This window comes from Ambystoma mexicanum, chromosome 5q, assembly GCF_040938575.1.
Source record: "Ambystoma mexicanum isolate Mex_15411 chromosome 5q, UKY_AmexF1_1, whole genome shotgun sequence".
Taxonomy (NCBI): Eukaryota; Metazoa; Chordata; class Amphibia; order Caudata; family Ambystomatidae; genus Ambystoma; species Ambystoma mexicanum.
In genome coordinates this window covers 158,396,471-158,540,649 of record NC_090933.1, presented here as the reverse complement: position 1 = coordinate 158,540,649, position 144,179 = coordinate 158,396,471, and the positions used below count along the sequence as shown (strand labels likewise).

The following is a 144,179-nucleotide window of genomic DNA, read 5'->3' as shown; positions in this document are numbered from 1 at the left end:
AAGCCGGTCGGTTTTGGTGAAGCCTCTGGTGTGATTCTTCTGTTGCCGCTTAATGGTATCTACCATTGTTCTTGGGTGTGTTTCTTTGGTCCATCTTGTCTCCTCTGTGGGTCTGGGGCTGACTTGCCTGCAAGTTATGGTGGCCTTCAGGTGGTTGTACCTTGTGTGTTCCTGGTTGCTCGTCTAGGTTAGTCGTGGGAGTTGGGTGTGTACCGGATGTCCGTTCGGTTGCTGAAAGGGTGCGCAGCACGAGTTATAGAAATAGAGGGGGACAGGTTAGTGAGGCCCTGGTTGTGGTTGGGCAGGTGAAAGAAAATGATTGGAATCCTCAAGTGACGAGGATAAATGAGCCTGCGAGTGCAGGGGTCTAGCTCTGCAAAGAATGCTTTTTAGGACGACGCCAGCTGCCTGCTGAGCTGACGTATCTTTGTGTTCAAGCAATGTAGACATGGGGAACATCTTACGCCTTCAGGTAAAGAGTGCACACGTTGTCATAAATTCGGATATGGACAGCGATGTTTCAAGTATTCCATGAACGGTGCAACGCTACCCATATTCACAGTCTGTGGTAACAGCGTTATCACCTGAAGTGGAGTAATGTCTTTACTGTCTCCTCTTCTACACCCCCCCCCCATACCAATGTCAAGCCATACTTTCTACTTTCTTAGACGTATCCATCCTGGAAACACTGGAATGGTGTTCTCTTGGCAAGATGGATGTGCCTTCCCAGAATTCTCAGGGAAAATCCTACTGACCACAAAAAGACAGACAATTAAAACACAGTTTGGGATGAGAAAACCAACGCGCTGAGACGGGGCAAGCATGCAGCCGGTTACTGGCAGCAAATACATGTGCCTGAAATTGCTTTGAGGTAAAGCTAAGAGCATTTAATTGTAACACCTGGATAGTCAAACTCCTCCAAATCCCTACTTGTTAAGAACAAGAACTCAGCAGTCAAAAAGATTGTATGTATGTTTTCTTTCCTGGGCTTTCCACCTCGGTCCATAATGACAAGTCAGTTCGAACCTATCAATATATATCTATAAAAGCAGGGCAGAGGTCCGGAAAAGAAAGCACAGCGGGAAATGACTTCACAGGAAGTGACCACATCTTAGTCTGATATATGCTAATTTAATTCAGTTAGCCTTTTGTGATTGGAGAAAATGCTCAGGGCATAGAGCAGATGCCTTTCGGAAAATGAATCCATATGCGAAAAATACCCAAAGGAGATTTTCCGTATAACTTTGCTGGCAAAATAATAAAAGGTGCACAACTTTTGAACCTAAAAATATGTATCTAAAAGTTCCCTGCAGAGCAAAGTTTCATTGTGAAACCATTGGCAAGCAAGTTAAGAGGGAGGGAGGGAGGGAGCGAGAGGTCTCAGAAAGCAGTGCACTGGCAGTGTTTGACCCCCCCCCCACTAGTGGCGCAACTGAAAATTACATGCTCCAACTAACACCATCCTCTGCATTAGTTTGTTTAAAGTTACCTGAAAAGAATGATTTACTATAAATAAACATGAATTATATTTTTGTCATGCTATTTTTATGTTTTTTGAAATTTAAATATTCCTCAAGTCCCCAAGATAAAAGAAAACAGTAGAATAATGAAAACAATTGATACTTCTTCGTGAAAACTTGTTTTGTTTTTTTTGATTGACCATGGATTCTAATAGCTTTATAGACCTCCCCCTCAGCCCGTACCATCGTTATGGGCCATCGTACTTCATTAAAACATTGGGTAGGCACCACACACCTTTGTTTCCTCCAGACAAAGGCTGGATTAAGCCTGTGGGGCCTTGTGTGCAACCATTTGAGGGGTCCAGAATATCATTTGTGATGCACTGCTAAGACTAACACCCAGGCCATCAAAGATGACATCACAAATGTCATTGATAACATCACTGATGACATCACATATCTAGGCCACTTGTTTGTAGTCACTGACATATCTAGGCAAGGTGTCCAGGGAAAGGGCATTGTGTTTGGATCCTGGCCCTGGGGATGAACAAGCGAGGGAGGATCACCTGGGTAGGGGGTCTTCGGGGGTGCGGGGAAGCACCCAATGGTGAGACATGGTATCCCCCTTTTCCCAACCCATGTAACCCATCCCTGCTTATTGTATGTGAGACTACAACTGCCATAATTCCTCCCAACTTTGATGTGATAAAAGGACTTCACCAAGGAAAATGAGGAATGAGGTTAGAAGGATTACCTCCGCTGACTTGCATTCACCCTGTTCCTGTAAAGAGGCCAGGCAGAGTCAGGCACGTAAATCTAACAATTTACACCTGCCACTTATGAGACCTCCCTGTGAAGATAAAAGGTGGCGCGCACAGGAACACTTTGAGTGAGGCTGGGTACGAGAAGGAACAGCTCTACGAAGGCTGAGGTGAACCAGACTGTGGAAGGTGGAGGGCCAACAGGCTGATCGACAGCGGAGAGGATCAAGAAAGAGCCAGGCAAGATTTCCATGCTTTCGGGAGGCCGTGAGCATTTGAAAAGCAAAGCGCAGAGAGCAGATCACAGAACCCTTTAAGTTGCCAGAAAGTGTCCTGAATCCCTCTCGGGCGAACAGCAGAGTTGGAGAGGAGCAGAAGAGGTGCTGGTAACGGCCTTGAGCATCAGAAAAGGCTGAAAGAAATCCAATTAACAGAGGTGCTGCAGTCTTTGAGTGCACGGAGAAGCAGAGTCTGTCTGTGCTGTCTATTCGCGGGTGAAGGAGGAGCTTTTCCTTCATAACCTGCTTCGCGGGGCGTACCGCGGAGCTACTGCAGAGGTGATGCAGTCTTTGCAGTCTAGGCAGCGATGGCAAGAGGGCAAGAACTAGAAGAAGAAGGATTGTGCTTGAGAAACGGTCGCCTGCGCCGAGAGGGAACGGGAGCCCAGCTGGAGTGACCAGCGGCCTCTACGGCTGCCTTGAGCGCTGCTGACAGCGATGCGCCCCAAGTACTGGAAGAGCTAGATGCTAAAACATAAGGTGAGAGACCCTCGCTAGCATTGACCATTAAAACTAGCTCCCGTTCCCTGGCCCCCTCACCTGCTACTCCCGCTGGCTCACCGATTCTATTGGGTTCTCCCTCGCATGGAAAGAGCTCCTCCCCTGAGCCGCGGCAGAGCCTTGCTGCACTGCAGGGACATGTAGGAACCAAAGAGCGAGAGCGTCCGTGTGTCCATGAGCAGCCCGAGCGTGAACACCCTAAAGCGCCACCTACAGAGGGTCGGAATAATGACACGTGCATAAAAATCCACCCCCATACAAAACATAATTCGCAATCCCTGACGCCCACATTAATGCTGCACCCCGAGAACAGGGACAGTGAAACAAATGGAAAAACCACGCTAGCGGCCATGAGAGCCGGCCAGCCCAATCCATTACCTTACCCCAGAGTGTAACGGGACAGAAAATTCACTATCACAGTTCACAAGCAAGGGGTATTCAGTCGTCAGAGAATTATCAGCAGTAGAGAAAGTGGGGGCTAACATCACCCCAAAGCAAACGCTGCAAATCGAGATTGAAGTACACCTAGTAACAGCTAGAGCAGATTTGGTCAGTCCCCCGTATGCTCTAAATGACCTAGCGGGGTCTATTTGGGAACTCGACAACTCGTACTCAACGGATGAGGAATCCGACACCCCAGGGAGCCCGGCTGATCTCAAGGTCTCCCTAGGGGCCTTAAAACAAGAACACCCTCCATCAATAAAGGATGCAAAGAAAAGTTCTTGGCCTATCCCCAAGAACAGTGGGGCGGCAAACTCGGGAGGTCCCTCTGAAGGAAATAGAAGGCCGAAAAAAGACCCTCCTAAAACGTTGAGACATATTCTCCCTCGTGTGCCCAGCCGACCCCTCCTGCAGCACGAGAGACTGCAGCCATGACGACTGCAGCAACAAAGATCCACCTGGATCAGCCATCTACAGCCCCAGCAGCCCGTGCCTACCATCTGCCCATTCAGATCTGCACATTTCTTTGTGCCTAAATCGCCCGAGGCACCCGATCCCACACTGCGCTGCTGCCTGCCTGACCCTCCAAAATGGCCGGCGCAACGCGGCATGAGAGCGAGGCTCTCGGTTGCTAGGCAACCCAACAATACATCTGCGATCCCGCCCCGCCAGCAGGCGGAAGCCGGCGGTGGAACAAGGCCAGGATAAAGGCTATCGCCCCCTGTTTGCCCCAGTGAGCCCCCCACTTGCAGGCGACCCCACAGGTGAAAGGGCAGGAGCCCTTCTCCCTCGTGTGCCCAGCCAACCCCTCCTGCAGCACGAGAGACTGCAGCCACGACGACTGCAGCAACAAAGATCCACCTGGATCAGCCATCTACAGCCCCAGCAACCCGTGCCTACCATCTGCCCATACAGATCTGCACATTTCTTCATGCCTAAATCGCCCGAGGCACCCGATCCCACACTGCGCTGCTGCCTGCCTGACCCTCCAAAATGGCCGGTGCAACGCGGCATGAGAGCGAGGCTCTCGGTTGCTAGGCAACCCAACAATACATCTGCGATCCCGCCCCACCGGCAGGCGGAAGCCGGCGGCGGAACAAGGCCAGGATAAAGGCCATCGCCCCCTGTTTGCCCCAGTGAGCCCCCCACTTGCAGGCAACCCAACAGGTGAGAGGGCAGGAGCCCTTCTCCCTCGTGTGCCCAGCCGACCCCTCCTGCAGCACGAGAGACTGCAGCCATGACGACTGCAGCAACAAAGATCCACCTGGATCAGCCATCTACAGCCCCAGCAGCCCATGCCTACCATCTGCCCATACAGATCTGCACATTTCTTCATGCCTAAATCGCCCGAGGCACCCGATCCTACACTGCGCTGCTGCCTGCCTGACCCTCCAAAATGGCCGGCGCAACGCGGCATGAGAGCGAGGCTCTCGGTTGCTAGGCAACACAACAATACATCTGCGATCCCGCCCCACCAGGCAGGCGGAAGCCGGCGGCGGAACAAGGCCAGGATAAAGACCATCGCCCCCTGTTTGCCCCTGTTCGCCATCGTGAGCCCACCAGAGACCCTCCGACCTCGGGAACGATCAACAATCTCACATCATCAGTCCAAACCACAGAGGACTTGAAACACAATGGTAAGGTTCACCTCCGAACCCGAACTAACCCTAAAAGGACTAAGCAGCTCTGCCCTACTGTTACACTAGTGTGGGCTCTAGCGACACACCACAAACACTATGCAATTCCGCACTATACTACCGCTTGTTTTACTAACGTCTAACTCTCCCACTACGGGATTTAACTCTACAGCCACCTGAGAGGTTGTAGCCACCATCCCTCCCTCTTTCTCCTTCATGTACATGTTCCTCTGGTAAGGCCGCCGCCTTGCAAACCACCAATGTTCTTGCAACGTAACCATGATTCTTGTGATATAGCTAAAATCTACTACCATAATGTAACTAAGTAAGCTGTCCTATGATGTAACTAAGTAAGTATGCCTGCCGTGCAATTATAAAAGTATTCTTGTAAATGTAACAAACTGACCATTATCATAACGTCAATGAAAAGTATTCCTGTCCTGTAACTAAGAAAGTATTCATTCATGCAATGTAACCAAAACAGAATTGCTGTCATGTATCCCTGTTACCCCTCCCTGTAAATAGGATCCCTACAAGTAACAGCGCCACAATGCCCGAGGGCTGCATGTGCGCTATACAAATTTAAATAAATAAATAAATATTGACAACTCAATCACGATCCTACATCAACCTAAGGAATATACCTAACAACAAACAATTGTCCTCAAAGTTGGTCTGCAAGCTCACAAAACCCACCCTACCCACCTGTTCGGTAGCAGGCTCACTGGACAACTTCTTTCACAAACACGATAAGCTGACAGCAGCTCACAAAAGTGAGTTATCAGACGCAGACATTTTGGAAGGGGTAGCGGAGGTGGCAGAAGACGAGCAAGGCAAAACCGATGTTGGCTATAAAGGTCCTACACAACAGGAGGGAAACAAAACAGAACAAACCTCTACCCCTAAAAGGTGGCGTTTTGGGAAAGCCCCCGTAAACATAACTTCAGCATGCTGCAAGTTTCTTGGTGTTTCTCAAACTCCAAGGAGGAAAAACAGCCAGAAGGCCTGATAAATCTCCCATCTGGCTTAACACCAAGCACGAAGCAAAATGCTACGCCATTGCAGGCCTCACCCGATTCAGGCCTGGCAAATACACCACCCGGTCTTACCCCAAGTACAAAGCCAAATGCCTTGTCACTGCAAGCCTTATCCGGCTCAGATCCTCCTGATCTGCTGAGTACACCTCAAACTCCTCGCAAAATGCCCCTGAGGAACAAAAGATTAAGCGAGATCAACCAAAACTTTGGGAAAGAGTCACCTCACAAAAAGCCAGACTTGTTTGCAGTTATGTCTGCTGTAACCATAGCTTTGGCCCCCTTGAGTAAACTATATGAATCACTCAATGACACCTTGAAAGACCACACAACTATGGCTGCCTTAATGCACACAAAGCTAAAATACCTGGAAGGGTATATGATGTCAATGGAGGCGCACAAACGAAACACAAGAGAGAAATATACATCAACTCGGGTCACGACGACGAAAGAGCAAGGGACTGAAACCCATCAAAAAGGAGAAAATCGAAGACACCACCGCGACTCTTGCGGTGGTGAGTCATCAAGTAACACCTACTAAAACTCCACAAACTAAGCCTGAAAAGTCCATTCCAATTTTTAGAGACACTGCTCAAGAAACCTCAGCTAAAAGGCAAAACAAGGAGAAAGAGCAGACTAAGAACCCACTCATGACGATGCGGGAATCAACCAAACCCCTTCCTTCAAAGGAAACACAATCAAAGCTCCTAACTCAGACTGCAACCCTAGTGATAAGTCAAAACGGTTGCACGGTATCAGATAGACATGAATCACTCCAAGCCATAAGGAAACTCCAAAGCTCAGTGTTGCAAATCTCTCCCCTTAAAGGGACTCATGAATTGAACCCAGCTCCGAACACCAACCTGACACAAGGGAGAAACCGTAATAAAGAGAACACTTGTGGCAACCTCAAAAGCAATCAGCAATAAATCCAGGGGTCCGAGCAAAACAACAACATTGACAAGGGCAAACCAGTAGCTTCAATCTTTGAAAAGAGAACATTCTTAAGGGGAATTCGAAAAATACCACCAACATCAGTTTGTTTCCCAAACCTTTTACCTGAAGCAACGAAGAATGAGGCCATCACAGAGGAGGACGAATACTCGATTGACCTATTGGACATTAGCCAATATTCAATAGAGAAATCGGAGAGGGAATTAAGTGAGAAATCGCAGGTCAAGAGAAAGGCAGAACCAGCATCGCCAAACTCCCCTCTGGGTGAACCAGAAACGAAACTAATGATCCTAGACCCTACATCGCCCCCATTCCTAACAATTGATGACAAATGCTGCTTGGCTATAGAGAAAGAAGAAAATAAATCTCAGCTCCTTAAAAAAGGGCAAGGAAAAAAAACACTTAGATGGTCTCACAATGAAAGGGACAAAAGAACTCCAACTCGCAGAAACGAAGAAACAAAACCCATAGACCACTTGGACATAAACAAGCACCATCTTAGAACACCTTTTATTAATAATGCAAAGCACACACAAAACAACAAACCGAAAGAGCCCAACGTACACGCTAACACTGTGCAATCAGGAAATCCAGAAGACAGACACGACAAGCGCGCCTTATTGTCGAGAAGCGGCAGGTCAACAAAGACGCCATCCCTCAAACTGGAAAGAATATTGGAAGAAGGGGATCGCCTCATCCTGAACAAGAAAACAATCATGATGTTGTTTGATCACATTCCAAACCTGAGATCTCTGCAGTCGGACGACATAGACATCATAGAGTTTGCGCGCACAAATTGTATGGATAGTGTCTACTTACACATTTCACTACCATTGGTAAATCAAATGCTCTTGGAGGCAACAGGCAACCTGAGAACCTTAGGCTATGACCTGAGCGAAATTAGAAAGTCGCAGCAGGTAAAAGAGAGATCAACATCAAGAAAAAGTCCTGAAAGGTCTAATCGGCCTGTATATACCAGGGCCAGACATCAGAGATGATTGGAAAAAGACAGAAGGATATCCTCAGACCGGGAACAGACAAAAGAGAGATTAACATCTACCTCGATAAAACAAATCATAGAACAATACCAAACAATAAAATGTGGGAACAAAGGCTTCCTGGATTAGTAAAAGCTGACTACTGTCCCTTGCTCGTCCCATATCAACAACCATGGAAAAAGCAAAAACTGAACACAAAGCAACATCTTCATTAAAATAATTCATTCCTGGTTGAAAAAAAGAAGGATATGCGGCAAAAAATAAGAAGACCAAAAACGTGCACATCTGCGGAAAACATGGAGATAGCCAAACAATCTTCGAATGCATACAAAAACTGGATAAAATCCTATAAAATATCTCTATAACAAGAAGACGCAGAAAACATGCTCAGAACTCTTTGTGGGAAACAAGCCAAGGATTCTAGTCACTAATAGCCTCATCTACAAAAACCACTAAAGACGCACTGTCAAATAATGTCGGAAAAAAAAGTTGTGACTCATTTTACAAACCTCTTTCAGAAACCTTCGATCATTCCAAATAACGTCCCGCCACCATCGTCATAATTGTAGGACGTCGAGCATGACAAAGCCTCGATTCTACAAAATAATCGCCAAATTAAAAAATTTGAGAGCGCCCAGACCCGACAGGATTTCAAACACGGCCCTGAAAAAAAATCCCAAAGCCTGGTCACACCTCATTGCAGAAATATCCACAAACTGCGTGCAGTCCCACTCAATTCCAGACTCATGGAAAACTGCAAACGTGGTGCCCATCTAAAAAAAAGGCAACGTCCTTGGAAAACTCTTTGTGTCCATACTATTGGACAAATTTCAAGACTGGGTCAAATCCTCTGAGTGTATGGACCCCTTTCAATCGGGATTCGTAAAGAATTTGGGAACCTCTGCAAACATCATGCTTTTAAGTACGTTAAAAGCAAACGTACTGGAGGGGAGCCTGCAAGTTTTATCTGGGTAAAAACATCTGGATAAAACTTGAGGGATACTTTTGGAGGAAAGTTTTAAACCTACCTCCTTCCACGCCCCTGGCCTCAATCAGGAGAGAACTGTGCCTGGTGTCTCTTAAGGGCACGGTAGACCTAAATGGCCTGAAAGATCCGAGTTCCCAGCCAAAAAATATTTGAGATCATCCATGACGAAATGGACAGCGGTAAAAACAAAATGCTGTCCCAATGGGGAAAAAGAACCTGATATTATTGGATCAGATTGGAAGTACAGAGGATGAACTCGAAAATAACCGAACAAAAACCAAAAAACGTCTTAAAGAGTGGGATTGGATCCAAACACTAGAGGCCACCTCCAAGAACAAGCTAACTACCCATTTACCATTAAACACACAAAAACTGAACACACCAATTGAATACTTGGCAAAATTCTCAAACAAGAACATAAGGACAACGTACTTGAGAGCACGGCTAAACTTACTGAAAACCAACGTGATCTTAGCAGTAAGAGGAAGCTCAAACCAGAACATCTGTCGATACTGTGATTGTAAAGAGAAAGTGAAAACGATAAGACATCTGTTACTTTCCTGCCCAGGTACGTCGCCTAAGAGAGCCACTTATATGGGTCACCTTTTCAAAGATGCACGGACCCTGGAAGAGGAGTTCTGGTGGAACCACCTGATGAGCAGCCAAAGCACAAGACTTACGATCGCAGTCGGGCAATTTTTTCAGAACATTGGTCTGGAGACAGTGGGAGCTAACTAAAAATTGTGGAAAATGGAAAAGATCAGTTAAACCCGGCAATCGACCATAGCAGGGCGAGTCAGGGGGATTCGATTAACCAACAAACCTGCATTGTTATCGAACTTTTAAAGTAACTTAAGTACAGGAAAACAAGGAATTTTCAAACCTATCTTGCAAAAACTGTTAAAACTATTGAGTCAAGTTAAATAAATAAATAAATTAACATAGCCAGTGAGTTATCGAGGGAAACAAAAGTCTGGTTGATGTTAATGGGAAAGTGACTGTAATTTGAAAGTTGAAGGTTGTGCATGCGCCGATAAAAGACAAATGAAGAGAACAATTGTTGAAAAACAAGGATACAAAGGAGCAGAGGGGTCCTGCGAGATGAAGTCGCACATTCAAAAGTCTCTGTGAAATGTTTTTGGATTTTGAAAGACATTACAGGCGGAGATCAAAGGAAGCCGCGATAAGGAAAGAAAATTCAATAAGAGGAAAGTGAAATATGTCAAGACGGCAAAAGTAAAATATAAGAGCTTTGGAACATTTGTCAACTGTGAAATATACCAAGAGGGCAAAAGTATTTATTTATTTATTTATTCGTATTTGTAGAGCGTGCAACAGCCCGAGGGCATTGTGGCGCTTGTTACAGTGGGTGATCAGAGCTTAGTTACATCAAACAACAGACATGCATACTTATTGTACAATTTGTATAGAACAATTTGCAAAGCACATAGATAGAGAAGCTGAGAGGGGTGGGAAGTAGAGAGCGGTTAGTTAAAGAGAGCGGTTTTAAGGTTTTTTCGCTAGGCAGGGAGAGAAGTTTCTGCTCTGAGGGCAGTGGGGAACTCATTCCAGAGCTTCGGGGCTAGGTATGGGAAGCCTATCCCTCCTGCTTTGGCCCTGTTGATGCGCTGTAAGGTGAGTTGTTTGGTGTAGCATGTTTTAGTAGGCCTAGTTGAGAAAGATCTGGATAGTGTGTCTGAAAGGTAGGACGGTGCTGTAAGGTTAATGCATTTGTGGGTGGTCATGAGAATTTTGAATGTGATGCGGTCTTTGACTGGGAGCCAGTGAACAGTATTTCTTGCTTGTGAGATGTGGTCTCTTTTTGGAATGCTTAAGGCTGCTCTGAGTGAGTTATTTTGGGCGATTTGGAATCTGTTTATGTTTTTTTTTAGGTGCCGGCTAGGAGTGCGTTGCAATTATCAAGCTTGGCTCCTTTGGTGGCTCTGGCTATTCAGAGACAGTTGTCCTTTGTTAGGAAAGGTTTTATGGCGTTAATGAGTTTGGTACTAAGGGCGGAGGCAGAGGCAATTGCGCTGACTTGCTTATTCATGTGTGTAGCATCAAGGTGGACCCCTAAAGTCTTAACAGAGGATAGGACTAAGATGATGCAATTGTCAATGTTGAAGTTGGAGTAGAGACAGTCTAGCTTTGCTAGAGTGGACTTTGGCCAAGAATGAGAATCTAAGTCTTGTCCTCGTTGAGGCATAGGCCATTTGTGGCCATCCAGGCTTGGATAGTGGAGTAGATTTGCCGTAGGGCTGTAGCGTCTTGATGATATGAGCCTGTTAGAGGGAGGAGCACCTGAGTATCATCAGCATAGTTAGTGTATACGATCCCAAGTGCATCCAGTTTATCGAAAAGGGGCTTTGTGAAGAGTTTGTATTGCATTGGGGCAGTACAAGATCGCTGTGGGACACCACATTGGATGATGGTGGGAGGTGCATTTGCTATGTTTGAGAAGACTTTCATTGCTCTGCCTTCTAAGAAAGAAGTGATCCAGGAAGCTGCCTGGTCGGAAAGTGCGCAGCATGCGTGAAGTGTGTAGTGAGGGTTTTGTGATCCACCAGATCGATGCCGCTGAGAGGTCTAGGAGTAGGAGGAGGGTGGGCTTGCCATTGTCCAAGATTTGAGTGATTTGATTTTTTAGGTCTAGCAGGGCAGTTTTGGTTCCGTGCCCTTTGCGAAATCCAGACTGTCTTTTTCCTAGGACGGAGTTGGTTTCCAGGTAATGTTGGATCTGGTTGTGAGCAGCCTTTGTCTAATATTTTGAGAAGAGACGGGACGGTCGTTATGGGCCGGTAGTTATTAGGCTGAGAGGGGTCTAATGTTGTTTTGTTTAGAAGGGGACGCACCCAAGCCTCTTTAAGGCTGTCAGGGACAATGCCTGATTTAAATGATGAGTTGGTGAAGGCGGTCAAGAGTGGAGCAAGTGGCTCGGCACACTCCTTAATGATCGTGGTGGGCATCCATCGCCCTTACTTTGCGACGGTTTAAGGTGTTTGAGTATGTCTTTAACTTCTGCTTCTGAGATGTCTTTAAAAGAGAATTTAGGGAAGTTGATAGTTTTGCGGTAGGGCAGGGTCTGTATTGGCTGGTTGTGGTTCAGTAGGGTCTAGAATTCTGTTTTGTAGAAGGTCTATTTGTTTTAGCATAGCAGCTTGTATGCTAGTGCACCAAGCTTCATCTTTAACGATCTCGTCAGTGCAGATAGGAGGTTCTGTGAGTTAATTAAAGATGGTTAAGAGTTCTCTGGATTGAGAGTTGGCGTTAGATATTCAGCGATTATACGCTTCGGATTTGGTTTGGAGCTCTTCTGTGAACCAAGAGTTTGAGTGGAATTACTTTTTTTCCTTCTTGTCTTCTAGTGGGGCAATGCTGTTGACTGCATGAGTAACAGTGTCCTTAAATATATCCGCTAAGATGTTTGGGTCTTGCAAGAAAGGAGTTGCAAGGCAGGGGAGGTCAAGATAAGCCCTGAGGTTATCCGCAGTTAGCATTTTTGCGCTTCTTGCTAAAGTAGCAGGTGCATGAATGGTAGTTTTAGTACTTGGGGCTGTGGGGACGGTGAATTGTATAGAATTATGGTCTGTCCATGGGTAGACAGTGTTAGAGGTGATGGTGGAATCACAATTATGGTCGATCACCCAGTCAAGGATGTGGCCTTTGGAGTGGGTGGGGTCATAATTTTCTGGGAGAAACCCAGATCTGTGTCGTCCTTGGTGAATCAGGTAGCGGCTTTCTCATTGGGGTCATTGAAACCTAGGTTGAGGTCGCCTAGGAGTAGGGTTTTGGTAGTTTTTTTAAAATATGTTCACTGAGTAAGTGGGTGATGTGTCCTTGGAAGTCTGCAGGGAGTCCCGGGGGCCGGTAAAGGACATGAATATTTATGGTGTTTTTAGGTGACAGTGACAGTTTGGCCGATAGGATGTTTGCATTACCCTCCCATGAGTGGGGTATGGGCCTAAAAGGTAGGGTATCTTTGAAAATCAGAGCTACACCCCCTCCTATTTTTGAGGATCTATCCTGTCTGAGGATAGAGTAACCTACGGGTAGGGCTAAAATGATGGTCAGGCCAGATGCCTCGTGTAGCCAAGTTTCAGTGATGGCTAGTGTATCTAAGTCCTGGCTTAAGTTAAGGGCATTGACTTCAAGAGCATGGGCGGTAAGAGAGCGGACATTGAGTAGAGTGCATTTGTAGTGCGGTGCAGGGTTATTTCTCTTTAGTTGTGACTGTTTGGCTGCTTTAGGTGTGGGATTATGTGGCTTAATAGGGTTGAGAGCGGGCTTTAAGTTAGGTGGCAGCTTAGTACTGGAGTTAGGGGAGTGCAGGTTGTGGTGATGAGTGTTGAGTCTAACAGAGGTGCGTGTTCCTAGTCTAAAGTTTCTGTGTGTTGCATGTGTAGAAAGGGAGGTGATGTGCATGGGCAGAGTGCGTGTTCTGAGTCTGAGGAGTCTGGAGTAGCAGTTGGGTGCATGAGTGAGTGCAAGCGTAATGTGAATGGTGAGGTGGTTGGGCCTGAGAATGTTAGTCATAGTGCGATTAGTTGGGTTGAAGGAGTTTAGACAGCTGAAGGGATACGTCCTGTCATAAAGCAGTATGATGTTAAAGATGAGTAATGTGCCTAGCATACTAAGGTAGTGGAGCAAGGTACACATACTGAGAAAGAGATTAGGGTACAGTTAACAGTTAAGCTATTTCAAAACATGCTTAGCTAGTGACACTTTGGTTATTTCAGAACCCGCTAAGCAGATGACAATTAGGCTGTTTCAAAACACCTTTAGCTAAAGACAATTGGGCTATATCAAACAAGCTTTACTAGGCAACACATTGAGCGGATATGCTAATTCAAACTATATATCACACTAGCCAGATAGGCTAATTCAAACTGTATATCACACTAGTAAAATATAAGAACTTTGGAAAAAGGCCAAGAAGGCAAGTAAAAGCGAATAAGAAATACGAATAAGGACTACAAGTACCAAGAGGCAATTGGCATTGAATTTGAACTTTGAAACTAAAAGAGAACAAGAACTACAAATACCAAGAGGTGTCGGTATTACCCATCAACTTTTGAAAAGGGCAAGAGGACAGACTAAAGAGAGTGAGAATCATTAGTACCAAGAAGTATTGGTGCCACAAGATGTTGTTAATTGTGAATTGAAAGGATTAGTGAAAGAGAGGTTGAAGTGGTCATGCAGAGGTCAATGTAAATTCCTTGCAGTCTCGAAAGTCTTCGACATAGAAAAGGTTTATGAGATGAAATGTGGGGAAGGGAACCCCCATGAAGCAGAGACAGGCTTGAACCCGGCAGAGGGAAGCCTGTGCAGAACTGTAAGAAATTAAGAATATGTGAAGTGAGTATTGATGGCAAGCCGGGCAAAGCCAAATGAAGTGATGCAACTACCAGAAGTTATTATTCTGAGAAGGAGGGCAAGATTAGGTTTCCTTAGTATAGGCATTTTTATTTTTGCCAGACTGACTTGGACTTTTTTATTATTGTTTAAGGGTCGAGATTGCTCCCATTTTAGAGTTAGGGCCAGTTCGGAACTCTACCGTCCCAATCAAGAGTGTAAATAAATGTTTTCGAAACTTGCATCCATTGTGTCTGTGTCTACTATTGATACCATCCCTCACAGTACACTCTTTAATACATATTGTTACCAACATTATAAACACAACCCCTTGTAGGGACTTTTCATCAAAATGTATTTCACATGTGATATCATCATTGACATTTGTGATGCCAACTTTGATGTCTTGGGTGTTAGTCTTACCACGCGAAATGTTGGAGTTCGGATCACGGAACATCGCTCGAGGATCCGATGCAAGAAAACTACCTCTCCCTTGGTTGCACATTTCCTGGCCAATTCTCACACTCCAGACGATATTCTATGGTGGGTCCTGGACAGGATCCATTCAGGCCAGAATGTACAACACAGACTCCTTGAATTGGAAAAAAGATGGTTCTACAGATTGGATTCCCTGGAGAATGGACTCAATGAATTACCTCCTTCCTAACAGCTCTCCCTAGATATGGGCATCTAATCTATACCAATTGAGCTGAGCACTTTTTGTTCCACTTGCCCCTCACTATTATTCCATACAGGGACCGCCAGAGGCTTCATATGCGGTATATATATCTATTCCGAACTTCCCTTTTGAGACCACTCAGTCTTATGGTCTTTTCGGTACTTCTACCTCTTTCCACCACTAGGCCCGTGATTCTTCACAGTGCAATCTGCATGACTACATTACCTTCGGCACGGCCATTTATTCTCACTTTCTGGTATTTTTTCGGGCAATTCCCCGTCCAAGAGCCCCCTTTTCATTGTCCTTTCTGCTCCACTGTGTTTCTCTCCAGTTGCAGAATCACGGGCCAGAACGCATCTGAGGACACAAACCCCATTGATGCACCAATTCTTTTCACTGATACCACATAGGACTCAGTGACTCTGCAGCGACCGTAGCCAGAGACACCTGTCCTTTTTTGAATACAGGAAAACTTGCAGGTAATCTTTCGGTTTATCTGCCCCGCCTCCAAAGTCAGGGAGGCCCATATGGCCATCTCCCTGACCCCATCTCCCTGCACCTGTCTGAATTTCACATTACATGGACACATTTCTTTTGTATATTCCCAGATACTATCCACATGGTCTGGCGATACCGACTACCAGGACGCCTGGACTCTGGAGACTTCCCAGTGTTTTCATACAGGCACTACATGCACTTCCTGCTGCACGAATAAACGACTACGTGCCACAGGTTTTTATTCTTTCTACCACCACCTTTGGTAAGTGACGTTCAGTTTAGCTTCTCAGTCACTTTTTCCAGTCCACTCTCTCGCCCGCCCCCCCTGCTGTCCCATGCCCGATGGGGTTGATGGACCGTATGTGGGGAGTTGGGGCCCATGCGATTTGTGTTTGAAGGGGAACCCACACCATTATCTTTTGTTTTCCACGGGGGGGACCCACCGGTAGTCTACCAGGGGATCCCCTTACGTTAGGGGACCTAGACATGGTTATGATGTGATTGGCAAACATGACCATATTTATTGGTTTGCATTCAGTCTATTGCATTTTTGTCTACATTACATTGTTTTGTATAGACCATTCCCTTCCTCATGTCCATTTAATTTCTCTCCTTCCTCTAACTTCTTTTTTTTTTTTACTAAATTTATCTTTTCCTCCTTCCTTCCTTTTGTCTTTAACAGGGTCTTGCTATCACTGCCCTGATGAAGGCGGAGCAATCTCTTCAGCTATGAAGAGCACCTTTTTCATCTACTTGATAACGCCGAAACGCATCACGTTTTAGAGGTGATTTGAGGTCCCCCATAGAATATCTGATAAAAATTGGACCTCTCACTCAATTGCAAAAATTGTTTTTTTCAGTTAGTCAGGATTTTTTCTTCAGAAACTCTGTTGACTTCCTGGCTCCATTATCCTTTTGCTTTTTCCTTTCTTTTCCCCCTCAGGCGTTGGCAGACCCCTACCCCAATGTATAATAATGTTCACATTGAATGTTCATAGATACTTAATTTGACCACACAGTATTGAAAAAAAGTATTTGTTACCTTTTTCAAGCGTTGTCCACTTTTGATGTTATCACAGTGTGGGAAATATTACATTGATTTCTCATCATGTTTTAATGACTGTTCTGTCTTTCCTTTTTTAATTATTATTTTTTTCATTTTTTTATTTCATTGTACTTTGTTATTTCAATATATGTTTAGAAGGATTTTTGAGTATGTATAAACTGTGTTATTGATTGTATATGCCCCAACTTTTTGGGCGTTCACTATATGCACAACTCTTTAATATAAAGCTTTGTTTCAAATATTACACAAGCTTGAATGATTCGTTTTGATGTTTGGTTTGAGATATATACAAATTATATGTAGATGTAAGTACCCAAGAGGGTACATAGGATTGGACCAGAGGCAGGGCTTTAATTCATTTATACCTCCCTATAGGCCAATCTGCATACTTACCAGTACCTTGCGTTAATCTTAGTTTCCTTTGCCCTCTTACTGGTACATATAGCCCATGGGCGAACCACAGCCACAAGAGTGTGGCATTTCTTTTTTGCTGGGTGTTAGTCTTAGCAGTGCACAGCGGTGGCGCGAGTTATAATTGCTTAGCTTACCATAACTGGTGAATTTCTGGGGGTTTCAGTTTTGCTTGTAACCATAACGCCCCTTTAATAATGTTTTTTCACTGAATTTCATAGGGTATTATTAGTGCAACTTAACCAACAGTTCTTTCTGTGAATTGCATAGGTTTTAATGAGTAAAATGTTTTATGATGTTGCATCACTGTATATAAGTTATTAATACTTCCTCTTTTAACATATACAAAAGAACTGTGAACCTCCTTTAACAAACATATTTTTTGCAAAGCATACTGATTTGTGTCATTATAAGCAATGCATGCTGGGGATGCAAGTCATGGTTGAATTGCCTAGGGCATGAGGCTCGAACAAGACCCCAACCCCACCAAACCATCCCCATTATCCACTGCACCTACCCTGCATCCTAGTTCAGTGTCCACTATACCCTCATAATGTGACCATTGGTCAGTGCTCATGGCTTGCAGCCATGGCTAGTCTCCAGAATCCATGGGGCATGGACTTCGGCCATGCCGCATTCACCAATACACAAATCAGAGTAGACATTTGTCCTTGCCCAAGGCCAGGCCCACTGCCCACATCAGAAAAGGTATATCACTATTTTGTGTACTTACTTTTTGACACTTTCAAAAAAGTAAAACACAAGACAGATTTGCAAAAGCATACTTTCAGGTCCTTGCTGATCCTTGCTCAAGTTGGCTGCAATCCCGTCCAGCACTTTGGGCTGCAGCCGCAAGTAGAACTCTTTTTCCCATTTAAACCTAGGGCTTTGGCCATGCCCATGCCCTAATAAGCAAACCAGAGTATACATTTTTCCACAGGCCATACCTCAGTCACCAAAGGTTTATCACTATTTTGTGTACCTACATTATGACACTTTTCAAAAAATAAAACACAGACACATTTGCAAAACCATGCTTTCAAGCCCTTGCTACTGCTCCTTGCCCTTAGAATGCTCCACATCTGTCCAGGTTTTATTTATTTTGCATTGTCAAAATATACGTACATAAAATAGTCACATAACTTAGCCCCCACTTCACAAAATTCATTCAGACTTTGCACAAACATTCAAGGTTGGGTCAATAATCTTTCTGAAAACCTTTGTGCACATTTGTCAAACGGCAAAAAAGTCATGACATCTAAAAATGTTGAGATCCCCTTCAATTTTGCCCCTCTTGACAAAATCACACAAAGCTTTGCAAATACATTCTAATATGAGTCTAAAATATTTTTGAAAACTTTTGTGCAGATTTATCAAATGACACCATATTTATAAGCCTTTCAAATACTTTGGGACCACCCCTCTAATTTTGCTCCCTCTTGACAAAACAGCACTAACCTTTGCAGAAACATTCAGGGTCAGTTCCAGAATGGTATTGCATAATTACATGCAGTTTCATTGCGTGGTGCCAAAGTTATAAGCCATCTAAAAACTGCTTTTCACCAACGCTGTTATTCAGAAATAGGCATGGATGTCCCCAAATATCCAGACTGTTCGCAGACTTCGGAGTTAAAAAAAAACAGTTTTGGGCTTTTTACGGCCATATCCTATCCTATCCTCATGACCCCTCACCTCACCCACAATTGTTTAATTAGTTTGACAAGTGCAATGGTGAGTTTTTTTTCTACATATCTTTTTATTAGGTTTTTCGTCAACATACATTGTGGAACACACAATGAACTGAGGTCGGGAAGGTCGTGGCAAAAGCAGTTTCACACATGTATACAGTATATCAGCACAGGGGCATTAGTGCATTTATAGTCTCTGTTATAGCATTTCAGGGCTAGGGCCAGCATGGACTGTAGTGTATCTGGTTTCTTCTCTGCTACAGGTTTATTGTATTGTTAGAGATCTTGGGGTGATCCCAGCTCTGGGGTAGCCTTTCGGTTGTGTTTCGTGAACCATCGGAGGGCAGGAAGTTGGCGTGCCATTACCGGGAATTGTTCCACGTAATCTAGGAAGGGTGACCAGATGTTGTAGAATCTGCTCGTGCTTCCCTTGCAGGAGGCGATGATTTTTTCCACGACTGCTGTGTCCCAGCATTTCGTCCACCACATGGGGATTGCCGGACCCTGGGGTTGTTCCCATAACCTAGCTACAGAAATGTTTGCAGCTGTGAGTAGGTGAGTGCATAGATCCGCAGGGGCGCCTGTCATCGGGAATTTCCCCTCGCCCATGTCCCCCAGCAGAACTATCCCCATGTCCCATTGGATTGTTAGCCCTGTTATTTGCCGGATCTGTTCTAGCACCTCTTTCCAGAATCGGGTGTCATGCACAGATATTCCCTATGGAGGAGATGGAAATCACGTAAATAGTTCCTCTCTTGCCCCATCCATCATGGAAACTCCCAGGCCCAAATTCCCTGTTTCACTATTTCGATCTAGTTGTTTTCAATATGTCCTCTGGTCTCCTCCCTTAAATTCATTCCGTTCACAAAGGATGACGCGTTACTTCAAATCTGATAGCTTTCAAGCCATCCAGACATCTCGATCAAGTAAGTGCCTTTTTTCTTTCTTCTTTCATTCCTCTCCCTTCCCACCTCCCTTGTGCCTTCTCTTACTGCTCTACCTTCCATGATAGAAGTCTAAACAGCGTTGCTGCATAACGCTTCTGGGAAATAAATGGCTTTGCCGATTTGCTTTAGTAACAATCAACACTTCTGTGTTGCTATTTCAACACACGTCATTTGCCACTCCTTTGAAGAATGCTTTGAAGCTCCTTTGGCCCCGGCAAGCCAGATAATCTAAGCTGCATATCCACAGCATTTCTCTGTGTTGCTCGAGGAGCACACAGCATCTGTCTCGTGGCTCCGTAAAGCCTTGGATGTCCCCCGGCGCCTCCTGCATATCAATTATCTTCACTAATGCTTCGGATATCCTGCAACGCATGCCGCCTTCATTATATTTTGTCTTTAGGATTGCCGTCAAACAAACAAGATATGATCTGAAAGTGAAGAACATTCAGTGTTCTAAAATAACAGTTACTTTTCATACCACATTCAATCCTACCATGTGAATATTGCAAAGCCTAAAAACCATTTTTGTTTCAACCTTTTTTATCCCTACATGGGAGCTGTGTTCAACCTTGAATTCCCTCTGAAGATCTCACTTTTCCTACACAGCGCAGAAAGGCTAGCAAGCCCATCTTAGAAGCACATTTAATCCTTTCGGACTCCTGATCACCCATCTACTCTTCCTTTCACAGGTTTTCTTCCCCAGGAGGGTTTCCTCGGTTTTACCCTTTTCCCTGTTATCCATCTCAGGGCCAAGGGTGGAGCCATGAAAGCTCCCCGTCACATTACATTCTACTTACCTTGCATCAGGTAAGGGTTCTGTGAACCAACCTAAAGTTATTTGTTGTATATCACAACTGCTTGAATACAGTCATAACAGAGTTTAGTAGACAAGAGGTCGTCATATCTGCACAAGAATGCCTCTTAGATTTCAAACAAGGGTCACTAGACACATTATCCTTCATTACCCAGTTCAAACAAATGGCCCATGAAAGCACATGGTTTGACGATGCATTGATTACTCTGCTTAGGGAGGGACTTAACGAAGAGCTAAAATACTAAATATCTTGAATACCTCATTCAGGAAACCTTGCTGAAATGATTACCACAGTTCTCCAACTCAATTATCAAATGCAAGAACATCTTGCGGAAAAAAGAACAAGAGTGCCACGTTACTCAGACAATTCCAGATTTACTCCCAAGACCCCAAAAGAAGACGAACCCATGCAAATTGAAGCCGCCTGAGGACCCTTAACTTACAAGGAAAGAACTCGATGTTGCAGTCTCGGTCTATGCATGTACTGTGCTTCTAAAGAACGTGAACTAAAGGACTGTCTCCGAGACGTCCAGGAAATGCAACCTCCCGGTCATAAAGGGAACTATGATCCGGGAAGGAAGTCTAAGTTCCCCTTCCGCTACCCAAATGGTAGCAATAACAATTTCTTTAAGATGCAACAACCAAATACTTGAAAACATCCCAGTCTTGATTGATTGTGGAGCCGCAGGAAATTTCCTGGATGACCAACGGGCCAAACAATATTAAATCCGTCATAGATCTCGATCTACCTTTGTTCCTGTAGAAGGAGTGGACGGAACTCTGTTGTCATCTGGATTAATTCACGAGGAACCCGTATTATTACACGTGGCGATTTTGACACATCAAGAAGAAATAATTTTTGATCTTATTAAGGCAGCCCACTATCCTATTATATTAGGACTTCCATGGGTAAGACGCCATAATCCCTTTATCAATTGGACCGCTGGTTCTTTTTTTTAGGCTCAGAACATTGCATATCACATTGTCTTTCGGAAGGATTGGTCGGTCTTCATACCCCGATCTCTACCAGCTCTAGTAGCTCGGAAACAAAACTGATTGATTTACTAGTTACATTGCCTCATACCTATCAAGACTACCAAGAGATATTTTCCGACCTGGAATATAAAGAACTGCCTCCCCATTGCAGAGATGTTTGCGCTATTGATCTTATTCCGACAAACCTATCCTGTTTGGTCGGATGTATATCTTGTCTCAAACTGAAAAGACAGTATTGAAGGAATACTTGGAAAGTAATCTCCGCAATGGACTCATCACTGAATTGCATTCCCCAGCTTGAGCATCCTTGTTCTTCATCCATAAGAAAAAAAACTCAGAATTAAGACCTTGCATAGATTTCAGAGGATTAAACAAAATATCTGTCCCAAACAAGTAACCTATGTCCCTGATCCCTGACATTTTAGAAGCCGTCAAGGGAGCCACTATTTTCACAAAATTAGACTTAAGAGGTGCATATCATCTCATCCGTATTCGTCAAGGAGACGAATGGAAGACTGCCTTTAGAAACCCATTCAGCCATTTCGAATATCGGGTAATGCACTTCGGTCTCACCAATGCACCGGCAGTCTTACAAAGATTCATGGCCCATGTGTTTTTGGATCTCCTCTTACACTCAGCAGTGCTGTATATAGATGACATTTTAATCTTTTCAAAGAACCTCCCTGATCATGTTCTCCATGTACGTGAGGCACTTCGTCGACTACAGCAACACGATCTCCTCGCCAAACCGGAAAAATATGTATTCCACCAGCCACAGATCCCTTACTTGGGGTACATCCTATCAGCCCGAGGTGCCCAAATGGACCCCAAATGGTAATTTGCCTCACGGCTCCCTTGACCCCGGGAAGCCAGAGATTCTAAGCCGCATATACACAGCATTTGTCTGCGTTGCTCTAGGAGCACACAGCATCTGTCTCACAGCACCATAAAGCCTCGGAAGTCCTGCGGCGCATGCTTCATATCAATTATGTCAGGTGTATTGACCCACGTTTGAGTCATTAAGCTGCAACATTTGGTGCTCTGGGCTTAGAAAATCCAAGATGGCCAAAAAGCCCACATGTGCGCCAGAATCCAGGAGAACCGCGCAGTTTGTGCGCACACCAAAATGGTCGCCTAACCTTCCACCCACCAGTGCGAGTGTGATGGGCCAGGGGTGCCAAGAGTGGAATGTGTGCCAAAGGAAAAACAGCAGTGCCTGTTAGCTTAAAAAGCCCTTTGAAATCACCTTGGTTTCTCTGATTGCAAGCTAAAAATGCCTATGTCAAACATTGCAGGATATTCAAAAATGTCACTGAACACCAGCAGACATTTGGCAGAATGAAGTTTTGTGTGCATACAAAATCTGGAAAGAAAAAGAGCCCAAAACAATGTTCATAACAAAACTGGCTGAGCTGTGGAGGTCAGCAGCTTAAGTTAAACTGAACTGAAAACCACTAAAATCGAAATGTTTAAATTAAATGAGGGACCTACTTTTGAGTGTCACATAGTTTGTAACTGTTGAAATGTCATAGTTTTGAACTTAGAATCAGCATTCTAGCTGCATGTGTAAAAATTGTCAGTTTGATTTGAAGGTAGAAAACTGGGAACAAAAAGTGACATTTAGCTGAAACCTGGCTTAATGAAACTGGATTCTGCCTGACAACTACTCCCGACAGGAGTTGAAACTGGATCAACAGCTGTGTTCCCAGGCCTGGCTGCATTCTGCTGCCCCCACAAAAAGGAGGTGACACCTCTCTGATTGAATTACCTGGGGACTGCAGGAAACTGAACAATGGACTCAGGCAAATGTTATATTGGGGGGGGCCGTAAAGTGGCTTCCTCTTGGGAGAAGTGGGAGGAGATGTGCCTGTGAGAGCCAGCTGAGCTTGGGGGAAGTGGATAAACCAGTTCTTCCACCATGTGATGTGGGAAGCCAAACCCCTTTTTTACCAGGGCATAAGTTAAAAAGGTAGATAACTCATAGTGCGGACTGGTCAAAATTATATAAGTAATATCATTATTCTTGTGATTTTTCTGTGCACGTTTTAAGAGGCGCTAGGACCCTGTGGTGTATTCTGGGGGGTTGCTAGCGGAAAATAGGGTCTCACTCCAAATGTCTGCATGTTAAAAATCTGACACTTCATCAATTAATGTCCATACTCCTTGCGCACATGTGTGTAATTTTTGGTAAATGTTCGATATTGGTAAACCAGTCAAAAAGCGCAAAATGTTGTCATTTTTTAATGCAAGCCCCCAGGAAGATCAGAGGCGGACAAGCATGGACCATAAGGAATATATAATGTGTACATGTAATTTCTACAAATTGTGTATCTGGGAAATATGTATTTGAATCAAATATAGCTTTGTGGGCAAATTGACCAGGGGAGGATCCTCTGACCCATAAACAGACCTCATCATGATGACAATCCATTTCCTTCCCCCAATCATGGGAGAGGGGAGAATTGGGCCAATGACAAGTAGAGAGGGGCAGGTTTAGCTAGGCCCAGGCACACACCCATTTTCAAAACACATAAAAAGAGACTGCTGGGACAGGTAGAGACATTCAATTCCATTTTCTGCGGGACGCTCTGCCGGGAGACTCCAGACTTCACATCCATCAATCTCCAAAGACCAGAACTTTACTTCAGAACTTAAAGCAAGGGCCTAAACCCACAAACTGAGAACTCTTCTCAGCAGGCCTCAGCATCCTTAAAATCATTTGCAAACTATTCCACAGCCGGGCGAGCTGTTTGAATTCTTTGCCAAGAACTTTTGCCGGAACCGCAGACCAGACCGCTGTGAGCAGAACCAGAGATCCGGATCGCTGTGAGCAGAACCAGTGCCTGATTGAACCGCCGAGCAGAGAGAACCGCCGCTGGACGTGTTGACCAGATCCGTGACGAGGCCCATTCATTGCAAAATTAGGAGTGAGTATCCGCCAGAACTGTGCAGAACCCAATCTCTTAGTTAAAATAATCTAATCCAAACTATTTGAACCTAATTAGAACAGCCTCCTAGAAATCGTGTCATCTGTCATTTTTAAATCTGCACAACTGTCACCTGTGAATTCTGCAGATGCAAGCTGTCTCCTGTCATTTTGAGTTTACTTTAAATCCGAAAAACTACCTTTATTAAATCGTCCGTATCACTTGAACCGTTTGGGCTAGGAACGAAATTTAACTTTCATTTTAAAGCTGTGATTCCTACTCCTTATACTTTCACCGCAATCGCGATTCACGCACTTGCGAAATTTACCACGATTTGGCTCAATTTCTCCACTTGTCAAAATAGCAGCTCCATTCTTTCCTTTGTTAAAATCCATTTGCAACCTGGTAATAACTCATAGAGCATTGCTAAAGTGAGCCTGAACTAATACCAACAAGCATCTCTCACTCACCCTGAATCTCTAGAGGGAATTAAAATCAGTTAGCACATTTTCCCACCCGTTGCCATCACATTTAAAAGCATTTTGGGCCTGTGTTTCAAACTTCTACCTGTTTCCTCTAAGCTTGCTGGGGGGAACTGAATTTCGTATTGTATTTGATTGCATTCCTGAGAACTGTGTGCTCCTCTTTCCATCTCCTTCCATTTTTTACATTGCATAGCGGGGGTGGGGGAGGGGGTGAATTGCCAGAGAAAAAGTGATTACATTGTTGTTGGTTGAAATCATATCAAGTTTATTTGCTGTACTGCATTTTATTCCACCTTGCATTTCCTTGAAACCATCAAGCATTTTCAGCTACCTCATCCTCTATACTACTCCTAAGTAATCAAGTGTACCACTGTAACATTACCCATTGTGGATCCACATCATATGTCTCAGTGTACTATCAGATATTAATTTATTATAAAAGTGTGATATATATATATTGTTTAATTTTCCAAATAAACCTTTTAATTTGCAAAACAAACCTACTTCTTGGCTCAGTGGAGTCAGGGGGATTCTAAGAGGGGGGTGTTATACAAGGGTTGTCATCCAGAGTACTGAACTGGACCTAAAAATATATCAATAAGGGTTTCCCTCAGCATCCCAGACTAGGCATTGACTTAGCTGTAGTGTTGAAGTGAAGACGCTTAACAATTATCTTTACCAACATTTCGGAAATCCCGCGCCGCCTCCATTATATTTTTGTCTTTAAGATTGCAGACAAACAAACAAGAGGGGATCTGATCGTGAAGAACATTCAGTGTTCTAAAATAACAGTTACTTTTGCAAATAAGGAAGGATTCCTGCAATTTAATTTCCAGAAGGGATGGTACTGCATTATTCTTACGCAACATGTGCATCACACAACTGTACAGACTCACACAGCTCTTGCCCCAGTATCCAGCCTGCGCAACTCCTGCCCCATTATTCCAATTAAAGCACAGAAGCCATCTCAAAGGGTAAGCTTCCCTTTTAATATTTTTGTGTAGTTTCTCTGAACCAGTCTATTATACCTTATTCAATCCTACCAGAAAGGCGAGCAAGCCCATCCTAGAAGCATATTTAATCCTTCCGGACTCCTATTCCTAATCACCCATCTACTCTTCCTTTCACAGGTTTTCTTCCCCATTAGGGTTTCCCCGGTTTTATACTTTTCCCTGTAATCCATCTCAGGGCCAAGGGTGGAGCCAGTAAAGCTCCCTGTCACATCACATTCTACTTACCTTCCATCAGGTAAGGGTTCCATGAACCCACCTAAAGTTATTTGTTGTCTATCACAACTGTTTGATTACAGTCATAACATCGGGTCGATTTCGGGCATGTCCATAGTAGGTGAAACAGTGTGCCTGTGGTTGGGCAGCGCTTCCAGCATTGTGATGGGATTGCTGGGTTAATTTATTTTTAGAATTTCTGGTGTTAGGTACCATTGGTAGCACACTTTCACTGCTCCCTCCTTGTTCGTGATGCATTTTGAGCTCTTGTGTGTTCGTGACCAAATTCGTCCCGATTCCTCCAGCCCTAGCTCCGTTCCTTGGTCCTTTTCCCATTTTTGCATGTAGTTTTTCTTTTTGCTAGGGTCCGATTTGTCTAGTAGTTTATATGGAGTTGATATCTTGCCCTTGGGGGCGTTTGCTGTTAGGGTGCGTTCTAGTGCTGTTATTTCCCTGCACTGGGTGTTTTTGTGCTGCTGTGGGACATCCAGTGCCTGCGTTGTGTGTAGCGGAATCCTTTATTCTCTGGCACCCAAAAATTTGTTTTTACACTCTTCAAATGTTAGTGGGGTTCTGCTGGCGAAGAAGTCCGCTATCTCGTTTAATCCCCCTCCCTCCATTTGTCAAATCCATTCGGGGGAGCTCGCAGGATAAAGTCAGGATTATTCCAGATTGGGGATAGAGGTCCCAAAGTGCTTTTACAGCCCCATTTGCGGGCCGCTTTTCTCCAGCTTTCTTTTGTGTTTCGGGTGGTTATCAACGGGCCGGAGTTTGGGGGGCTCCGGGGCATTGTCATATGTGGCCATAATTCTAGTGGTGCTTGGCTCCAGTCTTCCTCTAGTTTTTTCCAGCGGTGTTGATTGGTGGCAGATTGCCACGCAAAGGCTTGTGAGAGCTGTGCTACAAGACAATATCTGGAAGTATCTGGCACCCCCAAGCCGCCCGTACCCGTCCTCCAGAGCATGACTCGCTTAGCTATTTGCGTTTTTTTCCCACCCCATACATATTTCAGTATTTTCATCTGCAGCTTCTCCAGGTCCTTCTCGGGGATGGGTATTGGGAGCACTATGCAGTGGTAAATTAAATCTTGGGACCAAGTTCATATTCACGACCGTAATTCTCCCTAGCCATGACACTTCATGTTTGTGCCAGCGTTCTAGGTCTTTGCGCATTTCTCTGAGTAATGGCGCAACATTGACTCGATATGTTTGCTTTACTTTATTTGGGATCTGAACTCCCAGGTAGCTGATCCAGGTTTTAGCCCATGGAATAGGATGTCTAATTGCCAGTGCTTCTCTTCGCTTTTGTGGGATGTTAACGCCTAATGCTATTGATTTTGCATAATTAACCCTGAACCTAGACTCTTTGCCAAATGCTTCAACCTCCTGCCCGAGGGCTTCCAGAGAGTCGTCGACCTGGGTTAAGGTGAGGAGAACGTCATCCGCGTACATGGCTGCTTTATAAATGTTACCTTTCACATTAAACCCCAGTATTCACAGATTTTCTAGGTTTCTGCTAGCGAATGGTTCGATGGAGAGTGCAAATACCAGTGGTAAAAGGGGGCATCCCTGCCGTGTGCCTCTAGTGATGTTAAGTTTGGGTGATCTGATGCTGTTTATTCTTACAGAGGTGCTGGGGTGATGGTAGTTGACTAGGGTCTATTTTGTGAACTTCAGCCCAAACCCAAAGTGGGTTAATATTTCTTCATGTATTTCCAGTCCAGTAGATCGAACGCTTTATGTACGTCTAGTGAGAGAACTGCTAGTTCTGCCCCTGCTCTATTTGCCCTTTCTATTATGTTTAGGGTGTGTCTGGTATTTTCCGGCGTATTGCGTCCTGGAATAAACCCTGTTTGGTCTGGGTGGATTAGCTCTGGGAGGACCCTTGCCAGTCTGCATGCCAAGACCTTTGAGAATATTTTGGCGTCATTATTCATTAGTGTAATGGGCCTGTATGATGCACATTGTTCTGGGTTCTTAATCAATAAGTGCTTAACACATAGACTCAAGTAATTAAGTTTTATATCTTCTGTAATAGGTACAGATAAACAGTTCAACACGGGTAGCCGACAACGTATGTCATGACGGCCTCATCTATGGCGGTGGGGTAGAATACCATCCACAAGAACACCCACACTGCTAAAACAACGATGAATAAAGATACCAACCCCGGTTCCCACTGAACACGAACAGAATCCAAGAAACGCACTCCACGACATACCATAAGACATAATAAGAGATTGCCACAAGAGGAGGACACTAAAGACTGAACACATAGACAGACCAAGACGGAAGCACTTAGATGACTCATCGATAGCACCCAGGCCTGTACCTCACCCAAAGTTCCAGCAGACAAATTCACATAGTTAGTAGGGAAACAGGACACCACAACTCCTGCTCCAACACCCAAGGAGGAGAATAGACACTCCAATCTCACTATACATAGTTCATTAGAATACAACACTATACATAGACAGAATTGTGACTATTGTATGCATATACTATACATATACAGGCGCATACATTTGGACAGAGTTGTGAACATTGGCTGGCGCCGCGTCTGGATGGGCCTGTGGAGGTCGGCGGGTGCCCCACTTATATGGTATTGTAATATGTTGGATTGCGTGTGTTGGCTAGTGCCACACTTGGTCAGAGTTGTGAAGGTTGGCAGGCAACACACTTGTATTACGAACACAAAAGAGAGATCAAGGGGTATGTGCCACCAGCATACCCTTAACATTAAGGGGTTCTCCCTTCCAAATTTTTAGACAATAAGGCTGGTGCTAAAGATTGCTTCCCACTGGTCATAGGTTATCAACCTCTATATTTGGTTTGAATCCTATGGTCATTTTGTGCACTATATTAATAAAATAGTGAGCGTTAATTTGTAGAAAAAAATATATATTTTATTTAATCAAAAAACACTCAAATTTTAAGAACATCATCGGTGTAGGCACTAAATTAATGAATTGTCCTTCGCCATGCATTAAAAACAAGCAATTCATTGACAGAGAACGGATACATCAAATTTCGACTTTCACTTGGAAAGCTCATAGAGACAAATTCTAAAGTTGTATTTGGCTTAACACAATGATTTATTCTGTTGTTTCTCACATTCATTCAGACATTGTTTCACACATCTCATTTGGCCTCATTCCATGCAGTCTCATATATTAACATTTATCCCATTACCATTCAACACGCAAATAATGCCCGACATGTTTCTTCCCTCTTTTGTTGTGGCTATAGTTATTATAAGGGAATTCTTCAGGGGCTAATAAAGAAAGATCTACCAATTTGGCAAAGGCGTTTCTGTCAATAATACAATATAAAACAGTGTTGTTGAATATTACAAACGATCTTATAACAGTATTTTCGAATGAGATTTTGCTAGTCTCTTCATTTTGTAGGGGTATTATTCCTCAAATCTTCCATTCAGTTGGACAAAAAGAGGTAACCACTTGTAAATCTGATCTTTTTCGAATTTCTTATTATAATGGAGTTCGCAGAAGACCGGAGTCTCTACACTCTATCCATTAGAGTGGATTTAAAGGGTTTTGTGGACTTTAAGCTTTGGTATTCGTCTGAGTATTGGGCGTTCACAGAAGTCAGTGTAGCGCCAAGTTTCAAGGATTACGTCACAGTTATCGCATGGTTGGTCAGTTCTTCCGTGTTGTGTCTGCACTTGTGTGCTTTTGTATATTCTTTCGTTGTTCAGTTCACTCCAAAGCTCTGTATTTCAGTATTCTGCGCTCCTTCCGTGATCGAAGCGTCAGTGCTTCCGGGTTCACCTCTCCAACACACTTGGAACTGTGAATATTGGCATGTGCCGCATTTGGATGGGGTTGTGAGTGTTGGCCTGCGATGCACCTCGATTGGATGGTGGGTGTTGGCAAAGTGCAGCACTTGGTTGGAACTGTGATGGTTGGCAGGCAACACATTTGGAGTTGTGAATGTTGCCATGTACAACATTGGATGGAGTTGCGAATGTTGTCAGGCGCCACATTGGGATGCAGTTATGGATGCTGGCCTGCGTCACATGTGGATGGACTTGTGAATATTAGCAAGTGCATTAAATTCATTGTGCTGCCTGGCCCTCTCTTTGACTCGGCAGGACTCTCGGGTCTGGACGTGGCCTCTGTCTCTGTCCATTTGTGCTGGGGCCCACCTACTGTGGAGCCTAAACCCCTCTCACTATGCAGGACTCTTGTAGCTGGAAGTTGCCTCTGACTTTGCATGCTGTATGGTGAGACATTGTTTATTGTGAGGTCCGGACCTCTTCAAATCTTTGCGTGGCACTCAGACTTAGGTGAGGCATATGCACCTGTGGGCTGTATGCTGAAATGGGGCTTACTGTGAGACCAGAGCCACTCCCCACCATGTAGGACTCCTAAAATCTAGGTATTCAGACATACTGTGAAGATTAGCTGCAAACATAAAACCCACTAACCAAAAAGCTCAAACTTTCTGCATACTTAACTCACTCAAAAAACCTCACACAACCACCTCTCGCACGGCAAGCCGCACGCACTTCACCACACTGCAACAACACATAAGCCGCACCAACAGCACAGGAGGACTGACATTGAGATGAAGCTGCAAACAGAACACCACTTCTCTCACTATCCTACTCACTCTTCACCCTACTAACCCATCCCGCCTTCTCGTTTGCAGATCCGCCAGAGCGCCCAGGGACCAACTCTGTTTGTGGCGGTGCGCGGTACAAATACATTTAACATTTATATTTGATGAACTTAAACATGTTGCGAAGGCAAACTGTAAAATAATATACAGTCAGAAAAAATCTTTGAAAAACAGGAACAAGTCTAAGACTTCTGTGTTCCCCCACACCGTGATCCAGAAGACAACAGTGTTAAAAATCAAGTCAGTCCACAACTTTTTGGATGCTATGTTACCCGCAAAACCCTTTTAGAAATTGTTAATTAACAGGATTTAAGAGTAGTTCCTGGTGTTTGTTCATTTTTAGAATATCATGTGTTGATTTTTGTATGAAATATTGTATTGTTGATCAAAATATTTTTAATGACACTGAAAGATCTTTATTCATAAACCTTTCAGCATTCTAACCTGTCAGACCTAGTCTCTATCCCATTATTGTTAATAGTCACCCTTACCCGGAAATAGATAGAGACTGCACTCAGTTATTTGCTGGATGAGTGCGACCCTGGGGCTCCTCCATAATCTTCTAGTAGAGTATGGAAGCCATGATTTTCTCCTGATGCTTATAACAGATGAGAATGAATCGATGATCTCGCCCCGAAGAATCTGAAGGCAGGCATTGCATACTATGTGTATACTGTGACAAACCAGAAGGAGTCAGATGAAGTACTGACATGTTTCAAGGGTGTTTATTAAAATGAAAAGAAAAATGCCCAAGTAGCCCTACCGCTATGAGGGAAGTTCCCTGACTAGTAAACTAAAACTAATGGTGCTCATGAAATGTCCCAACAGAAACAGTCCTTAATTCAAATACTATTTCGATAACTATCCCGAACACTTTAGAAAACCTAACGAAAGTAGGAGCCTGTGTTTGGTTTCTGCCTGGCCCAACACTTGGATCTCTTGTCTGAGAAGCAGGTTTTAAAAGTTAGTCAAAGTTCATCAATTCCTGGTAGTACAGTCTTCAGCCTCTCTGTAGGTTCTGTATGCCAAAGTTTCCCGTCTTTATATATATTCCATACAGTTTCCTTTTCCTCAGGAAAGATAAGGGCCCTCATTAGGAGTGAGCTGGTCTGGAAATAAGGTCCCTGTAACAATGTTACCGGCACCATTTCTAGACCGGCACACTCCGAGTCTGCCGGTAGGAGCTGTGAACTAACGGCAGGCCTGACCTGCCAGTAGTTCAGGCCCCTATGTCAGATAAATCAGTGAAGCACCGACATTGTTAACAACGGTGCCAGTACTTCAGTGTCCCCATTCCTAATGATAACTTACCGTTCCGCTGCTGTCCGTAATATCCCGGTGTTACCGGCATATCGGGTGGCAGAAACAGTAAGCCGAGTTTGTCGGTACCGGCGTCCTACCAGCAACCTCATAATGAGGGCCAAGATTTCCTTTGCACAACTCCATCCTTTCCCACTTGGTGCTTGACTGCGTCCTTGTCTTGCTTTCAGACAACTGAACCTTCCAGGTTCTCTCTCTTCCCAGTTCTGTTCACTAGGTTTCTTGTTTGCAGGACTCCCCAAATTCTTCAAGCCCTCTATCAGGTTTGTTTTAGCAGGCCCTTAGTACGGCATCCACCCGTTTGGGTTTTCTGGGCTCCTGTAACCCTTGTGGCTTCTCCAGTCTTGAGTATCAATGTCTTCCGGTTTGCTCCACAAAGCCCTCTGGTCCTCTGATAGGCTTTCTTTGTCTCTATTCAGTTTTATCTGGTTCCCGTAACTCTTGTGGCCTTCCCAGCCTTCAAACACACTTTCACCCGTGTCCATGGTGTTACATTTTTGGGAGCATGCACCTCCCTTCCGCTGCTCAGCAGCGAATTCACCTCTCGTTCAGAGTTTGTCTCTCCGCTGCACTCAGGTTTCGGTGCCAGTTAACAGACCCCAGACCCACAAGGGCTTCTGTAGGTCATGCCACCAGGCGAGACGGTTGCTTTACTATCTCTGACTCCTTCTCGACCCAGGCCTCATTGCCGATCAGAACATCAGCCCTTCAGCATCTTGCAACCATTTTGTTCGCTCTCCAGGTTACTGCTGGCTCCCCCGACCCCTCCAAGACATCTTCCCGTCAGAGGTTCGCTTCTGCGTACGATTCTCTCCTCCTTGTTCCACTTTCCGAGTGGTTTTATGTACGTCATCAGAAACAAAAAGGGTGTGCCTTTCCTCTTTCACTGTGGGGCTCAGGTGAGATCCAGCCCTACCTGAAGCCAAAGAGATTGAAGAAATGTCAATATTCGGCTACTCTAAATCAGGGTTAACAACAGTCTTTCCAATTCCAATGTAGGCAGATAATGTACTCTGGAACGGGAGTTCCATATCAGAATGCAAGTCCTTGTCCTCGAGAGGGCAGTCACTCCCAGTGAGGTCCCACTTGCCCAGACCCCTAGAAAGGGTCTTCCTGGGCCGTCTCACCTCCCTAGCCTTAAAGGGGGTGGCTCTCATCTGGGGAGAAGGGACAAATTGTCCAGATTCAACACATACCCCTCCCGTTAAAAAAGAAGCTCCCCCTTGATTGGGAAGCGGGAAACAGCTTAAAAAGTCTGCACTATCTTGTACTTTCCCTTTTCAATGTTCCACAGAGGAACAAAAAGTTAGAATATCTAAAAACCATCTTATGTCTTAGGCGTTGAAATCTTTCCTTAGGCTCATCCAGGTCAGCAGGAGTGGTCTGTCATGAGCCGGAATCTTCTTCCAGTTAGATAATAATGTAGGTTCAAGATTGCCCATTTGATGGCTTCCAACTTCTGGGGTGGGACCACGCCTGATTTGCATATGGTCTTTCCCCTCTTGTAATGGCTTGGCAGGTGAAGAACGATGGTCTGGAGGGACTCCCAGAGCAATGCCAGAGGTTAGGATTAATTCCAAACCTTCCAGCAATAACTTCTTTTGTTTTGTGTAAGGCTTCCAACTCAACCATGCCATGTGATTGTTCTCTAGGGAACAGCTTCAAGCTTGTATACAAGACATGGTGTTCCATTCCATCATGCTCTTGTGATAACACAGCTCCCAACCTTAGAGGCATCGGTCTGAAGGATAAATTCCTGATTGAAGTCAGGCATCTTCAAACCAGGTTCTTCACATTGTATTTGTTTCAAACCTTCATTGATATTTTTCCCAGACAAGCTTTTGAGGGTGAGAGTTCTTCATCTTGTCGGCAAGATTGGCGGCCAAGGTGGAATAATTGGGTATTCAACACTGATAATAGCCTGTCAATCCTAAAGAATCTTGAAGGTCTCTCTTGGTTTTAGGTACAGGTGTTTGTTGTTCCACTGTGACTTTTTCTGCTTGAGGCTTAATCAGTCCATTTTCCATGAAGTACCCCAGGTATCTTACAGCTGCCTGGGCCAGATAGCATTTCTTTGAGTTTGCTGTTAAACCTGCTATTCTGATGGCTTGTGCGATCACATAGAGGTGGTTCATGTGCTCGGACCAGGTCTTGCAATGTATGATAATGTCATCCAAGTAGGTTCCGGAAAAGCTAGTATGGTCTTAGGGTCTTATCCATTAACCTATGGAAGGTAGCAGGAGCACTGTGCTTTTCAAAGGGGAGTACTTTAAATTGAAGGAGCCCTATGGGGTAGAAAGGGCAGTCTTTTCCCTATCAGTGGAGTTTAGGGGTACCTGCCAGTATCCTTTGTTAAATACAGAATGGATCTTTATTTAGATGACCCTTATTTCTCAAAGAGCTTGTCGATTTGTGGCATGGGGTAATAATCGAACGTAGAAATGGAGCTCAGTTTTCTGAAATCTATACAAAATCTCCACATCTTGTCCGTTTTGTCCACCAAAATGATGGGGAAAGACCACAGACTCAATGATGTTGGCCTTCAGCATTACATGGAACTGCATTTCGATGATTTCTCTCCTTGCCACCTGGATCAGGTACTGTTTTAAATGTACTGTTTGCTCTGACCAGTGTTTGTAGATAGTGAAAGAAATTCTGCACTCTATCTGGTTGTTCAGAGAAGACCTCTGGAAATTGGTTTAGTAAATCACAAGGTCTTCTTGTTGGGAGAGTGGTAGATGGTTTAGGAACCAACTGGTGTTCTAGGTCTTGGTAGGTAATGAGGGTGACCATGGTTACAGCAGTCTCCTCCACTGGGTCAACCTTCCACTATTTTAACAATTTCACACAATATGTTTGGGTTTTCTGCCATCTAGCTGGTTGGGCCACTACATAATTCAAGGGACCTTTTTTCTGAAGAATTTTATAGGGGCCATAGCATTTTGTTCTGGTGGGAAGGAGAACTATGACAGATTTCCCCAACAGGGAAAGACTGGGCTACCACTCGTCTTTCATGTAGGGAGCTGTGATGTTCTTGTGCCCTACCTAACTGATGTTTTAAAATTTCCCTAATAGCAGCTGTATAGGATTTTAGCTTCTTGGTTAAGGGGAAGGATGGCGTCTTCTCTCTCTCATTTGGCGGAATGGAGACAATCTCTACACTATATACATCAAAGCCAGTGGACTTGGGAGTAAATAGCAGGAGTCCCCAGTTTACATCAGCCAGCCTACATCCCACACTAACATCATTTGTGGTGCAAGAAGAAGGACTCAGATGAATTACTGCCATGTTTCAAACATGTTTCTTAAATTAAAAGAAAAACGCTTAGCTAGCCCTACTGCTATATGGGAAGTGCCCTGCGTAGTAAACTAAAATGAATGGTGCTCGTCAAATGTCTCAGAAGAAACAGTCCTTGGTCCAAATCCTCTTCCACTAACTGACCCTACCACTTACAAATACTTAACAAAAGAAGGAGGCCGGAGCAATAGCCTCTTTGCTTGGCTTCTGCCTCGCCCAACACTTGGATCTCTTCTCCAAGAAGCAGGTTTTAAAAATTCATCAAAGTTCATCAATTCCTGGCAGCACAATCTTCAGCAGGGTCTGTATGCCACGGTTTTCAGTTTTTATATAAATTCCAATCTGTTATTATTGTTAAGGTATTTATTGAGCGCGGACCCAGCTTCGAGAAGCAACGGAGTGCTTTACTGAGGTATAAAATACAGATACACAACAGAGCGCTTTACAGGCTTTACAGAGCGCTTTTGGCCCTCGCATTTCCTTCTTCTTAGAGTCCATGTTGGTGGACTCCTGACTGCAGTCCTGACAACCATCACAGATGGGCACCTGTTTGACGATGCATCCGGCCCACAAACGAGGTAGGAGGAACCCAGGCTGGAATAAATGTATGAAGAAAAGTTAATTGTTGAAATTTGAAGCTTTTTAAAAAGAAATAAACCTGGATCATTTCTTTTTCTATCTAGCAAGCTTTCCTTTGTTACCCACATCCTGCCTGCTGCTCCCCGAGCTCACTACCAAGGCCAGTGCCACATCAGGAGGCCTTCTCTGTTGCCTTGTGGCACTTTAATGATGCCTGCCACCTTTTCCTATCTGTGAAAGGCTCCCCACATTCACCAGCATCTGCCTCCTTACCTGCAATTTACCACCTGCAATATTTCCTGTCCTACGGTGGACCGGCAGGCTTTTAGCCGGCCCACCCCTTCAGAGGGCCACTTTCTAAACCCCTGTCTGCTCCCTGTCGATTACCTGGATGGGTCTGTGGGCCATCTCCTGCACCCCCAGCCCCACGTGCATATGGAGGCTGGGGAAAACTCTATGCTACCAGAAACACTGGAAGCAATGGACCACCCACAACTTCTCTGAAGGTTAGTTCCTTTAACTAACCCCATTGATCCCTTACTTCACACCGGCCTGTCCAACCTCTCACTTTCACCTTTCTAGACTCTGACTAACTCGCTTCCCCCAGTAACTGAATGTGTTCACCTGCCCTGCTAAAAAAAATAATTGTATTTAGCTTTGGCCCTGTGCTGCATGTATTTCACCGGCCTTGCTAAAAATTCTAATTAGCTTTGGCCCTGTGCTCCATTTATTTCACCTGCCAAGCTAAAATTTTTATTTAGCTTTGGCCATGTGCCGCATGTATTTCACCTGCCCTGCTAAAAATTGTATTTAGCTTTGGCCCTGTGCCACATGTATTTTACCTGCCCTGCTCAATTCCAAATGTAGTTGCGCCTTGTGGCCGCTTGTGTTATTCACTAGCTGGTGTGCTTCCCTCTGTCTCCTCCCGCTCCATCCTTTGTGCTGCCCACTGTTCCACACCCCCCTACCTCAAAGTGGGTCAGTTGCTCACAGCCTAGTGTCTTCCCCTCCTACACTTCAGCCAACCATGTCGCTATCATCTCTCCTATCCACTCCAACTGCTTCACTATCTCCTATCCTTCTCCTATCACTAAAACTGACTGGAAGAAACTTAAGAAGGACATACTGGGGTCCAACCCAGGCCTTCCTATTGCAGACACCTATGCCACGGCTTCCGCCAGAGAGACTATCACTGACATCCTCTCTGTGGCCTCGCTACATGGTCGGCTCTCTCTCTCCTATCGCCTCTTCTCCCATTAATGGTGGCACCCCTGCCCTGCCTTACTGTCCCAACTCCCTTGTCGGTCTCGGCTCCTCTGCCGTCCTACACTATCCCCATGGCCATCTTGCCACCCTCTGGGGGGACCACTGTCCCCTGTTGCCCCCCCGCCCAGGAAGACCCTCAAAGATGGCAGTCTGCTCCACATTGCCACTCTCAACACCCGCTCGGCCGTCAAATACTCTTCTGACATCTGCAACCTCCTCAAACTCTTGGATCTTGATGTGCTCGCCATCACCGAGACCTAGTTCAAGGATAGCTCCATCTCAAGCTTTGACACACTCCTCCCTAAAGGCTACAAAATCCTCTCTGCACCTAGGCCTACAAAGACAGGTGGGGGGAGTTGCACTTATCTTCCAGAATGGATACCTGTGTCCATCATCCCTACTCCGGCCTACTCCTCCTTCGAGTGCCTAATCTACAGACTCTCATTATCCCCAAAATCTTCTCTCATTATGGCCACCCTCTACTGGTCACCAGGTCAGACCACTCTACCACTCTCTTCCTTTCTGAATGGATGACCTGGATTCCTCCCTACTCCCCTCCTCCTCTCAACTCACCCTGTTGGGTGATCTTAACATCCATCTGGACTCTCCTGACTCCGCAGGTCCTTTCTGCAACCTCTGTGAATCTCTAGTTCTTTCTATCCTTCCCTCTAGCCCCACACACACACCACAGGCCTCACCTTGGATGCCCTCAACTCTACTAACATCCCTCTAACAACCTCCCTCTCCTGGAATGACCACTCTCTTCTCTCAACACACCTGAAGCTCTCCTCTCCTCTTGCAGCAATTCATCTGGCACAGCCACTTGGCTTCAAAGTCACCAGACCCATGAAAAAAGTGACAGTGGCTGTGTTTGCTTCCTCCTACTCTCCTCTTCCCACTCATTCGGCTGACCCCCACCCTGACACAGCCCTCACTAACCTCAATCTTAATATCTCCAACACTCTTGACATTCTTGCCCCTGTCATGAGGGTCAGACTGAAGCCGTTCCAAAAAGTGCAACTCTTGGTACGACTCCGACATGGTTGCCCTTAAAAACAAGTGTAGGGCAGCTGAGTGGAAATGGAACGTGTCGAGTGAACCATCTGACAAACGGGTCTGCCGCCTCCTTCAAAGGCATTATCGACTCTGCATAAACACCAAGAAAACAGTTTTTATTCAAGCCTGCATCTCCGCGGCATCAAACAACACGGCTGAACTTTTCAAAGTCTGCAAGGAAATTGATAATCCTGCAGCAGCCTCTTCCTCTGTCACACCCACCCAGGACCTTTGCTCTGCCCTGGCTGCACACTTCACCACAAAAACCCAAGATATCCTTTCCACTCTATCTTCCACACCGCAGCATACACCAAAACCAGAGCCTCCCTTGGCCCCCCTCTTACCCTCTCTTCTCTTTCGCCCGTCACACCGGATGAGGTCACCAGACAAGTCCGATCTATGAAGGCTTTATCCAAACAGGTGCACCCCTGCACCTCCAAAACCATTAAAGATAATATCAACTCCATCGCCCCAGCCTTGGCTGATCTTTGCAATCTCTCCTTTTCCACTGGAGCTTTCACAAATGCCCTGAAGCACTCCCTTGTGCACCATCTGCTCAAAAAACATTATGTCGACCCCTCCATTCTGGCAAACTACCGCCCTATCTCCATCACTCCTTTCCTGGGCAAACTCCTGGAGAAACTGGCTATTGTCTTGGGAGGATAGCTCAGGGGCAATGTGCTTGCCTTGGAAGCAAGACGACACAGAGCACCACATGTTCGATCCCCGGGTCTGCGCTTAGAAACCTATGGGTATTGAGTACCGTTATAAATAACCTATCATATCATACATCTTATCTCTCAGCTGAACATCCACCCTGAATCTATTGGTTCCTTCCACGACCATCAGTCTGGCTTTAGAGCACCCAGAGGCACGGAAACTGCTCTCAAATCTTGACACTAACAACCCCTCTATCCTCATTCTCCTTGACCTCTCCACTGCCTTCGACAGTTAACCACGACATCCTGATCGCATGTCTCAGTGACACCCTGAGAATCACAGATCAAGCTCTGGCGTGGCTAACCTCCTTCCTCTCCGACCGTCCATCCCAGGTGGAACTCGGAGCCTTTCACTCGACTATTACTTTTTCAACCTGTGGCATTCCCCAGGGATCTAACCTATCCCCCTGGTTCTTCAACATCTATGTGGCTGCCCTGGCACGTGTGATTTCCACTTTCACCTCTAACTTCCAGTGCTATGCAGACGACACGCAACTATATTTCAGGCTACCGTCAGCCTCCTCCTCCTCGCTCATACCTCACTCTCTCTCTGCTATTCAGTCTTCGTGTGATGCAAAAGAACTCTACCTCAATGCCACTTTGACTCAGATTGTTTGCATTGGGACTCCTGCTCCCGCTTTCCCACTTTCGGTCTGGTCGGCCTCCCCTGGCCCTGCGCCCGCACCCTCCCGCGAAGCAAGAAACCTTGCGGTCATCTTTGACTCCACTCTCTCCTTCTCCTCCCACATTGCAGACATCTCTAAAAAGTCTAACTATCAGCTTCACCTCCCCAGAGGTATGCTACCTTTCCTCACTTTCCCCCAGAGGATCAATTTCTCCAGAGCCCTGGTTCTCTCCAGGCTGGACTATTGCAACAGCCTCTTCCTCAACCTCCGTTCTTCTACCCTGCGCCATCGGAAGCTCATCCAGAACAGAACCGTGAGACTTATCCTTGGTCTCAAGCCCAGGGAACACATCTCTCTGGTGCTTAAATCCCTTCACTGGCTCCCCGTGGCTGCAAGGATCAAATTCAAGACCCTTTGCATTGTCCACAAGGCTTTCTGAGGCCTGGGACCTACCTACCTACAATGCTGCCTACCTAAATACTGTCCTTCACGTGCCCTCCACTCATCTACCTCCAAACTTCTTCGAGTGAGCCGGTTCTCCAACCAGAGATTTGGAGGGAGATCCTTATCCTCAGCAGGTGCCTCCCTCTTAATTGCCTCCCTGTCGCCCTCTGTCTTGAGCCGGATCTCCTAAATGCTGGAAACTCCTCAAGACTTTCCTCTTCACCTCCTCCTTCTCTCTCCCTCTACCCTGCTAGCCCAGCTTTGTGTTTTTCCCCCGTCCCTCGTCTTTCTTATAGCATGCTGACTGGCCGCCGGATGTACCTCAGAGTCCCACTGGTCCATGACACCCACGCCAGCCCTCTCTCGCACTTGCCTCAAGGCCCTACTCCTCACCCTTACTCACTGCACTGATAATTTAAACCAAGAGAGTGGCTCTCTCTGCACTTACCCCAGTCTCAACCAACCGGGTGCACTTGATTCTCTCCCTCCCTGTGACCCTCTGTGCACTGTGCCTGAAGATCATCTGTCTGCCTGCCCTGTCTTCACCCCCTAATTGCACTGTTCAACCTACAGAATCGCCATCAGGCCTATCTGCTGTCTCGCAAACTGTTAAATGTATTTTCACGCACTTACTCTGCCTGTCCAGACTATTATCGTCTCAGAATTTCAAGGGCTCTGAGCGAATGTTTGTTTTTCCCCATGTTCCCACCCTTCTTAAGCGCTTTGAAACACTTATCTGGGCATAGGCGCTATATAGACAATACCATACCATACCTACCATACAGAGGTATACAACAGTACAGATGCACAATAGAGCACTTTTTCAGAGGTAACAACAGAACAGATATACAACGGGAGGTAGGATACAGAGGGGCACAGAGGAGGGGTACAGCTGTACAGGGTGGTGGGGAGGATTGCGTCTAACAAGTTAGGTGGTGCAGGGATGATGTGATGGCTTAGGTGTTGAGGAGAGACTCCTTAAAGAGGTGGGTCTTGAGTACTTTTCTGAATTGTAGTAGCGTGGTCGTGGGTCTGATGCTGACGGGTAGGAGGTTCCATAGTCTTGGGGCGCAGGCAGAAAGGGCTTTTTTTCTGGTCCTTTCCTTTTTTCAGCAGCGGATTTCAAGTCTCTGCGTGTCCTGGCTTCTGGTGGAGCGCTGTTCGCCGAAAATACTGAATTTCTCCCTGGGTAACTGGGTGACTTGAGGGTGACTGCCTTTTTGATGCTACAGCAAGACTTCAAGGCGATTCGTGGGTGCCAGCGAAGGTTGATGAGGACAGAGGTAATCTGCGTAGACCAATGAAGAGGCATGCAGCCACATGTAGGACACCTCAGGTGCACAAGGGAAGACAATCTGAGACCTTTGATGAGGGCATTGTCCCCATCCAGGAGGGATAGGGCCAGGGCTTGAAAGGTGGAGCTAAAGCTGTCTGGAGGGAGGAAGGGCTTGACTTTCCACAGGAGGGAGAGCTGATACCAAGCTTTCTGAGTTTTCTTAGCTATGTGTGTCTTGAAGGAGAGGTGTTTGTAGATGTGGAATCCGAGAGTCTTGGCCCAGGAAGTGAGCTCATGTATGAAGCCCTCAGGGTTCTGTATGAAGCCCTCAGGGTTCATGGTTTATTGCCAGGTGTGTATATCTGGGTGTTCAGTGTTGGTGAGGAGTAGAAATTCGGTCTTGGAGGGGTTGAGCTTTGGACATCCAAGACTAGATCAGCGAGAGGCAGGTTTTGGGCCTGTGGATGTCCTTGATGGAGTCGATCGTGAGGTATAACTGTGTGTCGTTGGCGTATTGGTGGATGTGGATGTTGTGTGTAGCTAGGAGGGCTCCCAGCGGCTCCATGTATAGGCTGAAGATCACTGGGGAGAGGATGGAACCCTGCGGCACAGACTTCTCTAGATCACAAGTAGCATTGGTGATCTAGAGAAGTCCATCTGAACAAACTGCTGGCAGTTGGCAAGGTAATACTTAAACCAGTGTAGGAAAAGGTCACTGATCCTCATGCACCAGTGTAGGGTGTCTGTAAGCACTTGGTGTTCTACTGTGTCGAAAGCAGCCGAGAGGTTGAGTAGAACCAGGAGTGGCCGTCGTCAAGGATATTGAGGGCATCGCTGACCACCTGTATGGATGCTGTCTCCATGCTGCATCTGTTTCTGAACCCCAATTAGAAGGTTTTGGGGGAGATTGTTGGTGTCGATGTGTTGCTGCAGTTGCACAGCCAGCGCTTTCTCAATGATCTTATCTAGGAAGGGAAGATGGGTGCTGGGGCGATAGTTACCTAGGTGGTGGGTAGAGGGAGGATTTGTCCTGTCTTTAGGGTCGATGGGATGGTGACTTGAGTTAGGGAACCGTTGATGATCTCCAGCTAGGGAAGGAGATCTTCTGCAGGGAGGGTCTTGAGGATGGATGCTGGGAGGATGTCATCTGTATACAATGTGGCTTTGAGGGCAGCCAGGGTTTCTACCAAGCCCTCTGTAGAGAGTGTCTTGCAAGTTGTCCACGGTGTGGAGATTTTGCGAGGAGGGATGTGAGGTGTGTCTGTGGATGCAGAGCTGGTGTCCATGTGCTGGACAACCTTGATGATTTTGTCAATGAAGATGGCGCTAATGGCGGTGGATTTTCGATGGCGTGTGGTGTGGCAGGGTCGGATAGTGGGTCGATGCAGTGCTTGACTGCTTTGAAGAGGGCTCCTTTTTTGTGATTGGCTTCTGCTATGGTGTTCTTATAGGATGACTTGGCTGTGTTGATTAGTTGTCGGTGGGTTGCTTGGAGTGCCAGGTCGGATGCAGTCCTGGAGCAGTGCCAGGTTTTCTCGTTTTCTGATGACTCTTTTGCTGAGGTTGAGTTCTTGCTTGCACCAGGGTGCTGACGGTTTCAGTTTGCAGGTGCTTTGTTGCAGAGGTGCATGTTGGTCGATGGAGGCTGACGTGGAGTTCTTCCAGTAGAAAGTCGCAGTTTGGTTGGGGGCGTTCGGTCCATGTGAGGTGGAGGTTGGCGATGTCATCCACAAGGGCTTCCACCGTGAAGTTCTTGAAGGACTGAAGGTTTGCCGGATGGGTTTCTGCTGGGAGTGCTTGACTGAGGTCGTGTGCAGGATGTTGAAAGTGCGGCCATGTGGTCAGACCAGTCAAGCGGGAGAGGAGAGCTGTATTGGAGGGAAGGCAGTGCAACGATGATTAGGTTGAGAATGTTACTTTTCTCGTGTGTTGGGTCTTTCATGTGCTGTGTGAGGCTGAGGGTGTTGAGAAGGCAGAGGAGAGCTTCCTTCATCCATTCCCTTTTCCTGAGGCAAGATACTTTACACAACTCCACCCTTTTCCACTTGGTCCTTGAATGTTTACTTGCCTTGTTTTCAGACAACTGAATCCTCCAGGTTGTCTCGCTTTTCAGTTCTGTTCACTAGGTTTCTTGTTTCAGGACTCCCCAAAGTCCTCGGGCCATCTATCAGGCTTCTTTTAGCAGGCCCTCGGTACAGTATCTGCCCGTTTGGGTTTTCCGGGCTGCCGTAACCCTTGTGGCTTCTCTAGCCTTGAGTGTCAATGTCTTTCGGTGGTTACATGTCTTTATAACGACTACTTTTATGAAGAATGCATATATATATATCGAAACCTTTATAAGGAAAAATATAACAATTGTTGGTTTTTTTGTTCCCCCTCCAAACCCCCATTTCCCACCCCTAAAAACCCACCCCAATTGTTTCCCCTCCCCTAAATGCATTTGTCATAAAACTTTTCGTTATAAGAGATTTGATATATAATCATTCAACATAACATTTTCGTTATAATGACTGCAAACCATTTCGGTTTACCAGTGCTCCCCAAGACCCTATGGCCCTATGATAGACTTGCTTTGTCTCTATTCAGGTTTACCTAGTTACCTTAAACCTTGTGGCCTTCCCAGCCTCGAAAACACAACTTTCACCTCTCTCCACAGCATTATCTTTTCAGGTGTGCTTGCTTCCCTTCTGCTGCTCGGCAGCTAATGTACCTCTCGTGTGGAGCTCCACTGCACTTTGGTTTCAGTACCTTTTAACGAGCCCCAGGCCCACCACAGCTTCCACATGGTCGCACCACCAGGCTTTACCATCCCCAACTCCTTCTCGACCCAGGTCTCTTTACTGGTCAGGACGCCAGCCTTCCAGCGTCTTGCGAGCGTTTCGTTTCACTCTCCATGAGACCGCTGGCTCTGCAGTCTAGCATGGCTCTGCCCTTCCAGGACATCTTCCAGTCAGAGGCTCGTTCCCTGTGGTTTTATGTATTTCATCAGAAACAAAAGTGTTGTGTCTTTCCTCTTTGACTGTGTGTTCAGGCGAGATACAGCATTACCAGAAGCCAAAGAGATTGAAGAAATGTCAGTATTCAGTGAATCCAAATCAGGGTTAACAACAGTCTTTCCGATTCCCATGTAGGTGGATAATGTACTCTGGACTGGGAGTTCCTTATCAGAATGGGAGTCCTTGCCCCTGATAAGGGAGTCACTCCCAGTGAAGTCCCACTTGCCCAGACCCCTATGGAGGGTCTTACTGAGCGGGCTCCCCGCTCTACACGTTGCCCTTGAATTTAGCACGCTTTATAAATGTGAAAATAAATAAATGGCGTTGGCTCCCCCTTTGGGGAGAAGAGAAAAATTGTCTGGATTTGTCACAATACATAGCTCTTTGCAGCACACAACTTTGAAAACAGAAAGCTACTCATAGAAAAGAGTGTTTGCAATGCAAACTTAGTGCAGACAATCTCCTCAACCCACTTCCATGTCAATAACAAAAGATGGCAGTTGGTGGCTTGGCTAAAACGGCAAAACTGAAAACACTCCCAACAAATACAAAATCACTTAGCCAGACTCAGACATAACCCTAAAGCATGCTCTATGGCCAATATTTTTAAACAATAACATGTTTTAGATAAACTCTCCTTTAATGTATACATTTACTGTTAACTGTACTTGGCGCAGAGGGAAAAATATTTCAGTACTGAAGGGGTTAAGCAATTATGAATTGAAAAGAGATTCATTGCAATGCCTAATGCCAAAGTGGCTAGACATGTTTTCATTAAAGTGAAAGGATTATGTGCTTTTGAATGAAAACAGTTCCTTCAATAATTACATTATAAAAAGCAACTTAGTACAAATATGCTCACATATTTACTCTGCAACATAAAACAAAAAGGTTTTATTTGGTGCACCGTGCAGGGTTGCAGCACACACTAACCTTGTGTTCTTAACAGCACTTATGTCCAGTTAATTTGTACACAATTTTATCAATTGAATCAACACTCCAATATTTCTCAAGAAATATAATAACCATACATACATCAACCAAAATATCAAGAGCTTATAGACATATTTTATTAAATTATTTATAAATGCATATCACCCATTGCTGTAGCACAAATGAGCGTTTATTTCATTATGACGGAAGTCTTAATGTAAAGAATGATTTCATTTACCACATGTAGAATAAGAAAGAAGAGCAAATAGTTGGAAAAAGCGTGGATATTTCGCAGCACAGTTCTTTCCAAGAATTACATTCTTATGAATATTTCCAAGCTGCGGGCAAGACTCCAGACACTCTAGCAAAAGTAAATAACAAAGGTAATTGGCTATTTAATAAGAAAAAATCTAAAACACGAAAAAGACAAATTTGTGCACTGGAGTGCTGAATTACAAAACATAACTGTCTCTTAGAATGTGTGGCATTTGGTCTGATGACTACCCTCATACCCAAGCGTGCCATGTTTAGTTCACGTTTCATATATTTACAAAATGTTTGATGAAAAGCAATTTCTCAATGTACCTTTCAGAAGTTTTTTCTTTAACATTTGCTTTATTAAAGCAACCGTTTTCTGAGTTATTTTGGGCTCAGTTTCATTTTTAGAGTCCCCTTTTTTTGCGGCAGGAAATTGCTTGACCGACCACTCTTACGAGGCCATGGCTTTTGCATTCAAACTGTGCATGAGGTGATTGCAGATTATAAGACATGGATGGCTACCTAAAACAGGTGTTCTGTCTTATCTTTGAGAATGCTCAAAAAAAGGGCTACTGGCTTGGCCCCCATTTACCTAGGTAGGTACACAATTATCTAAAAAAAAAATAATCAGGGTGAATGAGACCACATACATGTCTGGTTTTATTCCTACGTAAATAAAGACATTATCATGTGCTGTGTGGGCCAATGAAAATTATTTAGACCCCAAACTTTTAATGCACATTGGTATATCAAAAAGCACAACGCATTATTTGTATCAGTGTCCATCACTAACACTGTTAATTGTGCACTGTGATGTTTTCATGCTCCCGTTATCTGTAATTTGAATCCAGTAGATGATGTAAAGGAAGAAACATGTCTAATATTCATAAACGCCAGTCAAATTGACTGGGCTGTACTTTTGTGTATTTTGTACAAAGTTGTACAAGTTAAAAGTGTCCTTGTTGTGTGATTATTGTATTATTAGAATCACAATGGCTCTTGTACTTTGTGCTAGAAGGAAGCTCAGAGTACTCATGGTGAGGCAGCTGGGGCTAGAGCACACGAGAACACAGTGGCTAAGAAATAACCCTTTTGCAGATAGACCTGCCTGGTCCAGAGCTAAATCTCTACATCAATAAAATATTAAGTGGTAGTGCCTCCTTGCCTGGGCTCCCTTGTCGATGAGTTTGAAACCACCGGAGGCCGCTGAGCAGCCCGCTACTCACCACGCTTTCCCATGCTAAGGTCATTGCCATGACTCTCAAGAGTGCACAGTGGAGCTTCCTAATCCATGCACTGCAAGCTTGCCATCTGAACACCAAGTGTTCTAAGACACCAAAGAAATATATGCAGGCTCAGCATCAGCTTTGGTAGCATGGGGGGACTACAAGGCAGCCCTCGTGCCGATAGGCCATTTCAACAAACCCTGATCCAGACCAGGATTTCAAGTCCCCTGGGTGACAAAGATAGAACTGAGTGACAACTGGACACAACTTCCCTATGACAAACTGCTCACCAAAAGATGTGCAGCCAAGTAATAGAAAGCTGCACAAGAGCTTTACATTCCAATGGACAGCAAGCCCTCTTCCGCACATTTCTTATTTTATATTTTAGAAGGAAAAGATGCTCTTAAGACTTTTGGCACTATAGTACTAGGTAATTTGGGTCAGGCAGAGTGCTGTGAGGTTAACCTCGTTAGAGAACTGTCGTCACAGGTAAGTGATGTTTTCTTCTACAGCTATGGGTCCTCGCCAGACTTTGTAGTGGTTATTCAAATCAGTGGAGGGGGATAATATGCAAAGATCCTAGAACAGGCAGCCTCAAAGCAGACTTTTTCTCATTGCACCATACTATGTTGCTGTCTCCAAAGTCTATTGGTGGGGAGGATCCATTTACTCACAAGGGTAACGCTATGTACCTTTAAACAAAAATATATATGGAGAGTAGCCTGTCCAGATTCGCATGTGCCCCCTGCCTTTCCTGAGGCTAGAAAGCAAATTCGTGTATGAAACTGTAATAAACATAATCAGCATGACATTTCTGGTACTACGAGCCTTCACACCGACTGCCTGAGACTGGAAATGAGAGACTCTTTGTCTTGCCAATGACTCCTATGCACAATGTTGTCTTTATTTTGAGCAGGATCTTCAATCAAAAAAAGTAGATGTATATTTTATATTTTAAAAAAGCCTTCTGAGGTCTGACCTGCCAGCGAAGAAAACTCATAAGATTGAGAATAATGGGAAAATATACTTGCTGAAAAACACACAAGTAACTTAATTTTCTCAGATAAAACCTGTGTGTTGTTTCTCCGTAGTTGGCATATTGAAACTGTTCGTGCTTCTTTAGATGCAATAGGTTCTACACTCACGTGTGTGTCACACACACGCAATGGCATATCAGTTTCATTGACAAAATGAAATAAAGGCTAACAAATGATGCAACGGTTCAGTCTTCCAGTGGTCAAGTAGTGTGTTTTAATCATTTACTATGGTGAAGTCCTGATATATGTCTGCTAGAGTACAGCACATTCAATCTATGGAGCCCAGTCACCAATAGGGACAGTAAATTCATCTTAGGCCACAGTAAATAAATAAGAAAACATATTGCGACATATTAATTGAAAATCTAAAAATGTCACATTTTAAAATAGGTTAACAACAAAAAACAAATTGAAACGAACAAGTGAAATATTGTGTTGTCGAAGACCAATATCTTACAAAACATTTACTTTTCCTTAAATAAAATACAGTATATGTACCCAACCTGCCAGGATTTCATACAAAAGGGCTTTTCGAAAGTTAGGAAATTAGTGTTCTATGATTACGAGCACTATTAATTTCGCTAATTCGTCTGAATAAAACTTAATTGGTGATTGCTTTCAAGTAAACATTGGTTACGCCTCTAAATACATGAGTCCTGCCCTTCATTTGAGTACATTTTACAAGTAAGATATTTGTATTGTAATGCGCAGTAGGGGGAAAAACCTCTCACCCTCACTAAGAAAACATTTTCCTATTAACTTGGATGAGCACGTCAACTGCACAGTTCTATGAAGTACATTATCAAAAATTAATCAGTGTATTAAAAAAAATGTTTTTCCTGAAATCCCATTAACTTACTGGCATGTGGTTTTTCTATTTTCTTTTTTAAATGGGATATAACTTTGTAAGTTACATGTCAATGTTAGAAAGACAGTTCATTGCTTTCGCTTTTTAACTGCAAGCAATACTTTCGAGTTGCTGCTCAGCTTCCGCTGCCATGGCTGCAGCTTGTAGTTGCTCAGTTTCACTCTGAATGGCACTGGTGGTCACTTGCTTTCGCTCACTGTGCATATTGTTCTCATGTCTCTTAAGATCAGAAGCTTTTGCGAAGGCTTTCGTACAGGATGCACAGATAAAAGGCTTTTCACCTCGATGCCTCCTCTCGTGATCTTTTAAATGTGACTTGTGCTTAAATGCCTTGTCACACATGTGACAAGCGAATGGTCTTTCGTTGCTGTGAACTCGTTCGTGCTTCTTCAAATCAGGTGCCCGAATAAAAGATTTTCCGCACACCTCACAGCTGTAAGGCTTGTAGCCCGTGTGGATTTTCAAGTGCTCTTTGAGATGAGCCTGTGTTGTAAAGGCCTTCGTGCACATCTCACAAACAAACGGTCTGTCTGCCGTATGAAGTTTCTCGTGCTTTCTCAACCTTGCTTCGTCAGTGAATGTCTTACCACATGCCTGGCAGGCAAACTGTTCCCTATGACCATAAAGCAAATACTCAAACTTCATGTCGGTGGCCGCCGTTGTCCATGCTGGTGTTTGCTCATCTTTCACTTCATTCATGCTGTCATTAAATGTTAAAGCTTGAGGAGGTGGAGATCCCAATTCCTTAGGCTCGGTTGTGTCCATCGCTTCCACTTCCTGGCCATAGCAGTTTACTTTCCGAACTTCTTCACTTCCTAATTCTTTCAGGATGGCCTCTTGCACCCTCAATGTAGCAGTTGGCGATTTTTCCTCTTCATGACCCGGGGGAGTCCCGTCCACCGTGTCATCAGACGGACTATCATCCGGATCGCCTATTTCTTCTACATCATCATCTGGGTTGTCGTGGGACTCGACGACAGAACTATTAATTTTTAAGCTTGTCTCATAGGAATACTTATTCTTCGGCTCAGCCGTATTGTCTTCAGAACTTGATACATCACGTTTTTGAGAGCAGAGCTTATCCAAAAAGCGAATCCCTAGTATTTGACCCGATGACATCATCAAATTGACATCTTCCTTCTTGACAGAAATCTTTGCAGTATACATATAATTTAAAACCTCTTCAAAAATATCAGATCGCAGGAAATCGATTTCTATTAGCGATGAGCTGTCCATTTCCAATTTCTTGAACAGCTTTTTGAAGTAAGTGCTGCACGCAGCAAGCACACACCTGTGTGCTCTGAATTTCACATCTTCGACTACAATAGCGATGTCACAAAATTCTCCTTCGAGGCGTTGCTCATTTAATGTTTTCAAGAAGATCGTTTTATGGTCATCGTCATTGTACTTTATAGTTTCAGTCATACTGATGAAGAAATCCTGCAAAGAAAAGACACGTTTTAGCTCACAGCAGGAGCAAAATAAAGGTAATACATTAAAATAAGGACAAGGGGCAGAAATAATTGGTATATCATATATTACAAACATTCATTTCAATTAATATCAAAATCAGAATAGTGCGACAGGTCCCTTGCCTTTGCCTGGTGTAGGGAAGGCATGGTATCACAAGTATGACACTGACACAATGGATACAATTTGTAAATCCTTTATTGAAAATGTTGGGGTCGGAGAAACTCCTAATTTGCCCTATAACTAAGATGGAAGTAGGCTCGACCATCAAACGATAAACAAAACAGTCCTTGTGGCGTCAGTCTAATCAAAATGGCCATCGCTAACAAAACCGAGTGCCTGCCCTATCTCTTATACAAAAAGTGTAAAAGGAGAAATGTATGCAAAAGGAAAAAAATCAGTGTTCAAAAGAATAAAGGTAGTTGAACCAGCTCTCCTCCTCATGTTGCACCTCACAGAGTAAGGATGTCCCTTTAGGCAGGGTGACACACTCTGGCTCGGTTTCTAACACTGTAAGCAGTTCCAAATCGTGGAAGGAGGCCTGTATGGCCTTCCATGTTAAAGTCTTTTTCTTGACTTTCCAAAATTGTATTTCCAATGTAAAGTTCAAAAAGGTACCCCTCTGCTGGGCTCAGACTACTCACGTCACAGTTCAACACAAACTTACAAGGGGGCTCCCTTGTCCAAGTTTACTGTACTTCGGGTCTCCCTCTATCGGGCTCGGAATCCTTTCAAATGTGTGTGGCGCTTTTATCAGAACACCGCAGGACCACTTAGACTCAAGGATCACGATTACTTTCACTTAATTTGCTTTTTTTGTCTGTTTGCTGTATAACTTCAAACAATGGGCCTCCTTATTAGTTTGCCAGCCCGGTAACAACAGTAACGGTAAGCTACCGGTACCGTTGTTACCGGACCGTCAAACTACAAGTTCTGCTCGTGGGTGCCTCCCCGCCCGCCAGGTCTGACCTGGCGGGCGTACCGGCACCCACGAGCAGAGCATGTCGGATGCACCGGCACCATTCACGAATGGTGCCGGTGCATCCGACCTCCCCATTGCCATTGAGCCCTATGGTGCTCAAATGGGAATGGGGAGCATTTTTTTCCGGCGCCTGCAAACAGGCAATTACCGGGTCCGGCAAGGCCGTAATGACCTGGCAATTGCCCATTCGTGGGTGCCGAAAAAAATGATACCGGCGGAAGCCACGCTGGTTTTACCGGCACGGCTACCGCCAGTATCGCAATGAGGCCCAATGTACCTTTAACTGAGACTTTCAAATGGGCTACTTCCTTTTGCCGGACCACTCCGTTACTTAGTATCGCTGATCTCACAGCTGCTTTTTACTCCAAAGTTCATTCACGGGTCTGCCTTTTTTCCTGTCTCATCCACACGCGTGCAGCCGTAACTTCTGATATATGTTGCTACTTCATTCGCTTTAACACACACCAGTCTCTCAGGTCGCTAGGATGTGGTAGATAAACTAAAAAGCAGAAAATACTGCATCTCACCATCGGCTACCTCACCCCCACTCCCCAGAGACCACTCACCCAGGTGATCCTCTCGCATTGGTCCACCCCCAGGATCTCGATCCAAGGGCGATGGCCGTACCCTAGCCACCTGAGAGAGTGATCCCATGGTACTAGCGGGTGAGACACCCTCTGGCTTCTCACACTGGGTAGTGGATTGGGTGGTCACAGGAGCCCAGCAACATTCTGGAGGCGAATCCTCCACTTTACAGCCAATATCTGTGGTTTTTCCACATGGAATTACCGCTTGCAGTAAATCTGCCAAAAATGGGTACCAACACCATTGTCCCATAACTTGAAATCCCATAGTATTGTCACTGGACGGAGTGGCAGTAATGGTACAAGATTTTGGTGTTAAATCAGCAGATTTTCTGACGATTTACTGCCAAAAGCGTAATGAGGCCCAACATGTGCTGTAAAACCGAGTCCATTTTATTGCTTTAATGTCGTGCAATAAAAACCATCCTAACACTAGTATTTATTATAAAACTAAAAACTGAGAGTACTGAGGGACATAGTCTATGCATGCTTCTTTATAAGAATAAAAAATGGGACATGCTGGTTACGTTATGTCTAACCCTAACTGACCAAAAGACTGATGTTCTCTGCATGTAAAATAACATGTAATACAAGACTCAGTAAACCTAAAGTCGGAATAGAAAATCATCTATCCATTAGTACAAACTACACCCTATGTTTCAGTACAATGCTTTAAAATGTTACTTTTGAATTAAGTCCATTCTTAATACTGCGTGACAAGGCCAGTATTCTGGCCTTGTCAAGAGGGGATGTAACCCCCTGTCCGCCGGGTTGGGAGGCCTTCCAAGGAGAAATTGAGAGACAGTCCTACCCCTGAAGAGGCCCGTGGCAGCTGAGAGGGCCCTAATTCCAGCCCTCCCAAGCGCCAATATGTTGCTATGCAATACTGAATTGCATCACGTAATACCGAATTGCATCACGTAATACCTATGGAACAATGTGCTGACAGAATGTGCTCTTCTAATTTCAGCAATACAGAAAACCAAAGAGAAGAGATGCTGCAGAACCCCACACAAAGACCGGGAAAAATCATTTCCTTCAAAAATCACCATACGCACAACCCCGGCTGTCAGGGGTGCTGGAAAAGCCAAATTCGGGGCTGGATCCCTATGTGGTCAACCATGCAGTGCATGCCAGCCCCAAGACTCTGAAAGAGGGACCCCGAGACCACCAGTGTCTCAAAAAAGGAGTTGAAACCAAAACAGGGATTTTACTCACCTTGGGGGAAACCCAGACAGGGTCCCCTAATACAAACTGGGACAGTGTACACTGCGGGCCACAATTGTTGTTAACACAGCAGTGCCATGTAGAGGAAAGGGGTGGAGAAGATAGGGACCAATTGGTAAGGTTCAGACTACCAATCAGGAACAAGGGAATAAGACTGCCTAGGAAGCAAGAAGTTGTGAGTTGTTCGGGTAAGGTCAGAGGAGGTTTGAGGTGGCTGACCAGAACACCAGCAGGAGGAAGGACAGTGAATTGGACGGTGGAAGTGATTTCTGAAGCAGGTGAGGGATTGGTTAGTTAGTGTAAGTAGTATTGCAGTAGGAGTGTGCGTGGAAGAGTAACAAGTATGGTTATATGAGATAGCGTAAAGAGTGACTGTGAAGTGGTTGAAAGTGACAGAAAGGAGGATAACTGTAGTGTGGAGGAGGGAGTAGCAGTGGTGTGTAGGAGGGCGTAGGAGTGTGGAGGAGGGTGTACAAGTGTGTGGTGGTGCAGAGGAGGGAGTAGTAGTGGGGAGGTGGGAGTAGGAGGGTAGTTACATCAAAGGGTGGAGGTGAGATTTAGACGAACTGTGAGATAAGGGGCAGAGGAGAAAGTAGAAGCTAGGGAAGTAAGAGGGGTGAGTTGGAAAGGAGGAGAAAAGTGAGAGAAGACCATCAGAGAGAAGGAGAGAAGACGTGGATGTGACAGTCGGGACGAATGCCTGAAGGCACAATCCCATTTCTCTTAAGAAAATTAGCACAATGAGAGAGTAGGAAGAGCTAGAAGGTTCCTGAGGGAATAGATAGATAAGGCCACACAACTTGAAGTTAACATTGGAGTTTATTTAGTCATTTAGCATACAGACAGTGAAACGGACGGTGAGACAATGGTTATCTAGTAACTGGGGCTACGGTCACCTGGGGTAGTTAGGTGATGCTTTTAGGAGAGAGAGTGAAAGCCTTATGGCCCATAAGATTCAAATAAAAACGCTTGGACCTTCTCAGAGTCTTGGGTTTATTTTCTTGTGCCATCTGTGACAGATGGTTGGGAAGAGCAACACAGTACACAAAATGCAACATTTATTCTCACTTGAATGCTTACAAACATTTCCATAAACACAACCTCTTATTAAATCAAACTTGGACGAAATGAGTCCTTTTCTTTCACTCCAACCCATAGATTTAATTTTCACATACGTTTTACAACTGCTGTTTGGAGTTGAGCAGTGTTAGGTCACCCGGGAGTTTGTTCTATCGCATCCTTCGTCAATGAAGGCTGGGCCAGCAGTGCATTGAGGTAAGAAATGTATGCCATAACAAAATTCACATAACTCTAAATCATTCAAGAGGTTGTCGCAAAGAAAAATAACCAAGAAAAGGCACTGTACTTTAAGGTTCGCCCCACACAGTATTTCTCCAAAGACCCAGCTCTCCCGATGAGACTAAATCCATGAGTGTCATTTCTCATTTTCATTCTTTGCTTGATGTAATGATCTGCCTTTTGATGCAAGTCGATGTAAGGCCATGTGTTCAGATTCAACCCGTTTTTGATACCACCACACTTGTTGCGCAATCTGCACATAATCAACATCAGTTCAAGAGTCTTTATATGGAAGCAAATTATATATCCAATTTAACATGTGCACAAACAGTAGCTAATGTTGATGCTCCATTTATTGGGAGTAAAGAGAAGTAATTGTTAAAGTTTTAACTTTTCAAGTTTCCTCTGATGATACATTTAACCTTCACACTACGAATCGCTCATGTGTGCTGGAAATAATTCATACTATCCCTAACCTCTGAGACTTGAGGATGATGAATGGTTTATCTAGATTAATCTGTTATTCACCATTAGTAGCTGCCAAGATTATGGGCTTTAGTGAAGAGATTTCTTGGCCTAGAATAACACATCTCCGTAGAATCATTGCAGGGAGTCCCTGCAAATCCTGCATCCTTAGATTGTTTTTTTAACATCTTTATTTGTCATTTCCAAACAAGCATATGCAAGATATTACAGTAGAACTCCAAATAGTACAAGTGAAAAACTGTATATCCTAACACATACAACTATTAAATATCAACCATACCCCAGAGGTTTTCATAAAATTAGTTGAGTACATATTCATTAGGGCAATATTTACCAATCCTAATAACATCAATTTAACTACAAAAAGACTTAGATTTTTATTTCCAATAGAAAGCCTGTTTCACCTCCACCACGTCCCCTAATCAAATATGCCATCCCTCCTGCAACCCACACAGTAGACTGTCCTTTTATGGTATCAGTAGGAATGGGGGACCGCTCATTAAATTAAAGGGTATGATTGATGTAGTCTCCAACCCAAATGAGTCAGAAAATACTTTAAGATGGTTAATTTCTACACCTCCGTACAGCTCAGTATACAAAAGGTGCTGTGTGCCACAATGCAAAGGCAGATGCGTATGGAGTTGACCAGACTCCATAAAACAGTAAGGAACAGTCAGGAAAACACATCAGTGAGTGAGAAAAAGGTCCCACTCACGCAGAAGTAAAAATTAAAAAGCCTGAGTTCAGCAAAAGAGCTGGGGGTCTGTAAGTTTAAAGGGAATTGGCACAGAAATGAAAATTCTCCCCAACACGGTCTAAACCCAAGATGCCTGGGCGAGAAGGGAACCAGGTCTGCCAACCAGGATCAGGGACCGACCAAGGTTTGGAGAAGGATCCAAACCCCTCGTCTTCACCGTAATTGTAATTGTTTATTTGTAAAGCGCGTATACACAAGTGAAGTGCTTCAAAGCGCTTCAAGGCATGAAGGGAACAAGGGGATATCATCTTCATTCTTAGGCCTTGAAGATTCCGAATGGTCAAACAGCAATAACTAGCATACTAGGACAGAGCATTTCTACTAGTATAAGTGGGGGACAAAGAGTAGGGAAAAAAAGGAGGGGCCGGAGAGGAACATACAAGACAAAAAGGTTGGTCATCAATTGAGCCTATGCATACAGGCATAACCCACTGGGGCGCGGGGGTATAGAGGAGGAACAGGACAGACAAACATGCTAAGCCTAGTACATTCAAGGTTGTATAGGTGCGCAGACAGAGGTGCGAGGGAGAGGGAGGGGGACAAGTGCGACCAGCCCAAGAGCTCAGGTTAAGTGCAGAGTGCGTGCGACTCTCATGGAACAAATTCAGAATGCGGTAGTGCAAGGCAGAGTGTGGAGGCCCAGAGGCAAGTGCAGGACTGGCAGAGGATTCTGGGACCTGTGAGGCTCTGGAGGTGCACCAGGCGACCAGTCAGCTGACTGAGCAGATTGGGGAAGAGAACGAGGGAGGGAAGCAGGAGAGAAGAGAAGGAGGTTAGCAAGGGAGAGGAAAAGAGGAAGAGAAGAGGAATGTCTTGAGAAGTTTCTGGAACTTAAGAAGGTCCGGCTCAAGACAGAAAGAGGCAGATAGGCTGTTCCAAAGGCTGTTCCACAGGGAGGCACCTGCAGGAGATAAGGATCTACCCCAAATGTCTGTTTGGAAAAACGTCTCACCCACAGAGAATTGGAGGAGGCCAAGTGGAGGGGTCCTGGAGGGAGAGTATTTAGGAAGAGAGAGTTGTAGATAGTAGGGACCGCAGTCCCAGAAAGCCTTGTGGACTATGCAGATGGATTTGAACTTGATTCTTGCAGCCACGGGGAGCCAGTGGAGGGATTTCAGCACCCGAGAGATGAGGTCCCTGGGCTTGAGGCCAACGATAAGTCTCACGGTTTTGTTCTGGATAAGTTTAAGAGGTCGAAGAGTAGAGGTAGGGAAATTGAGAAAGAGACTGTTACATTAGTCCTGTCTGGAGAGAACCAGGGTTCTGGAGACAGTGAGCCTCTGGGGGAAGGTGAGAAAAGGTAGAATACCTCTGAGGAGGTGCTGCTGGTAGTGGGACTTTCTGGACATGTCAGAGATATGAGAAGAGAAGGAGAGAGTAGAGTTGAGGTTAACCCCCAGATTTTTAGCCTCACTTGTGGGTGAGGGTGCAATACCAAGGGTTTTCGGCCAGAGTGAGAGTGGAAAAACGGGAGCAGGGGTGACAATGAGGATGATTTCTGTCTTACTGGCATTAAGGCAGAGATAATTAGCAGCACACCAGGACGGAATTGCGGACAGACAGTCCGGGATGAGCTAGGAGGAGAAAGAGGCTGAGGGTAGACTAAAGGAGAGCTGTGTGTCATCCGCATAATACTGAAAGTTGGAGGCGAAGGCAGAGATCATATGGGCCAAAGGGGCCATGTAGACATTGAAAAACCAGGGGGATAGATTAGATCCCTGGGGTACACCACAAGTAGAGAGAGTGATAGCGGAGCGAAAGGAACCAAGTTCTACTTGGAAAGGACGTCAGAGAGAAAGGATGCTAGCCACACCAGGGCCTGATCAAAGATTGCTGTTTTGTTCTCCCCTCTTCCCCTCCCTTGCCGCGCTCTGAAACACTTGTGTACGAGCGCCATAGAAATAAAATATCAATCTATCAATCAATCAATCTGTGATGCCCTGGGTCTCACAGAGATGGGAGATCAGGATGTTGTGGTTTACCTCATCGAAAGCAGAGGAGATGTCAAGAAGAATGAGGACAGAGGAAGAGTTAGAGTCAAAGTTTAAGAGCAGGTCTTCACAGGTGTTCAGAAGAGCAATTTCTGCCCAGGAAAGGAGTGATCGAGATTGGGCGATAGTTAGCCGGAATAGTAGGGTTGGCAGGGGGCACACAAGGAAATGCTTGAGAGAAGTGGGGAAGACTCCAGTGGCAAAGGAGGGGTTGCAGAGGTCTGCCAAAGCTGGAGCTAGTGAGTCAATGTTGTCCTTGATGGTTTTGGGAGGGCAGGGGTGCAACTGCTTGGAAGAAGCTTTCATAGACCAGACTTGTCTAGAGACCTCTTCAGATGTGACAGGGGAGAGAGAGGAGAGAAGAAGCAGAGTGGTGAAGGAGGGCGAGGGGGGCCAAGGTAATGAGTGTCCATGAGTGGTTGTGGATGAGAGAGTAGACAGGATATCCTGGGTTATGGTGGTGATGTGTGCAGCCAAGGCTGAGCAAAGGGACTGGATGGGTGTGGTAGAGGAAGAGGTTGCAGTAGGCTTGGCCATTTCTTTGCAGACTTTGAAAAGTTCGGCCATGTTGTTGGATACCGCAGACATACGGGCTTGAATATGGACTCTTTTCTTGGACCTGATGCAGAGTCTATATTGCCTTTGCAGAAGACGGCAGGCCAGCCTATCAGAGGGTGCGCCTGAAGATCCCCATTTCTGTTGCGCTGCCCTGCACTTGCGTTTAAGGTCAGCAAGGTCAGAGTCGTACCAAGAGTTGCACTTTTTGGCAGGCTTCCGTCTGACCCTCATGACAGGGGCAGGGATGTCAAGGGTATTGGAGATGGAAAGGCGAAAGTTAAAGAAGGCTGTATCAGGGTGAGAGTCAGCCACAGGAACAGGGGGAGTAGAGTAGGTGGAGGCAAAGGCAGCCACTGACACTTTTTTCATGGCTCGGGTGACCTTGAAGGTCAGAGGCAGTGCAGGGCAGGGTGTGCCAGTGCTAAAGGAGAGGAAAGCTTCAAGTGAGAGGAGAGAAGAGAGTGAGTAGTCCATGAGAGTGGGGTGGTAAGAGGAATGTCTGTGGAGATAAGAGCATCCAAGGTGTGGCCGGCAATGTGCATTGGACCAGAAGGTAGAATGGAGTAAGAGAGCGGGTTGCATAGGTTGCAGAAAGCACCTGAAGAATCAGGAGAGTCAAGATGGATGTTGAGATCCCCCAGCAGGAGGAGTTGGGAGGAGGAAGTAAGAAGAGAAGATGCCAGGTCAGCCCATTCCGAGAGGAAGAAGGTGTACTGGCCCAGTGGCCGATAGAAGGTGGCCGGACTAAGAGAGGAGACAGAAGAGAGAGAGAGCCTGAAGACCAGGCATTTGAAAGAGTAGGCCTGAGTGGGGATGGTGGAAACAGGGATCCACTCTGGAAAGATTAGGGCAGCTCCACCTACTGGTCAGTTGGGCCTGGGTTCCGAGAGAATCTTGTAGCCTTTAGGGAGAAGAGTGTCAAGACTCATGATAGAGCTGTCCTTAAACCAGGTCTCAGTGAGAGCAAGAACATCAAGGTCCAGGTGTTCTAAGTGGTGTTCCAAGAAGTGAGAGGGCCCCTCTCTACACCCTTTCACTTCTAAAGTAAACAACTTGTAGTACTCCAGATCAACCACTACATTTCTAAGCAGATTCAGAAGCCTCAGAAACACACATATAGACTCACTTAAACACACACTGCGTCTATGTTAGGCTAGGTTGTGTGCTGTACCCTCTGGGAGACTACAGCAACCTTGTCCTCCTGGCAATAGAACACCCAACCTTTGGCATAAGTCTGTACTACACAGGTTGGTAGTGTGGCTGAGCAGCCAGACTTATCTCAAGAAGGGTCAATGTGAGCTGTAAGGTTGTAACCCAGAGTTTCACAATGACAGTTATTCAAATAAACACGTATACTCAAGGTTACTTATAGTATAGTACATAGTACACTTCAAAACACATTCCGTTTCTCTAAATCAGATGATACCCATTGAGGATGGCACACAGACACTTCCTACACCCCCAGTTGACTTAAATAGCTAGGACACTGTGGACATTTGATTTATCACTGATACATTTAGAGCAGTACTGAGTTTGGGTGTAAAGGATCGATATGGGAATAAAACAAAAGTTAACAAATAATTAATAAACTGTTAAGTACTTTTGAAACCCTCCAATGCAAAGTAAACTAACCCTTTCCAGATGTCAGAGTTAGAAGAGTCTCTCGCGGAGCCAGGACAGTCAATGTTAGTTGAACAAAGTCTAGGGGGGCTGAAGGCTTTCTTGCAGGTAAGTAAAGGTCTTGCGCAATGTTTTTAGAAAGGTTTGTAGAAATAAGATTCACTTGAAGGGCCACAAGCAGGGAGGCTTGTAGGGGGCAAAGCTGCAAGCAACTCTGCAATGGCAACCAAGACAACTCTCAACTGAGAACAAATAAGGCTACACAACAAGAGGTAAGTCCTCTTAGGTTTACAGTATCTTTGGTTAGAACAAATGGTCCCAGCTGGTTTCTGTTCCTGTGTGGCTCTGCAGATCCTGTTGTTCCTGGGCCTCAGTCGTGGGGACAAGAGTGAGGACTTCTGGGGACACCTGCAACACAATGAAAGGTCGGCGGCAGCAAAGGTCAAATGTCAATTCAGCGGGACTTTGTGGTTTTAGCTCTTCACGTCTCAGCAAATAGCACCACTGCGGTCTCTCGGATACCACTCTAGACTTTCCTCGCATCTGGGGTCCACCACTCTGTTGAGGTGGCTCAGGCTTGGCCAGTCCTGCTTCCTGGGAGTCCGAAGGATCTTCCTGGAGCTCGGGTCCGACTTAAAAGCGATGCACTCGATCGGGTGTTCCGGTCCCTTGCACTTCAGTTCCAGCAGCAGCAGCAGCAGAAGTACAGCCAGCTCCGAGAGGATGTCCATATGAGTTCACTTTGGGGTTGATTGGTCCCACCAACCCAAGCGGAAAAGTCGTCCTTGCAGGGCTTCTCTAGTCGAGGCAAATTCGGGAGCTTCAGCACAACAGCAGGGATTCACCAGGCAAACCAACGGTCCAGGAGTTGCAGCATGCGTCTTTTCCAAGTTCTTCTTTGGATTCCTTCGTCCAGTGGTCGACTTTGCCTTCCAAACCAAAAAGCCTCACCTTTTATGCAGGTTTCTCCCATTCATTCCAACCTAGCAGTCAATCACACAGCAGGGTGGCTGTCCTCCAAGGTCATCCCTCCAGCCAATCACCCTTGGGTGCATTCTTGTAACCAAGGAGACTAAGCACAGGAAGTTTCGGGCACCTCCCTCATTTCCTGCACCTGCTAGACACGCTGGAGCCAGAGGCAGGCTTCACTCGTGAATCCCGCCAAAGAAAAAAAAAAGGGACCAAACCTGGTTTGGCGCGCAGAGTAAATCTCAAGAAAGTCCTTTCCAGCAAGAAATGGCAAAAAACAAGACAGGGGCCATTTTAACAAAATGGGCACCCATGGGTGCCTTACTGCAGCTGCGATTGCAGCCCGTGGTAAAAACACACAATGGTAGTAAAAAGTAAACCACTGCCACCAGCCATTCATTGTAAAAAGGGTAACATAAAAATGTTACATGAGAAACTAAACAAAGGGGATAATAAGTAAAACCTCCAGGCCCCTATTTTAAGTGTGTGCTGGGTCTAGAAAGTTACAAAATGTAAGTAAAGTCAATTTCACTTCACTGCTCTTGGAAACAGTAGTTTCACCAAGAGAACGTATTTAAAGCTTTGGGAAATCTAAGAGACTTCCCTGTGTCACTGCGCGTTGTGCTTTGTGTCACAATGTAAAGATGATGCCTGTAGAGTTTGTCAGACTCCGAAAGTCAAAAGAAACACAGAGTCCAAATCACAGAAAAATACATGAGAGAGTGGGAAACAGGGTCGCACTCTCCCCTGGTTAGAAATTAAATGTCCTAAAGTCCAGCAAAACAGCTGGGGGTCTCTAATGTAGAACGGAATCAGCACATTTCTGAGAATTCTCTCTAATAGTCTATGTCATATTTAGCACCCAAAACACTGTAACAGAGATGGTCATGGAATCGCATGTATGCCCCCGGCTGGCTATTTTAAGCTTTTGGAGTTCACTCTGTGCCCAAGGTGATTTCAAAGTACAGGAATCAGTGTGGGCGAGATTGTATCTGTCAAAAAACATTACAAGAGTTAAATAATGTCTTGGAAATTATTATCATCATCATCATCATCAGTAGTCTTCTGTATAAGACATATCCAGGTAGTTATGTGTTTAGGTATTATATATACGGATTCCCTCCTTACCAGATAACATCTTGATAATTATCCAAAAACCCATTGTGCCCCTCTATTCATCCGGGAGTCAAAGCTATAAGAGGCCTAGCAACAACAAAACTGTAGGGAAAACTGAGTGAGAGGTACCACAGCCTCTCCTCAGGAATTTCAACCCTGTTGATAGCAAACATCAAGGAAGAGGAGTTTTCTCTGTGGTAGCATGGATTTCCCAGAGTCTCAGAGCGATTTACTTTGTAGTTCAAAGGTAGGTCTGAAAAGGGTCCTGCACCTAAATCCCACTTACCTCTGCAATGGTAGGGGAATTCCATGGATTCATGAGGGATTGGAGTGTGGAAATGTTCCCTCAGGCACTGGTCCCGGTTCCACAGAGAACATCCGGCAATCTGTGAACAGAAAGTGTATCTCAAAGTTAGCAACCCACTGGTGCTCATCGGTTTTCACCAACTAATTCAAAAACCAAAACAGAACAAATTCTATTATTACTTGATCAACGTCACATGCATGTTTACAACATGAATATCCATATATTTAGGTAAATCATGAACAACCACAACACCCCATTTTATTGGTGCTTTGATGATACCAACCGCTAATGTATGCCCTGGCAAATAAGTAGAGCACTCAATTCTAGAGTAATTCTTCGCTCAACATGGGAATCAAACTTAATTAAATTATTTCTCAAATTCCTCGATATGGGAACCTAACTAAATGAAGATTCCTCAAATTCAATTGGTAAAAAAATAACTATATGAACTAAATATTTCAAAAGCTCTAAGGACACTTCACAAGCTCCCCATACTTTACAACCTGATTGCAATGAGAGAGTGAATCATCCATGCATGCCAACATTATCCATTCCATTCAGGAGACACTAGTCCAGACCTGGGTTGAACTTGGCATTCTGTGACTTGTAGTCTTGGGTTTATAGTGAGGAAATGCGGGGCTACACGTCCTAGAATTCGAAGTTAAAGTCACGACTGGACAAGCATCTCCCAAAGGGAATGGATAGTGTTTGTTTGTATGATAGTCTCTGTGGCATGGCCTCAGCCATGCAAATGTTATGTTATTGTGATTTATGCTGTGCACTGCAGTCATTTTCATGGTCTCCAGGTGCACTGGTCGATCTGAAAAGGAAGGAAGGCTGGGATGACTTAGCCCGTGGGATTGAGAGGAAAAAAACGCAAGAGAGCTTTGATGTGCTGTTGGTAGCTTCAGTTTGGAAAAACCGGCCACTGTGTGCAGATTTGTTTTTAGTTGGTATACGTTATGTGGTGTTTCGTGTACGAGTGGGTATGGGTGATTTGTGTGTAATTGGTTCAGTTTCCTGAGTGGCTGGTGATGGACTTTTTGGTTGACATCTTTGTTAGTACCTCGCAACCTGATGCAGTTTATGTTGGTATATTTTGAATATTTTTTTTAAAAGTTAATATGAGAATATTGAGATCCAACATCGCATCTGAGTAAGCTACTACGGAGCGATAGAGACCCTCAAATCTGTTTATTTAAAATAGTATGGGTTGGGTGAGCTTACATTTTTCGATGCGCCGAAAAAATAAAGAGATGAGAAAATCTTGATGTGGTTTTTTGGTGATTCTTATTTAATTGAACATATTGAAATTTTATCCTGTATGGATGACACGTGTTTCGGCAGGTTTACATTGCCTTTTTCAAATCCAGGCTAGACATGCATGTGACATGGCAGCACAATAAGCGAATTAAGAACACGCATAAGAGAACATATTTCAGCTCTAAGCAGTCAAGCCAGCAATCTGCCCCTCTCTCAACATTGGCAACTGCTCCACCAAATGGATAATAAACAAGACATTAAATTCATTGGCTTACAGAAAATTCTGAGGAACAAAAGAGGTGGCAATCAAGAACTATATCTGAGAAGAGCAGAAGCCAGACTAATTTGGCGCTATCGATCTGTAGAACACGGACTGAACTCAGACAATGAGATGGCACATTTCCTTTAATGCATTTTTTGCTTTGTCACATTGTGTCTCTTCATGTTGAACCAGTATGTGATTTGTATCCTATATCATCAATTTGTGTGCTTTCCATATTTTGTGAACATATGTGTACATACATTTCTCCTTTTAACTCCTGGCACTAAATATATGTCAATTGTCTATGTGAGCAGCATGTACTCTGCTATTTTCATAAAAAACCATGGTTTTGTTTTTTTTTCTATACATTGTGCACGTATGTGCACACACCTTTCTTTTAAATACCTGGCGTTAACAAGCCACGCCTACTGTCTATGGAATAGCTCTGACTGCTATTCTCATAAAAACTAATGTTTTTGGCTCACTCTCTCTCTTCTTCCCTTGTGTTAATGTTCTATTACAACTACACTAACCAGAATGCATCACACGTGGTGGCACCAACAGCTGGAGAACTGCACTTAGTTGGATAGAATTTTGTGGACCCCACTAAAATGTATCACTTTTCGCAATTATTCGTGTGTATGATAATAGTAACCTATTTCTCCGATTAGGACTAACGTCCGTGATGTCTTATAACTTCGTACCATCGTACATCTTAGAACGGGCAATTTTCCCATCTAATACTATGGCCAGACACATCACATTTCCCAAAATATGGCCTCGCTCTCTGCACACCCCCACCAGGGGGGTCCTTTCCTTTTTGCATCAAACTATTTCGTGTTACATGTGCTGCACAACGTTGCACACGTGAATCTCCAATTTTATTTTTCAATTACTCCTTTGTGTCCCATTCGCATGGAATGTTCCATCTGACCAATTACTACTACTAGCCTCACTCAATTGCCTATGTTTTGCTCCCAACTGCTTTGGGGGAAGATTCTATTAATTTAATATAACGTTACACAATGGAATACTGTCTCTAGTATGTGCGGCCACACGTTTCTAGTAGCATTTTACTTCATCACTTAAACAACTAAGTTTGCCAAGACTAACTGGGTTGCATAGAGAACCCCTAGGGCATATTAGTTTCAAGACACAGATAACGGATGTAAATATACCCTTTCTTTTATTAGAGGACAGCATTTTTTAAACTATTTCACACTGGCATTTCTGGGTCAATTTTTCGGAACTAATGGGTTCTTCCATTTCTTCCACGCAGGTGGGATTGAACCCATGACGTACTTTTTCCCTCGCATTATGCAGATATTTAACAAAGCAAATATGGGTAAGATCATGTTTCATGCTGCAATTGTCAACACTTTGAATATGCTCTTTGTTTTCGGTCATATCTAATCACACCTCTCATAGCTACTACCTTGCTTTCTGCACAAACCACTCTCTCCACTTCCCCTCCCTACCTTCTCCGCACTTCCTTTTGACTGAATCTCTAGCATGAATTAAGCCATTACAGGCTATCAGTCCAATTTACACTCGTGTCCAGCATTAAGAGTACTTTATTTGTACCAATGATGGAATGTTTAATGGTTTTTCTCAATGGTTCTTTAAGACAGATCTAGTATGATTTTTGATTCATTTGTTTCTTTTATGTTTGTTCTTTTTCCATTCATGTCACATGTATGTCTAGCCTGGAATTGAACAAGGCAATGTAAACCTGCCGAAACACGTGTTATCCATACAGGCTAAAGTTTCAAAATGAACCCACATCAACATTTTCTCATCTTTATTTTTTCGGCGCATCGAAAACTGTAAGCTCACCCAACCCATACTGGTTCAGTTTCCTGCTGTGTGTTGTGGAGTGTGTGTGCAGTTTGTAGCTGTTTTAGGTTTTTGCTGCGGTAGAAGATTGAGTGTGTTTTGTTCACTGTTTGAGGGTGACTGTGGAGTATCCTGGAGAGTTATTACTAGGGTTGGTGGAGATTCGTCTGCGTCCTTTTGTGCCATGGTTATGTTGATCTGCCGGGTTCATACATTTTATGGTGATTTATAGTAGAAAGTTTTATTTCATTGGGCGGTCATATTTTGGTTCATCCGGTTTCACTCGTTTTGGTGTTTCCATTGTGATGTGTTAGCAGTTTCCCTTTGTTTATTTTTCATGTTTCGCTCGGTGAGTTAGAGACATGTTTTTAGTAGTTTTCTGAAGTTAAGTGATCTTCTGTGGATTGTATTTCCTTCGGTAGCGAGTTCCAAAGTTTTGCCGCAATGCAGGAAAACGCTGTTCCCCCAAAATTCTGCTTTGAGTATTGTTTAGGTTTGAGGTGAATGTTGTTGCTGGTCCTTAGTGATCGGTTTGGTTTGTAGATGGACATTTCTTCCTTTATGAATTCTGTTGCTTGGCCATGGTTTGCTGTTTGTGATAAGTAGAACATTTTGAAGAAAATTTGTTTTTTGACTGGTAGCCAATTTAGGGTTCTCCGTGCTGGTGTGATGTGTTCTCACTTAGTGATTCTGAGTAGTAATTGTTTATTTGTAAAGTGCTTATACACAAGTGAAGTGCTTCAATGCTCTTCAAGGCGGGAAGGGAATACAGTCGTCATTCTTCGGCCTTAAAGATTCCGAATGATCTTAACAAAAACTCTGGCCTAGCATACTAGGCCAGAGGCATTTCTACTAGTGCAAGTGCATGACAAGAGGAATGTGAGATGGGGAGGGAGAAGAGCATACAATCAATAAACTAGCATACTATGCCTAAAGACTTGTCAGATAGTACAAGTGCATGACAAAGAGTGGGGAGAGAAAGGGTGGGTGAGGGAAAAGGACACAGAAAAATAAACTACTGTACTAGGCCTGGAGACATTTCCGGTTGATTGGTGGTTGGTCGACACTAATACGCCTATGCTCGAGTATTTCAGGTACAACCAAGCAAGGCAGGGAGGGGAGACTGGAGGACAGGACAAACTTGCTAGGCCTAGTGCGTTCAAAAGTTGCGCAAGTGCGAGACAGGAAGTGCAAGGGGGTGGGGGTGGAACAAGTGCACCCAGTCCAGCAAGGGCCTGGGTTAAGTGCAGTGTGGTTGCCCCTCTCATGGAGAGAGTTTCCAAGCAGAGTGCAGAGGGTCGGAGGCAACTGCAGGACTGGAGGGGGAGCATGGGACATGTGAGGCTCTAAACGTGCACCAGGCGCCAGTCAGTGAACTGAGCAGGTTGGGAAGAGAAAGAAGGAGGGAAGAAGGGGAGAATAGAAAGGAGGTTAGCAGGGGAGAGGGAGAGTGAAAGAGGAAGAGAAGAGGAAGGTCTTGAGGAGTTTCCGGAACTTAAGGAGGTCCGGCTCAAGAAAGAGAGAGACAGGGAGGCTGTTCTAGAGGGAGGCACCTGCAGAGGATAAGGATCTACCGCCAAATCTTTGTTTGGAAAAACAGCTCACACGCAAAGAATTGGAGGAGGCCGAGCGGAGGGCTCTAGAAAGAGAGTATTTACAAAGACAGCCTTGTAGATAGTACAGGCCCTAACCCTAAAAGGCCTTGTGGATTACGCATAGGGGCTTGAACTTTATCCTTGCAGTCACGGGGAGCCAGTGGAGAGATTTCAGCGCCGGAGAGATGCAGTCCCTGGGCTCGAGGCCAAGGATAAGTCTTGCGGTTCTGTTCGGGATAGGTTGAAGAGGTTGGAGAGTAGCAGTAGGAAAATTGAGAAAGAGACTGTTGCAGTAGTCCAGTCTGGAGACAACCAGGGCTCTGTAGACAGTGAGCCTCTGGGGGGTAGTTGGGAAAAGGTAGAGTGCCTTTGAGGAGGTCCAGCTGATAGTGGGATGTGAGAAGAGAAGGAGAGAGTAGAGTCGAAGATGACCCCCAGATTTTTTGCCGCACTGGTGGGTGAGGGCGCAGGACCAAGAGAGGCCGTAAAGAGTGAAAGTGGGAAAGCGGGAGCTGGGGTCCCAATGAGTACAATCTCTATTTTACTGGCATTAAGGCAACACCAGGACTGAATTGCAGACAGACAGTCAGGAATGAGAGAGGAGGAAGAGGCTGAGGGTAGCCTGAAAGAGAGATGTGTGTCATCCGCATAGCACTGAAAGTTCGAGGTGAAGGCAGAGATCATGTGGGCCAAAGGGGTCATGTAGACATTGAAAAACCAGGGGGATAGATTAGATCCCTGGGGAACACCACAAGTAGAGAGAGTGATAAGGGGAGAAAGGACCCAATTTCCACCTGAAAGGACGGCCAGAGTATCACGGAGATGGCAAATCAAGATGTTTTGATACACTGTATCGAAAGCAGAGGAAGTCTTGCTGCTGCATTCTGTATTCGTTGTAGTCTTTTGATTAGGTTATCTGGCATTCCGAGATAGATGCTGTTAGCGCAGTCTATTCTTGACATGAAAAAATAAATTATGGCGAGTGTTCTATGTGGAAAGGTGAAAAAGGGGAACATCTGCTTGATTTTGAGTAGGTGGAAAAAGAATTTCTTTACTATTGTGTTGACTTGCGGTTCGAGTGTTAAGTCGTTGGCCATTAATATTCCAATGCTTTTCACCATCGTGGATGGTTCCAGTCGGTTTCCCCTTTCAGTAGGACATGGAATGTGGTGTTGGTTCATCGGGTCATTTGACACGATTATGATTTCTGTTCTGTCCAGGTTTAGTTTTAGGCTGTTGGCACTCATTTAATGGTTTATTTCTTTAAGGTAGTTGGTAAGGTTTGGGTTTTGTTCTTCACTAGCCTTGATTTTGTAGATGATTTGTGTGGCTGCGGAACTGTAACAGGTGAGGCCATGCCTTTTGATGAGGTTGATGAGAGGGGTCATGTAGATGTTCAATAGCAGTTGTGAGAGGGGTACGCCTTGTGTCACTCAGCAAGTTGTTGTGGGGGCTGTTGAGTTGTAGGGGGTTAGCCAGGTTGTTTCCGTTCTTTCTGCCATGAAGGATTTTATCCAAAGTAACGTTGTATTGCTGATTGCTATATCTTCGAGCCTTTTGATGAGTGTTTTGTGGTGGACTGTGTCAAAGGCTGCTGACAGATCAAGCAGCATTAGTGCCAATTTGACATTGGAGTCTGCGTTGGTTTTTAGGTAACCCCATATTGATAATAATGCTATTTCCGTTCCTCTCATGGGTCTGAAATCAACTTGTGCCTGGACAAGTAACCGATTGATTTCTACATGTTCTTGGACGTAGACGTAGCGATCTAGGCGTTCCGCCGGGCATGGGATGTTTGAGATTGGTTTAGGTCTTCAGTATTTCTCAATTGGTCTTTAAGCAGAGGCTTAATGTATGCCAATTTGAAGGCTCAGGGTACAGGTCCGGTTGCTAGTGAGTGGATGAAGAGGTTGGAAAAATATTCTGCAGGTGTTTTCTGGTTGAGGATGGTCTAGTATATGTCTGGTCGGCAGGGGTCTGCGGGAGAGCCGGCTCTGTTGCTTTTTGTGTGTCGGTCCCTTCACCAGTTGTTGTAGATGAATTGTTGCTATCTGGTTTGTTAGTGTTTTGTGTGAATCAAAGTTTTCTTCTTCAATTCAGATGTTGAAGTCTCTGAGTAGGATCAGGTGATCATGTTTCATGTCAATGATGGTGATGCCGTCCACAAATGTGTCTGTGAAAGTAGGGTTGTATGTTGATGGTCTGTAGATAAGTAGGAATGATAGGTTGGGTTGCTGATCTAAGGCTAAGTGCAAGAGGAGTGCAAGAGGAGTGATTCGCAGTTTGGGATGTTTAGTGGTGGTGCTGTTGTCATCTTTAGCTGGTCCTTCCATGCAACAGAGAGACCTCTTTTTCCTTCTCGGTTGGCTTGTTTCATCTGATGTCGTTAGGTAGGGAATTGTGTGCCTTGAAAATTTGAGTTAGCCATGTTTTGGTGAGGAATAGGATGTCTGTCCCTCCATCGTTTAGTAGTTTGTTTATTCCTGTTGTGTGATTTGACATTGATCTGGCATTGAATAGGGGGCAGGGTATCTTTTTGTTTTCTGTGTTTTGCTTGTCCTTTGATGGTGGCATTGGTCATTTGAGGTGATATTGATTTGTTTTTCTATCAGATTATGCCTTTGGTTTTGTTGTTTCTGTTTCTTTGTTGAGTATATTTGCATATTTGGATTTGTGAATTTTGGAAAGGTCTTGCGGCCGAGGCATTTAATTGGTAACTCAAAACGTAAATTACTCAGAGAAAGGAAAGACTATTACCTAAACAGCAAAGCAAGGAGACTGCTTAGGCAATGGAGTCTACAAGTTAGTGCATTCCAAAGTTTAGTAGTCATCACCTAGAGAGAACTCCCCACTGCTCTTGACCGCCTGAACCGATACTCATACAGAAGGAGTGCATAGGAAGATCGAAGGACACGTGAAGGGGAGTACCATTGACATTTTCTAGAAAGCTATTTGGGATCGATATTCTTTGAGGCCTTAAAGACCAGGCTCAGTGGTTTAAACTGAATCCTTCCCACGAATGGCAGCCAGTGTAGCTTCTTTAGAGTAGGAGAGATATGCATTTTAGATGATAGGCCAACTACAGTGAGGGCAGCCGTGTTTTGGGTCATCTGCATTTTATTCAGAACATATTTAGGGACAACAAGCAACAGAGAATTGCCATAATCAAGGTGCGATCTAATGATTCAAGCAATGAATCGCTGCATGGAGTTTTGAGTCAGCCTTCAGATCATTAAATAGTAGTTAGTCGTACTAACCATTTTATTAACGTGTTGAGCCATAGAAAGTTGTGAATCAACATGGATCCCTAGATTTTTCACTGATGGTAGCAGTTTAACGCTGGCTTTGTATAAACAAAGATGCTGAATCTGTTAGTTAGGCTTAGCAGTCAGGCGCGTGTTAAGACCACCTGTTTTGCCTGTATTAAGGCTGAGCCAGTTTAGGTCCATCCAGTGTTTAATATGATGAAGTGTGTTTATATCCGTGTATACCTGCTCGCTCCCAGAAGATGACATACAAAAAAATGTGCTGTGTATCATCGGCATAGTTCTGGAAGGTGACGTTATTGTCAATGAGCCAGTCATGAGGAGGTTTAAGGTAGATGTTAAATAGCAAAGGGGATAAACATACCCCCTGTGGTTCTCCGCTGTCTAAGTATGGGCCTCATCACGACTTCGGCGGTAATGTGGCAGATTATCCGCCGGACGTAATTAGCGCTAACGCCAAGGCCCCCGGCGGATAATCCGCCAGATTACGAGTTATCGTCCACGCGCCCCGGTCCAAGGCGTTAGCGCGAATAGCGCGAACCTTTAAATCCGGCGCACCGTGCGCTACCGCCATGTCGCGCTCACAGCGCGCGCTATGAGCACGTGCTATGAGCGCGCGCTTTTAGCGCGCGGGAAACGCGTCACCGCAGGAACGGGAAATAAAGCGGCAGCCATCTTGGAAATCACAATCCGTCGGATATCACAGCCCCTGGAAGCCATCCACGCGATCCAAGCCCAAAACATGTCTCAGGAGTGCACTAGGGGCAAGTCTGCCCTGGACAGGATGAGAAAGCCCAAATTCAGTGACCAGGAGCTAGCAGTACTGGTCAAGGAGGCTGAGATACACCACGAGGAGCTGCAGCAGCGCAAAACAAGTGGCCAGCGCAGAGCCCAAATATGGTGAACCATCAGCCAAAGGGTCAGTGCTGTGGGGCGCGTGCCCCGGGATGGGGAGGATTGCCGCAAACGCCTGAACGACTTGTGTGTGCAAGTCTGTGGCATCCTGTCACAGCACAGGAGTGCAAGCAGGGCCACTGGAGGAGGCCCACCCCCACCCAAACTCACACCTTGGGAGGAGAAAATGACAGCCCTGATAGATGTTGGCACCATCGAGGGCATTGGCGGAGCGGAGGCAGGCACTGGCATCGACCCAACGGCAGGTGAGTCCCATGCCCAAATACATGCAGCTGAAAGTACCACACATGCAGACCCTGAGTGAATGAATGCGAAGACATGTGTCTGAGGTACTGCATACACCCATAAGTGAGGCCTACATCGATAGAACGGTAGTGCTGCCTAGACGACCCTGTATGTGCAGTGCATTAATGACAGGGGCAGGGGATAGACTTTCATAGCCATAGGACAGCTACGTAGAGTTGGAGTGTGCATGAATACACCCCCAAAACCCAAAGCGCAGTGCACCCCAACCACGCATGCAATCTTGTCACTCCGACATTCCCATGCAGTGTACCTCCATACACATTCACAACAAGCACCACATGGCGACTGAACAGAATGCAAGTAGAATGCGTGATTGTTACTGTCTTCAATCACACTTGTTGGCATGACCTGCATCACACAAACATATGTAGCATTGAACTCAAACCACACCCTATGTACCCCACAGGCACACTTCGATCCCAATGGGACGAAGATGATGGGGAGGAGGCCACACCAACACAGCGCCCACGGAAGCGCCTACACCAGCACCAGCACCCCACAAAGAGGCCGCACCGAAGGGAGACGACCCAGGCCAACACCCACTTCACCCCAACGCAGCCCCACCAGACAGCAGCAGCAGCCACATGGCCGCAGGGAAGCGACCGCCAGCTCGCCCCAAGCCACCAGTCACAGCCCTGATGCTGAGGGAGAGAGGTCTGCATCAGAGCCCAACGTGGGAGCAACACCTCCACGTGGCCATCATGCCGTAGGACAACACTCACTCGGAATCAGTGAGGCTGAAGGGATGATCACACCCCAGGGAAGCCCAAGGCCAGGCACACAGCATGCAGGGAGTCGACATGTACCTGTGCGTCGTGTCCGCACACCGCAGCCGGACGTGGACACACCATCATATGGGAGCCCAGAAGACAGGCACTCTGAGCTAGGCAGCCCAGTCCAGGCTGGCGCCATGTCGCCATGCAGCACCCCCCCGACAGCACACAAGTCGCAGGCCCCCACGTGACACACCAGGGGAGCCCTTCGTCACTGGGGCAGCAGTGATGGGCCGACTCAACATCATTGAGGCCAAACAGGCCAGGGTGGAATCGATGGCCAAGGTGCAGAGCCGGCACATCAAGGCTGTCGGTGCATCAATAAGGTAATGGAGCAAGTACATAGCCCGGGACAATGCGCGTACACGCCGAGTTGTTGAACAATGTACCGCTGCCCTGACAGGCTTCGGCCAACAAGTGAGGGAGTTGACGGAGGCAGTCTCAGCACTTGCTGAACAGACACGGAAGGGAAACAACCTCATGCGACAGCACATGATGGCCACCGCTTCAGTCCCTTCGACATCGACCACACCCACAGAGGGTTCCCTAGAGCCATCTCCTAGGCGCCGGTCTATGCGCCACCTAAGGGCACGCACACCAGAGAGGCCCGGAAAATGGAAGCGCCCGCGACCATCCTAGTGGTGCATGACATTGTTGTTGGTGCCCTGATGAGACACATGTGCCTATCTCCACAGTTGGGGGTAGTTTACTGGGGGGAGGGGGGTTAGTGTGGTGGGTGTTTACTGGGGGAGGGGGGTTATTGTGCTGGGTGTTCACTGGTGGGAGGGGGTTAGTGTGCTGGTGTTCACTGATGGGAGGGGGGTTTGTTGGATGGTAAATAAATCACGTTAGAAAATTCACAATGCATGGACAGTAGTGATTGTTACTGATGCAATTCAATGTTGAAGTGACATATTTCCAATTTACCCATTACTCATTTCTAAAAGAATCCATCAATCAATCCCTGTCTGGCCAACCTCCCCTCCCTCAGCCCAATCCTCTGTGCATGTGCAACACCTTCTGACACTTCATCGCCCTCACTCCCATCCTCAGGTGGCTGCACATGAGCGACAGCAGATGTTGTGCAGCATGGCACTTGTCAGTACAATTTTGCCAACTTTTTCTGGTGCATACATCAATGCCCCTCCCGTGCGGTCGAGGCACCGGAAGCGTGCCTTCAGCAGTCCAAATGCCCTCTCCACGCAGATCCGTGTACGGGCATGGGCAAGGTTGTATGGCCGTTCTGCCGCCGTGTGTGGGTGGCACACAGGGGTCATGAGCCACATGTACTGGGGATATCCAGAATCACCTGCAGGGGACAGAAAGCCGGTATGGGGATAAGGTAAGTCCAGTGGGTGTACAGAGCTCTGTAATCGGTGTCATTTTGCCATTTTTAGCATTTGGCCTATAACATTGTGGAGTGTGTTGTCCTACGGGCACGACTGAATCAATGGGGTACTCTCCACTTGGTACGCCTAGGTTTCTGTATGTAACAGTACTCATTCACTTGTCGCAGGATAAGGGGGCCCTTCCATCTACTTCTGCATGACAGAAGTGGCTGCCTCATGTGTCATTGCAAATCCATTTGGCTAATGTTGCATTTGCTGGTCGTCACTATTCTGTACTGTTCTCCATGCATTTCCCTGGCCATTTGGGGGGACAGTGTTCGTGGGATGTACATTGTCATTACTCGGCCTACTTATGTTTGGTGCATTTGTGGATGTGCCAGCTTATGGTTTGGAATTCCATTTCTGTAGGGTGGGCAGGGTGGGATTTTTGTACTGTGTCAGTGTTGGGAGCCATGGCGCCACTCACACAGGAGGCTTAATTGTGGTGGGGCTTCCATATGTCACTGTGCTGCCACATGTCTTACATCCTGCATGGGTGTGTTCTGCTGTGTTGGACATGTCCAAGGTTTATCGTGCAAGGTGCTTGAATGTGAATGCTGCAGTAATGCTGCTGCCTATTGGGAATGATGGATTCTGTGACAGGCACCATCAGTTGTGGATTGACATGCTTTATGGTATACATTTGTACTCACCCAGTAGCCATGTCTTTTGGCCTCAATGCCTTTCCATGTACGCCGGCAGGGTACTGTTGCGCAGGACCATGGAGTCGTGGGTGGATCCTGGGTAGCGGGCACAGCAGTGGCTGAAGGTGAAGTCAGGGCCACATGTCATCTGCACGTTGAGGGAATGGTACTGTTCCCGGTTTCTGTAGGCAGCCTCATGTGCCTGGGGTGGTACGAGTGCCACATGTGTGCAGTCCAGGGCTGATATTACATTCGGGACTTGGGCAATGGCATAGAATTGACCCTTCAGCTGGTGCACATGTGCCTGTGTGGCTGGCAATGCAATGTGTTCGTTCACATGATTCAACAGTGCATCAAGCACCTGCCCCAGAATGGCAATGAATGTAGACTGGGCCATTCCATGCATCATGGCAACGGTATGTTGGTAGCTGCCAGTCCCAAGAAATTGAAGCACAGACACGAGCTTCACTAGGGGAGGTACTGCCATGCTGGTGGCTATGCAGCTGCCAATGTCACCTTGGATTGTGTCCAGCAACTCGGTGATGGTTGCCTTGTCCAGCCGATATTCTGTCACCAACTGACCATCAGTCAGGGCCCAGGGTGTTGGCCTGACCCTGGGGATGGCTGGCCGCCTTGCTGGTGCTGCTCTCCTCCTCCTTCTCCTCATCCCCACTGCCCCCTGCACTCCCAGGGCCCTGGCCTGGTTGGCTGGCCTCTGTAGCTCCAGGCGCAGCAGGTAGAATTCAACATCAAGGCTCCCGGCTCCAAACGGCAGCATGGTGTTGGGGAGGGTGTGTTGTGCATGGGTGGCTCCTTTGTAGGCCTCTGATTTGCAGTGGTTCCCCCTGGGCCCTTACTGCTGTGGCCTGTGTTCTGTTACCTCCAGCTTTTTGCTGGAGGTATTTTCGGCGGATTGTCCGCCGCTTTTCTGGCGCTAATAGCGCCTACGCCGGACTCGTGATTGCTGATGTTTTAGCGCGAATGGTTCCTGGCGCTGTTATGGCCGGCGCTTGTACAGCCGGCTGTACTTGCGCCGGCTGTAATGGCGCTGGCGGTATTTGGACTCGTGATCCGACGGACCCTTAAAATCGGTGCTAATAGCCTTACCGCCGATTTTAAGGGTTACCGCTGAAGTCGTGATGAGGCCCTATACATCTTGGACTCAGATTGATCCATCCTGACTCCGACCATATGGTCTGACAAGAAGAAGGAGAACCACAAAAGGGAGTTATCAAAGATATTTGCTGTTTCCTTTAGCCTGGATAACAAGATGAAGTGGTCTCGGGTGTCAAATGTTGCCGACAGGTTGAGCAGCAAGAGTAAAGCAGGCAAGCTGTGGTTCATAATGTTTAGGAGCTGATGCTTCACATATATGAGGGCTGATTCGGTACTACGAACTGACCGAACCCCGGATCAAAACTCCAACAGAAGGGAATTATTTTCGTAGTGCTCCTGTAGTTGGACAGTTAGAAATCAGCCGGTCATTTCTGGTGTCAAGAGGATCCAGAGATTTCTCTTTCTTGATGGTATAATCCAGGTGATTTTTATTTCCTTTTGGGTGAATCCTTAGGAAAAGGGACCCGTTTATGAATTGTGCAATAAATGGGTTTACAGAGGGGCTTCAAAGTTTGATTAAACTAGATGGACATGGGTCACATGGGCACGTCGTCAGATTAATGGATGGGATGATCAAGGACGCTTGCTCAGTGGTTATGGGTTTGAAATAAAAAATGGGGGTTAATTTCTTAACTGCTCTTTTATCTTGTGAAGAATGATCCTGGCTCGGTCTGTTCGGAAAAGGTAAATCCCGACTGGGTAGTTTCTCATTTATTTTCTTGGCTATGTTGTTACTGATGTTGTGTATTTTGTTATGAAAGGCGGTGGCCAGAGCCTCACACCATTCGGTAGAGGTGGATATAGATTTTACACAGGTCTTTGGGTTGTTGTTGCAATATTTGAAATAGTTTTTTCGGTGTATTCTCAGCGCTCTTGATTGGACTTTCATAAAACGTACGCTTGGCCACAAAGTTTTCGTTTTTATATTCCTTCAGTTTTACTTATAATGCGCGATTGTTGGCTGGGGAAGGATCTTTCCTCCGACAACGCTCAAGGGCTCCGATTTTAGTTTTGATGGAACTGAGATGTGAATTGTACCACTTGTTTTTCTTGTCTTCTATTCTATTGGTTTTCTCTATCAAGGGTACTTCCGTATTTTTCATGTTATTAACATTTGAGAAATAGTTCTTTACTAATTCATCTAGCGGCTGCTTGAGATCAATTGTACGTACCTATACTGTTTTGAAGTACATAGGTCATACTGTCTGTAGTTCAAGGTTTAGGTTTTTGAAAAAAGATTTCCTTTGCGGGCTGACCTGATGGGGGGTGGTCAAGGGCTAAGTTAAAGCTGATCAGAAAGTGATCCGACCAGCTAGGGGGAGTTAAGGTAGAATGAACTGTCGCCAGGTTTCTCACGATGACTCAGTCCAGTAAATTTCCCTTATTAGGTGTTGGGCATGTAACCATTTGGGAAAAGCCAAGAGAATCCCGAATTGACCCCATGTCAGTTGCTTTTGAATTGAGAGGGTTGTTAAATAAAAGATTAAAATCATCCATAATTATTAATTGCCCTTCCTTGGACATGATGAACATAATAAGCTCTAATAAATGTGAGAGGTAAATTCCTGTGATAAAGATGGAGGCCTATATAACATTATGCAATACAGGGTGGGGTTTTGAGTATAGTTTTCTAGATGACAGCCATCCCGCCTCCTGTAGCCATGCCTCAGTGATGACAAATACACCAAAGTCATGAATAGTAATGATGTCTGCAATGGCAAGTGAATGTGCAGGAAATTATTGCACATTTAATTGTGCACAGGTCTGTCATACGTCTTACTAGTGTGACGTTTTGAAAAAAGGTTCAGATGTGTAATTGTCACCAGGGAGATGGGGTTGCTTGAGGTGTGAACAAAATGTGTTGGGGCAATCTACTATGTCTTTTCTTGATCCCCTGGGGCCACTATGATGTTCCTTGAAGGTCAAGAAGCTGCCTGAAATCTAAGGCCTTAAAAGGGATTTATTGAAATAGATGAATAAAGCAACCATGAACACTTCGGTTGAAGTAGATGGTGATCAACTTCTAGGCATACAGAGTGTCCAATTGGTGGGGTATAAATGGTGTCCATGTCATGTGAGGTGTTGGAGGCCTTAGTCTGGTTCAGGCTTTTGAACCGAGTACGAGTTCAATTCGGAAGGAGATTACTTTTTTAGCTTAAGGATGGTATTTGTTTTGCAGGCAGAGGCGACATCCTGTTTGGCTAGTTGAATGTATTTATTCAGTATAGCATTAATTCTTGAGGTGCCCATCGTAAAAGTTAAACTCACCATAACATTTGAAAACAACAATTGGCAAAATAAAACAAATGGCAGAGTAAAATAGACGGTAAAAGACCAGATGAAACTGACTGAAAGGACTGACACGTTGGCTGGCTAAACGAGACAGGAATCAATAAGCTCTTAGCAACCGGTGAAGGTGGAAAGTGCAACTAGATTGAACAGAATAGACAAGGGTGGGGCCGGGCACTGATTAAAGATGCAGTGTTTACTAGCCCGCACAACAGCGCTTCGCGCCTGTATGAGCAATTTATGCTGTGCACTCAGGGATGACAAATGAGTGTCAGGCACACGTGACTAATGCCAGGAGGAAGCCTGTGAGTAGAAGTACGGCAGCACTAACCTGCTTGTGATGTTTTCCAAACAATAAGTATACAGCTAGTGCAAACGATAAAGAAATTAGGGAAAATTACATAGGCAAATGCTTAAAAACAATACTAATAATGCAAACTCTCAGGTAATAAACAATTTTAAATTATAGGCAGTAAGAAGTAATCAATTTGAGGAACCAGAAATACGGGTAATTAAAACAAAGTAAAAAAGGTTGTGTTTTGGGTTGATGTTTTCTTCTGGGCCACCTGTCTGCTTGCACTGATTTTTTGTGTGACACCAATTTTTTCTGGTGAATGTTGTGTTGAGGTTGTTTTGTTCAGTTGTTCTGCTGTGGATTTCAAGTGTGTCTGTTATGTTTCCGGCAATCATCCTTAAGTGCATCCGGTTTTTCTTGTGGTTGGATTGTTGGGTGGGTGGGTGGTAGGTTGATAGGTTGCATAATAAGTAGAGTGATTTTGGTCTTGATCCAGCAAAGGGGCTCTATTTCGGCGGGTGGATGGTGTGCTAGTTCTTGGTGTTGGTTCCCAGATGTGGTGTTTTGAGATGGTTGGCCTTGTGCCATTTGGTCTGTTCTGGGTATTTCTTGTGCTTTGGTGTTTCCTGGTACGGTGTATTTTGCTGTGTGACCTTGTTGCTTGGGGGTTGGGTTTTTTGCTTGTTTCTGTTTTTTTTGGATCAGGCGGGTTATTCGTTTTTTTTCCTTGTGGATTGTCTGTTTGTCCTCACGGTTTTTCTCTTCGCTTGGGCTCTTTGTGCTGTTCCAGCACGGAGCAGAGGTGTCGTGGGGTATAGTTTGTAGGATGACATTATAGGGAAATCCCAGTGGTTGAACTGTCCAAGGGGCTGGACAGTTTCAGGTGTCAAACTGTCCCATCGGAAACCTATCCCGGGGGCTAACCTTGTCCCGGTGGCAATCCTTATCTCAAGGGGCAGCCTTGTCCCTGGTGAGAACCTTATCCTGGGGCCAGAAACCTTGTCCTTGGCATGGGCCTCTGCCAGGAGTGAGGCTTACTGTGGGGGTGAGACCTATCCCAGGGAAAGGAGCTATATCAGGGGCGGGAGCTATCACAGGGGCTGAGCTATATCTGGGCACAGCTATCCCATGAGCAGAGCCGATTCCCTAGGCTTTTTTAATTGTGCCTCCACAGCCCACAGTGTAGTTTTCCTGTGATTGAGGCCTCTTAGTGCTTGGAGCTTGTGGTGAGGTCTCCTAATGGCAGGATCTCCGAGTGGTGAGTCATTGCTGTGTTAGAGCTTCCTGGTGGTCGTAAGTCCCCATAACGACAGTGCTTTGATTTGGTGAATGGCTCAGTGTGGCTTTAGCTTTAATATGATTTGGGCTTGCTTTGTTGGGGCGTTGTAGTGGTATCAGGTTCACAGTGGTAAAAGGCTCTCTTTGGTGGTTGTATCTCCTTCTCAGAGTTTCTTGGTGCTTGGAAACCAGCTTGCTAGGGTTTTGTAGTGGTATCAGGTTCACAGTGGTGAAAGCCTCTCTGTGGTGGGTGTAACTCAGTCTCAGAGTCTTGTGGTGCCTGGGAACACCAGCTTGTTAGGGTCTTGTAGTGGTAATGGGTTCACAGTGGCTACACTCTCTCTGTGGTGGTTTTATCTGAGTCTCAGATCCACATGGTGCCTGGGAGCCCCAGCTCCACAGTGGTAGTGTTCGAGGCAGGAAGTTGAAGGTTTCCAGAATTAGCAGTGGGAGGTTCAGAGTGCTAGAGTCCAAGAGGCTGGGTGGCAACGCGTAGATGTGGCGAACTCTAGGGGGTGCCCTGTAGAGTGGTAAAATCTCACAGTGGTGAAATTAAATGTGGCCTTGACCTATCGCGGCACAGTTAGGTGTGAGTTTAACCTCGCAGCGGTAGAATTTGAAGAGGCAGAGTTCACTGTGGCAAAGTCGAAAGAGAAGGGAAGAGGATCACAGTGGCAGAACATAAGTGAGGCACAGTGCACGACTGGCAAAACCTTAAGGACAAGAATTCAAGGTGAGGCGACCCAAAGCAGTCAAGTTAAGTGATAGGATTCCACAGTAGCAGAATTAAGAGGTAGAAATTCCACAATGGAATTTAAAGCTTAGAGTGATAGAGTCTCACAGTACCAGGCGTCACACAGTGGTAAAAAATTCAGGCTCTGAAAGTTTCCCCCAGTGTCAGAATTCAGGTTAAGAGGTTTCTTTGATGAAAAGATTAAGCAGTAGGGCACTTACAGCAGCCCGGTACACAGTTATGTTGTGTTATTAAGCATTTCTACAGCAGCAATATCAATTAGGAACCTTAGTCAGGCAAAATAAAAGTGTGGCAAAATACCAACATTGGCCAGGCTCAAAGCAGGAATCCAAATTGGGAAACATGGTCAGGCAAAATGCTAGTGCTGTAAAATACAGACAGTGGCGAGCTTCAAAATAGCAGTCTAATTTAGGGAGCCTAGTCCGGCCAAATGCAAGCATGGCAGAGCACAATCAGTGAGAATCTTCACAGCAGCAATCCAAACCGGGGGACTTAGTCTGGCAAAAGGCAACGGTGGGGAAACACAGCTAATGCTTTAACTCAGAGCAGCAATTCCAAATGGGAAGCCTAGTCTGCAAAAAGCAAACGCGGTGAAACACAAACAGTGACGAGATCCAAAGCAGCAATCTAAACTGGGAAACCCAGTGGGTCAGTGCAAGTGCAGCAAAGTACCAACAGTGGTGAGATTTGAAGCAGCAATCCAAACTAGGAGCCCCAGTCCGGCAAAAGAGAATTTGTAGAAGCAAAACAGTAGCCAGCATCAAAGCAGCAATCCAAATCAGGAGCCCCATTTCGGCAAAATGCAAGAGGGCATAACAGAATTAGTGGCGATTTTCACAGCAGTAATCTAAACTAGACTTAGTCTGGCAAAGGCGGGGGTGGTGAAATACGAAGAGTGTCAAGATTTAAAGCAGCAATCTAGGCTGGGATACTTAGTCTGCCAAAAAGCAAAGGTGTTCGAAGTACAGACAGTGGGAGATTCAAAGCAGCAATCTAACTGGGAAACTTAGTCAAGGAAAAGTGAATGTGGCGGGATTCAAAGTAGCAATTTAGTTCATGAGCCCTAGTCAGGCCAAATGCAAGCACGGCAGAACACAGTCGGTGACTATCTCCACAGCAGTAGTCTAAGCTGGGAAAGTTAGTCTTGCAAAAGCCAACGTCGCAAAATATCAACAGTGGCACGAGTCAGAGCGGCAGTTCACGTTGGGAACCCTAGTCAGGGAGTGCAAGTGTGGGAAGACACAGAACAGTGGGGAGACTCAACTCAACAAACCCCCAGCTGCAACACCTCAGAAAGCACCATGCAGGTGGAGCAAAACACAGCAGTGGCGAAATTCAATGAAGACGTCAATTACCGCTGGGAACCCTTAAGGAAGAGAAAATTCAAGAGTGGCGGCATACAGCAGTGGCGAGGTTCAAAACAGCACAACCCACACCAGTGAACCCTGAGGGAAGAGAAAAAGCAAGAAATTGAAAAGTGGCAAGATAAGACAGTGGCGGGATCGAGGAAGTGGAGCTACAATCGGAGCGTTCTAGGGGATGTCTGTGACTGGTTATAAAATGACTGGATATGGAGTATCAAATCTACATTAGAAGCACTCTATGAAGAATGTAACCTGTATTGCGAATTAAGGCAGCAAAAAGGGGCAGTGACGACGCCTCTTACCTTAAAGTAGCTGTGAAGGGCGACTATGGCCAGGGCAAACAGGCCAACAGGGATGGTAAGCTCTCAAAGGAAGGCGCCTTTTGTCTGGGCCTTTTGCTGGCTGCCTGGAAAGAGGAGTGGTTCCAGCTCACCCGACCCGTGTGGAGCACCAATCCGGTGTCTGGGGGCAGGCATGGGGTGGAAGGAAGGAGGGCCAAAAAAACAAGGAAGCAAACAGAGGAGGCTAAGGGACAAGAAGAGGGTAGAACGTGTCGGAAAGGGCCAAGGCCCGGACACCAGAGCGCAATTAATAAATGAGAAAAGTATCCTCATCCCACAACAGCCTATCCCAGTGACACCTTTTCTAATTCCTCTTGCAAAAGACTACCTAAGAGTCTACCACCAAGATTGTCTCCAGCCTAGACAGTTGTATATTTTTCCAAAATATGGTTGCAGATTGGTAGCAGATGTGAAAAGAAACTCTGGGTATTATTTGTGAGTTCACTGCAAAACCCCAGAATACCAAAGCCATGAACCCCTATGCCACAAAGAAAACTCTGTTCAGAAGTAACCAAAGGTCTCTGAATGTCCCCCAAAATGCTGCTCCTTAAGAGGAGGTATATGTGTTGCTGGCGCCACACAGGGACACGAGACCCATTGTTTCTACTGTGTTCAAAGCGTAACGCTCTCACATTAAGAACAAGTCCTATTTTTGTTCTTTAGCACCATTCTCTCCAAGAGCAGCCAATGATAAGAGAGAATTATGTTAACACCAAAGAGGTATCAACTGAGACAAGATAAGAGAGTGAAATAGACTAAGGTGGTATAACGCAACACCGTGGGCTTCAGATACTACTATTTGGTCCATGAAAGACCCAAATTCTGTGAAGTCATAGCTATGTAACATGAACTGGTGGCAAAGAGACAATGTATATAGAGGATGCATGGACAGGATGTTAGTGCGTCTTTGTCCTCGCCAACTGAAGATCTGACACCATTTCCAATAACGCCAATTGAGCAGCACTATTCAACACCGCATTGTCAGGTATATGTTTTTCTCCAGGCAGAACACTGGAATGTTTGTATTTTTCTGGATCCTGATATTTATTTTATATTTATTGTACTTCTGGGTCATTTTGCACACAAATGGCATACATTGGAAACAATGCAGATGAAAGAAGATGTCCCTAGGAAGAGCACCCTTACGTTAGGGTTGGGTGAGTCATTGAAAGTGTGCCCGTTTGTGAAGGGGTGTAATAATGAGACATGATGCAATGACAAAGGCACAGACATGAATAAGAAACCCAAACAAATGTGCCACACACAATTTAGGTTACGCCAGAGATCAGAAAGGGAAGAAAAAATATGTACTACATATCTTCAGTGCATATGGGTGTCATGTGAGTTTTACAGCACAGACGCTCAGGCTGAAACTTGCTTAAAACCATACACCAGAAAGGTTTTTCGTAGGATTAATTAGTATAATGTGCTGTATCAGCATTGGCCACTGGGTGGCAGAACAAAGCTAGATTTGTGTTTCTTCAGAATGGCAACATCTGTAATGAAGATTGCTTTCCCCACGAATACATATTCACCCGAATTTGGTAACAATGTTTCAGGTTGTTGCATCTAAGGTGGAAGCAAAACTCAGATTGAAATCTTGCAAGGATTAAGGATACATGAATTCCATTTGGAACCAATATACCGAAAAAGATGCAATACTGAAAAGACCAGGTGCACAGGCTTAGTGCCACAATAATTGTTCACTTATCCAGTTAGGTAGCCAGCAATTCACTGTGCTGTTTGCTTATGTTATCTGCGCTGTAGCCTCTATGCCGGGTTCGAGTAGCCCAGCTATGTGATTTTATTGACTTATTAAAATACTAAAAAGAAAGTAAGGAAAAAACTATTTTTGGGGAAACAATCTCCTTAGTTTCACAATCAGACTGTGCAAGCACCCTCGTCAGCACGAGAAACGGCATAAGGGATCCTGCATATAGCAGGACCTGGTGATATGGGGTTTTGCTACTGGCCCGTCTGGGTGGCCTTTTCAGCAAACAGAGAAACCGATTAAACGCTGAGGTATTCATTTGGGCAACCATCCTAAATTGGCGACATGGCAAAACATTGAGTCTCTGGTGAGTTTTATGGCTTTGGGCCTAGATGAATGGACAGACTTGAAACTCAGTCTATGGGCCAGAATGCATCTAAATGAGATGATCCTTCTGCCAAAAGTCTTATTTGAGAGGAGGTCAACATCTGGACAGAGATGACACAAGTGCATTATTCAAACATTGGGGGCTTATTCAAAATTTTCCGCTGGGAAACAAAACAAAAAACAATGCCATCAATGGAAAGACTGTAAATCGTGCAAGAATGGAGGCTTTGGCCTCACAGACTAAGAAATACCAAGTGAGTTTCCTCTCTTATTAGAATTCACGACTCTCATTGTAAACCCTTCCATTGCCACACACATGGAAGAAGATTCAGTACCAAATGACATGGTAAGTCAGAATGAAGTCGTAAAAGAAGATGGTGATGACAGGTGAAGGCCTTAAGTGGGGCCACCTGACTGATTAACAGAAGGATCGAGATGAACATCTCTCCCTGCGTCGGAATTTTAAAAAAATGAAACAACCATTAGGAATGGCCAAGGATCTATGTGATCACTGCGCGGCCCAACATTTTCGGAAAAAGAAATTCTGAATGCCAGAATGAAGCCGTGCAGTGCTCACATAGATAGCACATCTGATGCTCTGATTATACCGAACAAGGGGAGCGGGGGAACACCCCTGCAACCCCAACTCCCCTTCTTCGATGTAATCTGATGCAGCATTTTCTCTATTGCCGAATGCACATTAAATGTGCATTCAGTATTTTTCCCTACTATTTTGAGGCGATACCATGGCCGGAGTGGCACTTGTGGAGGATGCATGCAAGCAAGGTGCGTGTTTTTTTAATGTAGTGTGTATGAATGTAGGTGCGCGTTTATGTTGGTGTTTGTTTTTATGAATGCATGCATGGAAAGAGTTGTTTGAATGAAGTGTGAATATGTGGTTTGGCGTACCAGCGGAAGGATTTGGACTCAAGGAAAACATTTCACGTGTGTTTATTAAATTAAAAAGGAAAATGCCCAACTCTCCCTACTGCTAAGAGGTATTTTCCTGCCTAGAAAACTAAGTTAAGGGCGCTCGTCTATTGTCAAAATAAAAAGTAATCATCAACCCAAAAATCGAATGCCTATCTGGCCCTACCAGCGTGGAAAAACAACATAAATTAGAGTAGAGCGATATGCTTCTGGCTGAGGCTTTGTCAGTTCCAGGTTTCGGTAATATCTCTCGGGATATTATTCTAAGTTCCAAATAAAATGTTCAATGTCAGTTCACCAAAGAAGACTCTTGAACTCCCCCTTTGACTTCCTTTGGAGAAATTGCAAGTCTTGATATAAAAGCTAGGTCTTATATCCCTTAACAGAGGTTGTGTTCCCTTCTTCCCTTTTCCACCAGTTTGGTTGTTCCCCTCTTGGCTCTTGTTTTACTTGTTTGAACCCACCAGGTTCGCTTGTACTCAGATAATGTACAGTGGCCCTCGTTACAAGTTTGCCGGTATGCTGGTGGTAATTCCGCCAGGATACCGGCAAATAGAATTACCATTACTGCCACTCAGTCCAATGGAATGTCCACCAGATTACGAGTGGCAGTAGCCGGTGTAACTCCCCATTTCATGGAGTCCCACTGACTCCATGGAGGAGTTTGCCTGTATTACAGGCACCGATATTATGGCAATGTTTGCAGCGAAGGTGACGGAATGACCTCCATCGTTAAGCCGGAGGTCATTCTGGCCAGATATGCGTGAAATTACAGAGTTGAAAAGTCTGACCACCAAAAGTCTGGGCTTTTTTCTTCATTTTTTCTTATATATATGTGGGGGCAGACCCCCCACATGCTCCCACCTTACAACTATACATTTTTATTAACTTTACCCCCCCTCACATATACACATGCAAATAAATGGGGGTCAGACTTTTGGTGGTAGGACTTTTCTACCTCAGTAATTTTGTCCTATTCCATTCTGGCCACCTCATAGGCTAACCCGTAGTTGGCCGATGCAGAAACGTGCTAGAGAGTCACTCCCAGTGAGGTCCCACTTTTCCAGACACATAGGGAGGGTAGGGTCTTGCTCACCTCTCTAGTCTCAACTGGGGGTGGCTCCCCCTGGGGACTAGAGATAAATAGCTCAGATTTGTGTCAGAGGGTGAAAGTGTATTTGTGTGTGTGTGTCAGTCCCCACCCCTAAATGTAGTGTCAACGCTCAGCGGGCCCTTACAGATAGGGGTGTGGGATGCTGTGGACATGGCATGCTTTTAAAAAAAAACTTTACCTATGATGCACAGTACAGTGCATCAAGGGTAAAGTAAACATAAGCATTATTACATCGCTAGAATGAAGGGTTAGTGTGTGGCTAGTCTGCCCTACATTGGACACTAAAGCAAACATGATAGGTGTTGTGTGGCTAGACAGTCTAGCCATATAATAACAGTTATGTTTATTTTACCCTTGATGCACAATAACTGTGCATCAAGGGTAAAGCAAACAAGATAATTCAACGAAGGCCAGTATGGAAACGTTATAACATGCATCATGTTTGCTTTACTCTTACTGCAGAGTAATGGCAAATATAAGTGTTAATATAATATGTGGCTAGACTACATTGAATGTATGCCAATCTAGCTATGTAATAACACTTATTGAATTTACTATATCCTTGATGCCAAGTAGAAAAATGCCATGCTACATTAAAAAAGCATATTTAGACTGTCACTACTAGTGTCAAGCTGCATATACTTTCTCTTTGCGGCATGGCATTTTTTACTTGCCATCAAGGGTATAGCAAACATAAGTGTTATTTTGTGGCTACCTTAGCCTACATTAGCGGTCCTAGGTCATATATGGGATGCCTTACTCACCGTAATCTTATTTCTGGTTCTTGTATCTGCTTAGATTCACATACTCTGCATAGTACGACATCTAGTGGAAGTCGCAGAGTATTACAAGATTTGTTTTCAAAACTCAAAAACGGACATCGACAGGGCGTGATTAGTAATGCTATCCTTATTGTGAGGTGTACTGTACCCATGGTCGATCACGTGTCGAGGTCCCTCAAATTGTTTGTTTCTGACATGAGGTTGCATGAAGTATAGTGTGAGTACAGATGTTGCAAAGCAGAAACAGTGATAACCCCCAGAAAACCTCTATGTGCCTTCTACTCCAGTAGGGGAGGAAGGGTGGGTGCATGTGAATCTAAGCAGATACAAGCACCAGAAATACAATTATGGTGAGTAATGTATCCCTTCTGGAGCTTGTGGATCTGCTTAGATCACATGCTCTGGATAAATTAACAAGCAGTATCTGGAGAAGGAGGTGGGATGTTAGAAGGTAGAGTGGCAAAGAGATGTTTTAGAACCGCTTGTCCCACCTGTGAATTTGCTTTACAATGTGTGTCAATGCAGTAATGCTGTGTGAACGTATGGATGGAACTCCAAGTAGTAGCCTTGCAGATGGTGTCTAGAGGGATGTTTGCAATGAAAGCTAAGATAGCCCCGGTACCTCTGGTAGAGTGTGCCCTTGGGGTAAAAGGTAGAACCTTTTTAGATAGGGAATAGCAGAGTAGTATGCATTTGACTATCCATCTGGAGATGGCACTTTTTGATATGCAATTGCCTTCTCTACCAGGCGCTATGGAGACAACGAGTTGGTCTGTCTTCCTTGGGTTTTGTTCACATAGTACAAGACCGCCCTCTGGACATCCAGTGTATGGAGGTTTCTTTCTGCGGAGTTTGATGGATTCTGAAAGAAGGTGGGAAGTTCTATGAATTGGTTTACATGGAACTTTGAAATGAACTTAGGTGAAAACCTAGGGTGTGTTCAGACGACAACCTTGTCCTTCTGTATAATGAAAAAGGGGCCTTCTAAGGACAAAGCCTGTAGCTCACTTACTCATTTTATAGAGGTGATAGCTACCAGGAATGCAGGTTTATAGGTGAGATGCTTTAGGCTGGCGTTGTGAATGGGCTCAAAGGGCAGACCCATGAGCTTGGAAGCACAACATTAAGATCCCAACCCGGGGGAGGGATGGAAATTGGGGAATTTGGGGAAATGGGGAATTGAACCCAGGACTTTTACATGGGAAGTACCAATACTACCACTATGCTATTTCAGCTGAGTAGTTATTCAGTCGTGAGAAAAGCTGAAGCCTTTTCCTTGCAGCTGATGGCCTATTTTCCTCTCTCCCTGCTGACAGCGCGCTTCACTGCATTTTGCCAGCTTGGCCAGCCACTCCTCTCCATTCGCTGTCACGGGGATTCAGCGATATGTTATTTGTGTGAGTCAAGGAAAAACCTCGATTTAACACAGAATACACTGATTAAATAGATTATAGGATAGCAATCATTTGATGAAGGAGCTCTTGCATAGTTGTTGGTTTGCTTTATTGCCCAGTTCCTCACCTTCCCAGTATACTGACCAACATAGGTCTGGTTCTGGGAAGCCCACACTTTTTTTAATATGTTATTATTAGCACCCACCAGATGTCTGGGTTCATATAATTATGTAATCTTAACATACGTGCCAGCTAGAAATTCTTTGGCTGTTATCTTCCCGAGTTATTTATGAATGTTCCCTCCAAATTGCAGAGATGTACTGCTTTTGCAGCATAATCAGTTTTATACTTTTTAGCAAAACAAACTGCCTTGGTACTTTCAAAAAATGAAACCCCATTACAGCTACACATGCATGTTTGGTGATTATGGTTGAAGATCGTCTTTTATTTTTCTGCTTCCTGCTATATTCAAGTTCTGGCCTTTTGGTGGCCAGCTTGAACATTTCCAACAATGGCGTGTTTTGTATCTTTAATTGTTATAATGCATTCCATGGTTATGCTCTGGGATATGACATACTGGAATTTGTATATATAGTCCGGCAACGCTTGGTCACCTAACCACAATATTGGGGGGATTTCACCATGAGGCTGGGTGACTGTGCCTGACTTGGCTCTGCTTTAGAGGAAGAAGATCAAACTTACAATATATTGCAACCAAGAGTTAAGAACCGTGGGATGAGCAGAGCTGGTAAGCTTCTGTTACCTTATTTTTAAATCTGAATTAGGCCTTCGGGCTGTGAAAAGGAGTTTTCCCCAGGGTCCTTTACTTTTCAAAATAAGAGGTACTTTTTTCGACAATACATTATTGCATGCTTCCTGTGTAAGATTGGCATCTTATTTTCGATTTGCAGATAGAAAGCTGACCAGAGAGTGACCACAATCCTCTAATTCTGCACTGAACGTTCAGCTGAGAGACGCAAAGAATTTCAAGTGGCAGTCAGATACTTCATACGGTGCCACAACACAGCTAATAAAATTGAATGTTACTAGGGGTGGGCCTTTGTCTGATAGTTTTGATTTCTCGTGCCCTACCTACAATTGAAGCCTGCCTCACCTCTGACGTCTGTGATTGTACCCCATTGTTAGTTGATAATCTCATGCCAACGGCTAGGTCGGTTTGAACGAGGAGTTGCCAGAACATCACTCATAGGCCGTTGCAGCGTTGGCTGGTATGCAAAAGAATGCAGAATGCTAAAGGATGCTCTTGTCACAGCAGTAAAAAAATCATCTGAGAGACATGGGGTGATTAGAACAGCCAGGCTAAATTATAAATTCTGTCTGAGGCAAAAGCTCGATGGAAACATGGGGTATGAATGAGCTTCAGGGATCAGGCCGCAGCATGATAGTAGGTTGTTCAGGAAGATTGTAGTGCAGAGTTTAAATGGTACATATTGTAATGATGTACATTTTATTTCCCCTGATGTGTGGATGAAGCATTTCTCTTCTCTGTATAATCCATTAACTTTGGCGATCCATTCTCCGTCAAACCGCTGGCCGTGTTAGATCTGGTTAGGACAGATGATGATATTGCTGTGTTTACTTGTCCGGGAGTGCGACAAGCCTTACTGTCTTTAGCCAATGCGAAAGCCCTTGGGGCGACATGGTAAAGCTAGACATTTTTAAGCTGAACCTGCCAATCGTGGTTCTGGTATTTACCTAGCTTTTAAATGCAATTAGATCATCTTTCTTTTTTCCGTTGAGCTGGATGCAGGCTATTATTGTACCTTTTTTCAAGAAGGGGGTCACGGCAGATTCATGTTGCTATCACCCTGTCTCCTTGGTTGACTCTTCAGTGAAATGGTTTGGGAGATTAGTTACACTAGACTGCATGAATGGGTGAAGGCCGCTGCAATGTGGGCTGAGGAGCATTATGGCTTTTGAAAAATACTTGGGACCATTGAGCAGGCGCTGGAATTAAGGCAGATTCTGGATACATTTGTGTTGGGCGTGAAGCACTTTAGCTTGGAGTTTGACATCAATCGCAGGCAGTTTTGGGAACTTCTATTGAGTATGGACCTTCCCAGACCGCTATTCTCCATTCTGGTGTCCTTGCACGAAACTCTTACTGCAAAGGTGTGCATAGCACCTACTTGTGAGCTGTCCTCTGCGTTTGAATCAACATGAGGGGTTAACCCGGGGTGCGTTTGGGCACTCCTGTTATTTTATCTTTATATTGATTCCTAATTCTCCGAGCTACGTGCTACCACTTCGGACACCGCAAGGTGCTCAGGTAGGAATATCTGTGCCTTGGCTTAGAACGTTGTTTTGCTTACTCGTACCTCTAAAGCATTACAACTTCTGGTCTCTGGCTTTGTAGATTTTATGGCAGCCCTTGATTTGTATTTGAATTCTACCAAATTGAAGGTGATGTGTGTGGGTCACCATAGGGGTAAATTACCAACAATTCTTGCAGGGACTAAAAGACTTGAATGGGTTAGAGAATTTTCTTATATGGGGATTATTTTTAAGAACAACTTTGACTGGTCTTCTCAGGTATTGAACTCTGCCACAAAATATGTGCAAGTCAACAGTGCAGTACTCCGATTTTGTCTTTTGAATCTGCGTTTTGTGTATTTCCTTTTGGGGTACTCAGCCTCGATATCTTCTTTTTGCTTTCACAGATGGTGCCCGAATAGGGACCCTCAAGATTGATGCCAGCTCGTTGAATGTTGACGCCGCTATCGGACCGGGATCGGACGGTGTGAAAAGGGTCCCCTTTCCTGAATGAGAAGCGACACCTCAGCAGCGCTGCACGGCCCGATCCCTGGACGGTGAGCATGCGGTCCGAGTCGGCATCTTGACGAGGGTCCACTTATCGAGGCGGGCAGATTTGCCGAAATCACCAAACACGAGGTAAACTTCATTAGAAAACTTTGAAATCCGATTGGACCTCCTTAGGCTTGATCAGGTGAGTCGTGACCCAATTCCTAAGTATCCAGATAATTTGTTTTGGTGCATTGCACTCGCGAGTTCAATTACTGACCAGGTAACACCAGTATTCTGATATGCCAGGGAAATTGTCTGCCTGCTTCAGGGCGTTATTCCGCAGTGACAGACAATCTTTGGAATTTAGCCGTCCGGCGCCACAGGAGGGGTCGCCGGCTTGTACTATGTACTGTAAGCATGGCATTGGTAGTATACTGTTTAATGATATTTGGCACAGACAAACTAGACATGCTTCCGAACTTCAGTGGCCAATCAATGGTAGTTTTGAAATTCCTCGTATTGAATATTTAGAATCCATTTTATTAAAGAAAAAGGCTAGACATGCAGCATTTGATGTATTACAGAATTGGAAGAAAGAAGCTTTACAGCACCTTAAGAGTAGAGAAAAACATGCGCGTCGTCATAAAACCAATGCCGAAAAAGCATTGTAATATGACCAAGATAAACAGTCTGAGTCAGCTAGGAATATGGATAGGGCTTTCTCACTTGGTATCCAGAAAATCTATCCTTCTAAAGACTTTCATGTTTCCGATAAACTTATCGATAAATTGTTAAATGAACGAACGCCTGGTGCCACTGCGCCACCTTCGTATGTTCCTCTTCCTGCTGGTTTGCCTCTTCCTGCTGTTGCTCCTCCTCCTGCTGCTCCTATCGTTCCTCCTGTTGTTCCTCTTCCTCCAGTTGTTGGTCCTCCTTTCGTTGTTGCTCCTCCACTTTTTCCTGTTGTACCAGTGATAGCACCTCCATTGAATTTGCCTATTCTCCCCCCTCCAAGTGGTTCTATGCCGCTTGTAGTAGATCAGGGAGCGGGATTGATGGTTGTTACTCGCAATACTGTACCTCCAGAGAAGAAACACAAGTTGATTGCGTGGGCTAAGCATTGTATGGAGAAGGGTGATCAAGCTAATGTTTTTGCCACACTTTCTAATATGGACAATTTTCCTGAGAAAAACGTTTTTATTGAGGGATTAGGGATTCATTTGTGTGTAATGTGGGGCAAGCTGAACGATATAGATCTCCCACAAGGGTTGAGGGATCTGAACACCTTAGCGTTCTCTAGAGACACGGCGGAGAAAGTGCAAGAGCATGTTGAGAGGGTACTCGAGTTTAGAAGGGAGTTAGAAAAATTACAGAATGAAGATGAAGATGGAGATAGTTTGGGTACTATGTTCGTACAAAAACGGTTCCTTCCTTGCCGTAAATCGATATCTGAGGAAGCGCAAATTTGCACGAAAGACGCGATTAGATGGATTTCAGACGCATCGATAACTCCCATTGCAGTATATGACACGTATAGTCAGTATACGCCAGAAATGCAGAGGAAAGCGATAAAGGTAATAGTAGAATACCTACAGGATGAGTGTGTAAAAAGAAAGATTTGTTGTCCCGCAGAGTTATTGAGTATTTACAAGAGAGCTTTTTCATTTGACACTTCTTCGGCTGCTTTAGCGTTCGATTTGGCTCTGTTGCTTAGTAAGCGTTTGGAATTGCCTACTTCTCAGTTGCCTATGAGAGAGGTTCATCCGACAATTGTCCTGAAAGTGGAGATTCCCGCTGATGTTGTAGCAGGTACAGTTGCTCGAGACATTCCTGCACACTATGTGTCACAGTTTATTCACGTCCCGTTCTCGAGACAGGAAGTGAACACCATTAGACAATCTATTGCCGACATTAGGAAAAATCTGTTGCAATCCTCAGTATTCACTTTAAGTGATATTGATCTGTTATTTCGCATACTCCTGCCCGTAGATTTGTGGAAACAGGTTAGGACTATAGACGACGTAGCAGGGGTAGGTGATACCTGGGCCAACATTATTCGACTCGATGGAGAAAGGCCAGCTGGTGAGAGACCGCCTCAGGTGATACTAACTTTACCTGACAGAATCGTCACGAAATTAAAAACTATAATTCCCGAGAAGAGAATTATCTGGGACAAACTTACTGAGGGTGCTACCGAGTTCTTTAATCGGTTCGAACAGGTATTCTCGGATTTTAGTGGACAAGACTTAAGCACAGAGGCACAGAGTCTGGGAAGAGATTATTCGTAGACAAATGTGTGCGTGGCTTGCTGCCTGACATCCAGTCGCAAATTATGTCTTCTGAGAGCGCTTGGCAAGCAAAGTCTCAATCATAAGTACTGCACATGGCTCAGTACTATGAGAATCGTGTCAATCATTAAAAATAAAGAGCTGAGAAGAGAAAAGGCGATTTGAAGACAAAAGTATTATTGCAGCAAATTGTTAGAGGCCCTAGAGGGGATAATTCACAAATCAGAGGTCAGTATGTTCCACAAGGAAACGTGCCTTTGGGTCCAGTAAACATTAACCAGTGTGCCTACAAGAGGGTCATTGGCGTGCGCAATGCCCGATCCTCCGACAGAGGTAAAATAACACATTTGGGAATATGGGTAGACGATCCAGAGGTCGCCCGGGTATAGGGGGCCCTGGTAGAGGTCAGTTCTCACAAGATTCACATCAACCTTTTTCACAGGACAATCAGGCATCAGGTGTGGATACTAGAAACATTTTTGATCATCCTTCTGCCGCTTACCTCTCTGAAGAACTTCCTTTTGATGATATTCTGTTTCATTAGGTTTGCCCGAAGCAGGGATTGGAACCGACACCTATTCCCGTTAATCAGAAAGGTCCTTACGTTGAAATGATAGTGGGAAATAGGAAACATCTATTTTTGATAAGATACAGGGGCACAGAAGTGTTCCATTGATCATTCTCGGGTTCCAAACATTCCACTGTCAGGGCAAACCAATGTTTCTGTAGGGGTTTCTGGCACACCAGTTGTCTGTCCGGTTTCTTCGCCGGTACCTATTTCTTTGGGTCCCTTTACGGACCACTGTCCATTCCCTTTGACTTTGAATTGTGGAGAGAATTTGCTGGGGTTGAATCTGTTGAAGGAATTAAATGCGGTAATTCATTGTTCCTCCGATGGAGTGCGTTTGAGGATTTCACCACAGCAATTTTCTGTCTCTCAATTCTTAACTAGACCTTTGCTGTCAGAGTTTAGTGATGTTCCGGAGTGTTTGTGGGCAATTGACGACAATGATGTCAGTGTTTTGCAAATTGAGCCTGTTAAAATCGTCTTCAAACATGGAGTAAAGCTGCCACGTATTCCACAGTATAAGATCTCGATCGATGGTGAGCAAGCTTTGAAATGCATCGTCTCTGATTTTGTGCACCGAGGGGTGATTGAGGAAATTGCAGGTAGTATGTGCAATAGTCCGATTTTGGCCGTGTACAAAAAAGGCGATAATGCAATTCCTTTTCGTTTCATAATTGATTTACGTGCCATCAATAAGATCGTCGCTCCACAATTTCCAATTGTGCCTGATGTGACGACAATATTAACTATGATCCCGGCTTCAGCTACTCACTTTAGTGTTGTGGATCTAAAGAATGCTTTCTTTAGTATTCCTATACACAAAGACAGTAGATACTTGTTCGCGCTCACCTTAGGTTGACGATCCTTCACATTTACCCGTGCACCGCAGAGTTACACGGAAAGTCTGAGCATCTACAGTAGGGCTTTGAAAGAACAACTCGATACCCTTGAGTTGCCCTCTACTTGTACACTTCTTCAATGTTAATGACATGCTTTTAGCTGCTGATTCAGAGAGCGCTTGTAAGGAGGGCACTGTGTTGTTGCTTATTCACCTGGCTAAACATGGACACAAAGCTTCGCTTAAAAAATTTCAATATTGTTGTCAGGAGGTCGCCTATTTAGGCTATCTCCTGTCAAAGAAGGGAAGAAGATTGACGCCTAAATGGATAAAACTCATTTCTAGTATGTCTGTCCCAAATACACAGAAAGAAGTTAGAGCCTTGATAGGAATGGCTTCTTATTGTAGGCAGTGGATCCCCAACTTTTCGTTAACGATTAGGCCGATGTTGGCCCTGACGAAGAAGAGCATTTATTCGCCATTGCCGTGGGACATGGAGCACCAGCGTACATTTGATTTGCTCAAAACTGCATTGTGCTCGGCACCTGTTTTGGGCACACCAAATTATGAAAAGGCCTTTGTGTTGTTTGTGCATGAATGTGATGGATGTGCTTTGGCTGTATTAACGCAGGACCATGAAGGGAAGAATAGGCCATGCGGTTACTTTTCTTCCGCCCTTGATCCTGTAGCATGCGATTTGCCAAGATGTTTGCGAGCTGTCGCTGCTGCTGCCGCGTCTGTAACACAGAGTGAGGGAATGGCCCTAGGCCATACTTTAACCCTGATGGTACCTCACTCTGTAGATGTTCTACTGAACAGAACTCAAACGCAACACCTCACTTCCGCACGGTTGACGAGATATGAATTGATCTTGTTTGCACCACTCATTCAAATTAAGAGGTGTTGTGTTCTTAATCCGGCTGAGCTCTTACCTTTCCCGCAAGGTACTGCTTGCAGTGACGAAGAGTCACATGACTGCCTTTACACTACCGAACAAGAGACAAAGGGTAGAATTGATATAAAAGATACTCCTTTGAACAGTCCACAAGGGGAGCTGTTTTGCGATGGCTCCTGCTTCAAACTTCTGGATGGTACATCCACAGCTGCTTATGCAATCACTACATTGAGCACGGTCGTCGAAACCAAGAGAATCACGCATAACTCCACGCAGGCCGCAGAGATTATAGCATTGACTCGAGCTTGCAAACTTTCCGAAGGGCTTACCGTGAATATATACACTGACAGTGACTATGCCTTTGGGGTGGTTCACAACTTTGGGAGACTTTGGTCAGAAAGAGGGTTCTTAACTTCAGATGGTATAAAGATCCAGCATGGCTCCCTGATAGTACGGCTACTCGCAGCGCTTGCACTCCCTACTCAGCTGGCTATCGTAAAATGCGCAGAGCATCAAAAGATTGTAGATGATGTAGGAAAAGGGAACGCTTTTGCTGATCAGATAGCTAACAGACTGCCACTGATCTCTCTTCAGACATGTACACTTCAAGGGAGGCCACAAATGCCTCTACTATGAATAAGGGTATTGATTCTGTAAGGGATATCCAAGCCGATGCCTCGTTAGAAGAGTCAAAGAAATGGGCTGAGGGCTTGGGGAAACTCGATGATGATGAGTGTTGGGTGGACAGAATTGAAGGGAAATGCCTCCTTCCCGACGCTTACATTATGATGATGGTTGTTATGGCCCATGGTCCCACACATATATGTGCCCGTAAAATCACAAAAATGTTCGAAAAAGTATGGGTAAATGACAAAATCTCTAAAGTAGCTGAACGCTTTGTTCAAGAATGTATGATCTGTCTACAGCATAATGTGGGAAAATGGCACGTCAACTCCTAGGGGAAGTTTTGGTCCGCCTTCTGTCTCCTTTGAGGTTATACACTTTGATTTTATTGAAATGGAACGGTGTAATAATCTGAAGTACGTGTTAGTTGTCATCTGTGCTTTCAGCAAATGGGTTGAGGCTTTTCCTGTTAAAGACGCTACAGCCATGACTACTGCAAAGACTATGTTAAAAGAGTACTTCCCAAGATTCGGGCTACCAAGAGTCATCTGGTCGGACAATGGTCCACATTTTATCGCTGCTGTAATTCTGCAGATATGCGCAGGATTACAGATCGATAAACGGTTCCATTCGGCCAGACACGCTCAGAGTGCCGGACTAGTGGAAAGGCACAACGGCATCATCAAAAACAAGCTTGTTAAGACGTGTGCCGGCACCAAACTAAAATGGCCGGACGCCTTACCGATCGTGTTGTTATCGATGCATACAACCCCTCAAACTAAGACTGGGCTCTCTCCCTTTGAGGTGATTATGGGGAGGCCTGCTAATATCTGGAATGTTCCAAAATGTTGTTCTTTGCGAAATGTTGAAAATGTACTTCTTTCAGATTACTGTAGCCAGTTGACTAAAAACTTGTATTTGATCTATCACCAGGTGCGAGAGGCTTTACCTGTACGATACAAGCACCCCGGTCACAGCATACGGCCTGGGGAGTGGGTCCTCATAAAGTCCTTTGAGCGATCTTCTTGCCTCGCACCTCGTTGGCGGGGCCCCTTCCAAGTCCTGCTGGTCACACAGACTGTGGTGCGGGTGGCAGGCTGGAAAAACTGGATCCACGCGACGCACACTGAGAAAATTCCACATCCAGTGCCATACGATACAGAAGAAGCAGAACCCCACATCAGTACTGCAACCAACGATCCTGAAGCAGTAACTGGCACCGAAAGTGTGTCGAGGATTCTCCCTGATCCTGTGAGGTCTGGGGAAACAGACATTCCATCCCCACACTCTCCAACCATTTTGTTTCCAGAGGCGATCCCCAGTTGCGCCTCTGACTTAGCTTCTGCTCATTCGCCGCTTCCAGTGGGAAGTGACGACACGTTGTTCACGGATCAATCAGTACCAGGGATCACAAGGTACGATCTGCGTCCAAGGAAATAGACTTACGGCATGGTTCGGCTGTGCGCTCGGAGAAGAAGTAAGTCATCAAGGGCTTGCTTTTTGGCCCGATTAATTGTCTGAAAAGGGGATTCTGTTGGCTAGGGTTGTGGAAAGACTAAGAAAATGCTCGGCCTGGAGGTTGCCAGCTAATAACATTGGTGCGTTTGTTTGAAGACTACAATGCCTGCAACCGCTCCCGCTCGTATGGAAAAGGGGAAAGACTGTGTGACCAGCTATGGAATGAACCTCTAACTGTTTGGGCCCTGAAAACGTATTGCTGTTTTGTGATAATATTAATTGGCTTTATAATAGTCGTTGTTTTAGGCTTCTGGTATCTAGAAGAAATACATCCGCTTGACAATTTGTTGCTGACTGAAAATGTACCTACTGTTTCTACTCTTTTTGTGCATCTGCACACTCTATCTCCTAGGGACTCTCAGCATAGACAGAAATATCATAACAATACACTATTACTCATTATGAATGCTGCACATGCCACCTTTAATAAGTCCAACTGTTGAGTCTGTTTACATTTACCGCAACACAGGGATAAGGGGCTAGGTTGGTATATTCATCCTCTATCTTTGACAACTGCATGCTATGCTTATCTTAGAGCACTGTTCTTTGGTCGCTGGAACGTTAGCATCTCAGGTAACTTTGATGGGACTAATTTGAATCAGTTTGAAAAACGTGTTCTAACTCCCTTGGGATGCTCGCCCTTTGAAAATAGGAGTAAGCCTAACACTGCTTCTATTAGGCCTTCTGATAGACTGTCTCGTCCTTCTCAATCCTTGATTTCTTTTAAAATGGCTTCTATAGGTGATAAGGATGCCACGCCTCCTTCCTACACTGTCAACCATAGCCTCGATTCAGTTTCTTTCTGCATACAGAGGAATGGTACTCAGTCAATGGGTGATTTTAAAGGTTGCGCCAACGTTGCAAATTTGACTGGGGAGGACAGACCTTTGTATGTAGGCGAACCTGTCTACTTTGTTTGAGGTAATGTAGCATTTCCATGGTTACCCAGCGACTGGCACGGAACTTGTTATTTAGGGATCCTGTTACCCGGGGTATTCATAGACAGTACCATAGAAGTTTCAAAGTCTCGTCCACGGCGGGACGAGAATGGTGACACTCCAGCACAAGTTCTGGGAGACGTAGCGAAATCCTTTGTGCCATTTTGGGGACAAATAATGAACTCCGAGGATATCAGGAGACTAGCGAGAGTACTGGAGAGAACCATCAACCGGACCACTGACATACTCTATAATATGACTTTAGAACAGAAAGCAATAAGGTTAGTAGCACTTCAGAACCGGATGGCATTAGATGTCATCCTGGCTGAACGTGGAGGGGTATGTAAATTAGTGGGATCCGCTTGCTGTGTTTTCATGGCAGACTCCTTCCCAAATGTCTTCGAAGCAATACAGAATCTGCCTGTCTTAAATTCAGAAGTGCATGTTTCCGAGGGAACCTGGAATCTTAGCACCTGGTTCTGGGACTTCTTGCGATCTTGGGGTTGGAAGCTACTTTCAGTCTTGCTGATCATTTTAGGAATTCTGCTGTTACCGTGTTGCTGTGTACAATGCCTTCCTGGTATATGTTCGATGTTAGGAGGATGTTGCGCACAGGTGATGGGTACATTAGGACGCAAGGTATATGCCCCGGACAAGAACTCCAATGAATATGTGTTAAAAGAAATTCTAGTAACCAATCTAATGGCAATTGATATCTCCGATAGTGATTCAGGGTGTATGGACGTTGAGACGTGGAGTTATTCGTAAAATGAATAGAAGTAGTTTAGCGATTGGTTTAGGCTAAAAGGAGGGTTTGTCAAACGGGAACTCATATCATGCCTCCTTTATTATATATATTGTCCTAAGTCCAGTCGCTCTGCGAGGAAATCTGCGTTGCAAGGTCCTGACCTTAGATCTGTGTTAGTTGCCATTTTTAGGTTCATCTGCCATTTTAGATTTTCACTTTAAAGTCATTCTGTGTTCTAAGATGGTGGACAGTGTCGTTTTGAATGTAACATGGCCGTCTTGACCTCTGTGTACAAGTTAATGTGTAAACTGCCCGCAGGGTAAATGTTAGGATCATGTAATGAGACCTTGCCCTTCGTTGACCTGTGTATAGAGGATTACCTGTGCCAACAAAGCTAATCCATGAACATATATCGTGCACAATACTGTTTGAGCATCTTATGTGAACACTTGTTTTACTATATAGTCCAAGATATGTGCGAAGGCTCAACGTGAAATCCAAAGACACACTGTTGCTATTGTAACGTGTTGGCGAATGTATTAAGGATAACCCCTAAATGTATAAATGCATAAATTAGGAACAAACTCAGCACAAACCCTAGATCCGAGATTCATTAACCTACAAGTGGGCTGAACATCAGATTATACAATGTATAAAAGGCACGACCATTCTACTGTACAGTCCCACTCACTGCACACACCGAACAGGGCTGGTATTTGCTGTGTTGTACTGAGGGCCTGATAGCTATCTGTTACTTTGTCCTTTGAAACTGTTCAGTTGTAGAATAAAGATCTGTGTATCTTTTGAACCCGCGTTTGGTGTATTTCCTTTTGGGGTACTCAGCCTCGATATCTTCCTTTTGCTTTCACACTCTAAACTTTAAACCTCTGAATTTATGGGCGAGATTGTTGAGTAAAAGGGAGAGTGATTTTCATCTAACGCACTAGCTTATCAAGGACCTGCTAGCCTCAGTGGTAGGGACACAGTCCTTGGCTGCAATCAATAAAACATGCCATGCCATGTCTTCACTGGGACTAAGTAAACCATTCATCAAACCCTTTGACGAATGGGCAGCTGACATGCACAAATTAAAGGCTACTTTTGTGTAGGGAAAAGACATGTCTCGCTGAAGCTCTGATTTAGTTAATCCCATCATTCATGAAGTAACCAATTTCTCTGGACTTCCAGACTACTACTGGCACCTCTACAGATAACGGGGGGGGGGGGTAATTAATGAATTATTTGTGCCGAAAAAAATGGGATTTGTGCGCCATTCTTCCCGCAAATTCCTGTTTAACAAATGGGGATTTGCGGGCAGAATGGCGCACAAATCCCGTTTTTTTCGGCACAAATAATCCATGAATGAGTGTTAAGGTGTGTATCCCTGTGAGGTGCGAGATTATGAAGCCCACCTTCGCCCTAGAAGTTGAAAAATAATAGGTCTTAAAAGTAAAATGCACCAAGCAGGAATCCAGGAATCCACGTAAGGATTTTGCCGATCCATCATATTTGTCTACCACTCCACCCAGTAACACACTGTCCTTGTTAGCGGGGTCGTGAGACAAAACAAGCTGCCTTAACGCAGCATTCTCAGCCTTTAAGTTCTGTACTTCAGTTGTGAGCTCTTGCATGCCACGCATAAGGTCCTGGACTGCTTTCTCCATAGCAGTATCAGTGTCGGTCGTTTGTCGTCTCAAACTGTCGTAAATCTCCCCCGTCTCACCTGGGAGCGCTTCTTGCTCTGTTCCGCGGGAGGATTCCTCGTGGACAGATCGGGTCTTGTATCGGCTCGCTCGAGTCTCGTCCGGCTGCAGAGCGCGTTCACAGTTCCGGGAAGGCCGCTGTTCCAGGATGTCCAGGAAAATAGGTAGCGGTCGCCAAGAATGGGGATTCCAGGAGCAGACTAGAGGGAAGGGGTGAAGGAAGGAAGAAGGAACCAGGATCTAGGAATAGTGGATTCGCCGAACAGCACACACACGTCAAGTCACGACCTAATGATAGCGTTGAGACGCACAGGGCCCCGGGGGCATGGCCTATTTATAGAACGTGCCGTGTGCGACGTGGAAGCTGGTGCGAGGCAAGTCGCTTGTTGCGGCCATGTTGGGAGTAACAAAGAATACAAGCCCCGGCGCGATAAGGACCAGGAAGTCCAGAAGGGGCAAGTTCTATGGGTCATGGCAGTTGTTTGGTTATTTGCACACCCATTAACTGCCCCTGGCCATACTAAACCCTATGGCCATTCCTACCCCTCACTGCCCAAAACACCTCCTCATGTGATCTATTTGAGCTCTCTTTATTCAGGCCTTACCATCAAACATTGCACTGGAAGTGCCTGCCAATGTTTTTTTCAAAACAGTCTGCTGAGAGTTAATGACTTAATTGGACCTGCAAGCCTGCCACTGGTGTACTATGAAAATCAACCAGGCCTTCCTCAGCCACGCAATTTATAAACTCTATGCCTGTCCTCCACTAAAGTCCTGTTAAAAACAAGCATTGCCAAAGTCACCAGTTTAGGCTTTTTATAAGTATTCAGCATTTTCCAGGGTCTGATATTAGATGCCCAGGTACTTGTACCAATTTGCACCTGCTACCATCAATGGGCAGTTAATACCACTAAGGCTGAGCCTAGCCAGTGCATTTCCCAAGCCTACACAAAAGCCCAAACTGTTGGCATTGCCAATGCTTGTTTCTATTATGGGGTTCCACCCCAGAGCACTCCCACTTACCCCACACTCCTGACCTCCTCCAATCCGCCACCTCACTACTACCTTAGCCCCAAATACATCTGCATGCATTTATATGTATTTGGTAGACTCAACCAAAAGTGGTTGACCAAACTGCACTTCTATGTCACATTGGTATACCTTTCCGGGGTGCCACAAAAGGGTGCCACATGAGACTTCATTTTTAGACCACTTCCTAAGTAGTACAAAAATGACATGTGATTTCTGCCTTGAGTTAAGCCAGCTCTCTATCATATTTTGTACTGCTATCTGACAGCTGCTTACATCATAACCAAGTGCAACTCCACTGCATAAATCTATCCAATCATATTTGAAATTAACTTCTGCAAAGCTGGCAGTTGAAGCTCTTTGTATCATGAACCCCTGCAGCGCAATCCCTTCTGTTCTTATTGCGCAACTCCAGGTAGACATAGATGTTAACTAAAGTTGGAAGTTGTAAAGCGCGCATCTGCCTTTCTTCCTTATGGCATCATAGCACTGTACTATATATGGATGTTCAGCACTAGAAGGCTAATGTGGGGAGGAAGGTGGTCCGGTACACCAAACTCTGTTAATTGAAAAAACAATATAGTGCATACCTGTGTGAGTTTGTTGAAGGTTGTATGGGAGGATAGGTTTATAGGACCCCCTCCCTGACATGCCCCACCTGCGTGAGGCTCGTGGCTCGTCAGCGGCACCTGTGCGCGGGTGTCAGGGTGGCTGCTGATCGACACACAGGGCCAATCGGCTTGTACTGTAAGCTACCATGGCCACCATTTTGAAAGCTCCACGACTCCATTTTAGATAGAAGTGACCAAAAACCCCAATGAAACAGCCTGTCTGCGAAAGCTGCAGCTCGGCCCCCCGCTCACTGCACACAGGGAACCATGCACTCCCCCTGCGCCTCCACCACATGGCAGATCCGCTGAAGGCCCGTTCTCACGAGAAACCAGACACAAACAAGTATCAGAACAAACACTGTATCATTTACCTTCCGCAGTACATCACTGTCCCCGGAGTGACCTGACTCGTTGTTTGAGTCTGGAAAATAACAAGAACCATCCCAATCGAATAGGCCTCGACCTGGCATCTAACCCCTAACAGTTGAAATATATGGTGTCAATAACCTTCCTGTGCAGATCCCTGCTCACGTTCCCCCAAATAGAGTGTTGTTTACATACTAAAGCCCACCGACTCTCGGGGTTGTTTGGAAATTATAATATGGGTGTTGGAAAGGGGTGAAGTTTGTAACACTGCTAAAGCACGAGTGACTTCGGTCTATTGTAAAATACCAAGTGCCTCGAAGACTTAATGAAAGGGCTTGATAAAGCCCCACCTACCGCTAACCATCGATGCTGCTAGTGTACAAAAGAAGGCGAAAAAGCATTGCCAAGAATACTCGTGTGCACTATAATGAAATGCATTTAAGTTGGTATAACCGAAAATGCAAATGCACGATTGTATATGAATGTATTGCATCTATGCTCCTGAGTACACGATCCAACCTGATGCTACCTCACGTGTTATCTATCTGTTGCCTTACGAATTACTAATATGCATTCTACTAATGTTATGTAATGTATGTGCTACTGCCAAACTGTTATAGCTATGTAAGAAGATGTGAACAAGTGTATAAACAATAGAAAGTTGTAATCATTTTATTGCTACTAACTTTATTAACCGTTCCCTCGTATGATATATTGTACAGCCCAGGCACCGAGAACCGCGTAAAGCCACAAGGCCATCACCCCTTCATCCCACCAAGGCCCGCCAGGGTTTGCTGGTGCACGAGCAGCACAGCCTCACCTCCCCCCATTCTGCTGCACCCGCTTCAAGTATTCACCTCCCCCGTGTCCGCAGCCGCCCGAGTCGGCCAAATGAATTATTTACAACCTGGTCCTAAACCCCACCGCCTCAAGGGGCCAGAGGTGTGCCCTCACTAATCCAGTAGTACTCCAGTTCACCCCAAATTAATGAACCTTGGAGATAGGTATTCAACCCTGTACTAACATCTCATAAAGTAATTCCTCACCACATCTAACAGAACAGAACGACAAGGCATCTCACCTTGTGCCCTTAGACCAGACACCCAGCTTATGGCACCCGGTCAACAGGTTAAAAGTAACAGTGCACTGATGTATTGGTGAAGCTTCATATTGCATGTTGTTCCTCCGGTCGCCTATTATTTCTTAGAGTAACATATTGTAGGATTTACAGGACAACTGGAATTGTTTAAAGGATGAGTGTTTGTGTCTGTGGCCGCAAGGGCAAAGTGTTAGTGCAGCCATCAATCACCAACGCTGACCGCGCCTGGCCTGGCAGCATCACCCGACAAGCCCAGCTGACCCATCCAACCCACGTTGGCACCACGCGGATGTCCACCAATTCTGGAGCGGCTCATCACTACATCGCCTATAGTTTAGTCGACGCCACCCAATCCCTGAGACTATGGGCCCCCTATAGCGTATAGGATTAGTGATGTGGTTTTGTAATAAATATGGCTGGCTTTCCTATTGTCAGACAGAGCGCTCCCGGAGCTTGCAGAGTCCTTTGCATGCCCTATATTGATTAGATAAACCTTTTACATCACCTGCACTTGGTCTTGGTCTCATTGCCTCCTGGGGTGTGTCCTTTATTGCCTCTCATTGTGGGGCGGGTACAGCCTTTTGGGGACGCTTGCTTTCAAGGTCACATCACACTCTGGATGCAGGAATCGATCGGCATTTAAAACATACGCATAAAACCAGAGTTACAAGAAAAGGTTAACCAGAGGCTTAGCACAGGAGTTGAAATAGTTCATAAACTGAGTGACAGGTCATAAATTGAGTGACAGTGTTCTTAATAATTTAAATGACTAACGCTGCCGCCAAGTGGAAACTCGGAGTAGACGCAGGTTTTTGGATACAAACATTGGAAGTATGAGAAAGGTATTGAGTTACATTAAATGTAATGAAGAGGAAAATATGTACAATGTGTGCTGTAAATTAAATAGTTCAAGGCCTTCAATACCGAGATAATGGTGTGATCATTAATATTAATATATATATATATATATATATATATATATATATATATATATATATATATATATATATATATATATATATATATATATATATATATATATATAGGATTTTACAATTTTACATTATATCTAACGTGAGTAATGACATCATAAAATCAATCTCATGTATTTTGATGGATCTTTTCTAAGTAACCTTATAAGATATTTAAAGGAAATGGTAATTACCCAACTAGTTTGATGATTATTTAAGGGGCGGCCAACAGTGTGCCTTACACCTTCACAGAGCTGACGTGTGAGTCAAAAAGAGTGTGCCCAAGGATATCCAATGCCTGAACTTTCATTGAAACGTAAACTATGTATTATTGTGTTGAATTTCAAGGGCAATATAAGATGTGCAATTAGGAAACCATTGCTTTTTTTCACTGTCCATATTATTACAAAATGTGCAAAAACGGATCATAATGGAAAGCAGAAGCGCAGCCATCACGAGCTCCTCAGCTGAGTGAGGAGATTTCCAACAGCAGCACAAAGAGGCAGATTTGAAAGGGGCATTTATTTAAAAAAATATATATATATCACACACTCAAGAAATAAAAATGATAACATGCAATTAGTATACTCTACCATGAACAATGTTGGTTCGATCCTCTTATGATCGATGGGTGGCGAAATACTGCTTCTGTTCTTGAAATTCGGAAACTGAAAGAAAAATGTGTTGTTGAGTTCGATACTCTGAGGCGATACACTTGAAAACCGCACTCTCACACAGAAGATAAGCATATCATGGCAAGTCACTTGTAGGCATGCATGAATCTAAATATCACAAGACGTGCAGGATGACATTTATTTATCTGACACACACAGCAAAGTCACTTTTTGCATGATAGCCCACAAAATCCTTTAATAACAGCATCTAAGCAGTTTTTCACAGTGGATTCCTATTCCGGTCACAGCAGATTAAAGTGAGGTTGCACGGAAAAAGGGAAAGAGCAACACCGCTCTTAATTTACCTGCAAATTTGAGTCATCGTATGTTTTGTGATATTTTATGAGATTTTTGTATCTTTTACTTTTTGAAACACAGGTGATGCTCTCTATAATAACCATATCTTTACAATATTTATACGAAACTGGGTTAAACTCTGGAACCTTGGATTCCTTTATCTGCTCTTGTCTTCCGACCTCTACCCTCTACTCCTATCTTTCGTTCAAAATGTCTTATGCATAAGCAACACATACATATTGGACTTTGTTGTCCTTGGCAGCCAATTTCTCAATCGCTTTCATATGCAAAAAGCCTTCACTATACTTAGGATAGCCCAAGCACATCTCGAGCGCCTCATGCATCCAGTCTATACACTTACAACATTATTTTCACCTCTCTGCTCACTCTGTCCCTCAGTTCAAGCTTCCGTCCATTCTTCCTATCCTCCATTCTATACCTCAACCATCTCTAATCCCCTATTTTCATTGTCCTCCAGCAGACCAAGGTCTGGCGATCCCTGGGTGGGGACGAGTACACCTTAAAATCTCGGACAAGGATAGGTGCTTTGAGACCACTATGGTGGCAATTCAGTGCAGTATAAGAGCTCATTAATTAATGTTCCCCTATTTGGGTCTATTCCCCAAATCAGTCAAGCTAACTACCAGGACTGGGCAGCTGGTATTGGGTCCTGCAGTGCGAGTTGCAACCTTAATACTTCAGCTATGTCTACTTCCATATATAACAGTCCATGCTAATAATTAATGTGAATGTTCTACAAAGAGCAGACTGATGGTGATGTGGTACTAAATAGAATGCCGGGAAGGCGGAGAAACCTCCACCCATTGGCAAATGAGAACACTGTTGTTCTCCAGCATGGGTCTGGTATGAATTCACATGCTCATGAATATTCCCCGTCATCCGGTAAAGATAAAATCAGTTTCAGTTTCGTTTCTGAACCGTCTTTCTACTAGTAACCAATCACTGGTCTCTGGGTCATACTGCCCCCAGCCAATGACTGCCTTCTACCTAAGCCCCTCCTCTGGCAGCCATCTTCAGATTTGGTGGCACGTAAAGTGGCAGTAGGACCAAGAGCAGAGGGGTAGGAGGGAGGGTTCGCATGTGAATCCATGCCAGACCCATGCTGGAGAACAACAGTTACAGGTAAGTAACTTGTTCCTTCTCCAACATGGGGTCTGGCATGGATTTGCATGCTTTTGAATATAAGAATACATAGCAGTACACACATGCACAACCACGGGAGGTGGCAAGGCTCAACATTAAGCATTTCATCAACTCAACATTAAGCAACTGTTACCTCCTCACCAGTCCCACCTTCTGGCGAACAGGTTGCGCAGCACTGCCTGGCTGGCCCTGGACTGCTCCCTGGAATCCCGGTCACCGAAGTAAAATCTCGTGAAGGTGTGCGTTGACCTCCACGTAGCAGCCCTGCAGATGTCCAGCAGGGGCACACCATACAGGAATGCCATGGTAGCAGCGATCGCTCTGGTCGAATGGGCTCTCGGACAACCGGGCAACGGTCGGTTTGCCAACCGGTGACAGTGCATGATGCAGCCGGAGAGCCATCTGGAAATGGAAGCCTTTGAGAGGTCCTTCCCTTGGTTCACAGGTCCAAAGTTCACAAACAGTTGTGATGTCTTCCGAAGGCTCTTTGCGCGGTCCACGTAGAACTTCAGCGCTCTAGCTACATCCAGCGAGTGCAAAGTCCTCTCAGCCGGCGACGAAGGCGACGAGAAGAAAACAGGTAACACCAAGGGCTCGTAGAGATGGAAGTCCGACGGCACCGTAGGCATGAAGGAGGGGTGCGCCCTCCGCACCACCCTCGTCTCTTGGAAAGTCAGGTATGGAGGCTTACAGGAGAGGGCCTGGATCTCTCCCACTCGTCGTGCGGAGGTGATGGCCACAAGAAACGCTGTCTTCCACGACAGGAACTTCAATAGTGCCGAATGCAGCGGCTCGAATGGCGGCCCCATGAGCCTGGTAAGCACCACGTTGAGCTCCCATGCCAGGGCCGGATCCTACACCGGCGGGGGCGATCGGAACAGTCCTTTCATGAACTCCTTCACCAGGCGATGGGACCATAGCGACGAGCGCCCCGGAGTTCTGATGTAGCGGGAGATAGCCGCCAGATGGATCTTGATGGAGGCATGTGCCAGCCCCGCCTTGGCCAACGATAGCAAGTACGGCAGCACTTAGTAATCCGCAAAGGGTTAATCTTCTGTGCACGGCACCAGACAGAGAACCTCTTCCATTTGTGTCCATAGCACTTGAGAGTAGAGGACGCCCTGGCCTTTGCAAGCACCACCTTGCAGTCCGCCGGGGTATCGTACCCTCCGAACTCTAGTGCTGCAGGAACCAGGCCTGCAGGTTCGGCGACCCCGGGTCGTGGTGGAGGATGGCACCTCCTTCTCTGGCGAGAAGATCCACGTCCGTCTACAGTTTGATTGGGGGGGGGACACAGACATGTCCCGAAGGTCCGGGAACCAAATCTGCCTCGGCCACGCTGGTGCAACGAGGATCATCCTGCACCGGGACCGTCTGAGTTGACTGATGAGTCGCAGCAGTAATGGCAACGGCGGGAACGCATACAGTAATAGGCCATCCCAGGGGAATGAGAAGGCCTCGCCCATGCTCCGCGGCTGGGGAAACCTGCTGGTGAACAACCGGCACTTGGTGTTCGTAGCCTTCGTGAATAGGTTGATCTGGGGATTGTCCCATCGTCGGAGATCCACTTTATCCTGCTGCAGCTCCCACTCGTGGCACAAGCGCAGCTCCCTGCTGAGTGAGTCGGCGATGGTGTTCTTTATTCCTGTCAGATGGAAGGGTACCAGAAACATCCCTTGGGCGACGGCCCAGTGCCACAGATCTTGCGCTTCCTTGGACAGGGATGGGGATCTGGTGCCACCCTGCTTGCGGATGTAAAACATTGTGGTGGTGTTGTCAGTGAAGATCCTTATCACCTTGCCCTTGAGGGACGGAAGGAACGACCTGAGGGCCCAGAACACGGCTCGGAGTTCCAGGACATTAATGTGCAGGGATCTCTCCTCCAGGAGCCAAAGGCCTCTTGCGTGGAGATCGCCAGTGTGTGCTCCCCATCACTCCAGGGAGGCGCCTGTCGTCACCGTTTCCTGATGTGCCAAGGTCTGGAAGTCCATGCCCGCCGGTAGATGTGCGCGGGTGCCCCACCACCAGATGGCTTGGCAGAAAGTCTCTGAGTGAGATCCGGTCCTCGAAACTGCCCGCCGCTTGCATCCAACAGGCATCGAGGAACTCCTGCAGTGGTCGCATCCGCAGTCTGCATAGGTGCACGAGGTAGATGCACAATGACATCATGCCAAGTAGGGAGTTGATGGACCTCACCCTGGCCACCTCCATGGTCGACAGCCGTTGCACCTTGCCCAGGATGGCCTTCGTCCTTTCTTCCGATGGGGAGGCAAATCGCACCACTGTGTCGAGTCTGGCTCCCAGGAACATGGCGACTTGTGACGGTACCAAGTGGGATTTTGCGAAGTTGATCGAGAGTCCCAGATCCGTGAGCAGTTGGACGGTCTTCGCTGTGTTATCAACGGGGAGTTCTCTTGACTTTGCCCGGATGAGCCTGTCACCCAGGTAGGGGTAGACGTGAATCCCCTGCAGGGGCAGCCGCACCGCCACTGCTGCCAGGCACTTGGTGAATACCCTGGGCACCGACTTCAATCCGAAAGGAAGGGCTTTGAACTGGTAGTGCTGACCCTGGAGCACAAATCGTAGGAATTTGCAATGTCCCTTTAGAATGGGGATGTGGAAGTAGGCATCCTCCAAGTCCAGCGACGATAGGAAATCACCTCCTTCCAGCTCTCCCAGCACGTGCTGCAGGGTGACCATCTGGAATTTCTGAGACTTGATGTACTTGTTTAGACGACGAAGGTCCAGGATGGGTCGCCAACCGCCGGTCTTCTTCCGGACGAGGTAGTACCGCGAGTACACTCCAGAGCACCAGAGCCTTTTTGGGACGAGTTCTATGGCTCCCTTCCTTAGCATCGCTCGTACCTCCAGAAGTAGTTGTGGGACGTGGTTTTCCTTCCTCGCCACGGGTGGTATACATGGACACCTTCTCTGAAATTCCAGGGTGTGCCCACGGGCCAGGGCATCTAGCACCCAACGGTCAGTGAGATGGACTCCAACACGCTGATGAATCTCGCCAGGCGGCCTCCCACCGGGGGGCTTGGGTGGGGGCCCGACGCCATGCCGGTTCAGTCCTGCTTGGCCGCGGTCTTGCCGCCTTGGCCTCCTTGGCGACGACAACAAGATCCTCCTGTCTTGCTGCGTCGTCTGTAGGCTTTCTGCGCCGAGGTGCGGGCCGCTTGGCGGTACGACGAGGAACCAACGCTGAATCCTTTGGAGGCACCTTGCTTGCCTCCAGAGTTCCGAAAGGAGGGCCGTCGTTGTTGAAGAACACCCAAGACCCATCTGGCGAAAGCCGGTGTCAGCGATGTCCGTGGCCACCGTAATGGCGTGGTCCGAAGCCACCTCGCCTTCCTGTAGGATTTCCAGGGCCTCAGCCCTCTTGTCATCCAGGAGGAAGTCCAGCAGGGGAGCGATCTTAAACCACAGCTCCCTGTCGTAGTGTACCACAATTGCGAGGGCTTTGGCCGCTTTAATAGTCGTCGCCACCGACGAGATGACCCGCCGTCCCATGGCATCCAGTTTATTCCCCTCGCCGTCTGGCGGGGAAGTTGAAGTTGAAGCCGTCGCCCCTGCCACTTTCTTCTTGGTCGCCGCAGAGATGACCAATTCCGGGGACGGCTGTGCCCTAAGGCACATGGGGCGGGGTCCGGGACCCAGTACTCCTTCTCGTACCGGTCCCTCTTAGCAGGAGCCGTGGACGGGTTGTTCAGGAGCACCAGCCCCTCGTCCCAGATGTCGTCCAGTAATGGAACTGAGAGGACAGTCTTCCTCTTGGCCTCCCGCCGTTGGTAGAGGAAACCTTCCTTCTTCTGCTCTTTGGGAGGGGAGGCCCGAGCGGGTGGTGATGGAAGGTCCATTCCGTCGTCACCACCGTCCTCATCCATCCCCGTTGTCGCCGTCTCCGTTCCTGTCTCATCATTCAGAAGGGGGGAAGGACGTGAAGGCTGGAAAGGCTGGAAAGGAGAAGGGGGATGAGTTCTCCTCTGCCTGCTTGGTGGGCTAACCGACTGTCCAGGCTCTGCTGCATCGTCCGCTGGGGGTAAGGGCAACCTTGTCCTTATCTCCGTACACAAGGCCTGAATAGCCATCAATATCGCTCCTGAGTTGTCTTGTGGCATAGGCACCGGTTGCGACGGTTGGGGAGAAGGATCCTCCGTCCCCTCCATGGCCCGCGGTTCCTCGTCAGCACCACCGTCGCTTTCTTTGTCCGCCTCGTCGGGATCCCTCCCGTAGGACCGGACCTCCTCGAACTTCTTGTTCAGGATCTTTGCGACGCCAGCCAGATCCTCTTTAGAAGTGGCATCTGTGTTCGTAAAGGCCACGGGGCCCCCTCCTCTTTCTCCGCCCGGCGTTTCACGAGGTTCTTATCGATAGGCTGAAAAGGGGATTCCCTCCGCGGCGGCAGGGAAACTCTAGGCCCAGCGTCGTCTCCACTGGGGTAGCCTCTGCAGGCTTCGCCAGGGCCGCCACAACTCCCTCGATCGAGGCCTTAGCTGGGTGAACCAGAGCCTTCGCGACTTTGGGCCTTCATCTTGGGGGGAGGGTCACCACCTCACTCACCCTCGGCTGTCTCCGTCGGGATCGACCGGGACTTCTCCCGAAGGTTGCCCGGGTTCTCCGATTTCCTCTTCCCTGAGCCACAGCGCTGGCTCGTGGTTGATGACGTCGGTGATAATGCGCCCTGCAGCCGAGGAGCCTGACAAATTGGACTTTTGTTAGGCCCCCGTCGCCGGAGTGCTCCCAAAGTTCTTAGTAGACCGCTCTGACTTCTTCCTCTTCTCACCTGCTGCTGGGCTCTTCCCCTCCAGTCAGTTGGCGAGTCGAGTACGAAAATCTCTCATTGTCTGTTCGGACATGTTCTTACAAAACGTACAGTCCTTCTCCACGTGCGATTTGTCACCGTGAAGGCAGTAGAGGCACCAAGAGTGCTCATCCTCCTTAAGGACGTTCTGTAGCCCGCATCCAGGGCAGCTCCTGAACAGCTTGGATCCAACAGGCATTTATTTTTTCCAGTAGGGGCCTGATCTACCGGCAGGTTAGGCCTGCCGGTAGATCCCTGGCCCACACCGGCAAACATGAAGTGTGCCAGTCCGGAAAAAATGCCAGAGACGGAATTAGCAGATTTTTTCTGCCCTTTTTTCTAGCCCAGCACACTTGTAATGAGGCCCATTAGCCCAATATGTGTTGAAAACTAGCAAGTGGAAGAGAATGATTACATAGCTAAACATTATGTCAAAAAACTTTCCAACTTACCTTGTTTGTGCTGAATGGCATTCTACATGAACTAACTTCTTTGTGTACGTTTTCCCACAAAAGCTCAAAAACTACCATTGAAGCACTATGCACATGCCAAGATCAAACAGCTACAAGACATTTGGAGTAAAGCGCTATATAAATTTAATAAATACTAAACACTAAAGACAAATATTTTTGTGAGACTGTGTTTTCGAGCAACAGGGCATGTGGTCCAATTTCTGAAAATCCCAAAGATTTTGACAGTGGATCCATTTTAACTTCCGCTTTGTAAACATTTGCAGACGCATCCTGATATGCCGACACACACCAAGGCTTGCATACTGAACAACAAATTCCAAGCTTGACGATTTCTATGTGATATGAAAAAAGGGTAAAGACTATAGAGAGAAGCAAGCAGCCCAACAATCTGCCAAGGATGGGCTTGGCTGACAACCAAAATAACACCTCTATAGGAATTGACTTAAACCATTCACCTCTTTTGGCAGGTAATCCCTCAGCTACAAGAACTGTTCATTTTAACATGCACCCTTTTGAAAGTGAATTATCTATTTGTATTTAAATACGTTCTTATAGCAAATGCGGGTATGTTTCAGTGGTGGGCAGCACAGAAGGAAACTGGGTACTGTCACGACTGTGGGATAACCAGACGACTCAAGGCCTATAAATGATTTACTATTAGTTTTATTGTTATCACACAACAAAGCATGTCAGTTTCGCTGAACCCAAAGGGATGGGGTAATGGATTGTACAATCAGCATGTAGGGTGCTCAGCTTTTGGGAGCATGGTCCTCAGGACTTCCTTTTTTTGCTTACACCCCACCCACCTCTACTGAGGTGGGTGGGTCAGTAACAGTTTATGGGATTTCATGTCCCGAACGCTTCTTTGTCTCCGTCATATATGTACATCAGTGCTGGCCACCAGCATGATAACGTGGCTGAGACTTTGAGTAGGAGACTACTCTAAATTGCTTCTGCACGCATGGCACACTGCGCTCTACACACGGAGAGATTATTGGAACCAGAGGCGGGTCCTTACAGTAGGCTGCGTGAGGCATGGCAACTGGGCGCTCGGCAGGTGACACACCATCTGAGATCTCTGTTCTTCACTACCATTATGATCCCTGCATGCAACTTACTTTATATGAGCCCTACACCTGATTAATGCAATGACAAATGTTACTGTAGGATTCCAACAACCTGCGTGCCTAAACAGAAGAGCAAGACATGAATCAAGCAACCTGCAATCTAACAAACTGATATTAAACGCACCAGCCACAGCAGAGGGTCACACCATCTCACCAGGCATAGCTGACACACAGCGAGTCTGCCTTGGAAACTGCTTATAGACACACCACCTTGGTCCCCTCCCCTTCAACATCACTATAGGTCTGAGTGATAAAATGGCTAGACCAGCAACTAGTCCAGTGAGCTACTCATCCTATTTGATCCTGCACAATCAAACATGCACATCTTTAAACTGAAATAATGCATGCAGCGTCCCATCCACCGCAAAGTGCACATGCACTGACATAGGGCCTCATTCAGAGTTTAGAGGCAGCCATGGCGCGCGCTATTAGCGCCATGGCTGCCTCCAAAATCGGTCCGGGTCCGGTCTGGTGGAGGGGGGACTTACCGGGACATTCCGCCCTAGGCGGACCCGGTAAGTCCCCATGCCAAAAGCCAATCCCCATTCCCATTTGAGCCCCCATAGGGCTCAATGGGAAGGCCCTAATAATGGGCTCGCTAATTGTGGGCCCGTTATTAGCTCCAAGGTCCCTTAACGGGTCCCGTATAGAACCCAGGTGGAACCCGCTAAGGGACCTTGGAATACGGCGGCAAGGGATTACCGGCACCGGTCTCCTTACCGGTGCCCGGTATCCCTTACCACCCAGGTCGTAATGACCCCCATAGTCTTACCTAATGACACATGAAGACCTTCTGAGTTCACTCATCAATCATGTTCTGATCCGGGATACAACGTGATAATCTTACTGGTTAAGGTGATCACAATATCTTCAACATCAAGTTGCCGAACAGTGAGCAGCCTAAAAGCTCGACTCCTAAGGTAAGCCTGCAAGGCATTTACCCCGCGTTCTACCACCTCTGCCTGCATTTTCCGAATTGTGGGATAGCATTTAGGCATTTTCTGCACTTTGGTTTGTTTTTTGATTGGGGTACGACACAGCCCGAAATGTTTCCTGGATCCTTTCTTGCTGATTACACAGTACATGGCTGAGTTGCCCTAACATCTGCACCTCTGATTTTAAAAGAAACAAGGTGCACAGTGCTTCTGCTGTGTTTAAAGTCCTGATTTGTGCATTCCTTAAAAATGGCTGTTCGCCTTTCACCACGTGGTGGCTCCTTCTTGTGCCTGCACACTGGCCCCCTCTCATTGTCACAGACTTCCTTCATTGTCCAATCAGGGCCACCGGTAGGCGGGAGCCGGCACCAGTAACAAAGGTCCACAACTAAGGCCCCTGTCGGCTAGCTGTCTGCTACCAGATCGCTACTCTGGTTCCTTTCTGCACCGCAGCACCTGAACTTCCATGATGCTGCTACCTCACTCTGCAAAGAAATCCAGACTACCTTGACATTCAAACCTCCTTAACTATGGGTTAGTTCCCTGCTTCTGGACTCACTCCTTTTGCTCTTTTGACTTTTCATTGTCCTTCTCTGCCTGCCTCTCCCATGTTTGCATTCTTGAATTGCATTGCATGCTTACACCCCTTGCTATCATCTGAACCCAAATTGTAAATTCCACTACTATTTTTGCTTTTTAGTTAAAAGTCAAATCTTGCTATTTTTGCTTTTTGGTTAAAAGTCAATTCTTGCATTTTTTGCAATTTGGTTAAAAGTCAAATCTCGCTGTTTTTGCTTTTTGGTTTAGAGTCAAGTCTTGCTGTTTTTTGCTTTTTGGTTAAGAGTCAAGTCTTGCTGTTTTTGCTTTTTGGTTAAAAGTCAAATCTCACTGTTTTCGCTTTTTGGTTAAGAGTCAAGTCTTGCTGTTTTTGCTTTTTGGTTAAAAGTAAAATCTCACAGTTTTGGCTTTTTTGGTTAAAAGTCAAATCTTGCTGTTTTTGCTAACTTGCTCTGCACTTTGCTTGTATTGTTGCTTCTCTGTAACTCGCTTGCCCAGTGACTTCACTGTTCTCTCTGTTACACTCTCACCTGCTTCCCCCTGCTCCTCCCCCTTTTTCTCGCTACCACATGCATGGCGTTTTCTGTTTCTCCTATCTTCTTCAAATGCTTCTCCATTGACTATCCTCCCCTTCTCACTAAGTCTGGCAGGAAGAAGTTAAAAAAGGATATATTGGCCTCCAACTCTGGTCTCCGTGTCGCTGACACCTATTCCAGCGATTCCTCCAAACACACCCTCACTGGCGGTCTCTTTGTCGTTCCTTTACCAGATCTATGGACTCTTCATATGATCTCTGTGCTCTGTCCTGTCTCCTCTTCTCCCATTAATGGTGGCACCCGCTCGGAAGCTCTCATGGCTCCCTTTGACTCCTCTAAAGTCATCATTAATGCCTACCTCAATGGCACCGTCATGGTCCAAGGCTGAGAGGCCAAGCTCCTTCTCTTTGATAGGCGCTTCCCTTGCCTCATCAATTTACTTTCATCTCCTTCTGTCCCCCAATAACCCCCTTGGCTACCTTGCCCTCTCTTCCCTCCTCTTCTGCCCCACCTCGGGCTCTTCTTCACCTCCGCAGGACGTACCTTCGATTTGTACCCCTGCCGGGAAGGCCTTTAAGCCTGGCAGCCTGCTTCTCTCAACTCTCGTTCTGCTGTCAAACACTCCTCCTCTGCCACCTCCTGGAAGAACTTGAACTTGGATGTCCTCGGTTTTACTGAGACATGGTTCACAGCCAGCTTTGTCACAGGCTTTGACACTCTCCTCCCTAATAGCTACACGATCCTCTCTGCACCCAGATCCACCCGGTCCGGAGGGGGTGTAGCCCTGATCTTTCCTGAGTGGATTCCTTCCTCTATCATTCCAACGCAGACATACTCCTCTTTCGAATGCCTTGTCTGCAGGCTTTCTCTCTCTCCTAGCCAATCTGACCGTTGCTCCTATCTACTGGCCTGCTGGTCAGATCACCACATCTCTCTCTGAGCGGGCGGACCTTTCCTCCTCCCTCCTGGTCGCAACCACTCAACTCCTCCTTCTTGGTGAACTCAATATCCATCTAGACTCATGTTCCTCCATGGTACTCTTCCGTGGCCTCTGTGATTCCCTCTCCCTTTCTATCCTCCCCTCTGGCCCGACTCACTTCTAAGGCCACACACTTGATGTCTTGATCTCCTCTGACCTCCCCCTCTCCATTCCTCTGATCACTCCTCTCTCCTGGAGTGATCAGTCTCTCCTCTCAGCTCATCTCATCTCTCCCTCTCTTCCCGAAGGCTAAGCCTACCCCAACACTGCCACCTACCTTCTCAGACATCCGGCCCATGAAGCGTGTGTCAGTTGAGGCTTTCGCTGCCACCTTCTCTCCCCCCCCCTCCACCTCTGGCTGACTCACATCCTGACACTACCCTGTCTATGCTCTACTCTTCTATTTCCGATACTCTTGATGCTCTTGCCCGTCATGAAGATCTGTTTGAAGCCCAAAGCCAAGTGCAAATCTTGGTATGACTGTGACCTAGCTACACTTAAACGGAAGTGTTGGGTGGCTGAGCGGAAACGGAGGGCTTCTTGTTCTTCCTCTGACAAACTGGCCTGTCGCCTGCTCCAAAGGCATTACCGACTCTGTCCACACTAAGAAGATAGCCTACATCCAAGCCTGTGTCTCTGCGGCTTCTAACAACTCGGCTGAACTCTTTAAAATCTGCAAGGAGCTGGCCAACCCTGCTGCAGTCTCTCCCTCTCATGTCGCCTCCCAGGCCCTTTGCATGGCCCTTGCCTCTCATTTCAGCTAAAAAATCCAGCATATCCTGTCCACCCTCGCGTCCCCTCCCCCTCTTCTCCCCTCTCCTTATATGAACTCTGGCCCTCTGACAAACTCCCCCACCCTCTTTCTCTTCCTTTCCTCTTCTCTCTCCTGGCAAGGGCTAGACAAGTCTGATCTATGAAAGTCTCATCAAAACAGGTTCCTCCCTGTTCTTCCAAAACCATCAAGGGCCACATTGACACCCTCCCTCCTGCCCTGGCTGATTTCTGCAACCTCTCCTTCGCTTCTGGAGCCTTCCCGTCCCCTTTGAAGCACTCTCTTGTGCACCCTCTTCTCAAGAAACCCACAGCTGACCCTTCTTGCCCTGCTAACTGTCGCCCAATCTCCATCACTCCTTTTCTATGCAAACACCTGGAAAAGCTGGTCAACTCGCACCTTAACCTTCACTCTGATTCTGTTGGTTGTATCCACGACCATCAGTCTGGCTTTCGAGCTGCCAGAAGCACGGAAACTGTTCTCCTGAACATCTGTGAAGATCTGCTCTCCAACCTTGACTCTAACATCCCCTCTGTCTTCATCCTATTCGATGTCTCTTCTGCCTTCGACATACCATCCTGCACAAACGTCTCTGTGACAACCTGGGTATCACTGATCAGGCTCTGACCTGGCTGACCTCTTTCCTCTTCGATCGTCTCTCCCAGGTCCAACTTGGGTCCAAGCTTTCATCTATCTCCCTTTCTACCTGCGGTGTTCCACCGGGGTCGAACCTCTCACCATGGCTTTTCAACCAATACCTCGCCCACTGCATTGCCATTTTCTACTCCAATTATCAGTGCTATGCTGATGACACAACTCTTTTTCAGGCTTCCCTCGGCCACCTCTTCTCCTTCTCTCATCTCCGATTGCCTTTCTGCCATTCAGGATTGATGTGCCACCAACGATCTCTGCCTAAATGCCAGCAAGATCCTAACCCCACCTGCGTGGCTAAGAACCTCAAGGTCATCTTCGACTCCACATTTTCCTTCTCTGCCCACATCTCTGATGTCTCTAAAAAGTCAAACGTCCCACTGCACCTCCTCAGAGGTATTCTGCCTTTCCTCTCCTTCCCCCAGAAGCTAACGGTCTCTCGAGCCCTGGTTCTCTCTAGGTTGGATTATTGCAACAGCCTCTTTCTAAATCTACCTGCTTCTACTCTCCACCCTTTACAACTTATCCAGAACAGGACTGCGAGACTTGTCCTTGGCCTCAAGCCCTGGGATCGTATCTCTGCAGCCCTGAAATCTCTCCACTGGCTCCCTGTGAATGCAAGGATTAAATTCAAGACCTTTTGCATTGTCCACAAGGCTTTCTAGGGTCTGAGGCCAAAATACCTTCAGCTGTCCCTCCATAAATATCTTCGCTCTCCCACTCTAACTCCCTCAGGGTCAGTCATTTTTCAAAGAAACAAGCTGGGGGTAGATCTCTATCTTTGGCCTCCCTCTGGAACAGCCTCCCTGCCACTCTGAAACTTGAGGAGAACCATCTCCGGTTCCAGAAGCACCTCAAGACCTTCCTCTTTGTTTCTGCCTTTGCTCCTTCTCTCCCCTGCTGATCTGTTCTGTCTCAGCATTGTGCACCTGGTTACCCTCTGACTTTCGGGCTCAGTTTCCTGCTCACCCTGCTACCCACCTGCACTGCCTCCTGGCACTCTCTTGCACTGGGGTCTGTATCTGTAACCCTGCAGTCGCCCCCCCTTTTTTCTGCACTTTTCAGATACTCCCCATCTGTTGCCTTGAACCTAGCACTTGCCACTTGCTGGCTGCACTACCTTTGTTTGTTGTGTTTTTCTTTCTTTATTTATTATTTTATTCCTAGCTCAGCCCTTTCCACTTTCTCCCCCCTCCCTTGGACTTTCCCCATTTGCCTCTACCATGCACTTGCGCATTCTCAATGTCACTTGACCTCGTAAGATCGTTGTTTTGTTTCTCCCTTGCTCCCGACCCTTGCCTCGTCGCGCTCGGAAACACTTGTGTACGAGCACGATACAAATAAAATATCAATATCAATCCTACATGTTGTCTAGATGTCAAATGGAATGGAGGCAGGAGCGCGAGGCTCCCGCACACAGAAGAGGAAGTAACACATTAAATGAGCCATCTGGTATCTTGGCTGCCATTGAAATTGCATACATATATCGTATCCTCTACACAGCAGCACCTCCACCAGCAGGATCAATAATACGTGATCCCCTCGGCTACGTCCAACAGCTATTGAGCTATGGCCTCCACTAACTCCAATACTATGCCCCTGCAGTCCCATCTACAAATACAGGCCATCTTTACATAACACGATCACCTTACAACCTACTACTGACAAGGCACAGGCAAAACCAGAGAGTCAACAAGGACTCCATCACCTAAAAACCTTAAAAGGCCCAAGAACAATCCATTGCCCCCACACAAGTCAGCAGAGATCAAGTAATAGCTACAATAAAGCAGTGAAACCATTTCTCGCTGCAACCACAGGAAATCTGCACGCTATCAAATGCAGGCTCTCTATGACGGAGATTAACTACTCAGTAATTAAATAAAAGGGTCACCCAATTGGAGTCTCTCCACTCTTACAGACATTTTATGAGGATAGCAAAAACAGAAGTCGATGTAGTAAAGTCTGCCTTTATAGCCCTTCAAAAGAAGTGGAGAAAGACAAACTATGAAAATTACTGCAAACCTTTCTTCCCAAACTCCCCAATTTGGACCCAAGTATGAAACTGAACATGCTAAGGGCTCGCCTTTCTAGGTCCAGAAAAAGTAGAAACTAGCAGTCAATCACCTACCCAACAACTCAAGCCAAGAGAATTATGTACTTGAATATTATTCAAACTAGAATGGTCTTGGAAGCTGCTTGATCGATCAAGAACCTCACATGGAATGCCCATAGACTCTGATCTCACACTAAACACTGCAGCAAAACGGAAGCACTTCATGCGTCTCAGACTGACCATGAAACAATTAAACATCCGCTATGGCATCTTTCACCAATTCAAATGTAAGATCACCCACAAGGACAGACAACAGTCTATGAGGCCCACGAAGATCTGGAAATGCTCATGGACTCAATCTCAACAGATAATATGGACATCTCTAATGCAGCTCTTGTCTCTTTATTTCCCACAGATGGCCAAAATAACTCCAATATCTTCACCAGTGGTTGTCAACAACTCTTTCAAAATTGTCTGTGATATTGCCCATTAACTTGACCTGTTCTCCACTCGCCACTAATCCTTGTGTGGCAATATCGACCCCCGAGAACAAAGATTCCGACATGGCGCCTCAGAGCTGAGGCACTGAAAGTCACCATTTTTAGGGAGGACACGAGCGAGGAAATAATAAACTATTTTGAGATCAATACTGGCAGTGTAGAGGGAGCGGGTACGCTTTGGGAGGCCTTTAAAGTGGTAATGAGGGGGGATAGCTATAGCAAAGTCCAAGGGGCTACAAGGGGGGATCCTGGCTGAACTGCAAGATATGGAGAGGGAGCTAGAAAGAGCTTTGCGTGGGGGAGGTGATAATAAGGAAGATAATGAAGTAATACTTAGGCTGCAGCAAAAATGTGCGGGGCATTGGGAGAGGCTGTGCAATCTTAACTATAAAAAGTATATGGAGAGACAGCATGAAGGGGGGGCAAACCAGGGAGGGTCCTAGCATGGCTATACAAGAGCGAGACCCCAAGGCCCACAATCAGAACAATAGCAAGGGACGAGTGGAGCACAGTGGACACCCAAGAAGGAGTAAACCAGGAATTTGCAAAGTATTACAGACTCCTGGTATGGAGATGATGAGGAAGGAGTTTGTAAAGAAATAGTAGAGACACTGGAGGACATAGGACTGCCGCAGATTAGTGCGGAAGAACGAGAGGAGCTGGACGCTCCGATTACTTTACAGGAACTGGAAGAGGTAGTGAGACAGCTGCCCACTAGCAAAACTCGAGGGACCGACGGACTCCCCAGTGAATTTTATAAAACATATAAGGACGAGGACCTCCCCCCACTTTTAGAGATGCTGAATGAAGCATATGAAGTGGGAAGGCTACCAGAGTCCCTCAGAGAAGCGATAATTATACCGCTTCCCAAACCTAATAAGCCTGGTCACAACTGCGGGTCATACAGACCCTTATCAATGCTAAATCAGGATAGTAAAATATTGACAGCTGTTTTGGCAAACAGAATGAGGAGGGTTATCGGTAAACTAATACATCCTGACCAGATTGGCTATGTCCCAAACAGGAACATATCCAACAATCTTAGGCGACTCCATCGAGTCGTTGAGCATGCAAATGAGGACGAGGGTGAATTGGCAATTGTATCGTTAGACGCAATAAAAGCCTTTGACTCGGTCAAATGGCCGTGGCTGATGACGGCCCTGGCTGGCTAAGGTATAGGGCCTGGGTACCTACAGTGGGCTAAAATGTTATATAGTGTGCCGCTGGCTAGAGTCAAAACAGGAGCGGTGATATCAGAGAGGTGGCAACTTGGTAGAGGCACTAGGCAGGGATGCCTGTGGTCCCCTATGCTATATATTCTAGCCCTAGAACCCCTGGCGATATACCTGAGGCAACAATACAACACGATTGGCATTGCCGTAGGAGGGGAACCGCAGTTAATCTCTTTGTATGCTGATGACATGTTGCTGTATTTACGGCACCCTGAGGAAAACCTCCAGTACATTCTGGAGGTTATGGAGAGATACGCCAGGCTGTCTGGTATAGCCATGAACCCCCAAAAATCCAGTATATTTCCACTGGGCAGGTACAAAGGGATTCTGTTAGAACAGCTACCGGTGCTACAGATACCATGGGAGGTCAGCACGTTTCCATAACTTGGGATAGATATATACCATACGGTGGAGGAGGAGCACCAGCATAATACAGAGAAAGTGATCAAGAAAATTGAAAATAGCATGAAGTTCTGGGTGAAGCTACCCTTAGCGATGATAGGGCGACTTTTGCACTATTTTGGGACCATCCCATACCTGATAGCAGAGAGGTTCTTTGCTAGGTTAGATGGCATGTGCAGGGATTTCCTTTGGCATGGAACAGGGAACAGAGTGCCCCTTTGGAAGCTACAAAACTCACATGAGAAAGGGGGTATAAAACTGCCAAACTTTGAAAATTATTACATAGTAAGCCAGCTGCAATATGTAGCTAAATGGCTCTCTGAGGAGACAACCTCGGAGACCAGGTTGTTCCGACAGGACTGTGCTCCGTTCTACTTAAAGGAAATGATGTGGCTGCCCAAGCCAGATATGGAAGGCATCCAAAAATGATGATACTTGGTTGGAGGATGTGTCGAAGGGCATGCCAGTTGATGGAGAACCCATTCCTGTGTTCCCCACAGGTACCATTGGTGGTGCTGGCGGGTAAAGAAGAGCAACTAAGGATGATGATTAGGAAACACTGGGAACCGGTGGGGATAGCGAACATGGCCGATATATGGCAGGAAGGGAATATAAGGGGTTTTAAAGAGTTGGGGGAGGAAACCGGGTTCCACGCAGGCCAGTATATCACATACCAGAGTGGTGCGGAAAATCAAAGAGACATGGTCAAAAGTAGTACTAGAAGAAGACCCAGACACCACCATAGACGCAATATTTGACATAGCAGAGGGGGGACATGAGATATCTAGAATATATGAGTTGATGATGTCCAAAGTGGGAAAGGAGGTGGCACAACTGAGACAGGACTAGGAAGAAGAAGTGGGAGCCCCAATGAGTGATGGGATATTGGAGCGGGCCCAAGGGTACCACAAAAAAGTGTCAAGGAATGCAAGACTACAACAGATACAATTATACATAACTTGACTTGTTCTCCCTTTTCTTTCTGACCACAACACTCAGTCCACCACAGTGCATTCAGACACCCAGTGACACATGGTCCCATTTGCTCATAAAACACATAACCACTACTCATTCTGGACTCTACCAAAACACTGGCCTTATTTGACTAATGGGTTGTGTGACGATTCACAGGATCTCGTCACTTCTCCCCAAAGGGGAGCCCTTCCCTGTGAGGCAAGAGAGGTGACCCCACTATGCACACTATGAAACAATCCCCCTAGGGGTGGCGGAAAGTGGGACTTCACAAGAAAGAACTCCCATTCCGTGTTGTGACTCCTTAGCCCCCTTATCTTTGAGACCATTAAATCCTTGAGGTCCTCCAAGAACCAACCTGAGGGCACTGCTGTTTGTTACTACAATATTCCCTCACTTAAGACTTACTACCGCCAGGATGAGGAAGAACCTAGAGAGTGATAATAAGGCATCTCCCAGAAGTACTGAGAAGAGAAATATTGAAGGAGTGATGCATACTACTCCTTTTCCGAGTCTAGACAGTACTGAGAAGCAGTGGCCCCAAGGAGGCTTGAAGAATACTCCATTGATACATATGAAGGACTATAGCACTCCGTTGGTGAGGACCCAGCTACAGGACATCAAAAACAAGAAAGGACTCAATGAAGAGAGAACCCGGCGTGAAGCCTGTCACCCCTGTGAGATTCAAACCTGGGAACGAGGAAGTGAGCAAGGGAAGATGGTGCTCAGTCATGAGGACACCCTGGAACGGTTAGGGAACCACTCTCTGGTCAGACTGAGACCCGACCTACCCGGAAGTTGGAGAGAGGCCGAAGGTGGTGTGACCTCTGGGAGGTGAACTGTGCGCTCGTTGAACGACGCCGACACTGAAAGGCCAAGAAACCCACAGAGCCAGTGCGGTGTAGCAGGGAGTGAAAAAAGAGACGCGGAGAGCATTCGAGAAGAGCAAGCAAAGCCAACACCCCAGGAAGAACCGGTGACATGCCCCAACAGAAAGAAGTTAGCGGGAGCCACGGGAGACCCGGTAGCGGTTTGCGCAAGGGTAAAGAGTGCTTTGGGAGTAATCGCCCTTGTCACAGTAGTTGTAAAGAACATACCAAGAGTTAAGAGTGCTTTAGGAGAAATCTCTATCTTCACAGTAATTGCAAAGAAGATACCTGGAGTGAAGAGAGCTTCTGAAGTAATCTCCCTCGTCACAGTAACTACAGAAAAGATACTAAGAGTGAAGAGTGTCTCTGGAGTAGTCTCCCTGCTCAGAGGATTTGTGTAAATTGTGGCAAAAGCCAAGGACATTACGTAAGTGACCTTCCTTGTTAAAATAGCCCAGAGGAAGATAAGGAAAGTCACGGAATATATAGAATGCTGAGAAAGAATGATTGTTGGACATTTAACCATGGCCAAAGAAGTCCCTGGGACGAATTACAAGGACTTTTCAGAACTGTTGCAAGAGACTATCATAAATCAGCCCTTAAGCTTGAACCAGTTGGACCAGGAGAAGGGAGTCATTCTCCTGGCTTCATTTCTGTCTGCTGAATACCTTTGGTTACTGGTAGGGTCAGAGTAGGATAGTTTTAGACAGAGGACTGATTCTTTAGTTCGACAATCACCCGGATGACAAGCACCTGAGTTACAATTCAGGTAGGTAGGGCAACTCTTCTAGTTACAGGGATAGATAGGTCATTTTCTTATTATTTGAATAAAATATTGAGTTTTAAATGCCACCCCTTGTGTCCGACTCCTTCTGAATTACCACAATTGCTCCAATCAATAACCCCTTGCCATTTTACCCACAACTAATATCTCCAGCAATCAGTTGGTCTGATGCTAATCATTTGAATAATCAGCTTAAGGCCTGTTAGTTGATTAACATTACCTTCATAATTATTTAGGACATCTCAAATCACAACAGTCCACTCAGACATCCCCCCACATACTTACACTTTCATGCGCTCTTGCTCCCTTGCACACTCAAACAATATAACCAAGTGCTATTGATATGCTCTTACAATGGCTACACTCTCACCTACAGCAAACAGCTCATTATTGTACATCTGACTACTTTTTGCTGTTACAATATGAGACAACTACTTCTCACTTAGCTCCGTTTGGTAAGTTATTCTATGTGGGGTTTCAGTTGAGCAAGGTTTTAATTTGTCTCAAGTCTCCTCGCTGTTGGTTGGTGTTCAGTTATTTCAGTCCCTTACTAAGCAATGTTGCAATAAGCTCACCTGGTTAAGTTACTATTGCTGTGTTGCCTTGAAGATGTGCTAACCATTATTTTGGTCTGTTCACTTCGCCTTCTGAATGCCATCGTCAGGATTCTGTGTGCACTGCAGCAATTCCATCATCTTAATAATCCACACTATTATATTGTACATCAGTACGGTCGTCATGACTGTCTTATGGGTCCACGTGACCCAATATTCACTCAATCAAGCCATTACTGCTCAACATGTTCTGTTTATGTTAATGTCCCTCATATTTATTTGTAACCCTTTTAATTATCATACCGATTTAGCTCTTGCATCACTCTTCTCTGAATGGACAGGTGTGAGATTTAGTCAGCTGTTTAGCCCTCTATTCCCACAGTGGAAAGTAAGAATTAAGCTATATGGCTGGGTTGGGGTGATGATACCTGGGAGAAGCTCTGCACAAAAGGGATGCATCAGCCACTTTTACTACTAAAAAAGAAAATAGGGAGTTAAAACACTCCCAACAATAAGTAGGAAACAGACACATTGCACCATGGCATCTGCTTTTACCCACACATCTCCATAGGTATGTTAGGATCAGCAGATATACGCACAGCAACATGAAGAAACTGTACTATTATTAGTGCCTGATCTAAAAAGGTGAAAGTGTATCTGTTAATGTGTATGAATAGCTAGGTGCAAATAAACATTCATTACCAAAACATTACGTTTTGTACAGTTATCAAATACTCACATTGGGAATGAGACACTTTATTACTCCCTAAAAAATAATTGTACTCACAGCGTTAAAAAATAGGGAGTAAAATACTCTCAATTCAAAATCTTATATGGAACACTGTCTGGGAGCTACAGATCTGGGATATCAAGGAACTATCACCCTTAAATATTTCTGTTAAACTCATGTTGTGAAACATCCAGGGTATAAAGGGTCCAATCAAGAGGCAGAAAATCATATCACATGCCAGAAAACTGAAAGGAGACATTATTCTCCTGCAAAACACTCAGCTATCTCAGAAAGAGGCCATTAAACTCAAAAAGAAACCCTTTGAATATTGTGAATTCTCTGAAGCCTCAGAGAAAAAAAACAGGGTTACCACTTGCAAAAGCAAAGACTTGATGGAAGGCCACGTTTATCTCATCCATATCTGATAAAATGAGTGAAGGCTAATAATCGCAATATCAATTATTAACCCCACTTACAACATACTTCGTATATATGCTCCAATTCACGTCGACCGTAAATTCTGGGATACCATCAGTAACATTATCAAACCTCTTCTACATAACTATCTTATAATTTGAGGCATTTGTAATATTCAGATTGATCCGATCCATACCTGGATCGGACGTTACATTTTCAGGAAGTAAAGCTCATCAAGCCTTCATTTAACTAACAATTTTATAACCCAAGCAGCTGTGAATTTACCCTTTTCTCCAACCCCCACTAATTGAAATCCAGGTTAGACTATTTGCTTGTGAGTAAAAATGCAGCAAACCTGCCCACACAAAACAACATTGAGCCCACTGTCATATCTGATAATGCATATATTTCGATCTCGCTCTCTGCTAAACCCATTCCCCCAAGGTCTACATAATGGTGATTAAGCATATCACTGCTAAAGGATGAAAAGGCTATTACTGCTTTCTCATCTTGCATACCAGACTACTTCTCAAACAACATAGCTAGCCATATTAGCTTGGAAAATAACTTGAATGCTTTTAAAGTCACCTTATGAGAGAAAATACCCAGTTCTGGTGCCCAGAAAAAGAAGAGTGCTAAAGAACGTGTGATGGCTCTTAATTCAATTAAATATATAGAGAGAATACATGAATGACACTTCCACAATGTTGCAATCGACAGACACTCTGCCATCATCTCTAAATTGAAACACATACCCCTGACACCACTGTCCAAACCCCCTTTCGATACAAATCACCTTTTTCTCTCCAATATAACACCAGGTGTTCCTCTCGCTCCAAGCACACAGCTGCCCATCAGGCTCCCCTGAGGAGCCCTGCATGCCCACCATCCTCAAAAAACATCCTAGCCTCAACCTGTGCAGGCAGTATTGCACGCTCAATCCTCATCCACTCCTAACATTGGAAACCTTCCTGGAAGCCTTAGAAACCTCCTACATCAAACCCTTCCTTAAAGAACCTACACTCAACCCATGCCTCCCCAGAACTACCGGCCACCCGCTTCATGGCAAAACTCATGGACCGTGCAGCATACAAGCAGCTCAGCCTTTTCACTCAAGCTAACAACCTCCTACATCCTGCCGAATCTGGCTTCAGACCACTCCAGGGAACAGAATCCTTCCTAGTGTCCATCCAGGATGACCTAAAAGAACAGCGGTTGCAGAAGGCTGCGCTGTACTCTTCCTTTGTGACCTCTCTTCTGCCTTCGATACCATCGACCACACCATCCTCCTAGACAGACTACACTAATTAGTAATCAAAGACAGTGCCGTCTCACAGATCTCCTCTTTCATCTCCAATTGCTCACAAATCACGCTCCTCCACCAGTCCACCTCCACCTCACGATCAGTAACAAAAAGGGTCCCACAAGGATCATCCCTATCTCTCCTCCTCTTCAACATCTATCTAAGCCCACTCCCTGCACACATCCACTCCCAAAATCTCCCCTGCTACAACTACACAGACAACCAGATCATCCTTAAAATCCCAAAATCGTCAGGTTCCAACCATCCAGATCTGTCATCATGTCTCTCAGATATTAACTAGTGGATGACAACCAACCACCTCATCCTCAATCCTGTGAAAAGGGAAATCCTACTCTGTGCTAAAACAGTGCTCCTTCTGAAAGTTATTCCCCGACAGCAATGCCTAGGCCCCACACCGGCAACGTCTACCTCAGTGAAAAACCTTGGATGCACACTGGACATGGATGTATCCCTCTCCCAACGCATTAACTCCATATCCAGAACCTGTTTCTTGCATCTAAGCATCCTCAAGCATATCTTTTCATACCGCACCTAACCTCACTGTTTCTCAGACATCATCTCCATCATCCTCTCCCACTTAGAATACTCAAACTGTCTTTACCTAGGCGCACCAGAATTTCAGCTAAGGAAACTGCAAAGAATCCAAAACGCTGCGGCCCGCCTGCTCATTAACCTACCCCCCAGAGAACAAATCAGCCCTACACTAAGAGTCCTTCATTGGCTCCCTATTGGTCTACGCACTACCTTTATAGCCATGTGCATCACTCACCAGACCATCCTTATCACCTAGCTTGAAATTCCTCCAAGGCAACGTCACTCACTACCACCCCTCAAGGACACCCAGATCTGGCACAGCATCTGTCCTAGTTGTCCCACATTACAACTCCTCCAGACTGGTCGGATCTCCCTTCTCCGTTCAAGCGCTGATCATCTGGAACTCCTTACCCCTGCGCATTTGCAATATTGACAATCACTTGGCACTCAGAAAAGCCCTCAAAACCTGGCTCTTCCCTCCCTCCTCTTGAAGCCGTTGCGCACTCTCTACTGTCGATAGGCACACAGAAACACTGACCCAAACACAACTACACTCTTATCCACCAATACCCCACGGATGCTGGCAGAGTTTGCAGCGGCACACCGTGACAGACTCTCATCCTCCCCCCACACTCCCTTACTGACAGACGATCATGCATCACTCCCCTGTCCCTTTGGGCCCCTCTCCCACGGTTCAGACTTTTATTCCAGGGAGACCACGACTAGAGAGAACAACCAATCGCATTGGACCAGGAAAAACGACATAGAAGCCAAACTCCATCCAGGTTTACAGTATGTTTACCTTGCACCACATCTGTGGACACAGGCCACAAGCACAGCCATCCATCCATGCACCCTAGAATGCAGCTAAGGCTATGCTATTCCGGTCTAGCAGCTCACATAGCCGTCCACACTGAAACTCCTGACGTCCCGCAACACCTATGCCATTAGTAAGTAGTGACAACCTATGACAAATGTTGCTCTAGCTGGGCACACATCAAATCTCCAGCACTAGAACTCTACCCTAAACCACCAACAGCACCTGCCCATGTGCCTCACCTCCGGGCCGCTTACTGGAGCCTAGCCAGCCCTCCTAAATCCTAACCTAGCAAAATGCACACATGCACCTTTAAATGTAACTCTTCGAACCTCCTACACATGGACTGTGGTCACTTAGGGCGTTCCAACCACGAAGTGCATTGAGGCCATACAAATGGGGAAAAGGTGCTATATAAATGACGAATACAATACCATACAACTGTCAGGAAACCCTACGGAAACTAATGAAGATAAAATTCTACTAGATCAAAAATCAAAAAAAGTACTATTTAGGAGGATATACCCTTAATTAATTTTAAAGATAAATAGCACAGTGGCTCAGAAAGGGACAGGAAATTACTAGCTAACCTTCTCAAAGCAATTAAAGAAAAATCTAACCAAAGTAAAATTAGAGATACAGATATTCTAAAGTAAATGTATGAGAATATCTACTCAACACACTTCTCTGCATCCGAGAGTGGCCTTCATGGTTATAGGCTTAACAGTGACAAACGTAACTTAAGAGAACAGAACTCACGGATCAATTCTACAAAGAATAACCTAAAACTCCTTCATTCATTGTCCCTGGTCAATAATCCGACTGGGTCATTTAATGGATCAAAAATCTGTGTCTTTCCTAAACATGACTAAGATCCAACACTCACGAAAAACAACGGGGCCATTCAGGCTTCCAAATAAGGTTCGTACCAGGCCATTTTACGCATGCAAATCTTGAAAATAAGACAGCTTTATTAATTTCCTGTGTACATTTACACACACATTTAGAACAGAGGGCAGTGCAAAGGTCAGGTTACTTGACAGAAACCAAAATGCTTCTTTAGATTTTTTATCTACATGGATGTAATTGAAAGTCATGGAGAAAAGCGTCTGGAACAGAATGTATTTCTCTGAAACCTTTCAAATAAAGAAACTGCACACTGTGATGAAAGGAATGGTTTCTTTCCATTCAGCTTCTGCTGTGTTGTGTGTGCTCATGGAGCAAACAGAAGCACTGTGCATATGTTTTTCCTAGAATTTTAGGATTGTATAATTAATAAAATGAAAAACTAAGTTGCAATTGAAATTTAATCTTTTGTAACAAATTATGTTTTTTTTTTCTCCAGTGAAAGCAAACCAGTATTGAACAATTGTATTTTTCAGAGTTCCTGTGCTGTGTGCATAATCATGCAGAGGCAGATCATGTTTACACTTATAATTTAATGTACACTCTAATTATAAAAATAGTGTGTTAAATGATGAGTATGCACGGTCTAGTTTACATCCATTCAACCTTGCAATCAATGGGGTACATTACTATAAATGGTCAGTGGCAGCAGTCTTTGCTCAAGGGTGAGTGATTGTCATTACACCAATCACAGGTGTTCTAGCCTCTCAAATCTTCAAGGCTACAATTAAAACATCCAAAACCTGACTCACCAGGAAGTGCAAGTGCTGTTCAAAAACAAACATATGAAAGTTACATTTGTAATTGAAATAGAAACTCAGCAAAACTTGTCACTGTGATAATCCAGATAGGTATTTAACTGTATCTAGTGCTTCATACATGGTTTGTCCAACATCTAGGCCTGATTATTATACCTCAGTCGATAATCAGTTTACTGACCTCTGAAGGATGTTAGTCAATAAGATAGCTCGGCCGGTTGAGTGCTCTTTGCTGCAATCTGTGCATGATCTGTAGGTTGCAAGTCCGAATACCGGCATGGCCAACTCAGCCTTTCAAGGTCGATAAAGGAGTACCAACTTCGGTTTGGTGATAATTGTGATAACTATGTTCTATCTACACTGCTTTGCCAAAAGTGCAATATAAATAACCATTTGACCATGAGATTAGGTATAGAATTTAGTATGGAGTCCTTCCCTCTCTACACTGTTGTTGTATCATAACATTGGCATACCGTAACATTGAACCATTCACTCACATGTGATTCAACAAATGTAATTTACGGTATAAGATGTCCATGCAGTATTTTCTATGTCAGCATGACGAGCCACAAGGCTAAAACCAGATGGACAGAGCATAAATCCAACATGAGATTGAAGAGTGAAAAATCCCCAGTATCTTTACATTGCATTAGGGAGAGTTATAATAAGGCATATAGCACAAATGAAATGTGTTGTCTTTGAACAAATTACTTTGCTAAAAAGAGATGGTGACATAAATAAAATGTCCCAGAGAGATTTACTGGATTGATAAAATGAATGCAATGGAACCCAAAGGGATGAACGTAGATTGGGACCTTTCATGTTTCTTATAAACAAAGGTTTATACGTATGCACTGTTTATTTGCATACTTCACTCGTTGTCATGTTCACGAACTGGTTGTAGACATATAGTATTAGCTTTACTTCTCGATGTATGTAGTTTTTACAAGCCCAGTTCTGGACTTACTGAGTAAGATTGTATAGCAAAACGAAGAAGACAATTTTCTGTAATACATAAAACGTACAGACTACTAAAATGGCTGATATACCTTAGATTAATGTCATTACATCATGTGACATTCTGCCATTTTGACTTAAAACAGATCCAAACTATAATGTTGGTTCTTTAGCGTGTGGATGCTGATAAACCACAAGGGGACAGTAACTACATTGAAAAGAAAGGGTAAGGAACTGAATGATAGTAACAATATTTTCGTTTACATAAATTCCTGGGATATTTGATAGTTAAAGTATGATCTTTGGATCAATCAGGTCACCCCTGAGTATCCGTCCAGGCAGTTTTGTTGGAAAAGGATATCACTTTGTAATTAACTTCTATATGAAGTGTAAGAACTCTATTTTTAAAGTGTTGATGACTTCCTGGCCAATTAATTCATAAGAGGAATATTTAGAAGACGCATTTCCTGTTGCAGATCCATTCAGCTAAATTTTGACTATTTATAAAAGAGATTATGGAAAAGAGGTTAGTGCTGATGAATCGATATATTATTAGAAATCAATGGAGAACCGATTGTTTAGATACAGATAGTAACAGAAATGTGTTTTTTGTTCTAATTATTCCTTTGGAAGACAGGCTTTATTAATTCCCTGAAGAAGGATATAAGATTTTTCTGAAACACGTCAGAAAAAGAGCAGAGAAGATGAACTAAAAGGAATTGTTGTTTGCCCTTTAATAAAAACTATTGAATGGATGAATGCACTTAACTATGACTGATTTGTATATTTCTTGAATTTTTCGAAAAATAATTTCCTATCAAAGAATATTATTTGTCAAAGAATATTTCTTGTAAAAGTTGTTTGAAATTATTTTTCTATTTCAAGAAACCGAATATAATATCTGTTATACTTATTTGAAATGAGTCCCAAAATATTTTGTCTTTGATTACGTATTTAGGAAGACTTGTCCGAACATGAGTGGCATTGGGGATCGTATTAGCAATAATGGTTATTTTTTTGTGTGCAAAAGTTAATTTGCATCTTGCACTCAAGTAAAATTTTCTGCACACTGTGAACTAGCTCCAGGTGCCCCTGATGTGGCTCCTGCCTAACTGCGCCTGCCTGCTATGCAGGAGCTGCTTTTAGCTCCTGTTCAACAAATCCTTATTTAGATCCCTGTAAGGGTTCACCAATTTATGGTGAAATAAGAGAGCAGAAAGGAGCAGGAAAGAAATGGGCAAGAGTGAAATAAGACAAAAGTAGGGGAAATTGGCCTGTAGCTTCAAAATGGGTGTACTGCATACACCACTTAGATCAAAAGGCATAATCAGATAAAGGGGTGGGAGGCATCCAGTCAGTTGGACTGAATTGAATGGTAGAGTGGTAATGAATGATCTGAAGATTATTTGACACTCATCAGGGTTAGGCAGGTCACTGGGTTTTAGGTACTTTATTTTATAAGTGCTGTCTAGTTCCTTTGAAAGGGGGGTGTCAAGAGGAAGGTTTGTAGCAGGGAAATTGTATTCTTAAAGCAACTTGAGGATTGACAGTCGCGGGCAAGGCATCATTCAAGTCTGTGTGAGGGATAAGGCATATATGTGAAATTACCTTTTTTTTAAAGGTCTCAAGAGAAAAAGACTGATTTTCTTTTGATCAGAAAAACCGTCATTGTAAAGGTCTTTTTCTCTTGAGACCTTTAAAATGCGGTTTTCCCTTTGTTCTTCCCCTCCACCCCCACCCACCCTCTCCTTTGGGATTTCAGCACAAGCCCCCTGTCCCTTCCCCATCCCCACGGGATTTCAGTCCCAGCCCCACCAATATCTAAACCAAAACACATAAATACAACACACACACACAAACAGAGGTCTTTCTAAAGTGATCTTTTGTTTGTCAAAAGATCTTTTCACTGGGAACGCATTAAACCTGAACTTGCAATGTGGGGACACTTTTTGCTTCCATTTACTAGTTTTGCCTTGTAAGTCAGTAGCAAGCCTGCTGCACACAAGTTTACTCATATGGAGCTAAGCGAACATGCTCCCTTTTATATTACTGATTAAGCAATTCCTGATGGAGGAGTGGACATTAAGGTTTTGGATCCTTGGAGTATGAATTGTGACCAGTAGCCTTCAAGTTTAGGGCAAATGAACAGCATGTGTTGCAAAGAGCAGAGTTTAAATACATCCTCGATCCCCAACATAGGCTGCTCTCCCAATATTGGCTTTGAATAGTTTAATTGGGGTCCATAAGGCTCTACATACATCTTTAATTGTGAATGCTTTTATATTTTCACAAGTGCTTTCAAGGGACCTATGGAATTGTATTTTCAGAATGTTAATCTCGGATAGGTTCCAGCACAAGCCTGACACTTGGATGTCAAATGTATTGCTAGTAGAAATAAGAGACGACATTTTGGTTTTATCCCTGTTAAGCTTGTACCCTGTAACCTTTGAGAATTAAGCTGGGACAAAGTTTTCACGACGGACATGCTAGAGTCCGAAATCGTAAGAATATCTGCATATGCTGCTTATTTAAATTCTGCCTCCTCTAATCTAATTCCCTTGATGTCTTGGTCACCTCTGATGGAACCTAATAGGGGTTTGAGAGGTAGAATGATGAGAATCAACAATAATGGTCAGCCTTGGTGGATGCCCCTGTTAAGCTTGAACAGGGATGATAATAGACTTTATGAAAAGAGAAGCTTTGGGGACAGTGTACATCACTTTGATCATGTTGGTAAAATTGTCGGAAAAACCATGCCACTTCAGGGAAGCAAAACGATATAGCCATTCTAGATGATCTAACACCTTTTTGGCATCTAGGCTCATTACCTACTATTATTCTAGTGAATTAATGGTTAACAAAAAAATTTTGGAGTGAAGTCTGGTGGTGGCCGATCCTATTCTGGCCTTAAAAAACCCTGATTGGCTCAGTTTAAGTAAGTTTTTCCATTCTAGATGTGAAGATGTTTCTTTATACTTTATAATTTACATGTATTAAGGTAATGGCCACAGTGGTCCAGATAAGATATTGAGGTGGGAGTATGTTACTCCCTATTTTTAAACTTTGAGAGTAAATGTGATTTCAAGCGAGTAAAAATTACTTTTCTCCTTTGCAATAGCGTAAAATGTATATGACATCCAGCCGAAGTGTGCAAAAACTGTATGAAAATCATTAAAACGCAACAGCTTTCTGCATTGTGACAGAATATATCTTTCATTATTTTTCTACTGTCTGCTGCCCATTTGATCTCTACTGTCATTTAAATGTTGAAAACACAAAAACCTAGCCAATTACATAGTAAAGCAAACATGAATTGCATTGTGTGTTTTAATGTTTAATAGCAGAATTGTCTTTTGATGTTTAATGAAAGTCCTCATTTCCTGGAGCTATTACTACTTAATGGTATGCCAATGTTATGATACAACAGTGCAGAGAGAGAAGGACTCCATGCTAAATTCTATACCTAATCTCATGGTCAAATGGTTATTTATATAGCGCTTTTGGCAAAGAACTATTGTTAGAACATATTTATCACAATTATCACCAAACCGAAGTTGGTACTCCTTTATCAACCTCGAAAGGATGAAAGGCTGAGTTGGCCTTGCCGGTATTCGATCCTGCAACATACAGATCATGCACAGATCGCAGCAATGAGCGATCAACCGGCTGAGCTATCTTATTGGCTAACATCATTCAGCGGTCGGTGTTGGGAAGGAGGGAGGGTCTTCCCACTGTGAGAAACCAGAAGGTGTCTCACCCACTAGTCCCCGGGATCTGTCATCCAGGTGGCCAGGACACAGCCATCTCTTTTGGCTCCAGTTCCTGGGGGTGGGCAAGTGTGGGAGGATTAACTGTGTGAGGGGTCTTTGACGAGTGGGACCAGATGGTGAGATGCGGTATCCCCTTCCTTGTAAAACCTTTAACCCATTCTACCAGGAAGGATATTTAGGAACTCTAAACACCCCCGTCCCCTTTACAACACAAACACTTTCTCACGGAAAGCCTGCTATGAGAGAAAACAGACTAACACCCGAGCAGTATACCGGACGAGTCCCAATACAATGGTCAGGCGAGGTCAGGCAATTACTGATCATCACACACAACTGACTTCCATTACACTACCCCACATGGATAAAAGGTAGCACAAGAGCACTCTGTGAGCGAGGCAAAGCACACGAGGAAACAGGAGTTTCAAGACGGCAGCTAAGCAAGAGAGGAAAGACGGCAAAACTGAAGGGGATTGCAAGGAGGAAAATTCCCTTGACCTTTTCGACAAGGAACTGTTACTTTCCAGAGAACACGAGAATAGAAAGTGTAAGACCAGGAAACCGGGCTGAGGGATCCTGCATTGTGTGTCAGAGATACATGGGGCCACCCCGCTTCAATAATCAAGGCGGGGAGATCACCAGCCACCATGGTACCGTCCTTGGCTCCAAGAACAAACCAGATTTAGTGAAATTAACACAGCCGGTGAGTTGGGGAGACCGATACAAAACATGCTGTGTTGAAGCCAAGGTTGCAAGCTGCAACATTGTATGGCGACCGCTGGAACGAATATTGTTAAAACGCTTGTGATAAGAGGCGCAAGTGAAGTTGACGTGCTGATGAGTGATTGAACTTTAAAGCAATCGACAATACCTTTGACAAAGTGGTCCGGCACTGCGTGGGTGCTTAATTGAAGGTCTCTGTAAGGTATCCAGGTGAGAAGTGGCAAAGTAGATAAAGTTGGTCTGAGCCCGGCAGAGGGAGACCAATTGAAAAAGAATGAATAAATGTGAACCGAAGTGGTGCTGCGACAGGTCAAACACAATACTGTACACAATCGAAAGACTTTGATTTTGATGAAGTCGAGAAAGTTTATAAAAATACATGAATTTGGTCCGAGCCCGGCAGAAGGAGACCAATTGAAGGAAGGTTTTGTGTTAAAGTGGGTCTGAGCCTGGCAGAGGGGGAACTGGGGTGAACAGTAAATCGCCAGAGAAGTTGTATACATGAAAATCTTGAGAAGAAAGGAACTTTAATGGTTTGTCGTGTTACATTAGGCCCTCTGAAATAAGAGACTTTGAATGGCAGAGAGACTTTGGCACAGAAGGCCATGATGTGGAAGTTTTGAACTGCATCCTCATGCTTGAGAAGCCAGAGAGTATGCTAAGCTTGAGTGTGCCGTCTTGTCCTGTGCTAAAAATGTGGGGAAGGGAAGCCAACGGCTTGAACATCCTGACATTTCTTGAACACTTTTCTTTGGCATAACATAGTTTCCCACACTATTTGTATTTAGAAGGATTGGCAATATGTTTATCAGTATAGGCTCTTTTATTTTGACAGACTCGACTAGGACTGCGTTATTATTTGATGGACGTAGCTTGCTCCAATCTTTGGATTTAGATAGGCGTTTGTCAAACCCAATTGAAGTTCAATAAACACCCTCGAACTGTGATGACTTGTGTCTGTCTTGCTGTTTGATACCATGCCTTCCTTACACCCCCCCCCAGGCAATACCGAAGAAGAACTAGAGCACATCCAGGGAGCAGGGGGGTTCACAAAAAGGAGGGTGCGCGATCACCTTTGTGCATGTATTATACGCTACATGGTAGATGCAGGTGTTAACTCCATCTTGGCATGCAGCAGCCATCTTAGAACTTAGGCCCAGGTGCGGCAAACAGCACTTTATGTATTAGTATTAGGCCCTGTGCATGAGCGCGTACTCCACCCCCACCCTGGCCAGGTCTCAGAGATCCACAACCTCCTCCGTTGTTTGGAGAGTTACAGGCCCTAGCGCCCTGGGAAGAATTCACCCTGAAAGGTCAAGGAAGCAGAGCGCCTCTTGGCAGTACCATCCCACAAAACAGATAGCAAGACCCTCCTGCCTCCTAACTATGCCAACATGAGAAATACAGCTGTGTCATGCTTACATCCCATGACCCCCGCATGCCACAGTATACATCCAAACCCAGACCACCGACTATAAAACTTTAACACCCCTCGATCAATCACTAAAATCAGAAAGTAAGGCTATTGCGCCTTCAGGAATGGGTTACATGATTTGTGCAGCGAGGTGCAGGGTGGCATCGGAATTATAACTCAAAACTAAGGTGGAAGACCTTGGCAGTTGCTGATCTGTCTTGGAACGAGCAAAGTGTGTGCGAGTTAGTGTGACCTTGGTTCTCTCCCAAGCCCAGCATCTGCCAGTTGCACTGTTACAATCCTAAGAATAACATTGTGTGTAAGAGTAGCTAATTGTTAGGTCAGCTCACCGCGGAGGACGAGCCCAGCAGCACTCACGTGAATATATATATATATATAATACATATATATATATATATATATATATAGAGAGGCCTCTGCCAATCGTTATTGTAGAATTGTACTGTATACTATGACGTCATTAGTGATACTTTTTGTGCTTATAGCATACTGCACATGCCAACGGACCTCAGAAAGTTCTGTGGCAGCAGAGTTCTTTGCTGATGCATTCCTGTTTGTGTAGAAATTAATACTTGTTATCCTTGCAAGAGTGTCTTGGGCCTTTTTCCCTAGGGGCTGTAATTTTTCTGGTGTGAGCGTGCAGAGGCGAATATACCTCATGAACAATGACGTGCTGTTATGCAATTACTACTATTGAATACAGAAGATGGCAAGGCCGATACTTAAAATGTTTCTCTTATATGTTTTGGGAACTGTAATGGGGACGGTCATGGCCCCTTTCTATACAAACACCTATGGTAAACCTAGAGTTCGAACGTGTATTGAAATTGCAGAGGTGGATGAAGTCATTTAAATGCTACTGTCGATACATAGATTGCATTTTTGCAATTTGGCATGGCCTATGAAACTAATTACTTGATTTTTTCGTGTATATGAACAACATACACAGTAGGATGAAATGTACTACTCAATTTAGTCAAACAAAAATGTAATTCCTTGACTTGGAAGTATATTTGGATCAAGGAAAACTATTTGCCAAAGTTTATTCTAAACCCACAGACAGAGATAACACATTGCTGGCTACAAGCTTTATTCCACAAAGAACATTGGAAAGCATTCATTACAGCCAGTTTTTGCGTCAGAGGCGTATTATTCCAAAGGAAAGAGAACATGCTAAAAAACAACTGAGTTAAGAGATATGCTTATACAGAGGAAGTACATATCAAGTTCAATTGAAGAAAAAGTACAAGAAATGTTGAGATCTACATTACTAGAAAAGAAGAAAGAGAAACAACCCCCAGGACCTGTATGTGTAACAACATTTTCATTATAGCGATAGAATAAACAAAATAATTAAAAAGAAATGGAAATCTTGAAATTAGACCCAATTCTGGAAAGATTGTTTCCAAGACCCACGATATTTGCTTATAGGGGAAGTAATGCATTGAGGACAATTTAGTAAACACCAGATTCAACTTTAAAAATGGGAACTATGCCATGCAATAACTGTCAACATTGCATTAACATAAAAAAAAAGGCAATAGAATTTTCCACCGTTATACTGGTGAAAAAAACGAATTGAACCATTCACTCATATGTGATTCAACAAATGTAATGTACGGTATAAGATGTTCATGCAGTCATTTCTATGTTGGCACGACGAGCCAAAAGGTTAAAACAAGATGGACAGAATCCAGCGTTAAGACTGAAAAGTGAAAAATCCCCAGTTCTTTACATTTCATTCAGGAGAGACATAATATAGCACAAATGAAATGTGTTGTCTTTCAACCAATACTTTGTCAAAAAGAGGAAGTGACAAATGTAATTTTGTCCCAGAGAGAGGTTTACTGGATTGATAGTATAGATGTAATGGAATCCAAAAGGATTAACTGAGATTGGGACCTTTCGTGTTTCTTATAATGCGCTGTCTAGCTGCATAGTCCGCTTGTTGTTATGTTCAGGGATTGGTTGTAGACATATAGTATGGACAGTATGTTCAGACTGACATTCCTTTAAGGAAAGTATTGATATCAGCTTTACTACTCAATCCATATACACTTTACAAGCCCACTCCTGGACTTAATAAGATTGTATAGTAAGATGTAGAAGACAATTGCCGCAATACAAAAAACGTAGACTACTAAAATGGCCGATTTACGTTAGATTACAGTAATGACGTCATAAGATGTAACGTGACGTACCGCTAATTTGGCTTAAAAGAGATTGGAACCATAGCACTGGTTCTTTAGCCGTGGGTGGTGGAGAACTGCAAGAGGACATTATCTAAATTGAAATGAAAGAGTAAGAAACTAAGTCATTGTAAAAATATTTTCCTTTACATGAATTTCTGAGATAGAAGTATGATCTTTGGATCAGCAGGGTTTCCCTCGAGTCTGTCCGTTTAGTGTGAAAAGACTATCACCTTGTAATTAACTTCTGTATGAAGGGTAAGAACTATATTTGTAACTTTTTAATGGCTTCAAGGCAGATTAATTTCTAAAGGAAATATTTACAAGCCCCCGTTTTTTTAGTAGATTCATTCAGCTAGATTTCGACAATTTATATTAGAGATTCTGGAAAAGAGGGTATAGATATTGATATTTTATTTCTATCGCGCTAATTGTTCCAGAGCGCGACAAGGCAAGGGAGGGGAACAGGAGAGAACAAAACAACAATCTTACTAGACCCAGTGACATTGAGAATGCACAAGTGCATGGGAGAGGGGGGGAGTGCATGGAAGAGGGGGAAGTGGAGAGTGCGGAGGAAAGGAGAAATAGATAAATAATAAATAAATAATAAAGGCAACAAACAGTGGTAGTGCAGGCAGCAACTGGCAAGTGCTGGGTTTAAGACAGCAGACAGGGTAGGTCTGATAAGTGCAGGAAGAAAAAGGGGGGCTGTATGGGTACAGATACAGACCCCAGTGCAAGGGGTGGCCCCGAGGCAGTGCAGGAGGGTGGCATGGTGAGCATGTACCTGGGCCAAGAGGACAGAGGGTTGGCAGATGCACAGTGCCAAGAGAGAACAGATCAGCAGAGGACAGGGGGAGCGAAGGCAGAAGCAAAGAGGAAGGTCTTGAGGTGCTTCTGGAACCGGAGATGATTCTCCTCAAGTTTTAGAATGGCAGGGAGGCTGTTCCAGAGGGAGGCCTGTTCCAGAGGGAGGTTAGTGCTTATGAATTGATGTATTATTGGATATCAATTGAGAAGTGGTTATTTACATATAGTTAGCAACGTCAGTGTGCTTTTTTATTATTCGTTAGGAAGACAGGTTTTATTCATTCCCTCAAGAAGGATATAAGAGTTATATGAAACATGTTGGAAAGAGAGCAGAGAAGATTACCTAAAAGGAATTTGTGTTTGCCCTTAAATGAAAACTATTGAATGAATGAATTCACTTAACTATGATTCATTCATATATTTGTTGAACTGTTTGAAAAATAATGTTCTATCTAAGAATATTTTGTCAAAGAACATTTCTTGTAAAAGTGTATGGAATTATTTTTTATATTTCAAGAAACTGTATATAGTATATCTATCATATTTGAGTCCTGAAATATTTTGACTTTGACTACATATTTAGGAAGGCGGGTCCGTACAGGAGTGTCATTTAGGTTCCCATTGGTAATAATGGGCAGTGGTAATAATTGCATATTTTTTAGCTCCATATAGCCAGGGGTCTTACCCATGAGCACCAGAAAATCGTTTTTAATAATTATAACCTCAAGTGTAATATTTTCCTGACATAGTAAATTCATATTACTGCTGTTGTGCATTCCACACTGCCTACTTTATATCTGCAATTAACTTTTGGCCATTACATATCGATTAAGCTTTAAATCGCACTGAGGGGCAGGGGAGTTGCTAGGTCTGGAAAAGACCCGGGGCTAAGCTGATGTTGGAACTGTTGGGACTGGAGGCTAGCTAGTCTTTTGGCTGAAGCTCCTGAGATTCTATCAGGGGCTACAACCAAAAGATCAGGGGCTATAGCCCCCTTAGCCCCCCCCCTAGCAACGCCCCTGCTGAGGGGTCCTTTATTTTCTTTAATACCCTTTCCCAAACACAGATACTTATGAACTGCAGCCTACATTGGTACTCTAGACTAAGAAGGATACCTATTCACTTACTGTGACAAACCCTATGTTTTTACAGTTAAAGTTGTTCTTTAAATTTAATATTGATCACCTCGACCAAGTCTAACCATAAAATATATGCTACGCTTTTTTGAAACTGCGCCTGTTTGTATTTTTAATGGCAATAAAATGAGTACATTAAAAAATATAAATCTAAACTTCACTCATCATACCGGTGAGATAGATGTGCAGGAAATTGTATTTTTCCAAGAAATGTATTTTTAAGATGCACCACGCAACACATATTTGCATTACAAAAAAATATAAGTGGAGATGAATCCGCTTGCCCTACTTCAAATGTTGCGCTAACCACTTCTGCGTAGTCATTTTATTTACTTCTACAGATAGTTTTAACTATTAACTTTCAATGCGTACATATGCGTTCGATAATAATTTTAATAAGTCAGGACTTTTTTTTGCTAACTGCAAACATTTCAGCTCGTTAAACTTGATACCACACTATCACGATATCGAATAATGAATAGAGCAAGAGACAACATTTTTAATGAAAATAAACCCGCATTTCGCACTCAAGACTCTAAAAGAATGCAATACAAAAAAAAAAACACACGACGTATTAAAACTAAAAATGGGCACGCTGTTTGCAACGTCAGTAAACAAAACGCAGCCGTAGAGAGCTATTTGGAGTTAATGGCGCAGTCATCCATCTGCCAGAGTTGGGGGATGGGGGACGACATCGTTATTGTCCGTTGTACATGGGGGCAAGGTGATTCGCCTAGCGCAGGCAAGCATCTGGGGAGGAGGCTGTGTGCTCGCGCCGCGGGTCCCGGGCAAGCAGCCTCGCGCGCCGCGGACCTCAGGCACCCGCACAGGAAGCGGCGACTGCGGACGCTCGCCTCATGCACAGGCGGCAGCTCTTCCCCGAGCCGCGCGGAGCGGCCCTGAACAGGGCGAGGCAGAGGCCGCCATGCACTCTCCTCCCGCAGCGGCGCCCGCGAGAGCGCGCCGGCCCGGCCGCCGAGACGCGCGCGCGAGCCGGGCCCCTTCCGCCCACCCTCGTTCTTACCGCAGCGCCTTACCTGAAAAGTGGGGGCAACGAACAGGAGAGTGCGTATCGTTTACAAGATACGAGGGGGCCTCTTTTTAATTTTGGGGTTCAAATGTTTATAGGGGGGGGTTCAGGTCGTGCACTTCTCTCGGGTCTCTCTTGCACGAGCTTTTGTTCTGTGTGCATGCGCGGTGCAAGACGCGCAGGCACGGGACGTAGCACTGTGGGGGGAGGGACAAATAACACAAGAAACAGAAGTGGGAACACGTTTTATTACGTATTGTTGTGTGCACAGGCGCGGAGGTAAAAGACAAAAACAAAAAACAACACGCATTATGCTGTCTTGTGCACCTTGCAGTATTATTATTTGCAGTGGCATCGATATCGCCACCCCGTTGCCGGCGAATTCGCGCGCCCGGACAGTGAAGCGGCCCGTTCCCACAGTGCATGACGCAGCGGGCACGCCCACCGTGCACTCCGCCTCGCGACAGGGCCAGAAGGCAGGCTCGAGCTCCACGGCTCCCGCGCGCCTGCGCGTGCAGAGCTTTGACTCTGCAGCTGTGTACTCGCGCGCCTGCACTTTATTCTGATGTTGCTGTGGTCGGTGACCGTAACCTGTTGCCACACGTTGATATACTAGATCACTGTCATTGATCGTGTACCAAGTTGTCTTCTTTGAAGGCGTAATCAGTCATACGTAGAAGAAAATGAACAAGCATTGACAAAACCAACAGTTTGAGCTTATTTTGTTGGTATAGGTTTGGCACTGTCCAAGCAGTACTGCCACAAAAATACGAACTGGCCATAAAATGTCAACAGTTTATGGTATCAGCACCTCAGCATATTATGAATGTGCCTTGCAAATGGCTATCTAACGCCTGGCTAAGAACCAAAAAGATTGTCTTTGTCATTGCTTGTTTTTAACTGGACTTCAGTGCAAGGATTATATGCAAAGGCTGAAGGCACACATGGTTAGGACTTAAAATTACATAATGAACATGTTTATGGCTGCAATTAAGCCATTACCTTTTGAGATGCTACTCAGAAAGCACAGCTGGGTCAAAGAGATTTCAGGGATGTTCTGGATGGGGGAGGGTAAGATAGTGAGCGACAATGGTCATGATTGCTAGAATGGTTCTGGGCAGCCAATGGGTGGGTAAATAATTGTTATTGTGCTGTGGCTTGGAAACCAAGCATTACACACAAAAATAGTTCCAATTACAAATTAAATGATTCATGTACACTAAAATTCAAAATGAATATGATTTAGGAAATAATAAAAACCGAATGACAGCTAAAGAGATTTGATGTCCTGCT

At 45.2% G+C, this 144,179-nt stretch overlaps 1 protein-coding gene across 2 annotated transcripts; it reads right to left on the bottom strand.

Annotated features, from left to right (window-relative positions):
- Positions 1–45,412: 45,412 nt before the first annotated feature.
- Positions 45,413–143,048, bottom strand: ZBTB14 (zinc finger and BTB domain containing 14). 2 transcript variants are annotated; one of them, XM_069620690.1, is made up of 4 exons: positions 142,894–143,048; positions 105,611–105,685; positions 62,032–62,131; positions 45,413–50,126 (listed from the first exon to the last, which is right to left on the bottom strand). In XM_069620690.1, exons 3-4 carry the CDS (start codon positions 62,062–62,064, stop codon positions 48,771–48,773), a joined length of 1,389 nt encoding a protein of 462 aa, XP_069476791.1. In that variant the 5' UTR covers positions 62,065–62,131; positions 105,611–105,685; positions 142,894–143,048; the 3' UTR covers positions 45,413–48,770. The 2 variants fall into 2 exon arrangements, with proteins under 2 accessions (XP_069476791.1, XP_069476792.1); XM_069620691.1 differs by lacking the exons at positions 105,611–105,685; positions 142,894–143,048 and adding an exon at positions 104,552–104,696.
- Between the last annotated feature and the right edge of the window lie 1,131 nt (positions 143,049–144,179).

Bases quoted from the DNA above. Each gene is read 5' to 3' on its own strand.
- ZBTB14 (XM_069620690.1), bottom strand. From the start codon at position 62,064: ATGAATCCATGGAATTCCCCTACCATTGCAGAG. The intron at 50,127-62,031 runs GTAAGTGGGATT...TTTTCTTTGCAG, and splicing joins ATTCCCCTACCATTGCAGAG to GATTTCTTCATCAGTATGAC.